The sequence below is a fragment of the Amphibalanus amphitrite genome, unplaced genomic scaffold (assembly GCF_019059575.1).
Source record: "Amphibalanus amphitrite isolate SeventyFive unplaced genomic scaffold, NRLGWU_Aamphi_draft 001397F_arrow, whole genome shotgun sequence".
Taxonomy (NCBI): domain Eukaryota; kingdom Metazoa; phylum Arthropoda; class Thecostraca; order Balanomorpha; family Balanidae; genus Amphibalanus; species Amphibalanus amphitrite.
In genome coordinates this window covers 37014-168818 of record NW_024882890.1, presented here as the reverse complement: position 1 = coordinate 168818, position 131805 = coordinate 37014, and the positions used below count along the sequence as shown (strand labels likewise).

Below are 131805 nucleotides of genomic sequence, written 5' to 3'. Positions count from 1 at the left end.
ATCGAAGCCTTTGACGGTATGTGAAGTGTGCAAGTGTATTTTAATCTTCATGTCCATGCTGTTTTGCTTTTGCTGTTTGTGTTAATTATCATGCTTCCAATCGTCTCAGTGTCAGACCTTTTGCACTTACCTTTTGCCAGCGAGATCACGCCTGCATTTGTCGCGTTTCTCATCCTCCCTCCTCCACCGACATCCTCTTTCCATTGAATCCTTCGTTGTACTCTTCTCTCTCTCTCTCTCTCTCTCTCTCTCTCTCTCTCTCTCCTTCTCTCTCTCTCTCTCTCTCTCTCTCTCTCTCTCCTCTCCTCTCTCGCTCTCTCTCCGCCCCTCCCATCCTCTGTCATCCTGCGCCGGCGGCCCACCCCGCCGATACAGTGTCTCTTGTCATCCCGGATCGACTGATTCCCAGGCCTGTCGGGCTAGAATTTCAGTCCGCTTTTTTTCGTATCATTGGTGGCTCTCGCTTCCCACCGGCGCTATTCAGGCCGCACTGACGCGGCAAAAAATAATTGATAAAAAATAGCGCGGTCCGGAAGGGTTGCGCCGTTACAAAAGTGGTGCCCGGCTGCCGGCGACCGCGCACAAAGGAGGATGGGCAGCGTGCTCGAGCGGTTGTCGACGCCGACTAACCCTTTCCCACACGCCGCCAGCTGCAGCTCTCAATACATGTAAAGGGAAATCAAATAAATAAATTCAGCAAACCTCGCCGTTGAAATTGAAAGTTATGAGTTGGAATGAGTCGGCTGCTGGGGTGGCCGGCTGGTGGAGTCCTTTCAGCGAGTTCGCGCGCGCGCGCGAGCGCCGGAACGCGCCAGAGACCGAGCGCGTTTTTGCACGTGTTTTTTGAGTGAATAGAAATGAGCTTGGGATGACGATAGGTGAAAACGGGTTGGCCCGGGTGGCAGCTGGAGGCTCTCTGGCAGCCAGTCTGCGAGTGACTGTCTGCTGTGTCGCTGCTGAGATGGGTTACTGCACGCGAACTGGTGTCGAGTGTGGCGGGGAACGGAGAAAGGAAGCTCCAGATCTGACCTGTCGATGAGGTCATAAAGTTCTTGGAAAGTTGCTGCTCACCGATTGAAGTGATGTGGGTAACTGGAGCACCCAATAGTGACGGGGGCTGAGGTGACGTCACTTCGAAACTTTGGTGAAGGCTGGCGCCCACCACAAAGCAACTCATCAGTAAAGCACAGGTGAGAATAATTGGAAGTGGCTGAGCATTGCTGAGTATTTAAGATGTTTTCAACAGGCTTTATGATAAGCGAATTTCATGCACACCGTGCAAGCTTGATAAGTTTCATCATAAACATCTGTAGGCCTCTATATACGGTATACAGAGGTCAATGTTTTCATAGATTTCAGATTTGGAAAATTGCTACATAACCTTCTATTGATCGCTAACGTACGAGTATGCCAGGCAAGAAAAAAGAAATTGTTAATCATTGGCTTACTTGAAAAGCTAGCGAGATGTCTTTTGCTAATAACCTGGAACAACCGGTCCAGTACCATAAACAGTAAACACTAGCATGCGGGGACACACATAGCGGTTCTAACAAATAACCACACACCAGCACATATATCCACAGACCATAGCGCAGACCAGCCAATCCATCATATTAGCCCAGACCACAGCCCGGACCAGCATCTCTCCATCAGTCCAGCCCACCGACACAGCCCATCAGTCCGAACCACTCGATATCCCTATCAGTCCAGACCACACGAGCCGTCGTATCAGCCCTCGATCTCCGTCCGGGCTGGCTGATCCCAGCGACGGCCGCGTCGTCGCCGTCGTCGTCGTCGCGTCGTCTGCGACGTTAGGGGGAGGGGGAGGGGGCCGGGGGGGGGGCGCTCCCGCGTGCTGATTGCGACGTCCAACTGTCGGCCCGCCCGGGCGGAACCGATAGGGATTGAGGGGAGCCGCGCCAAGGGTCGCGGCGGCGAGGGAGCGGTCGCCGTAGCGCGCCAGCCACACCGCAGCCTGACAGCCAGACAGCGAGCTGAAAATGTCCTGACGACGGGAAGCGAGAGAAAAAAGTCGTCCGACAGACATTGGTGGAGGGGCGGCGGTCGGCCGCAGAGCGCCTGTCAGCGCTGTGGTCGAATGGGGGTCGTTGAAGCGTATGGACAGGAGCAAGCAGTAAATCGGTTTCGGTTTATGTGTTGGTAAAATAATTGAAAGCGAAGGAGGTTTTTGGTTCCTTGCAAATGAAGCTGTGGTCGTCTGATTTTGCTGTTTATGTGTCTTTTGTTGTTGTTGTTGCCATGCGGCAGTAATTTCAAATCTTTAAAAGCCACCAAGATAAGCAACATAAGTACCTAAGCCAACAAGTTCTTTTTAACTGTTGCTTCGACATTCATTCGTGGTTATACCGTGGTATAAATTATATTCATTATACTCGTGGTCGACATTATATTCGTGGTAGCTAAACTGGGACGGTATTTTCAGCACGTCTTCCCACGTACCGTCCCGGCAACACCAAATAAAAAGTCGATCTTATAAAGCATACATAAAGGTATGGTAAGAGTAAGGAGTGAAGTAAATTTTGTTGAACAACGTCAATCAAAACAAGGTTTTCTTGTTTCTGCTATTGTTTATAGCATCTAGACTTCATTTGTAGGGTGGGTTTTAAATTTTTTACTCTGGATAGACGTGTGGTACTGTATTGGTGCGCGGTTTTTATGAACGTACATCCTTAATCAAAACATGTTTTAGCCTTTCACATAGCAAACAGGCATATTTAGTTCGCCATGTCAACGACCAGGAGAAATGGACAATGGACAATAACAATTTTCGCTGTGAGTATGGTAACTTTAAACAGAATGTTAAAACAGCAGCACCACCAATAATAATTTTTACGTAATCAGCTATGCAGTATGAAAGAACTTGTCAGGAATTTAAACTACTGACTAGTTTTTAAGGGAAATGAATGCCCAATATAAGATTTGATAATTGGCTAAATATATGGCATCTATCCTTCGTTTTATAAGTACTCTATCTCACAGTCAAACCTCACATACAGGTTTGACTGTGTACACACAAGGCGGCCATCTTCTACCTAGCTCAGTTGGAAACAAGGGTTGCCAGGCGACGAATCAGACTCCACCATCGCGAGCACTGTTTTTTGCTGCTTGTTATGCCGGAGCCTTGCAGCTATTGGCCATTATGAAAATGATAACAAGCTTTGCATACATACGTGTACTTGCAAGTCAAAGGAGCCCGTCTTTTCGTCGGCTCTCGACCCTGCTAATGCCACGGAGCACGGCGGCTCGCTACTCCGAACAGCGCCCGTCTGGAGACTGGCTGTCGAGGAGCACCGGCTTTGATGCGCGCCAGACGCCAATGAAAACACAGCACTTACCCGGAGCTAAAATTGTCCCGGACAGAATACGGGCTTTCTAGGAATGGTATTCCATTTGTCTCAATAAGCATATGTATTCTTGTCAATTTGATGTTCCAACATAATTTTCGTGTTTGTATAATTCAGCTACATTTTTTTTTTTCGAATGAAGAAATGTTTTATTGGCAAGTACTTAAGCAGCGCATGCCTTAATATAATATATTGATTTTTATCTATAAGGTACTATATAGATAGTTGCTCGCTGTTCTTGACGATTATTAAAGGATCGTTACTCTTCAGTTTTGTAGCCTCATTAAGTTTTTCAACGCCTGTCGCTCCTAAATTAGCATACGAATGATGTACCGAGCCAGCGGAGAGTTAAAGCCGCATCATCTGTTGAATCGAAGCTAAGCGGTTCACCAACAAATATGGGACTTCTGTGTTCACCATTTCAACTCGTCAAAGTTACGCTACGCTGGCGCCTCAAACTTAAGCAGCTGGTTAGGGTAACATGCTTTCGAGCTTTGAAATGCTTATGACAAATGCGACAAATGGTAGCGTATTCTCAAGTCCACCTATATGTATACAACTGCTGTAGCATGAAAGTGATTATGGAATATCAATGATGCGAACAGGCAGCATGGCTGGACAAATGCTTTTTATTGCAAGGAATTTTTGATGCTAAAATGTAGATCCAGTTCATTTTCGCAACAAGATGACTACTACGTGGTTGAATCCTGAAGCGTCATTGCTGCAATAACTTTTTATGACGCCTTGTTGAACACAAAGACCGGACGATTTCTGGAAGCCAAAGCTATGACGGAATATTTCAAGTCGACCGAGCTGCCTGGGGATGAGATACAAATGACTTCTGAAAGAGCGAACTGCAAGAGAGAATTCAATGGCATAAAGAGTATTCACAGAAATGCGTTACTTTTCTTGAGAACACGTCATTCTAGATATAAATGTCTATTACCAGTTATGTGATTATTATCTCCATTAAACCGACGAAAGATGCCTTCTTAAAGTCTGTAGGTCTGTTTGTTTTTTAATTTCCTTCTATAATAAGGGGTATAAACATGGTATTTTATTTCGTTTCCACGCTTACCTTGCCCCCGCCACCCTGTTGAACTCGTTGAATTGCAAGCAGTGTGGTAGACACGCATCGTTTGGAACAACACAGGTACAGTTATAGCATTGATTAACGATGTTGAATGTGTCTGAAGGCACAAAAAAGGAAAATGCTGGATTGCGATATTTGACTCGCTTTACAAAACCTTTATCTGCTGTATTACTGTTGCGATGATGTGCCAAATTCGTTAAAAATGAAAATTGGGAATATAAAAGATCCTGTACAGTTAAAAATGCTAGGCATGCTGTACAATATGCTCCCAACCAACGGGGAGACCACCACGATTGTTTGAAACTTGAGTCTTGCTAACAATAAAAAATAATTGAAACAACACACAGGGACCATACTCAACCTTGTTTTGCTTTAACCCTATTAGTGGCAGGGGGGGGGGGGTTGTTTTCATCCACCCCTCAGGTTTTTTCGGGAATATCTCCTAAGCCGCTGAAGCTATGATGCTGAAATTTCCTGACTTTTCCTAAAACTAAAATGGGCACATTCCCTGGAAATTTCAAGTTCATAACTTTACCAGGGGCGGCTCCAGAGCACTGGGAATTGGAGGGTCCTATTCGTGAAGCGAGTCATTTGGGCGAAGATCACGATGCTGGTGTATTATAACTGTATGCACCAGTTTTACGAACAGTGAATGAAAGGTATCATGTGATAACATATACAAAATTATTGTGCATCCTCTTTTGACACGTTTTTGCTATAATAGGCGGATCCAAGCGTCCAAAAAGGGGGTTATGTTTTACCCTCCAACATAGGTGCCCTGACACCGCCTATGCATGACCAATACAATTGTAGTCGTTCTCTCATAAGAAAATTGTAACATAACAAGACCATTACCACCCTTTTTAGAAACAGTACCAACAAAAACCTTATTTACTATACTTTTTGTGTACCCCCAATCTCAATGATCTGTATCCGCCTATGATTTTTGGAAATGCATATTTTTAGGATCCATGTGAACTCCTGGTTCATTCTCTATCGATCGGCAAAAGTTGCGTTAAGATTGGTTCAGAAACCTGGCCGTGATAAACAGTCTAAAATGTATCTGCAATTTGCCCGTTTTTACCCCCCTCTACCCCCCTATTGACATTTTTTTAATTTTTTTTTTTTTTTAGAAATGTAGATCACGTTGAGCGAAATCGAATGCGTTTGAATTTTGAAAATCGGCCCGTTAGGTCTCGAGATATCAAGGGGGGTCGTAAACAGCCCCCCTGCCACTAATAGGGGTAGCCAGGAGCCTGCCACTAATAGGGTTAAAGTCGTTTAAATCACCAGTCATTGGAATTCAAGAAAGCAAAACTAAAGATATGAACAATTGAATATGTATGAGTATTCAGCATTCGTAAACAATAAGTAAATATCGTATACAATATACCTACTAATCTGATTCTGATCATGGGAGCTCAAAGAGCTTAAGGGTACATGTTTCATACCGTCTAAAACTGACGAAAATATACTGTGCATCTAGAGCAAACGGCTCGAAAACAGCTTCACTTTAGCAGCACAAGTTTGCATTAAATTCCACAGAAGCGCATAAGGGAGCTAATTGCAATGTTGAAATTTCGAAGAAACCCTTCGAGTATGCCCGCCCCAGACTGATCCCTCAATGTCTTCATCCTGCAAAGCACATGACGTAGTATTCTTTTATGGCAATCATCTTATCCATTGGAAAGTAATTCATGTTTTTATTATTAGTATTAGCAAACTTACCTACTTTGCTTTGAATCGTCGGACGTTTGCAGGATGTTCTTATATTCTCTTAGCTTTTTGTATTCACATATTTTTGTTTTTGCATTTGCATTGACTTCTAAGAAACTAGCGACTCACTAACGGAGTTAATACTCATCCGTAATGCAGAATGCATAATGCAGCATTTTTATTTCTATCATCCGTTCGCCATAGAAAATTGTCTCAAGCTTACAAATTCTTCGGCCTGCAGCCTGAAAGAAGTGCACAGACTATGTACATAGTTATGTTTAAAATCGTCCAGTATGAACCATAACTCAAAGTAAAAACAACTTAACCGATAACAGTGTTTGTGGGCGCTCCAGTTTTTTTTTTTTTTACCGTAATGCTCAATTCTTCGAGCCAGTTTCTCGAAGACTTCGTTAACAATATTTTCCTTTGGTAGGAAAATGAGACAGATGACCTTTCTCAATAAAATCAAGCTCAAAACACTTTTGTATTTCTATATGTACATTTAATCGTGTCAAAGCAATGGTGATTCAAATTATATTTTACATTCCTCCCTGCGCTGCCGCCGATCGATGGCCGGTATATCGACGCTCTCACCATGTTTACGGCGGCGACGTACGCCGCGTCCAGCCGTGTCGGCCGGACAGCGGTCGTGTCGCCATTGGCGGCGCGTCGGTCTCGACGAACCAGCATGGCCGCCGTATCATCGATCGTCGGCGACCGCCCCGCGCGGAGGGAGAGAGAAAAAAGCGCGCGCGGCCGGCCGGCCGGACCGCCGCCGCCGCCGCCGCCCCCCTACCGAACGACCAGAGGGGATCGGTAGCGGCCGAGCCGTGCGGGATACAAAATGGTGGACGGCGATCGACGTAAACAGGTAGAGTGTGGAGAAGGAGAGAGAGAGAGAGAGAGAGAGAGAGAGAGAGAGAGAGAGAGAGGAGAGAGAGAGAGAGAGAGAGAGGGAGAGAGAGAGAGAGAGAGAGAGAGAGAGAGAGAGAGAGAGAGAGAGAGAGAGAGAGAGAGAGAGAGAGAGAGAGAGAGAGAGAGAGAGAGAGAGAGAGAAAGAGAGAGAGAGGAGTGGAGAGAGATGGAGAGAAGAGAGGGTAAGATTGAGAAAATGCGAGGAGATGTGGAAAAAGAGAAAGACCCAAGAGGCAAACAGACAAAGACAAAGGAACTGCGAGTAAAAACGTGCATTGGTTGGACACATAATTTCCAATGCTCTGTGTACCGTACCAAGGACATTTGGTGTTCATTCCGACTTTCTCACTTATAGTTTTGTTCAATAATTTTGGAAACTGTACATTGTTGACTGGTAGCCTTTCTTTGCAGCATTGTTCAGATCGTTATGAATTCGCCACCTATTGGCTATTTGTAATGAAAAAGGAGACCTACCCTTTTTGAAAATTGCATGCCTTGTGTTTGAAAATGCATGAAATTCCGTCTGTATTGCTACAGTCTGAAATAGTGAGGTCAATTACGGAAAATCGGAATACCGATACCAAACCAAATACCAACCAAAACCACGGGAAAATACCGAAACCAAACCAACATGGGAAAATGAGGAAAATACCAACTTTTTACCGATTTCTTAGTCTCTTATACATTAGTGAGGGTTTATGATACCAACAAAATACCAAACACATAACGATTGAAATACCAAATACCAAGTTGGTATCGGTTTGGTATCGGTATACCAAAAAGTTGGTATCCGTTTGACATCTCTAGTCTGAAACAAGATGTCCATTGTCCATGGTGCTTACAACGACATAGAGGCCCTTGTTATAAATCCATGTTTTACCTGTAGGTACATAAGTATATCAGGCATATAATAAACGGGTGTATGGATACAACTTGTGCAACTTAAATTTAGCTGTGAAAATATATCAAAAGGTCAGTGAATGTCGACTGACATCATGTCGAATGACGGTCGAATGATGGCTAACATTTTTTTGGTGGTATTCAATTTCCCTCATTTTTTAAAGCAATAATACCTACTCTTGTTGTTCAAGCCAAACAAGAAACAAAGATGTAAATGAATGGTAAATTGATGGATGTAATGGAATGTCCTAGGTGAAACATTTTAGAGCTTCAATACCTTAATGATTTCCATTTACATGCATGGCTATGTTTCACGAATCATTGCTTTTATTGCCCAAGTTCATGTGAATTAATCATGTTCATAATGATTAAGGGCGGGAATATGGAAGAGCCACATACTTTATTTGCCTTTACACAAACTCGAAAGTTTTTCCTAGCTGTATTCGCAAGTCATTGCATGAGTAAAGCCATATCTGCATTATCACGTCAAGGACGTCGTTAGACATATGAGCTCACAATACAATCTGAATTTGGCTGCCCGAATATTTTTTATTTGTGGATTCCTGCTATTCTTAGTTCTTACTTTTCCCGAATTTATCCTCCCAACCCCAAAGTTACCTCTCAATCTTTCCTGACTCCATGAATCCGTTCATCCTCATCTCTCGCCCCTGGCACCCCATTTAGCTCGTCCTCCCGGGCCACATCCCATCGCGCCAGTCTCTCACCACCCACTGCCCATCGCGCTCACAGCTCACGTCGCGTCTCCACGTCCCCGCAGACGTCTCCGTCGGTCTCGACGCGGCCGTCGGTACGTCATCGATGCCGACGGGCCGACAGTCGTCGCTGGCGACGCGGCCGGCTCGGGCCGTGCTCGTTTATCGCCGCCGGCCGCAGCCGCTCCCCAGATAGAGGCATCATTAGTCGCACGTCAAAAATGCCATCGGGCGGCCATTTTCTTGCCGGCTCGGCCGCCGTCGGTATTGATGTCGCTATCGATGGCGAGACGACGACCGGGCGAGCCGCGGAGGCCGCGACGGCGTCTCTCGATGCCGAGACGCTTCGTCGTAATGGTGTAGGGTAGGGGAGAAATGTGGCGAGTGGGAGGCGGAGAGCTCCGCCGCCTAAGAGATGCTGAAGGGCTGAAGGAGCTCTCAGAGAGGCTGCGTGCAGAGGACAGGGCAGGGGCTGGGGTGAGGCGGTAGACAGAAAACAAAACAGACTGGATGAGGTCAGACAAGACTAGATCAGACGAGAGTAACGTAAGACTGCAGGATGAGGTCAGTGCGGTGAGGTCAGACCAAGGTTTGGTCAAACTAAGGCTACGTCAAACGAGGATATCTTCAGACAGAGGTAAGGTCAGGCTGGGTGAGGTCAGTTTGGGGCGAGGTGAGAGGTCACATTATGATAAGGTCAGTCTGGGGTACGGTCAGACTGATGGAGGTCAGGCTGGGACTGGTCAGGTTGGCATGATTTGTATTCGCGAAATAAATAGCAGCATCATTGACACAAAAAAGCTAATGATTACATCACAGCATAAATTTTTACACGCCGTTGCGAGACAATCTTATGTTGTGGGAATATCACTATTTCGGCACTACCCACGACGCGCCTAATTGATAAGGACGCATAAAGCTCACTCCAGCGCGCTTCACTGCAATTGAGTGTCTTCCTGGCAGCTATCCCACCCAATATTCCATCCCACACTGTTGCTTTGCCGCCGCTCGCCGCCATCCGCCGCGCCATAAAACTGTTATTCCATAACCCTGCCCGGCTAATTACTCTCATTCTGCTCTGGTTCCAGATCTGGCCGCGGGGCGGCGCTGGCAGCGGTCCCAGCTCCACCTGGTGGATTACGAGAGGCACCTCAACTGGGGAACTACTCCGAGCTCTGCGTCGGCACGACCCACTGCCCCCTCCCCCCCCCCCCCCAGCTCGACCGCTACCCTGACCTACCCCAGTTCTGCCGGCGCGGTGGTCGCTGCAAGTTAGAGAGAGAGAGAGAGAGAGAGAGAGAGAGAGAGAGAGAGAGAGAGAGAGAGGGGGGGGAGAGAGGGGGGGTGACCAGTATGGCTGGGTATCCAGCCTGAACGCATCCCGTCCCGCCTCGAACCGAGACGTAATCGAATTACTGTCGTATGAGCTGCTCGTCGATGGGTCAACGGGAACAGCAAGAGCGGGAAGTAGAGAAGAGAGAAGAAGAGAGATTGTGAAGAAGAGTGAGGAATGGGATAGAAAGGTAGAGTAGAAGGGAGGGAGGAAAAAGTAGGTACTGAGATACAGACAAAATGTATATAAACATGCAGGCAGTTAACACTTTCAAGAGAGACAATGACTAGGCAAAAAATCGTTTTTGGGAAAACTGATGATGAACCGATCTTATAAGTTGATCCTGAATCAGAATGGTGGTTCCACATAGCTAATCCGGAATGTTTCAGTAAAAAGCCAAAAGGATGTCCTCCGAAAAAGTATTCTGATATACATAAATAATAAATATACACCTATTTTGTCTATTTGGCAACTGAGGAAATCCAAGAAAGAAGGTAGTCGGTGAAAACGTATACCTACAGCGATACCCACACGCAGTAGCCCGTACTTTGATTCAGCCATCTCCCAATCGGCTTACATGATATCGAATACAACGATGAATGGCCGCAAATCCGATTATGTAACGCTACAAATCACATCGAAGCTTTGCGTCCAAATGAGCCTTATTTGGAATTTCTCTGAACGCAATCTCTTTACGTCTTCCTGCTAAGGTTTACCAGTGGTGATTGTTGGGATAAAAGTAGTACTAAACAGCTATTTGAGAAAAAAATCTTGGTAATTTATTGTGAATCAGAAAAAGGAGCTCTCGAAAAGTCCTTGGTAGAGAGCCGCCTCCATGTTAGTACGAGTGGGTGTGTCTGCCCGGGTAATACGGGTCTTTGTCGTTCTATCCTAGCAGTCTCTGTCCTGTCCTGGCTCCATTAACATTTAACGCCATTCAAATCCTGTTAACTTCATGCTGACTGCGCTGGTCCTGCTAATTCCATTCCAGCACCACCGGTACTGTTAACTCCATCCTGTAGCAGCGATCCTGATATTTCTATCTTAACTCCAATCCTGGTCGGTTCATCCTGGTTGAACCTGTCCTGTTAACTCAGTCCTGGTAGTACTGGTCCTGTTAACTCCATCCTGTGGGCACCAGTTCTGCCAACTCCGTCCTACTGGAAGCACAAGTCCCATTAACTCCGTCCTACTGGGAGCACCAGTCCCACCAGTCCTGCTAACTCCGTTCTGCTACACCGGTCTGTTAGCTCCATCCGGTATCACCGGTCCTGTTAACTCAGTCCCGGTATCACCGGTCCTGTTAACTCGGTCCTGGTAGCACGGGTCCCGGTGCGTCTATGGCGGCGGCCTTAACGACACTCTGGCGGAAGGGTATGCAGATGACTTCATCGATTTGATGGCCGAAGCTCCCGCCCGCAGCCTTCATTTGCATATCGAGCCGGCGGACAGGACGGCGGGGGAGGGGAGGGGAGGGGAGGGGGATCGGAGGTGACCGACGCACACGGGTGACCCTCCATTACAGCGGTTGTGTTCGTTGCGACTGAAGACGACAGCAGATGACCTGGACCAACTGTTACTGACCCAAACCAACTCGGAACTAATGCAACGGTGCCAAAGTTTATGAAACCGAGGCCCGCCCCGTAGCGATCTCTTTGTTGATAAAACCAATAAATATTTCTAAACTTATGGATGGAAAGTTTTTAATTGGTCTCGATTTAACGACGTAGTGTGGTATGTGTGAGACTTTACAACTGTTTGTAGTTGAACTATACAATTAAGATAAAAGCTATTGGTAAATTTAGGATATGGTGGAATGAGCAGTGAGACAGATATTTCATAAGATGTTTCGAAAAATACGAAATATTGAACTGAATACGAACAAACAAAAGTTAGATCAGTATTAATAATAACGGCGAGTGCTGAAGCGACAAGTTGACGATTACAACTATACAGCTATAAGCAGCTAAAACATGCAATGGCTAGCTGATTTCACGGTACTGTTGTTTATGCTTTGTTTTTGAAGTGCGTTCGTAGATTTTTGAAAACAAACATTTTGACTTCTGCTATGCGGAAGAGAATAAATATATCGCCCCAGCTCCTGTCACCAGCGCGGTGTCAGTCTTTGTCCATCCGCTACCGATCTCTGAGCTGCTATGTATTGACCAGTGAGGCTGCCGTCGGTGGCCGCCGTCGACTGACCCGGCAGCCGCCGCCGGCTCCGAGCCTCTGACCCGGAGGTCCATCTGTCCAGTTGAGCGATGGCCCGACTGTGCCCACCCTACTGGCTGCCGAGACCAGACAGCCGGCGGTAAATCCTACAGGCCGCCGACTAATACCATATTCCGCAGCCAGACCGGGCGCGAGGCTCCATTTCCTCGCGGTCTCAGATCCCCGATACTTCTTCATCGCGATTCATGATTCGGACGTGCGTGTTTTTCAGTGGGTGCGTCGATGCCGATACGGCCGGCCAGATCACTTCCAGGGATGGAGGCGAGGACCGCACGCGACGCAAAAGCTGAGCTACATCAATAATGGATGTCTTGGCAAAATATAAATAGATGGAACCGAATCCGAGGGATTTCAGGACCGAAAAACGAATATTGGAAATGTCCCCACCGGAGAGTGTGTCCATAAATCTTCATCCGGGGAAAATTGCCGCGGGCGCGAGCTTTCAGTGTGGCCGGGGAGGCCGGCCCGGCGGCGGCGACGCTTTGTTCCCGACCCCTCGTTTAATTTCAGCGCGGCGCCCCTCGCCGGAACCTGATAAATGAGCCGGCGCCGGCGGCCAATCGCCGCGCGCCGCGCCGTCTGCAGCCGACGCTGACCAATGACGAGGGCGTTTTTTCGTCGATAGCGGCGCGCGACGGCCTGGCCAGCGGATGGCGCGCCTCGCTCCCCCGCCCCCGCCCCGCCGGGGAGACCGAGCCCCGCCGCCGGCACGAGTGCCCTCGGCCAAATTGGCAAAACGCGGGCGAAATGTGATTTTCGATGCCGGCCGCCGGAGGCCGTAAAAGCCAAGAGGCAATAAAGTCTAATGCGGGTCGGTTTTATTTTCACGTTGTTTCGCATTAGAAATTGAAGTGTGACGGCGAATACAGATGACGGCTGGCGGGGCCGACGGCCGCTGAGGTGGCGGTGCTGATGGCGGCGGCGGCGGGTTTAGGGCGGCCGCCGGCCATAACCTCTGTCCGGCCGCTGTCTGCAGGGCGCTGCGCCGCCGGCGAATGAGCCGGCCGGCCGGCCGACCGCCGCCCCGCCGCTCGTAAAGAGCCGACGCCGCTCCGTGTTGCTCCCGACGAGCGGTGCCGCAACAGCGGCCCGTCTCCGAGTGGCGACGGCGCCCAGTTATTGCGCCGCTGGCCGACGCTCCGCGGCATAAAATATCCCACTCAAACCGAGGGCACCGCGAGAGGTATAATACGGCGGCTCACCGCAGCAGACAACAACAGACCGCCAGAAATGAAACGCCGCGCCGCTCCGCAGGCGCCGCCAGGCGTGATCTATGGCTGCCTCATACAGTGCACTCTCACCATGACGAATTAGATATTCGGGCTCAGCGCTGACGCATTGTGCGCAGGGACTTAGAGAAGCCGAACTTTATTTCCAGAAAATGACGTAGAAGCCCATGCATTGGATGAATTACGAATTACTCAACAGGTTTACATAGTTTAAAGGCGGCAATATGAGAGCGGCAACCGGTGGCTTATCAGACCTTGGATTAGTTTGCTTTCTGATTGGGATGGGTTTGGTGGTAACTTCAAATTAGGCACTCCGTTAGATCGCTGTGTGAGAGACAAACAAAAACGTATCGCTATTATGCATGCAGATACGTTTTCAAGCAGTGATTAAGTGACTGCATTTTTTTATGTAGAACGTAAACTTAAAAACATACATAAAAAACAGACTGAGCTCATTCTCTATTTGTATAAATAAACGTTACCTTTGCGCTTAGTGCCAGTCACATAACATTCAGCGTAGGTATTCATTTCTCAATAAAAGAGACAAGTACAACTGCAGTAGGTACCCACTTACATTTCATATCTGCGTTTATCAACATGGGAGACCATGAAAGATTCACCAATCCACCCACACTGTCAAACTTATTTTTCAGTGATCTGACATAAGAAAAAAGATGCTGGATTTGGGTTCAACAATACAGAAGCTCAGGTGCAGTATTATCGGCATGCTATTTTAAACGAATTTTCAAAATACCCTCCACACCATACGTTAAAGAAACGTCCGCTCATGGAGCCACGTTTCAGTAACCGCAAAGTCGTGAGTGATGCCACTGAATATCAACGAGGTCCTATTGCCGATTCCGATTGACCTTTATAGCTCATGGGACATCCCCGCTGCACGCCAATGTATGTCGGAATTACTAGGGGCGCGGCCGCGGCGCCCGAATCCGTCCGTCATCCGGCAGGTCGGACTTACGATGAGACTCGAGGCTCCACCTACGAATCAGACGCTCTGTATGCATGACATCTGACCGTCGTGGTGTGTGGAACTCTGTGTCGGCCGAGCCGAGACGACCGCCGTCGCCGAGCAGCCGTGAACGCGTTATACCTAGGGTCTCCGTGGGCACTGAACAGATATAGGGCACAAAGACTGCAGATCATCATCTCAAGGCAGAAAGGAAATAATGTATTGCGAAATCTAACCACAAAGTGATCAGTCCAAAACATCAACACTTAGACCAGGAAGTCACCAGATCAAGCGTCATCTCTACAATCACAAATGAGTCATCCAGCCACGTTTCGGTACCTTTCAGTCATGCATCCGGCCTCAGAGCAGCCATCCAACCAGTACCAATATCAGTATAACATAACAAGACCGATACCAGCAACCTGGGTAGCCGGTCCGACTGAATACCACCAACTGAGTCGCCTCCAGACCATGGATTCGCCGTCTGCCCATCATCACCCAGCTCAGAGTCGCCGTTCGACTACCATCACATAGCTCAGAGTCGATGGTCGACCATCATCCCGGACCTGCGAGTCGCCGCCGGCGATGGATAGCTCGGGGGCGGAATAAAAGGCGGCGGCGCCGGTGGTCTCAATATTGACGCTGCACGGCGATATTGGTCTGTAGTGGGCACGCGACTAGCCTGCGGTAGCTGCCCAGACTGACAGTCCGGTCGTCGAAGCCAATGGGTCTGGGAGGGCCGGGGGTGGGGAGGGGCAGTGAATGACCTCGGGACAGCAGCGGTGGACGCCATTCCCGCTATAGAGGGTTGTTTGAGACGAGACTTGTGATGATGATCATTGATCGAGGCGTTCTTTTTTAATAGATTGATGAAACTCTGTGTCGGCCGGGCCGAGATAGCCACACTGCTAGGGCTAGGTGATAGTGGGGGAAGGGGAAGGGAGGGGGCTTTATATATGGGCCAATACAACGTTTTTGTTTTTGCATTTTGGCTTGACTTTAGGTGTTTGCGTCTTCTCCGTCGGCATGCTCACATCAGTATGCTCTTTCATGCATCATAAGTCATCGAAAGATGTCTTATTTCGTGGAGCTTTCACACCCACACCCTACTGTTTCTTTTTAGCGTGCTTCTTTTTTTGGTACTCTTTATTCAATCGCCATTTTTCATACACACGCTGTTATACATTGCCTGGAACACAATCGATCAAGTGTGTTCATGCGAACGATTCTCATTTTGTGTCTCGACTTCCAATGTGCTGTAATAAATACCTAACTCAACTGTGTATGTATTGCTTTTTTCATTTATAAAAGGGCTCCTCACCATATACGCGCAAAGCTTCCACTTTTGTATTATCAACGCTCTATATCAACCTCTGGGCGCCGTTTATGTTACCCGTGCTATATCAAACCATACTTACGTCTGAGAACAGAGCTTTCACGCCTTCTAACCGAGTTCACAGATTGCTTACTTGAGTCGTCAAATACAAATGTCTACAATGGACCTGTGCACTAGTGATGTCAATTACGGAAAATCGGAATACCGATACCAAACCAAATACCAACCAAAACCGTGGAGAAATACCGAAACCAAACCAACTTGGGAACATGAGGAAAATACCAACTTTTTACCGATTTCTTAGCCTCTTAACCCTCGCCGGCCGAGGGGGGGGGGCGGGTGCCGCCCCCCCCATAGGGTTTTTTCGCGATAGCTCCGAACACGCTGGTGATAGAGAGCTGAAACTTGGCATACCTGACCTTTGATCCAAGCCGGATCTTTTGACACCAACCGCATTTTTGGGTCAGGTCAGGTCACTGACCTATGACGTCATAAGTGAACCTCTGCACGGTCTTCAGATGTCGCAACTTCGCAACGCCCTCACTGCCAGAGGAGATGTCACAGGGAAATGAAACTTGCAGGATCTAGTATCCATTATGAGTCCCACAATTTGTATATCTCGGATTTTTCCTAAAGGTCATATGAGGTCAGGTCATTTTCGTGACCTCACCATTATAAGTCAATGGGGAAAAATTCAAACTGCTATTCTGGCGCCGGGAACGATCTCCAACTATCTCAAGCACACAGAATCGTGATTTGATGCACTCCTTGCAAGGTTAGATGCGTCACTTTTGCAATGTTGACCTTCCGTGACGTCATTTATGACGTCATCAAGGTCATTTTAGTTTTTCGTCAATAACTCTTGATCAAATTGAGCTAGCGAGTCGAGAAAGCCACCAATGGACTCAGGAAGGCCTGCCGAATCGAATGATATGCGACATGACCTCTTTCGACCAACTTCGTGACCTTGGGGTGCTGACCTGACCTTGACCTGAGGTCAACACCCCAAGTTGACCTGACCCGGACAAAAAGTATATCATTCGACGCGCCTGGACGAGGCGAACACGATGCTGCCAACATCGGCGCTCTGCGGCCATTTTTTGCGAAGTTATTCACCAAAAACTGAACCGTACCTTGGGGCACTTGACCTGACCTCAGAGGTCACCGGTTGACCTAGGACCTTAAAATCGGGTACCAATCTCTGCGTCTCGTAACGGCGCACACGCTCGTTTTTTTCCGCGACGCGCTAGCTCCACCAGGGGCGAAACGGCGAGGGGGGGGGTCGTACCCGCCCCCCCCCCCTCGGCCGGCGCGTATGTAGAAAACCAATAGGTCCGGCGAGGGTTTTAAACATTAGCGAGGGTTCATGATACCAACAAAATACCAAAGACATTAGGATTGAAATACCAAATACCGAGTTGGTATCGGTTTGGTATCGGTATACCAAAAAGTTGGTATCCGATTGACATCTCTACTGTGCACATCCTGAATTGGTAAACGGATTTCCGATGGTCTTATTCCCGTTTCCATGCAGAAACCTTTACACAAGGCCCCTCCCCTTTACCTTCCCACTCCCACTGTACGGAGCTCGCGCGTCCGCTCGTGCGGTCGAGCCCACACGGTCGTCATGACTGCAAACGGCTGCCATCAGAGGCCGGCCGTCACCTTCATCATTTATGCAGACTCTGAGCCGCTCTGGTCTGCCGTCCGACGGGCTGACGGTGCGGCCGACGGCGCTCAGCCCGGACGTGGGTTGGGGCGAGCGGATAAGTCACGTAGATTGTATGTAGGTAGATCCAGACAGCGTACTCTTGGAGTTCTGGAACACATGTGTAGTTCGAACGAGTTGAGGTGTAGCCATGCAGCTTACTCCTGAAACAGACTTCGAGTGATAGGTGTAGCAGTGAACCCACATCAGAAAGCGAAACCCTGAATCAGAGTTCGTTTGAGTATAGTATGACCATGTGGCCCCAGGTCAGAAAGTGTATTTTGGGACCAGAATTCGTCTGAGCGGTGTAGCCATGAAGCCCCAGGAGCCAGACAGCTTATTTCGAGACCACACTTCGGTATTCAACACCGTCAGATGGCTGCCGGCAGAGATGTGTAGCAGTGTGACGTCGTGTTCGTATTCATTGGCGCACAGGTGCAGAGAAGCAATAGATAAAAGAAAGATTCACAAAATTATAATGTTGAAAAACATACTTCTATCGATTTGCTAGCGTGGCAGCTTGGCAAGCACCTAAATGCTTACTAGCATCAGGAATTTGTCTGGCATCATGCAGTATTTTTCGGACGTTCCCTGCCCTCCCGGCCGACCTATCCTCACCCTTCCCTTTCATCGCCCTGTCTTTACCCCGTCTCTCCCCTGGCCGTTCCCGTCCCGACCATTCTGTTATTTCGCGGATGTTCTCTCACTCAGCAGCCCGATGGCTGGGTTCGAGCGCTGATGTGCGACGCCGCCATCAATGACTTGGAAAATATGAAATGCTCAGTGCCGTGTTGTGAGGGGAGGTGGCATCAAACCAGTGAGCCGTGTAGGTCGCCAGCTTTGCCAGGAGGCGGACCTCGATCGAAGAGGGCTTTATGTTGACAGCCCGATAGTGCAAATATGCGGAAAATCGATCAGCCGTTACGATATAGCCACACTTGCGATTGAGCTTCGAGGAGTATGAGTTTAAACTTTGGTAAACGAAAAAATAATGCTGGTAGGTATAGGTAATTTGCATTTCAAAGAGGATAGGATACAATGACCTCGAGGCATGCAAGATGACACATTCTTCGAACATTACGATTACAAATGCTTATAAGCTGTTCAAGTCTAACTTGAACAAGATTTAAGTGCTTCTCAAGCATGGAATGCCTTTAAAGCGGTATTGTTCGACATTCAGTCGAGATGTATACCAACGAAAACTAAACGATCTAGAAGGAAATTGAACCCTCCATGGCTTACTCCTGAGGTCAGAAATGCCATAAGATGTAAGAAGGCTGCTTTTAGGGCCATGAAGAAGGGTGCCTTTCTTGAATCAGATAGGATAAATTACAAGAAGTGTAGAAATTTGCTCAAAAAGAAGGTCAGAGCATCTAAACGAGCAAAGGAGTTAGATCTGGCAAGAAACTGTCAAGGAAACAGCAAACAATTCTTTAGCTTTTATAAATTAAATAATATCACACGAGGCGTTGGACCCCTGAAGTCGAACAACAATGTAGTATCTAGTGACAGCGAAATGACAGAATTACTAAGTACTCAGTTTCAATCGGTGTTTACCGTTGAGGACACGGATGGTATTGAGTCACTTCTACCACAGATGGTTACTGATGCAATGGTTGGAAACTTAGGCGAGATAGGTTGTGGCTTGGTTCAACAGTATATTGAGAGACTAAAGTCAAATAAATCTGAAGGGCCTGATGAAATATATGCAAAGGTATTAAAGGAATGTAAACAAGAGTTATCAATTCCATTATCTATAATATTTACGAGATCCCTTAACGATGCAGACATTCCTACTGATTGGAAAAAAGCAAATACCTATAGTCCCAATATTTAAGAAAGGCGATAAAAGTTGTGCTGAAAACTACCGACCTATCAGTCTTACCTCCTTGGTATGTAAACTACTTGAATCGATTATTAAGGATAACATAGTTTGTTTTCTGAAGGAGAATGATATTATAAAAGAATCTCAACACGGATTTATGAAAGGGCGCTCATGCCTCACTAACCTTTTGAAATTTCTTGATGAGGCGACAGAGACTTTTGATCAGGGTAAGCAGCTAGATGTCTCTTTCCTTGATTTCAGTAAAGCCTTCGATACAGTCCCCCATAAAAGGCTCTGCTTACAACTCAAATGTCATGGAATAGATGGTCAAATCTTAAGCTGGATTGAGAATTGGTTATCTGATCGACAACAGCGGGTAGTGCTAAATGGCACTAAATCAAAATGGAGAAATGTGCTAAGTGGGGTTCCACAGGGATCCGTCCTGGGACCATTGCTTTTCTTAATTTTTGTCAACTCTATCGAAACTGTTGTGAATAGTGATGCGCTGAAATTTGCTGACGATCTTAAAATATTTAGGGTTATAGGGGACGATAAGGATCATAATGAGCTCCAATCAGATCTTGATAGGCTCGTAAAATGGTCAGAGCAGTGGCAAATGAAGTTTAATTTTAAAAAGTGCAAGGTCATGCATATTGGTAGAGAACATTATGACACTTCATACACAATGGGGGGACAAACATTATGTAATATAGACAGTGAAAAGGACTTGGGCGTGATTATTAATAAGAAGCTTTCTTCAACTGAACAAGTACAAGCAGCCAGAAAAAAGGCCCTTCGGATGCTTGGAGCAATAAACAGGAATGTTTCGTACAAAAGTGCAGAGGTTTTGCTTACGCTTTATTGTGCATACGTTAGGCCTCATTTGGAATATTGCGTTCAGTCATGGTCTCCAATGCATGAAAAAGATAGCTTGCTTTTGGAAAGAGTGCAAAAAAGGGCGACAAAGATGGTAAATGGTATGAAAGATCTGCATTATGAGGATAGATTAAAGTCGCTTAAGCTATTTTCTCTCAAATACAGAAGGCTTAGCCCGCGCCCCGTAGGGCTACCGGCGGACCCTACCACCCGTAGGGGGGGGGGGGCCGTTTCGGCCCCCCCTAAGATCTCGGAAAGTTACCGGCCGATTTTCAAAATTCAAACGGTGTTCGATAGCCCCACCCGGGAACTACCTTGTGACCAAATTTCATTGACCTAGGTCAAACCGATGACGTCACAGGTCAGGTCAAAGGTCAGATTTTCACCGTTCACAGGCAATTCAAGAAATGTGCTGTGAAAGCGAGTAAATTGGTAATTTATTGAAAACCATCGATGGTACATTGTTCGTCAAACACATACCTTGCTATCTGAGGTCACTGATACCAGGTCAGGTCACAGCGAGGTCAGGTCACCGGGGGTCACAATATGAATGTGTCGTGTGATGCATGTTTTATGGTCCATTTTACATGACAAATGCGATTATGTGGGTTAGGCAGCCTTTGGGGCCAGCCTAGGTCACGTTTTTGTGAAGGTCAGGTCAAGGTCAGGTCAAATTAGGTCAAATTTCAAAGTTGATATTTTTGCATAAAATGGGTATCGATTCGATGCAGCTCGTCACGGGGAGTCTAATGGTGGTCTTCGTTTTGCTCTAGGAGTTCTAGAATTGCCAAAAATTGAGTTTGAAAATTTGACGTCATCATTTTTGAACAGTTTTTTCGCTATAACTTGGCCAAAAAACGAGGTATCGATCTGAAATTTGGTATGTAGATAGAAGATGGTAGGCACTATCACATATATTCCGGTTTTTTTCGAAATTCAAAAAACTTTTTGGATTTTTTGGCGAGTATATCCAAAAAAAATGTTTTTTTGATTTTTGGGGGTCAAAACTCAAAAGTTTCAAAAATTCGAGATAGCAGTTTTGTAGCCCTGTCAATTCTACACCTTTTATGTCTTGATCATTTTTCTGTATCTTCAAAGCTGTAGTCCTGACAGGTCTTCTCGCGAAGGTCTTTTTTCGGTCGAAAATGACAGAACATGACGTCACTCTGACGTCATTTGTGGCCAACCTATCATAGCCTCTGGAAAAATTTTTAGTCACAATGTGTAAAATTGATGCCCGGAGGGGTCCTGAAAGTTTGGTTGCGATATCTCCAGCCGTTTAGGAGATATCGACCGAAAAGGACAGGGGGGGGGGCCGTTTCGGCCCCCCCCCCCCTACGGGGCGCGGGTTAGGGGAGACTTGATCGAGGTGTTTAAATTCGTAAATGGCCAAGCCACAGGATACCTTAAGGATATGTTTGATTTCAATTTGGAGGGCAGAAGCAGGGGCCATCAATATAAGCTTGCCATTAAACGTAGCAGGACAAAGTTAAGGCAGTCGTTTTTCAGTAGAAGAGTGGTAGGTCATTGGAACAGTTTACCAACTAGCGTAATAAGTGCAACCTCCCTCGAAACATTTAAACATAGCCTCGACAAATACTTTACAGAGCGGGATATAGTATACAGATATAGGTGGGACTAGCCAACTGATGTGTGCATGTGATCAATGTAAGATGTGCGTGAATTCATAGCAAAAATTATGCCTGGTATTAGGTTGCAATATGTCTGCAGAATGTTGTTGCGGGTGTTTGATGCTGTTCCGTTGAGCTTACATGCGAATTGTTTGGAGATGCCTTGCATGGCAGTGGACTTGTGAGACATTTGGCGATGATAGTGGGTGGCCGGGGGGGGGGGGCAGGGAAGAGTTGTGACGAAATGATTGATGAAGTGATGAAGTGGCAAAATGTTGTGTAATGTGGTGTAGGTATGCTTTATGCCTGTAATGTGTCGCTGTTTTGTGCCAACTTCACACACATAAGTTAGGGAGAAAAGCGGAAAGGTGGCACGCATTTTGACAGACTGTGCAAATGTGCAACCAAGTATGGGCCCCAGTGGCTCTTTGTTGTACTGCAAATTTATGTCTTTATGTCTTTATGTCTAACTTTAGCGAAACAGAGTATTTATAGAAGATTATGTAGGTAAAAGCTGAAAAGAAATAAACAACAATATAGCTACTTACAAAAACATTGTCTTCACTTTGCGTACCAAGTGAAAACACGAGGCAAACACTGCAAGAATTCGTCTGTCTGCTAGCATTTCATCTTAAGGTAGCATAACGTTTCTACACTTTGATCTTAGCCAAAAGGCCGAGAAGCGATAGCATACCGTTTCATATTTCGTTGTATTTTATGGATTACACTACTGTATGTGTTCGTAAATACCGCACGGCACATCGACGCTCCTCGCGCCTGTGCTGTAGGGTTCTGGCGGCCGGCAGGTTGGTATGCTGCACCGCAACACACCGATGTCCTGCGGAACATGCTACTTTCAGCCTCTGCCAACAGATGTCACTAGCAGTACTACTGCCAGGCGAGCCGGACTGACGCACCGCAGCACAAGCTGAGATGAGGATGGTTACTGTCCGGACGCCGATATTCATGTAAACACGGTGTAAGCGACTCATTGCCGGCAACGAGGCTAACTCCTTTGTAAACCCTGACCCCCATTACTGAAAAAATAAAGGATTTTATCCGATGCATTTGGACTGGCCCGGCGAGGGTCCAACGGAGTACCAAACCGACATGTTGAGGGCCGGAGACGGTGCTAGACGGCCTCGTCGTGCCGTGACTGCAGCTCAAGTGGTTCAGTGTTGGTTTAGGCATGCGAGAGCGCCAGTGCAGGATAGATAATGGAAGGTGACTGCAGTCTGCGGGCGACTGAAGGCTACACCAGAGACGAAAAGTCTACAGTAAACTAACAAAAAAGCATCTAAAACCCATGAAATCGTCATCTACAACCAATAGCGAGCTATCACTGCTCTACTTTAGATTTTTTGTTGTCCCTGAAAATGAAATGGAAGTCGTTAAAACGGATACCTACAAAATAAATGAACTGCACACATTCGCTTCGCGGCATCTTTTGTGCCCTGCATGCATGTAGAATACGAGCATAATGATGATAGAAACTAGAAAGTTATCTAAGACAGCATTTTCTGCAATTGTATGAGAAAATATTAGACATATCCAAGGATATGACTAATATTGCCATTGTTACAATTGTTATCAGTTTAATTCGTAATCGGTCAAGCAACTGGTCATCTCATTGCATCGTTAGGTATCTGTATCCTAACTGGCAAGCAAAAGCTTTGTTTGACTTCAGTGGACCTTTATTAATCCCACTCTTGGGCAAACACAACAAACAAACATATTATATTACATTGATAGAAAATTAGACAGTTAAGGAAAAAAAAAACAAAAAAAAAAAACGATGGAACAGAGAGAATGCTTGCAACGTCTTCAAACTCAGAGCTATTTCTAATTTCCATAAAGCCCTAAAGTCCTAGTCTTGCACCGACCGAAGACCTTAAATCATCGACAGATATATGAAATTAAGTGTTGTTAGTCAAAACACCTGAAAACATCCCGTTCCGTATCTCTCGGAAAGGTAAAACGACACGACACCGTTAACCGCACGGGTGCATGACGATTGTTTTATTTTCGAAGCTAAAACTCGACTTTTAGGTAGGTAGGTAGGTACTTTGTTGTGTGAAATGTCACGATGACCTGGCTTGAAGTCACCAAGACCTTAGGTGAGGCCTTAGAATGGATGAAAGCTGCATAATATTTATCATCCCTGGTTTAGGGTTTGTGAGTACCTATATATGGAATAAGACATATAGGCCATATCAAATTCGGTGGCACTCCAAACTGCCATCTTCATGTCTTCTTGGATACGTCAAGGGTGTTTTTAAGCCTACTAGCCTGACGAGGAATAGATTCCCCTTCATTCATATAAATTATTTTACAGACAAAGGTCGTTATAAAAATATTTTAGTTTTAAGGAGAATATACGATATAAATATACCACGTTTCACCCACACTGATACATTTTTTCGCGCCATTTTACTTCTCGTAAACGTTCCAGATACGTCCCGCGAGGTGTTCATGATAAATTCACAAATCAATATGAGACAAATAGACACATAACAAACATAGAGACAGTTAGTTCATCGGTGCCAGGCCCATAGTCAGGAGCGCCTGATTGGTGCTGCCACCTCCAGTGGCATTGTCGAACTACGGGAAACGGCGCTCGGCCTTCGTCAGTAGCGGTGCCCGCTCGCTGGCCGCTGGATATGACGATATCAGACGCGTGTGGTGTGCTTAACGACTGAAATTTATTTCACACAATAATATCAATACGGTGTAAAATTTTGACCTCAGGTCACCTAAAGTCAGGTCATTATTCAACCGTCAAGTTGGTCCTTCCTAGCCGACGCGACAGTGCCGTGGAGCCTGCACCAACCATCCGGCATCCATGGAGGGTTGATGAAACCCCTAATGACGGGTTTCCATCGATTGCCCGGCATTACTTAGCCTTCGCCCCAGTGGGGGGGGGGGGGCATATGTAACCACCCTGTCACGTTTTTTGCGTGTGAATAAAAAAAAAACCGCGGCGCGTAGCGCCGCACCGCTTGGAGTAACTTTCTGCACATCAATTGTGGACAATGTGTGAAATTTTTGACCCCAGGTCATGTCAGGTCAGGTCACCAGGTCAAGTTAACTGACCAAGCCTAAAAAAGTTTGCAATCATGTCCCGTCTGCAGTGTTTGTCAGAGAGGCTTTAAACTAGGTGGATTGCATGATGTTATGGGCGCCTATAATTTGTATACCTCAGATTTTTTGTATCCGTGACCTAAGGTCAGGCCAGTGGCGTGACGTTACCATTATAAGTCAATGGAGAAAAATGAAAATGTCTCTAGATCCGTGTGTACGCATAGGAACAGTCCAAATATTTCAGAATCGCAATGATTTGGACCACCCGTGACGACCAAGGTGTCTTTTTTTGCTGATAGTCTCTAGAAAGGTCATCCGAGGTCATTTGAGGCTACAAACAGATTTTTGCCAATAACTCTCGATTGGAAAGAGATAGAAAGCTGGGGATGGCCTCATTGTGTTAGTCTTGTTGAGACGCATCGACTGATATGCAACATGACCTTTTCCGGTCAGGTCATGACCTTGACATGAGGTCAAATTTTCAAGTTGGCCTTTTAAGGTCAAATTATAGTTCATTCGACGCGTCTCGGTGACAGGAACACGATTCTGGTAATACAAAGTTCGTGGCTTTTTTATTCAAAAGTTATTGCCGAAAAACACTTTTCGTAAAAACGTTTCGTTCTCGGTTAGTCTTGTTGAGACACATCGACTGATATGCAACATGACCTCTTCCGGTCAGGTCGTGACCTTGACATGAGGTCAAATTTTCAAGTTGACCTTTTAAGGTCAAATTATAGTTCATTCGACGCGTCTCGGTGACAGGAACACGATTCTGGTAATACAAAGTTCGTGGCTTTTTTATTCAAAAGTTATTGCCGAAAAACACTTTTCGTAAAAACAGCTATTTTTGGAGTTATTGCCCTCTGGATTCTAAACCGTTGACTGAGGTCAATTTTGATAATGACCTTATCAAAAGAAGAGTTCAAAAGCTATCGATTGCTTTTCCATGCGTTTTTCTAACTATCATAGTTCCTGAGAAAACGGCATGTTTTCTGAAAAGTATAATGACAATTGGCAAATTTTGATCTTTGATGACCTCTGGTGACCCCAATATTGCTCTAAGATGAAAAATAACTGAACACTTTCAAACGTATGCATTGAGCGCTATCGACTGTTTTTTACCGCGTCTTTCTAGCCCTCTTAGTTTTTGAGCTAGAGGTGGGTGGTAACATATGCCCCCCCCCCCACTATGGCGACGTTGGCTTAGACCGCCACTGGGGCGCGGGTTAGTAATAGAGAGCTGCAGTACCTACCTCACTTTTATTCCAGCCAAGCCTTGCGACACCTACCCCATTTTCAGGTCAGGTCTTGTCACTGAACTATGACGTCATAAGTCAACCTTTGCACGATCCAAAATGTCGAAACTTAGCAACGCCATCAGTGTTAGGGAATTAAAGCAAACTTATCCCCATAGAAGCTGTCAAGTTCTCTTTCTTGTCTTAACACGCGCAGTGGAAGGGGGGGGGGGGGCGGATTTCGCCCACCCTTCCTGTTTTTCGCCAATAACTCGCGCCGCAAACATAATATTAATGTAAAATTTTGGCTACCTGTCCAGAATTGAATTGCGGATCTTACCGTGCCAGAAATGAGAAAATCGGTTCACAACTTTTCTAGAAATAGCGGTGTAAAGTCAAACATCCTGCCGCGGCGGCGGCGCGGCGGCGCGGCGGCCGGCGCTAGCCGTTACGCGCCGCCTGAATTGTAGACTGTGCCGGGGCGGGACGGTTACGTCTTTACATCGCGCTCCTTACCGCTGATTACATTAGATTTGCGTCAAATTTGGTGAGAAGACTGAGAAATGTACAGGCAATCGTATGGTCAAAGAATTTTGAAAATCGGCCGGTAACAACTTGAGTTATGAGTGTGTAAACACAAAATTGTGATTGCCGCGTTTCCCGCGTCGGCCGATCCCGCTTCAGCCGGCGACATCTTACCCTTACCAGGCTTCTAACCAGGGTTGTATACGACTCAATCAATAGCAATCAATTCAATCACGACAAATTTGGGAAACCAATCAAATCAATCAAGTCAGAGCAGTTTTCGGGAATTGATTCAATCGACTCAAACGCGACAATGAAAGGAATCAATCAACTCAATCAAACGACTCAAACCAAGACATACATTAGGTTTTTTGCCCCACCAACTTGGAAAAGTGTCCATAGCAGTCTGGTGTACCTACCTACCTACCTACCTACCTACCTACCTACCTACCTACCTACAGAAGAAACATAAAAATTTTGTCATTTAAACTTATAAATTGCCATGCCATTCAAACTTTCTATGTAATAAGGAAGGATATCTAGTGATGGACAGGTGGATCATGATATTGAGGTTCAATGGGTAGAATTGGAGCAGAAGTGTCATTTATTGGGTGCAAAATGACCCAGTAGTTAGTTGACTCGCCCCTTAACCCAAATCACCACCTTTCACCTAAAAGTTGTCAATTTAATTTTGGTCATATTCCAACTCCATTTACACTAAATATCAGATATTGCAGTTGAAAGTTGGCTGCTCGGATTTTGGCAGTGTTCGTGATTTGGCCATTTACCCTACACCATGTCTAGTTTAATGGATAATATGCATCAATAACATATTAACCATAAGGAAATATCTTACCTGCATCATGCATGTGACGGTTTCGGTTATACAGAGACTGACGGGCAGCCTGAAAAATCATTCCATACAATGTGCATTTGAGACATGGGATGTTGTCGGATTGGGAAGGAAGAGATTTGAAGTATTTAGCGGTCCACGATTCTGGACGTGGCATGTCAATGTTAGGTACCTATGTATGTGAAGAATTCAAAACATTTTATTGCAATACAATTTGAGACTGTTAGGACTGGGGGATAGGGATGAGGATTAAAAATATAATTAAAAGGAAATGGAGAGGACAGGGACTCTGGGAAAACGGCACGGCGCGACTGCAAAACAACGAAAACGTTTGGTTTTGCCAATAAGTATGCTAAGCTTTTATAAATCCTTATTCTACTTCTTCTGACTTTGCGGTAAGATGACGTCATTGATTATCATGTAGTGTGGTAGATCATCATAAAATAAATCGATTGTACAGCACTAATTTCGTTTTAATTATTATTTCATTTGAAATAAAAACACTTAACAATATTCGGTAAATATTTTAAGGAAAATGAAATATATTAAATATGTTATGCTTAGGCTCTCAGGAGAAAAGGATCAACAAACGTTCTGCTGCAAATTAAACAATGCAGCAAAGTAGCTATCAATTGTACGTAAACGTAATCAGCGAGACGAAAACGGCGCTTTTGTTTCAGTTATTTTTGTGGGGGTTTCATATATTTATAGAGTTCAGTGGGTTGTTTCTGAGGAGATGTGGAGATGTGAATTATTAATTAATCACACTTTATTAGTATGTAGGGCCTTGCACTTTATCATCTGGATTAAAAAAAAAAACGTTTCCTGCTGAGTGCAGAAAGGAAGCTAGGTGCATCGCCAGGTTCTAGATTGGTGCAGTTATTGCAGTCGAAAGTCAACGTTGGCTGTTCATGTTGTTTAGGCCCTGTTCTTTATTTGGCTATCTACCCCATATTGGAGTTGTGATGACAAGCAGTTTTCAGTGTAGTTTTGTGATCTTTGGTGTCAGCAATTGGTGTCATTATTTTTCGTCAACTAAAACTTATTTGAACTTTCCATTCAATCGACTCAATCATACGAGTCACTCTAATTTTTGGGAATCAAATCAGTCAACCAGTCGCTAAAGTCAAACGAGTCAGTCAACCAGTCATCTCGAAAAGTCAATCGACTCAATCCAATCAACTCAAAATACGCGTTGAAACAAATCAATCAATTCAATCGACTTGATTGGTATACAACCCTGCTTCTAACTGCCATATTTATTGTTGGATTAACTAGAAATTCACTCTACATACTCACAAATGTTTGGTCTTTCGTATAGTGAAAGAAAATTGAAAATCGGTCGGTAACTTTTTGAGTTATCGGCGTGTAAACGCAAAAAAGTCGCAAATATGGCAGATTTGACCACATTTGACCTCATTTGACCTTAAATATATTGACCTAGAGTCATGAAATTCACACACAACAGAGTTCCCCATGGCCTTCACCTACCCTCCAAATTTCGTTATTCTAGCTCCAGTGGGAGCTGAGATCTTAGGGGGGGGGGGGCGACATCCGCTCCCCCTTCCACTGGGCGTAGTACTCGCAACCCTTCCACTGCGCGTGTTAAAAAAAGACAAATATTCATCGATTTCAGGCACTGCGAGAGGATATTTGCCAGAATTGCTCTTGGATCCGCCAGTGGACCGATACACATCTTTTGCATGGTTTAACTTTGTGACGTCAGGTATGATGTCGCTAATGCCACCAGAGTTTTTCGTCAATAGTTTTCGATTAAATTGCGGTAGTGTGTTTGGAAAGCCACCAATGGACCCAGAAAACCTGCTGAATCGAATGATATGCAACATGATCCCCTTCAACTAGCTTCGTGATCTAAATGGCCTTGAGCTGACTTTGACCTGAGGTCAACACCCTTAGTTGCTTTCACCTTAACAAAAAGCATACCATTTAATGCGCCTGAGCACAACGAACATAATTGTGTCAAAAGCGCGGTTCCGCACCTGCTTTGGCGAGTTTTTTTTTTCACCAAATACCTACCGAGCAAAGTTATTCATCACATGACCTGACCTCAGAGGTCAGCGGTTGACGTGGTGCCTTATAATCTTATAATCGGGTACAAATTCTATGCATTGTAACGGCACACACGCTCGCTTTTTCGTGAGACTCTTGCTGCATGAGGGGTAAATGGCGAGAGAGTTCCACCCACCCCCGCTGTGCGTATAAAAAATCGATAGGATCGGCGAGCCTAGGGTTGATTGTGAAAAGACGAAACTTGACCGTAAACTAAGTACAGCTTATTATTTTTAGATCCCTTTAAAAGCGTTTTCCCTTCCTAGACCTGCGAATACCATCGCTTTTCATTCTTACCCTCCGTATTCCTCCACCACTCTCCCTCTCTGTGATTTCCTTTCCCTCACTCTCTCTCCCTCTTTCCCTCTCATTCATCCTTTTCCTCTCCCTTCTCCCCTTTCCTCGCCCCCTCTATTTCCTTCAACACTCCCATAAAACCAACGACCTTGACAGATACATTTATTCTATGTAGTCGGTACATTGAATGCACATCGAAAAATATAAATTAAGGAACAGTATGCAGCCGCGCTCGTCGGAACGCTGGACCGGCGAGGCTGTACCTATACGGCTGTCTGACTCTCGGTAAGTATGCTCGCGCATACTTCGTACGACTGAATGTGTGCTGGTGTATGTGTGCAGGTGATAGTGAAAGTGTAGGCTGTTTATGTTTGTATGTGTAGTTGTGGTTCTGTACACGCTCATACAATGCTCTCAGAGCACACGCGGGTCGATTGAGGCGGCATCCATGAGACCTTCCGTGTTCAGGACTGACATCAGTGGGTCGTCCGCTCTTTTCCAACAGTGAGACAATCAACACCAGCCCTTAGGAAAGGGGCAGACGTAAAACCGCCCTACATGGGACGCCCGAATTTTTGTGACACACATTTTTGTTGTGACGTTTGTAAGAACAAACCAAGCAGCGGGAACAGACACAGATAGAACACTGAAACTATGCAGCATGACTTTGTGATAGAATGTGCACGTGCAAACAGTGAAACGCAGAGAACACAGACGACCCCGGAACACGAGGAAGAGATCACTGAATTAGAACGATGGAGCAGGGCTGCCCGCCAGCCGTCATCCCTCCCCGCAGTCCGTTAGTTATTAACACACGCCTGACGACAGTCCGATCCGAGCGGTCCGAACCGGCTGAGAACACTCCGACCGACCGACTGACCACAGCTGGAGGTGTGGTCACCGACACTATGACCCAAACATGACCCCGCCAATGACCCCCGCGACCCAGCGGCTCACACCAAACACAGAGAAAACCGAGACACAGGGCGGCAATGGCGCACCGCCCGCCGCCATCCAACACAAAATCAGTCTCAGCGGCCGGCCGGCCGGGCCCGGGATCCGCGCATTCTGGCCGGCCCGACAACCAGACTCGCTCGCTTGTGACTAGGTTCCCTCCCTTACTCTCTCGTCTCCACACACCCAACACAGCGCGCCACCAGCGGAACACAACGGCCGGCGAGGTCCCGACCAGCGCTCAGTATCCGGCGACGCAGCGCCAGTCTCAGATGGAACTTCCTTGGTCCCGCCCGAGCCCTCGACAACCCCGTGCAAACTGCCCACGGTCCTATTTGGTTTGTGCAATAGCCGCCCTGTGACCGGCCTCTAATACTGGAGAATATTGTACTTTACCAGCACACGCACACACGCAATGGATTATGTCATGTCATTTCACTAGTTAACATCGGCTGAGCGATGATTGCACTAGGCCTGATACAAAACGGCGGCGGCACTGCCCGGGCCACGACACTGACCGGGTCACCGCGCTGCCCGGGTGACGTCACAGCCACGGACGCTCGCCATTGGCGGACGGGAGCGGACGTCAGTGACCGGGCAGCACCGGCGGCAGCAGGCCCGTCTTATTGTTCTGACTGACCACACACTTCCGCATGTGCTTCTCCAGGGTCGAGGCCACAGAGAAGGGCATCGTGCAGAATCGGCACTGATAAACGTCCTTGCCCATGCGCCCGTGGGTTTTCATGTGCCGCGTGAGCTTGCTGCTCTGCGCACAGGCGTAGTTGCACATGGTGCAGTGGTAGGGCTTTTCACCTGTGTGCGAGCGCCTGTGGACTGTAAGGTTAGAACAGTTTTTGAACACCTTCCCACAGAACTCGCAAGTGTCGCGGCGGCTACGCTCCCGTTTGGGTGACGGCGAGTCGAGACCGATGCGGCTGCCCGGCTTGGGAGCGAACGGCGCGTGCAGGGGCCGCTGGGCCGCTTTCAGGGCACCCTCGGAGGCGGCCTTGGCGTGACTGAGGAAGTCGGGAGCTGAGCGCGGCGGGAAGGGGAACTCTCGCGACATGGCCATCGGCGGCAGCCAGAGCCCCGAGGGCCAGGTCGGCATGCCGGTGTCGGGTTCCCGACCAGCCAGGTCCAGCTTCAGGCGGCGGGCCGGGTCGAAGGCGGCTTCCAGCCCGAGCAGCGAGCCGCGACTGAGGTCCAGCGCCGGCTGGTGGCCCATAAGACCGGCTCCGAACTCGTCCCGCACTTTGATGGTGCTTCGCTCGGTCCGCTCCGCCGCCTCGCCCTCCGGCGCTGAGTCCCGTGCCTCTCCCGACCGCGCCTCGCCGTCCCTAGCGGCGCCATTCTCTCGTCGCGACTCTCCTTCGCGAGACTCTCCGAAACGCGACTCTCCGTCGCGAGTCTCGCTGCCTCGCGTTTCGCCGCCCTGTGCGTCGCTCTCTCGCGTTTCGCTAGCGGGCGCCTCGCTATCCATGGCGTCGCTATCGGGTATTTCGCTGTCGCGGCCGTCGCTATCTCTCGTCTCGCTATCGTGTGTTTCGCTGTCAAGCAGTTCGTCATCACTATGATTGCTGTCGCTCAGGGGGTCTTCGTCCTTTCCCGATTCGCGTAGCGCCTGCTTGTACGCATCCCTGTAGGTGTTGATGTTTGAGAGTCCAAATTTGTCCATCAATTCTCCGACCAGCGATGATTTTTCCGACGATGGAGTCGGCGGCAGGTTGTTGTTGGGGGTGAGCGGAGCCGGCACCGGCGTGGAGGTGGTCGACTTGGTCGACAGATCCTCCGGCCCATCCACCTCAGCCGTGACGGAAGAGTCCTCGCCGTCCTCATCCAGGAGCTCCTCTTCTTCCTCTTCCTCCTGGACGCTGGCGTCGTCGTCCTCATCCTTGACATCATCGCTGGCCTGCGAGTTTTTTTCCACACTGAGTTCGAGTTCCTTCATGTGCGTCTTCATGTGCCGCTTCAGTTTGCTGCTCTGCGTGCATGCGTGGCTGCAGATCTTGCACTTGTACGGCTTCTCACCGGTGTGGATGCGCCGGTGCACGATCAGGTTACTCTGGAACCGGAACACCTTGTGACAGTGTTCGCAGGCGCGGGGCCGCTCCTTGCGGGCTGCCTTTGGCGGACCGGTGCGCGGGGCAGCTGCCGGTGGCTGTGCCACGGGGCTCGGACTGGACGTGCTCGGTCCGGCCGGAGAGCCGAAGGGCGGCGGCGAGACGCGAGCCCGCTTGGCCGGCGGTGTGAGGAGGTCGGCAGCAGTTGGTAGCGAGGCGCCCGCCAGCTGCCGCAGCCGCTGCGAGTAAAAGTCCAGCGGCTCCATGGGGAGGGAAAGCGGCGGCCGCGGCCGCGGGCCGAGGTCAAATGGCGGCATCGATAGCGGCGCGCTCAGCCGGAACTGCTCTGAGATGATGTTCTCCATGCGGAAGTTGTGACTAGGTGGCCGGCTGAACGGCGCGTTCAGCATGGAGGGGAACGGCTTGTCGGCGCCGAGCGGCATCCTCAGGAACGGCAGCTCGAAGCCGGCGTGTGTGGAGGAGGTGGGTGCCAGACGCGTGGAGACGGGCGGCAGCGGGGGCGGCGGCGGCGGCGGAGGGGCCGGCTCTGGCGCACACCGCGGCGGCGACGGTTGCCGCGGAGGAGGCGACGAGCGGCGCGGGGAGGGCGATCTCCGGCGCGGCGGAGGAGGGGACGGAGTGGGAGCCCGGCAGGCTGCCGCCGAGTGGTTCTCGTAGATGTTGACGCCGTGGTCTTCCTGGACATGCTGCACCAGCAGCCACGCCGAGTCGAAGCCTTTCTTGCAGGTGAAGCACACGTACGATCCGGGCTCTGAAACAAAAACAAAAGTACATTAGAGACCTGATCCAGCTAAGCCTTCCCCGCACATAACTAACTCAGCTTTTAATGCTATTTCACACATTTTACGTAACATGCAACAGCTAAACTCAATCACAAACTCGCTAATACGCTGAGTAACTCTTTTTTTTGTCCCGAGTCTGTCTTTAGACCCAGCTCAGTTGGTACCGATCCGGCTCCGCGCGTGCTCTTTCCGTCAGCTCCATCTCGGCCTCCACCGCTCTCCGGCCGGCCATTTTTACCGTCGCCGCCGTCCTGGAGAGAGGTGTTTTTGTCGGCAGGCCGCGACCATCCGGTGGCGGAGGCGACGGCCATTCCGGCCCCATCTCCGGAGAGGTCGCCTAATGAATCAATACGGCGCGCGCTAGGCAGGCCAGCCGGCCGGCGGAGGCACAGCGCGCATCATCAACTAGCCGACTGGTGGGCACTGGGCAGCAGAGAGCAGTGGAGATCGGTGGAGACCGACGGAGACACACGGAGAGAGACGGAGACAAGCGCAGACAGGCGGAGGAAGAGCGGTTACATGATGTGCAAACAGCCGGAAACAAAGAAAAAGACAAAGGTGACAAGAAGTAGAAACGTAGACATTTGGAGAGGGATGCTGATAGAAGCAATGAAGGTCGTCTGAGGGACAACGAATAGTAGCGGGGACAATCGAAGCTAAATGAAAGTGGAAACCATGCTGATTGAACTGCTGATAAAATGTAGGATCAGAAAACCTTACAAGACCAGAAGATAGGAGCGACTTTAGTTCGTTGTTTAATTAACCCTATGATTAGGTTAGAAGAGTCCAAAAATGAACACGCAACCTTTACGACATGTGCCGTAGGCAAGTGTGCTCTCCGCTTGGTAATCCTGGTGTGAGGAACTTATACCCACCAACTAAGATATCAGGAAAAGGTCATACGGTCAACTTCCAAGGTAAACACAAGGAAACTAGAAAGATCACGTAATTAATCGCTGGTGTAACCATGTAATCATCCCCCCCAAATTACGCTCTGACACACAATCCATACCAAAAACCCATGAGTAACCTCTCGAGGCTACCGAGTTCCATCCAATTTTCATGGAGTGAGTCCAGAGATGAACCCCAGCACGACCGTCTGGTCCATCTCGGTAAGTTACGTGACTGACCGTCTCACGCCTGCCAGCCAGTCTGTCACCGATTAAAGCTGAGATTAATATCCGGCGCCGGCCGCCAAGCCACTCGGCCAGATTGATCGAGACCGTGATCTACGCTCGTGTGGCGATCGCTCGGCGCGTCCGACGGTGTTATGCCAGCCGGCTCTCGGGGGCTGCCCAAACACCTCCCCACCCCTTCTCAGCCGTTTGGGATGTGGGCCGGTTGATCGGTAGATGAGCCCGTTAGAGGCCCCCCGGCGGCGCAGGAGTAGACCATGACACCACCGATTCCTGCTTCTCGCTGTCCTGACCGTTTGACCTTCCGCGCCCACAAAACGTTCCAATCTCATACACGTTAATTCAATTTGGAGCATGTGCGTTGCCTGGCCACCTCAGTCAGCCCGTCGGCCCGTGGGCTAGCCCCGAGGGACAAACAATGCATTCGTAATCGAGCGGTCAGGTTTCGCAAAAAGGTGGAGGCGTCAGGGGCGGGTTTCGTTGTTGTGGTTACCCATACGGGCGGGATGGGGGCGGACTGGCTCCACCCAGTTTAGACCCACTCAAACGTCAGACTGAAATCCGTTGTTTGATAGTGACCAAGTACTGAGCATGGCACATCAGATGCCGTACTTCACACATGACCGTGAAGTACGGAAGTGCATGATATCAATTATCGTCAGAGTTGAGTGCACCGTGCCCATCACCGGTTTCAGCTGTCTCTGTTCCGCTGCCGCTTTGAACATCACATTCTGCGCAGCTCCCGGACAACATTATCACAGCAAATTACCGCTGTGACGTGTCGCTCCCCGCCTGCACACCAGATCGGCCGGACAGGCTCGCCCGATGGCATCAGTTTAACTAACGCGCGACACGGTTTCGCCATCTACCCCTTCCGGCGGCGTTCAATCGGGCGCTGGTCGCCGGGGGACGACCGCCAGCGGTGTCCGTCAGCGGCCAAATGAAGACTGGCGGCGCGCCGGCCGGCCGGAACAGCCGACATCGCGCCGCGCCGGCGGCCCTCAAACATTTACAGGGCCGGTCTCACTCCCAGCGGTCCCGTCGGCCGGCGCCGCCTGATCTTTCACTCAGTGGGTCGTCATTTCATTTCATTGTTTCAAATCCGACGGCTTAAATATGCTCCTCCAGCTTGGATTTTCTCTGGTCTACTCTCTTCCGTTTCTCCTTTTCCCGCGCGCTCTTTGCTCTCTCCCTTTTTATTTTTCTCTCATTCTTTCTCTTCCCTTTAAATAATTCATTAATGCATGCTAATTTCACCTATAAATGGCACCTGAAGTCAAGTAGCTGAGGAGGAACACATTGCTCGACGCGTCAAACGGAAAATGCCCCGAATAACGATTATTTTTTTTTCTTAGATAAGAATAACCGATCATCAATGACGTAAAATAACAGATCAAAGGCATACGCCACCTTTCTATCCTCCGACTCATCACTCTCTCTGTACATCCCTCCCTGCGCCGCCGCTCTGCCTTCAGTGACCCCCGCTGCCACCGCGCGTGCGGATCGTTACTGTTTTTCATCGCTCGTCGTCGCCCGCCGATGCCGTCGCGGCTGTCTGTGTCGCCGGGTGCCGCTTCCGGACAGCCATATCCGGCGCCTTCTGCCCGGCCACCTCGCCGCTTCCGGTCTGTCGCCGCTGCCCTGGGGCGACCGACGGTCATTTCTGGCTGCCGGACCGTCTCCAAGAGGACCCCCGCCGGTTGGGTGGGTCGTTCGCGGGCCGTCTCGCTCGTTTTGAACGCCGCTCGCTTCTCCAAACAGGCCAAATCGGGCTTGGTGTCGACCGGCCGGCGGGGGGTGGCCGACGGTCAGCGGGCGGTGGGTCCGACAGGCCGACAGCCCGACAGGCAGACAGGTCGACAGGCGGGGTCGGCGAGACAGGCACACGGCGCAGGACAGGCCGCGGTGGCAGACAATGCGGGGTCGGCGCTCGTCATCGAAGGGCACCAGAGGTCACCGCTGGGGCAGCGGGGGCGGGCGGTCGAGCGCACCACCGTCCGACGCGGCGCCGTCCAAAAATACAACCGATGGGTCACGGTTGTGACGCCAGAGGGGCCACACCGCCCACCGGCCAGTCACTTGGGATGTCCTATGAGTCTGATGACGCCACAGTGGTCTAGTGACGTCACAGGAATACGTGACGTCACGTCCGTCGGTGACGTTTGGGCGTTAATCGCGCGCGGCCTCCCCAGTGGCCACGGAGACAAATGAGCTGGGCTAGCTGACGGCGGCCAGAACGTCCGGTGGACCCGAGGGGCCAGTGGGGCGTGACCTGCCTGCCAGAATCCTCCCCGCCGCTCCCCAGAGTCCCCACTGTCCCCACTGAGCCACCGGCCCCGCCGACACACAGACGGACACACAGAGACACGGCTCATCGCCGGGGGCGGCCGCGGCGAAATGGACCGGCCAGCCACTGAGCCGGTGAGCCTCCGTCGCCCTGCGCGCCAGGGAAGGGCCATTAGAGACGGCTCGTCACCGCCGCCGCTGCCACCGTCACCGTCGCCGTTACCGACGCCGTCGAGATTGACATGGGGCGACTCGCCGAGTCTGTAAAGCCCCGGGCTGCCGTCGGAACGGTTTGTATCTTTTCCACGTGAGCTTCTTCAGATATTCTTCAACTCAGTGTGGTTAGAAGCCGTCAAGACTTTATCAAAAAAGGGATTTTCACGCGTTACTATCCACTTCTGTGTGAGCATCTCACATTCATATTTGTGATGTGAGCTGCATTTGTATACCCGAACCATTTATCAAGCCTTGCATACCATATCCTCATGTCTCATGATGGACTGTCAGAGAGCATAACATTTTCGCTCATCTGGCGTATCGCGCTTTGTGGCTCCATCCTGGCTCCGTGAGAGGCCACGGGCCCTCGGAAGTGGTCATTACCGGTCGTTGGGAGCGGTCGGCAGCGGTTGGGGTCGGTCGGCAGCGGTCGGGGTCGGTTGGGGGGCGGTGGGGGTGGTGGGGACGGTCGTATCGTGCCGAGAGCAGGTCAGGGCAGTCGGGGGTCAACATGCATGTCATGTGGGCGTTCAAAGCTCGTTCTAGCTCTGTGTTGGTTGGCAGCGGACAGTAAAGTCCACAGGAGGTGGATGGGCGTCAGACCAAAGAACAGGCACGGATATTTACCAGACCAGACACGGAAACACTTGTGTAGCTGGGCTAGACAAGGCTAGCTCAGGTTTCTGCGGTTAGGTCACAAATTATTTATTTATTTATTTCCATCATCACCAACAGGGAGCGCCCCACTAATATAGGTGAAGTCAATAAAGTAACGCACCATTGTAAAATAACTCGTGCAAGTTCGCACCCATTTATGTACTGAGAGTAGTCGGCAGAAGCACACCAAATCTTTCCTTCCTAGACGCGAACCTTCCGAGTCCCCACTCCTCGCATTCCCCACGTCTATCTCTGTCCGGCAAGTTTGTCCCGGCGTTCCAGCCGGCGCAGGCCCAGTGTCACCTGTCGAATTCTTGGACAGGGCGCGCGGCGGCGGTCGGCAGGGCGAGATGGGAATCGGCCGGCCCCCCGCCGGCTCTCTATGATGGATGAAGGAGGGCGGCCAGGCCCGTCGAGCCAGGGTCGGTCCGGACTCCGAGCCGCCGCCGACGGCTGACCTCGGTTCATGGAGTGGAGAGCTGGGACAGGGAGATGTCAGGGAGGGGTGAAACGGGGTGGTGGGGTGAAGAGGTGGGGGTGAGTGAGTCAAGGGGGTGATGGGATGAATATTGGAGCGGGGAGGAATGCTGAACAGAACAAAGGATAATTCGTTAGTGCTCCTAAATATCGGAGAACGACGGTGACCAAAGGGAAAAGAGAAAATAAATATTCGTTAAGCTGCAATTTCTCTTGAACGTGGTGAATGGTGATAATATGTTTCTTCAAAAAAGCTAGGAAACTGGATCATTATATAAAAACGCTGTTGCGCTTATATCTTTATGTTAGCCTAATTATCTAATAACGCCTGTACAATACCCTCACCAATAATCCGTGGCCTAACACCCCCTGTTCCCTACATCAATGACCAGCTGTCAGTCCGCGTGTGCCGGAAACAAGCCCCTGACGTGGTCCAGGCGGCGGATCGGCTGTCCCGTCAGGGCGGCACGCACAACATTCGATCAAACACGGCCCTGTCCACCCCGCGCCGAGACACGTGGCAGCACGTGATCGCACGTGCAGACCCCGGCCGGACACGTGAGACTGTGTACCGACATCTGGCTCAGAGCCGCGAGAACTGCCGCTTAGACAACCCTTTCCGCGGCGAGTAAAAAATACTGGCCCTCCGAAACCATAAGTGTCGCTGCATTCACTCGGCAGGACTTGCACACACAATATCAAATTATCAACCATTTATTTTTATATCCATGGGAAGTACGTACTTTCCCTTTCTCGTTAATCCTCTCTCTTTGCGCCCCAGTCCAACTAGTCCTTTCAGAATCTCGCTGCTTTGTGCGGGCGCGGCCGTTGTGGTGCCGGGTTTCGGGAGCCTCGCGGCGGCCAGCGCCACTGTCACCCGCGCCGCCCGGCGTCCACCGCACAGAGAGACAACTGATGAATGATGATGGCCCTTTAATGATGTAAAAATATCTCCGGCTCCATCCATTAACCGGCGGTGACGCCGACGGCGGCGGCACGCTGGCATTAACCCTTACCTCCCGGCCGCGGCGGCGCGCGCCGCCTCATTACGCGCCATTTTTTAGACGTCAAATGGACGCGTCCTATTCGGAAATTATGGACAGGCGCGACCACTGGCCGGGTTAGCCATGGGTGCCTGCGGCGCGGCTGACCCGACGTCCAGAGAGGTCACCGGACCGGCGGACCACGCCGGCCGACCGGAGAGGACCGAAAACCGTGGGACGAGACGGACAGAGGGAATCAGAGTCCGAGCTGGGCTTAACTAGCTGTCAGCAAGGAGCTCAGGCGTTCTGTCGGCACTGAGTGATTCGACAGGGGAGGAAAGGGGCGCCGGGGACTACTTCCCCAGCGATCATTTCAACAGCAAATGCGCGTTCAACCCCACCGCTGTTTTGTCTGTTACTCCGCTCCCACATCACCCTTTGTCTCAATCTGCGTTATTGTGAATTCCCAGCGCTTTTTTTCGGCCGCCGGTGCTCATTTCGCAGCGCCGGCTCGTCTCTCGCCCCTTATCTCTCCCCTCGGGAGGCCACAAGTGCGGCCGGAAGGGTTCGTCATCGCCACCACCTCGGTCGTCGTTGGCGCACAAGTGTTGCCAACGACGCGATTTGCATGTGGGCCGCCCCAGGTGGACCGTATGGGGGCGCGCCGGACGGCCCCGTCACCGGCCGTCACTAACGGCGCCAGCATGCAAATGGACCAGTGTGCGCCGCCGCCGCCACCGCCGCCGCCGCCGCCGCCGCCGCCGCCACGGGGCCGAGGGTGGCACAGCCGGGGACACGCCTCCAGCATCACCAATGGTGCTCCGACTGGTGACACACCACTCCGTCCGGCGACGCAGCTGGTGTTGGGGCGGATTTCGCCGGTGGCGGTGGTGTGAGTCCTCTGTTTGGAGCTGATTGTACATCAGAACATGGGTAAGATAATCCGCCGAAAGAAGATGATAATGATGAACTGGCTATGTGTTTTTGCAGTTGTATTTAAATGGAATGCGGAAATTGGTATTGTCATTAATTGCTGACGTTTGGCTACGACGGCCAAGTTAGCCAACTGCTTGTATACGTAAATAATGAATCGGAAGAAACCAGAAACCGTACCGTCTAATTTGGAGTAGGGCCTATTACGCATTCAGTCTGAGTGATAAATGACGAACATGGGGGCAGCTCTCCTCAAATTAAAAAGGGTTGCCGCCGAGGTAATTATGACAGAATAATTACCAAAAACAGCGCTGGTCAGAAGCGATGGCCGTTAATTGCTTAAACGTCTGAAGAGAAGCCGGATCTCCGTATTCGAAAAAAATTCACGGTGATCACAGGAAAATCATTTAATCTGACACAACAAATGCGAAATTGGGTAAGCAAAGTCAGGAGAATGAATTCAGGTGCCAGACCACTTGAGAAACCTTTATTCCGCGAACGTATCGGCCTGGGCACATATGGGGCGGAACGGGGAGGGCACCGGGGCACCGTGCCTCCCTTTGACTTTGCCATTTTAACATTAGCCCTATGGGCGTTGCATGGAAAGAATGGGACCAAAAGTCGGCAGTGCCCCCCCCCCCTCCCCCCTTAATTGAAGGTGTTCCGCCGCTACTGCGTGGGACTGGGCACAGAGGCCAGTCTCCACTCCGAGCCAGCTAGTGTTGCCATCTGGGGGAGGAGTCGGCAACTATCCAGCGTGCACTGCGGCACAGTATATCCCAATCCTTTCAGGCGGCTGCTCTGCCGCACGGCCCTTGGCGAGCGAGACCATTCAGCACAGCACTACGAGAGCAGGGCGAAACCTGAGTCGTTGGCCAGTAGACATACATAACAAAATAAACGGAAACAGCATTCCATTTGCTCATGTATATTCCAGGACCCCCGTCATCCCCAAACCATGAACCGACGTGAGAAATCCGTCTCGGGAAGGAGCGTCGAGTAGGAAACGTTTTCCGTCGGACCTCATGGCTAGCGCCCCGTTCATATTCATCGCCACTTGCATAACACGACCTCCAGCTTGGCGTAACAGTCGACTGCGTGGGATTCTAATGAATTGTCGGTGATGGCGTCTCGGCGTGCGGGCTCGCGTTTCTCTCCTTGTCACGACCGTATTTCCATAAGCGTGCTGCAGCGGAACGATAGCCGCGCGGCGCAGGTTCATAAAATCATTAGCCGCTGGCGGTCGTGTGATGTATGGCGGCCGCGCTGGTCACCCAGGGTCACACGGGGTCATCAATCACGGGCCGGGCTGGCCGATATGCCCAGCTGATCGGCACCGGCGGCCGACAGACCTTGACTCTCCCTTCCGCGCGCTCGGAACCCGCCGACCCCGCTGGCCGTTCGGGGAATGTTTCAGTCCGACGTATTATATTCAAGGCTTTAGCACATTAAAAGTGTTGTAGCCCCTAAGTTTAAGCCTCGCCCGCACATGCCATTTTCCCATCCTAGAACGCACATGGGGGGGGGGGGGTTGCCACCCCCCCGCGCCATTTCGTTCCTGTTGGAGATAGAGCTTAGCAGTAAAGACCAAAAAGATTCTTTGGGAAGAGACGAATCCAATGACACCCAGTTTTACCTTCTCAGGTCAGTCATTGACCTTCCAGGTCAGGTCAAACTAAAAAATGTTGCTGTTTTGGGTCACCGTTGGATATCAAGTGCGCTGCTTATCAAATACCAATGACGATGCTGTTTTCTGGTGCCAAGCCAGCTAGAACCTCTTTGTCACACTATCCGACCAGAATTTTGCTGCTGAGGTCATTTCAGGTCAAGTTAGGTCAAGGTCAAATATATGTGTTTGTATGTCTGTGTGTGTCTGTGTGTATACTGATGTGTGCACCGATTTTTTTTGGGTCCATATCACATGAAATCATGATCTAAGAAGCTTTTACCAAAAATGCAGTCAAAAAACTTCACAAAAAGTAAATTCAGCTTGCCTAAAACGCAATTATCTTAGATGACCTAGGTTGACCTTGACCCTGACTTTGACCCCTGTACATCGTCGAACAACATGTTCCATGATAGGTGGGAGGTGAGACTGGCAAAAAAGGCCGAAATCAGGGTGTCAAAAGCTCACAAGGCCCATGGCAAACGCAAGATGTTGAGAATTGGCCATTTGGGTCATGACATGACCTGAAAAACAAGGTCATATCTCCGAAACCAAAAATCACAGAAACTTGAAATTTTCAGTGGACATCAAGAAAGGATAGACGAGCAGCTATACGAAAAATCAGCCTTCTAGCTCTAAAAATGTTGAGTGCAGAGCAGAAAGACTGCCTGGGGGGGTGGCAACCCCCCATGTGCGGGCGAGGGTTAAGGGTTAAGCTAGGACTCACTGGACGCAGAGACCCCAGGTCCAAATTTGTCGTCTAACGCAACTCGTAGGAATTACCTAATGATCGTCAAACCGCAGATTATCAGATCCGATTCGTCTCCATCAGAAATGATCTGTTACTAGGCAGCCAGCAACCAAATCAGGTCAGAAGACCTACGGCGAAACGAAACGGTGGACATCGAGACTGGAGAGCACGGGAAAGGAACAGGGAGGGACAGTGAAGAAGATGGGAAGGGATGGAAGAGAGAAGAGAGAGAGAGAGAGGGGGGAGAGAGAAGAGAGAGAGAGAGGGAGAGAGGCAGAGAGGGAGAGAGGGATAGAGAGAGAGAGAGAGAAAGAGAGAGTTAGAGAGAGAGAGAGAGAGAGAGAGAGAGAGAGAGAGAGAGAGAGAGAGAGAGAGAGAGAGAGAGAGAGAGAGAGAGAGAGAGAGAGAGAGAGAGAGAGAGAAAGGGAGAGGGATAAGGAGACGGCCATGGACACGGGAGAGGATTGGGTGGGAAGACGTCAGAGGAAACTGTGTGAGGAAGACAACATCAGAGAAGCGAGTGGACAGATAGATGAGAGAGGGGAAGGGAGAGGGAGAGGGCTGGAGACAGTAGCCATTCTCAGCGGCGGCCGCCCAGCGGAAGCCAACCATTAGCTGCCGTGATGCCGACGGGGGTGTCCGGAGGGTTGTCCGGAGGGGGGGGGGAGGGGGGGGGGGAGGTCCGACAGCGGCTATCTCCGGAACCGCACCCATTAGCGACACTCAGTGATGTCCAAAAACACCCAGAGACACCCAGAGACAACCCGCCGTGACGCTCGCTGACGCCTGCTACTGACCAGCTAGAGGTAGTGACACTGGTGACGAGTAGCTAAGGGTAAAAAATCGTCCGTGCGGTGGAAAAATGTGTGACGGTGGGTGGGACTTGTATGTTGTGGAAATTCTCATGGGGAATCGAAATTAGATTTCGAATAAAAAAGTGGAGTTCACTAGACCAGGAAAAAATTTATTGCAATAAACTACGCCGACTAGAAACCAGCAAAATAGCCCATCTCTCCCGCCAGGACGCGCTCAGTAGTACGCACGACACTACGGCTATGAGCATATGTATATGTAAGCCTCCTCAGGCCGGAGAAAGGCCGTCTGGGCGGACGGGCGGCCCGCGTCACCGCCGTCCAAGCCGCTGAATTCATCCTGTCACGGTCCGGTCACGGGACCTGAGCGCGGCACCAGCCTACCAGCCGTGAGGGGCATTGTGTTTGCGCTGTAAAATTGGCGCCGTTCCGCGGCGGCGCTTCACGGGGACTGCTCACGGTGAGCGCACACAGAACGGGAGACAATTCGGGACGCGGCGGGGAGCCCTGTCGCCACGGATGGCCCCCGACTGACCCATTTTGTCACCCAGTCGTTGGCTGCTTCATGTAGCAACACTACGAAGGAGATGTAAATTAAATTTGGTAGGGAATGCTCTACTGTCGTTTCAAGACTACTAAACATAGCTTCAGACAATTTAATTTAGCCAGTGACTTCGATAAAACAACACAAGCATGCAACTTTCACAATAAAAAAGGACTATTCAACAACAATAAAAACAGCGAAAATGCATGCATCAATATAAGAGCAATCATCCGGAGAGAAATCATGCAATACGTCCGAGAAGTTTCCATAACCCTGAGCGTTTACATCGGAGAATCCTCAAACACCATTCGAGTTGCCGAGGGCTGCCTTCGTTGTACTTACCGGAGTCGGTGGTGTTGGCTCCAGCGTCGACCAGACGCCTCTGCACCTCCTCCTCCCTCTCTCTCCTGCTCTCCTCCTCCCGCTCTCTCCTGCTCTCCTCTTCCCTCGAGGACAAACTGGAGACGGACGGCGTCGGCGACAGGCCGTTCAACTGCAGTTTCTCGCGGTCGCCAACAGATGTCAGCAGGCGTCGTGCGCCCCCGCTGGGCCGCCGGCGCCCGTTGAGCTGGTCGGCAGGCCGGTCGGGCGGGGGACTGGCCGCCAGGGGTTCGGTGACGGCTGGAGAGCCGGCCAACACCCGCTGCTGCACGAACCGGATGACGTCGGACAGCTGGAAGTGCCGCTGGCAGATCCCGCACGTCTGCGTGTTACTGGCCGGCTCCGGCGCTGCAGAGAGATAGGGACAGGGGCGTCAGCTATTTGGAAATAGGGAATTTGGATATCATGGGCATTCGTGGTACTCATTTGACCTCAGAACTCATTACAGCCACATGCTACGAGAAATCACTTTTTTGTACATACTGCGCGCCACTTATTTATTATAGCGAAAAGCTGATTATTCTGTTCCCTTCCAGCACGAAAAATATGCTCTGGGATCTTTTTTAAAGTTGGGTGACATTTCGCGTACCAGCTTCACGTTTTTGCTATGATTGTCCACTGGCTAATGTATATGTCAACAGAAACTATCGACTAGCCGCCGTCCGTAGTTTGTAAAATGCCTCCACCGTCGGTGGCCGGTGCCTGTGGTTCAGTAATGCCATTCACCAGCCAGTCCGCAGCGAGGCGGTCTCGGGGGTGAAGGCTGAACCACAGACTCCCACCTCTCCCACACCAACTGGGTCAGCGTGAGCGCCCCGACCGCTCCCGGTGGCTCCGGCGTCTGCCGCCGTCCCGTCCACCCCATCTGCCGCCTCCCGGCCCACCCTCTGGGCTCCCTCCCCCGGCGCACATCAAAGCCTCTTCCACAGTCTCGACAGACATCACTCCAACTGGCTCCGACAGCTAGACCTGGCCTGATGTCCATCTGCCGACCACTGGCCGACGCTAATTCATGCATAATTTCACAACACACACAGAAAGAAATCGGAGCTGCCACCGGCTGCCGCCGACCGCCGCTGTCATACAGCTTTGTTTGGACTACTGGTGGCCGAGAGCCACGTTAGACCACAAAACTAATTTACATCTTAATCTGGAAATAAAACCTTGATTTGGGCAGCGGTGGCTGTCACGCTACCGGTGAGGGTAACATCAATAGGGAGTCCGGCGGTTGGCTACAGACAGACAGACATTCCCTACCTCCGTCCCCCTTACTCGAGTCCGTCAGTCAGTCCATCAGTCCGTTAGTAGTCATCGAATCCTACAGCGCGTCAGTCTGTCAGTCCATCAGTCACCGATGCAGTCAGTCTGTATCCCAGTCTGTCCTCCCGTCGCGGTAATAATCCATCGTCTAGTTATATGGACTGGACAGAGCCCATATCATTGTCTCAAACGAGCCAGGAGCCCGGAGGCGCAGCGTCCATCAATGCAGGTGGGCTGCGCCGCTGATAAGGCGGTAGTGTCGGATGACGTGTCATCAGAGGGGATCAGTGGTGTCCTGCCCCAGCTGGACTATCAGGTGACCGGCCAGAGGTCCTCATCCCACCGGAGGCGGCAACAGACCACGGTCCACTGCTCCAGTCGTAGCGTGTCACGATCGATTTGCCTGCGGCTACGCTGGCGGAAACGCATATCCCGCCGCAGCAACTGCGTCTGTCTGTCGGTGTGGTTATGACGTGATATAATGATTTGCTGACGGCCCATCGGTGACATATTTTTGCTCTTTGACGAACAAAAGAGTTACATATACTATATCGTCACGCCTGGTCGATAGGAGATTCTTACCGCCACATATGTTTCACTAGCGCTCGTTTGAGCCCGATTTCAGTCGCTCAGCTCTCGGCGGGCGGACGGTGGATTATGTCCGAGGGCGGCAGATGATCTGGGCGGGGGCGGGGGCGGGGGCGGGGGCGGGGGCGGGGGCGGGGGCGGGGGCGGGGGCGGGGGCGGGGGCGGCCGACATCGCGTGCTGCTGTGTCGATACAGACTGGCCGTCGGGCCGACCGACGCTCGTCAGTCAGACAGTGGGCCCGGCGCCGGCGGAGGTCCGCGCACGCACCCACACCCACACGGGACAAATCGATGAGGCACGGTTGGATCATGTGACCTGTCGCCGCCGAGAGATGCTCGTCAGCCTGCAGGGTGATGACACATGCACGGCTGATGGGCTGCATTGCCAGGGCTGGTCGACTGATGGACTTACGCTGCAATGATGTCGAATAAATTCAATAATAACTAGCAAGGGAGCTAACTATAGCAAAACTGATCCAAACTTGTGGATGGATTTAATTCACAAAAAGTTAGAGACTTTCTTATCCGATTTAAATCCTCTAACATTCATTGCACTTCAGCATTGCTTATTAGGGCACATTTCGAGCTCAGAGCTGTCAACCACGTCGTGACCTGTCTCGTCGTGACCTGTCAGCGGGACGCCGGTCAGGCTGTCTGGCTGGCCTCCCGGAGGGGACAGCCCGCACCTGTGGCCTCTGACAGCCGCCCGCGGGGCGAGGGCGGGGGCGGGGGCGACACTGCCAGACCGGTCCGCCGGCCGCCCGCCGGGCAGACGAATGGTGGCCGGTGCTGTCGGCGGCGCCTCTGATCCCGACATCAGAACAGATCATCTGCCGCCGGCACGAGAATAGCCGCGGGTCATGGCAAGGGGTCCACCGACCCGCAGCTGGGGTGGACGACGGTGGACGGCCGTGGAATGACACGGTGGACGATGGTGGAATGATAGTGGACGACGTTGGACTTGGGCGGATGGTCGGTGACGACAATGGATGGCAGAAGATGACTGAAGAGTAGATGAGAGCGGTGGTATGACAGTATATGATAGTGATATTGCATACAGTAGACGGCGGTGGCCGGTGGACAGCAGCCTATGGGTCTGTTCCAGCGCCTCCAGAAACCTCCAGAAAGCTCCAGAAAGCTCTAGAATCCTCCAGAGAGCGTTCCAGCGCCTCCAGAAAGCTCCAGAAAGCTCTCGCCAAAGCTCCAGAAACCTCCAGTAGCCTCCAGAGAGTTGGGAGGTCCAAATTTCTCTGGAGGCTCTGGTCTACAATTATGGCGCACATATGACAATCACGAATGTAAACAAAGGACTTTTGACTGATTATTTTACAACTTGAATGTAAAGAAAATTACATTGCTATAATTTTGTTAATCTTTCTTAATAAAATTGAAAACAAATTTTGCATTTCAAGAGAGAACAATCGACATTCTTTTGGTATCTGTGATGCCAATCTCCAGAAATCTCCAGATTGCGTTCCAGCGCCTCCAGTGAAACCTCTGGTAGAGCCTCCAGTCAAGAATTTCTACTGGAGGCGCTGGAACAGGCCCTATATCTCCCTCTGCAATCCCGCAAACCACGCACGACTCCACCTGGCCTCACCGCCTCTGAGACCACGCCTGGCGAACAGCTCACCGGCGCGTGTGTAACTAGTCCGCACGTCCCGTGACCCGGCGGTGGGGTCACCGGACCGGATCATTACGGGTCGAGCTGTGGCCCGCTCGTGAAGCCGCCAAACGTACACGGTCGGAGGGCCGGGCCGGCCGCCGGCTGACCATACAGAACGGCCGGCCACGCACCTCGCTCCGCGGCCACATTAGCGGTATGATGTAACTCATGCCCAGCGGTCGAATGTGGGCCAATGGGTGCGGCGCCGACGGAATGGCCACCACCTCCAGATGGGGTCAGGGGTCAAACGGTGCTAAACGCTAATGACTTTGTTTTAAATGGTCGGCGAGGACAGCCGGCTATAGTATCTAAATATAAGGCACGAAGCAAATCCCCCTGGCACGTCCTTTGAGCACGCCAGGCGTGCGGACGCTAATGAATTAGCGGGCGGTTTGTATGGGATTCATGGAAATCCCTACCGCTATTACTTTTATATGTTCCAGAAACATCCATATATGACCGGCACAGATTGTCACTGAGCCTGCGGCTTTCTCGTTAGTGTGGAAGAAAATGCTGTTACATAATACAACAGAGCGGAACATTTGAAATGAAGGGGTATGAAACCAGCCCTACTGCCAACTTCAGACTCGAGTGCATGAATTAGGCGGGATGTATGGGTGGGGTAGATACGATAATATTTAAGAAATCGCCACGAGCAAAAAGCAAAACAATGATTCCTGTTATTGCCTCAGCACTAGTAGTCACTGCTGGGCTGATCGCTATGGAGCGCATCTTCACTTGTATAAATAAATAACGTCCAACCTCACATAGCACGTCCGGCAGTGGCCGGCCCTTTTGTCGCCGCAGTAACTCACCGTCCCATACAATGGGCTCGGTGGATCGCGGCTGCTCGTTAGTTAGGCTAGCGCTGGACCTGACCAGTAGTCCAATTAGACGGCCAGACAGCGTCACCCATCGAGCGCCTCCAATGGGCACCGGCCGCTGAAATAGGCCGGAAACGAGCTGCGAGCACTGCGGATCACAGGCGGATCGAAAGGGCCGGGCGGCGGCACTGAGTCAGACGAGTGAGCGGTGACCTACGAGTATGGATAGTCAGCAGATGATCAGGAAAGTGGCACGTCTGAGAAATGTTTATTACGGAGCGAGCGAAGCGAGCGTAGTCTTTCCTTAGATTAAAGGTAGTGTGCCAGCTTTCTTGGACCATATGGAGTTAATGACCCGGATAAGGAGAACCGGATTTTTAGAACTTATCCATACCTTCAAAACTTATGGAAACGTCTTAAATTCTTCAAATTTTGAGTACCCCAGTGCGAAATTCGCCCCGACGGGTTGTCGGTCGTACCCCAACCACATTTCACACTACTATGAACAATAAATGCACACACTAAAATCGCTATTACCGATAGGCTCATCCAATCAAGTTTCGATAAACCCGTTCATCATCATCTCCTGCGGTTTCGAACACGCCTGTTAGGTGGCTTCTGATGCTCGTCGAGGTCGGAATTTCCAAATACGCGTGGTGCGTCGGGCCGCGCGCTCTGACTTCGGCCAAGAAAAATGCGTCAGCTGATCATTGTCATTTCTGCCACTTGCGTGTGGTGTAATGGGGTCATAACTTAAGAGACGGCTGTTTCATATCAATTATTTTACATAAAATCATATTTCAAACCACAAATTAATGTTCGACAGCCAAATTTAAGAAACAATACCAATACAGGCTTACAGTTTAAGGCTCGACATTGTGTTGTCTACGATTAGACAGCTGATAACTCATTCCCGTACGTCGTATGGTCGTAACACTATAATGACCTTTGCTTATTGTCACAAGTGCGCCGCATTCGCGATTGTTGCCCGACGCCTGTTTGCAGGTGAGCCCACTACAGTTGTTATACATATCTAAAAACCGATAAACTTTTAGGCGAAAAAGGCACTATTCCAGGCCCATTTTTGATTTTTTTTGCGATATTAGGTAAAAACAGAAGCTTCTTATCCTAGGAAAAATAAAACGGGAAATCTTTCAAAGGTGGCACACTACCTTTAACGGAAATTTCTGAGTATGAGCGGCCGGCCGGCCGGCCGTGGTCACGCTTTTGCGAGGCTTATATCTCAGCAACCACTTGACCGATTTACATGCGGTAATTTTTGTAGGGTAGCTCCATTCCTTCTACCAAGTATTGCACTATTCCCGATGCATGTGGGTGACCCCTTATGCACGTGCCACGTGCAAAACGAAGAGGTGTCACTTTTGTAATTGTTGCAATATCTCGGTAACTACTGGGCCGATTGCGCTGAGAGTTGGCATGTAGGTAGGCACCCACTAGGCAATGCATATCCATGTGCCAGAGTTGGGGTGCTGCTGCACGTGCGCACGTGCAGGGGTCGTTTCCAGATCTCGAGAACGGCTGGACCGATTGCGCTCAAATTTGGTACACGGTTACGGAGCAGTTAGTAGGGTGCCGTGCACAAGTCAGTTGGGACCCATTTTGCACGTGCGCACGTGCAGGGTGCCGCTTCCAGATCTCGAGAACGGCTGGGCCGATTGTGCTCAAATTTGGCACATCGCTAGAGACCGGTTAGTAAGGTGCCGTGCACAAGTCAGTTGGAGGTACCCCCTCGCAATTTCGCACGTGCAAGGCCCACCCTCTCGCTCGCTCCGTTAGTCGCCACAAAAGGCGTTATACTGGTGGTAGGTAACGCTGAAGTCGCTAACTGCAGTCATGTTCATTGTTCATCACTCAATGCTGCGGGGCACAGCGGCTCAAGCTACCGCAGTGCTGCTGCAGGCATATGTTATGAAGTCCAGTCTCGGACTCCACCAGGGCTTTATCCCATCACCAGGCCGGTCGCCTGCCGCTGTTTACCCCATGTATCCCGTCCACCCCTCCCAGTCCGCCGGACTCCCCGCTGTGCCCGCCAATAGCAGTCGGCTCACACCAGAGGCGTCAGCCCGTCGGTAGTAGAGAGGAGACCACACCACACTAACACGGAGGGTTACTGGTCCGAATGCAGCCTGACTGTAATCCAGGGCACCCACCGACACCGCCGCAGACAAAGGAACCCTCTGCCGCGCAATGCCGTTGGAAACATCACATGGAGCGCTGCCATACGCCATGTACGAGGTTGTCACGCGCTCGTTTTCACTGGGCTGACGCGGCCAGTGACGGTCGACGGGGAGGGAGGGAGAGAAGGGAGGGTTATCGTGCCGCTGTCGACCAGTGAAGGGCCAAACGTTGTGTGCCTAGTGATCCCAAGTCCCACCCCTGCGTTTGTCCAGCTGCTCCGTCACCCCATCGCTCGCCCGGTGTGACAGCTATCACTGGTGACATCAGCCCTCGAAGAGAAGAGTTAAAATGCAAGGATAGTGAACTGTCTGATGGCGAGCTGCATAGACTGATTTTCAAGTGCAATTAAAAAACTAAACAACTTAATTGACGGTTGAGAACTTTAACAAGGTAACATTGCAAATTAGGTTAAGAACTTAAAAGCAAAATCAACAATTCGAATCATTCATTTCAAACGTCACATTCTAATCGATTGAGAGAAGATAAGAGGTATAAGAGTGGGCTGGGAGCGGGGCGAGGAAAACGCTCTAAAACTTGCTACCAAACGCATGAGAGTTGTCTGACTGTTAAGACCTCACGAAGTGTGTTGAGGGGCATGCTGACGGTGACTGCCGGTACTCCAACGACGCTGGAGCAAGCCTTTCTCAGTAATATTTCTTTCAATGATTATTTACCACCAGTAGATATTAAAATAGTTTGTTATTGTCAAGTTTCAACCAGGTTTTAATATTCTGGCCGCATTGTAAGTTTGGATAAGCAAGCTTGTTCTGTGAACTCCCACAGGTTTTCCTGGAAAAGCTAACATAAATGACTTCCACAAGGCTGGAAAACTTGAAGCTGCAACATGACGACACACATCCGTTTTCAATCTATAATTATCCTGTGAAGTCAATGGACCATACCGCAACACAATGCATCTCGTGTTTTCACGCCTTTAGATATGAAATCCGTAGACTAAAACTTTTTGTCAACATAGCTGAAACTTGGAGGACAAAATGAGTTCTTCATCTGTTTCTATACCATCCGTCACCTCTAATTCTAAAAATGCCTTTTTTCTTCTGATGAAAACAGCAAATATACGTGCACAGATGTACAAATATGCCTTTATTTTGTTTGTAAGTAATCAACAAGGGGCCAGGCGGTGAACACGAACAAAGCTGCCAAGTATTAGACATAACAGAGCCGAGGGTTCATCCTGTGAGCGAATGGATCCTCCTCTCGGTCAGCGGGCCTCCGCTCTCACAATTACACCATTACCGACATAATGGGCACGAGCAACCGACACGTCAGTCGGCAAGACAAATGGCCGGGCAGGGCCGGGGCCACGCGTCCGCACCACATAGTGGCGAGGAAGAGCGCCGTAAGTACATTGAGGCCGCGGCTGAACATATCAAAGTAAGCAAAGATTGTGAAACAAAGTCAACATAGCTAAGGTCGGGCCACAATAGATGAGAGATCGATATAAAACACTTGTGTTTTCATTTGGTTGAGGATAATTGCAGTCATTATGGATGTTTTTTGTCTATTTGCAGTGCATTTCATTCCCTTAATTTGAAACGTTTTACAGAATTGGTGTGCTTTATCTACATCAATCAGTTACCGTTATCATATCGTCTGTGCCAGTGGAGGCTGAAACTGGTGGACAGCTGGACAGGACAGCGGTCAGTGTCACTCACTGCCACTCACCCGCCCCTTTGACCCGACCACCTGTGACCCGCCCCTCACCCTCCCTCAGTGACCACCTGGGTGGCTTTGTCCCCCACTGTCCAGCCGAGTGTCCACCTGTGCTCCAGTGTGCGTGTGACCCTGTCCACCTGTGACCCGTCTGTCCACCGGCCGGCCACCTGGCTCCCGTGTCCACCTGTATCGGCGGCTACTTCAGTGACCGGTCCCCGTACCGGTCCGGTCCCCTCTCCCATGGTACTGACCCCTGTGTCCGGTGTCCACCTGCGCGCACCCGGTCCCCTCTCCAGTGGGAGAAACAGCGGTAACAATACCCGGTGGCCACTGTTGGACGGACAGTGAAGTTCCCGACCTCCAGCCATTCCCAGGCTCCTGGCATGACAGCAGACACCAGCCGAACTGTCGGCAAAAAGAGCCTACCGCAAACACCCGGGGCGAGGAGAGGCGGTCGTGCGCGCCTTCGAAGGTCGACTCGCCGCGCTTGACCTTCGTGCGACCTGCTGGGTGCGCCACGTCGCGGGGGCGTCGGCGGGGGCGTCGGCGGGGGCGTCGGGCGGGGCGCCGCCGCCCCTCGGCGGGCACCGGTCAGCCGCGCCGCTGGACAAGAGTCGGCGCAGCGGCGGCGGTCGCGGCGCGGCGCCCATTGTCGCTGTGGAGCGGCGGGCGGCGGCCCGACTCCGTGATGGAGCACCGGCGCTGACCTCCCCTCCCTCCCACTCCTCCCCAGCGCCTTACGAGCCGTGTCCGATCGGCGCCGCATGGCAGCGATGTTAAACGGCGCGCCGCCCGGCCGGTGTCCAGATAAAATCGCGTGATGGAGCGGCGCCCGCCGTATCAATGGGTAGGAAATTGTCCGAAGTTATCGGATAGAACCTTATTTTTAAGCCACTTTATCATTTGAGGACTTATATCCCTGCCGAAAGTAGACCCACGCTCCGGTTCCTGAAATCGGGCTATGGTACTGAGAAATATGTCCAGTTTTCAATGTAAATTTTACGGAAGCTTCGAGAAGATATATGAGAAAATAGCATATCACCGGATAGCACAATTCATGATGAAGCTGTTTCTGCTATCATGGTAGCTTTTCAATGAATGGTTTCTGAGTTTAATGAGTTAGAACAGGAGCCCTGCATGTGTATCGTTCTCACAATAGTATTTCATAAAGAAGTTGGAAAATGTCAAAATGGATAAAAATGGATATGACGAATAGGGCATGGCTGAACTCTACGCACATTTCTGAACATAAGCGAGCAAGTTTCAGCTGCCACTTTTTGCCTATTTGCCGTCAATTCAGCTTTGAACATGTCTAGTCGGCCGCCCGGCGTGACCTGACCAAGGTGGGGGGCGGCGCGGCCGAACAGGCTCCAGCCTAATAAACTATCTCAAGCACACGGAATCGTGATTTCATGCACTCCTTGCAAGGTTCGATGCTTCACTTTTGCATTATTGGCCTTACGTGACGTCATTTATGACGTCACTAGGATAATAAGAGTTTTTCGTCAATAACTCCTGATCAAATTGAGCTAGCGAGTCGGGAAAGCCACCAATGGACTCAGGAAGACCTGCCGAATCGAATGATATGCAACATGACCTCCTTCGACCAACTTCGTGATCTGGGGGCTCTAACTTGACCTTGACCCGAGGTCAACACCTTAAGTTGACTTCAGCCGAACAAAAGTATACCATTCGACGCACCTGAGCGAGGCGAACACGATGATGCCAAAATTGCGGACTCTGCGGCATTTTTTCGCGAAGTTATTAATAAAAACGAATCCGTGCCTTGGGCCACTTGACCTGAACTCAGAGGTCACAGGTTAACCTGAGACCTTAAAGCGCACTCATTGGTGGCCAGTTCGGCGTGGCTAACGCGCCGCCGCCTCCGCCGCCGCTGCCGCCGCGACCGATGACCGCCGGTCAATACGTGACCCGGGATACATGGGCCAGATCTGAGGGTGAGACTGACCAGACTGCGCTGGTCAGACTGATGAGGTGGATGGTCAATGACGGTGACACGAAAAATCTGTCCTGTGGTCAGTTTGTTTGCGGAGGACTAATGTCGTGTCACTATAAAGAATGTGGCTGGCTTCTACTGAGCTTTATTTGCCGCCTCTGACAGGGCTCGCATAACTCAACTGTCACTTACATAGGTAAGACGGAGAGATTAAGGCTTTGATGTTTCATGTATGTAAGCATGGTGCGAGCTGTCGTTCATAAGCTGTCCGAAATCCGTGCTGATGAGGCAATTTGGTTCACCGTCTCTTCAGGCTGACCGCTTCTGGCCAGCTTCTCCCCTGTTGAGCTCACATCCCATCGTCCGAGTTGGGTTCAAACTTCCGCCGCCTCCCAACCAACAACTTCTCTCTGTGAGCTCGCTGCTCGTGGCTGGACTTCCTCCAACTCGTCCGACCGCCATTCGGACGCTGCGGGCCGGCTCCACAACTAGGGGACCGGACCGGGTGTCGCCAGTCAGCCAGCCATTGATCAAAACTGGCCGTCACCGCGCTTCGCGGCGCCGGAGCCGGCGGCGGCGAGGGGCCGGCCGCGGCCACAATGCCGAGTAATTATGATATGACCACTCTCTGCCAGCTGCCCGTCGGTCCGCTCAAATAAAACACGCGGCCAGCTAGCGCGCGCCGGCCGGCGGCAGCTGCGTCGGTCTGTTTTGTCGGCCGTCCGACCCCGCTCCGATGCGGCCCCGATCTGCTCCGCATTCAAATTTGCCCCGTTGTTCGCCGGTCATTTGATATTTTCACATCTGTAAACGGCGTCGGCCGGCTGTCGCTCGGCGCGGGGGGCGACCGGCTCGGCCACACTTTACGGCCTTGTCACAGCCAACAACGCACATACCGAGAATATCTATGCGATTCCCACGAGGAAATTTATGTCGCCGGCGTGGCGAGCGTGCAGTAACTCATACAAGCGCGATCGCTTTCAAATGCCTAATGCGGGGCGGCTATGGGCGACCAGGGGCGACTGGGGGCGGTCGGGACGGCCGGACGGCGGGCACGGAACGGCCGCCGAATCCACGCCGATTCCCTCCACAAAGGAGGACCAGCGCCGCGCGGCCATCTGAGAGGAGAGCGGCCGGCGACCGGCGGCCGGCCAGGTGCTCAGTTTTTACCGGGGCGCCGGCGCCATCCCCCTAATCCGGCGGCTTTTTACAGAGGCGGGCATTGAGGCGCCGCTCCCAATGCATCATCAGTGACCGAGCGGCGAGGTGTCGTCCGGCCGAGCGCCCTCGAGGGGTGCCGGGGCGCCCGCAGACGACATTTTTTTGCACCCGGGATCGTCGCCGAGATAAGACGGCGCGCACAAAGCGTCGAATGGCGCTGTCTGCGCCGGCGGCGACGGCGACCGGTGTCCTGCCGACGGACCGGCGGCGGCCCGTCCAACCGCAGAATGCCCGGCTAATTCTCTCTGAATTCTCCGGGCTGGCGGACCCTCCGGACACGCCGCGGGTGTCCGTGGGGTGCCCGCGGGGGTGCCGGGGTGTCCGGAGGGTGTCTGGGACAGTCTAGAGCTGGACATCATGGGTTGCTGTCGCTGCCGACCGGCATTGGCGGGGCAGGCCCATCGGTCAGGGAACGGACGGCGGGCTGGCGCAGCTGGGCTGGATGATAGCGGCAGCCATCTGGCGACATGACAGGACGACGGACGCCACTCACGTCGGACAAAGTCGGATACGTCCACCAGACACGGACTGAAGAAGGATTTCTACTTCCTCAGTACCTAATTCGTTGTCGAAAAGTGTTATAAGGGAACATTTTTAGGTTTCGACTTTATAGCGTTAGACTTGTTTCTGTTCATGTGCTGTTGCGGATGATTGCCATTTTCACTCAATCATCTTATTATTTCGGTGATAAATGATCTGATCAATCCATGTCAACCGAAGCTAGTGGAGCTCCAAGGATAAGCATGCCGTAAGCCTCTTTTTTATCAAAAACAATAACTGTAACAAAATAACTGTAATAAAAATAATAACAAAAATAATAACAAAATAATAACTCTGCCAGCTTGTTATGACCTCAAATACAGCATAGTTTCCATTCGTAATTATCCGATAGACCCACTTCACCAGTGGTCATAGCCAGACCCCATTAGGCTATGGTCCGCCACACAACTAAACGTCTAAACCTCAAGTAATTCGGGCGTCTTTAGGCCTGCCGCAGCATATTTTACGTGCGTTTCGGCCGTCTGGTCATTGTGGCTGATTAGCGACAGTGAGGCGGTCACAAGGGGACGTCTGTGGCGCGGCGGCGGCGCTCGGCGCGTCGCTGCTCGCCGCGCCGCACCGACTCCATTGTCCACTGAGGGAGACTCCATCTCAGAGTAATTGATTGCCGCTCCTTTGAGCCGGCAGACGGACGACGAATGAATTGTTGGCCACCGGCCAGTCGCGGATACAGAGACGCTACCGATGAGGCCATAATGCGCCGCGATTGTCGCCGGCCGCGCCGGGATTGCTGCGGACGGCGCGGCGTCCGACGGCCGGCCATTTTCGGGATGATTTAGTTTCGAGTGCTCTCGACCGGCCGGGCGAGCTGAGCAGACCGTGCTCAGCCGGGCGGAAGCCCAGCTGTTTCTTCAGGAGGGCGCATTCCGAGCAGGGGCGCATACCGGCATTGAGCGCCGTCTTTTCATCGCTCCCTCTGCAGACATGCCGGCAGCATTCCCACACAGGGCCGGGGCGGATCGTTTACAAATCGTTTGGAGCCATCTGCCTTTGTACGGCCGCTGCTGGTTGCCGGCGTCTCGGCGACCGCGGGTAGCAGGGCAACCAAACAGGCTTGTTATCTCAGCACCGGCCATTGTTGACCCGAGATGACCTCCGCTGAAATTAACGATGTCGCCGGCCCCCTGTGGACGAGTGGCTGTGGACCCACCAAGGGTCATCTGGGGACCACTGGCGACCGCAGGTCATTAGCATCAAACCGTGACCGACCGGACATCGTTTCCCAAGCGACACATCACAGCGGGTCAGTGGGACCGCCGGCCGCCCTGTGTCTCCCTCCCCCCGTCCGACGGTCCTCCCCGACCCGGCCAATGATCGGTGATAAATGGTGTCGCGGCGGCGGGCCGGCAGATTAGCTGTGACCGCCGAGATCGGCCGGTCTCGGCCAGACCCCCGACGGAGGCTCCGCGCGACAGCACCACCTGATAACGACTGTCGCGATGTGCCGACATCACCGGCATGATACCGCCGTGCTCGACATGAGACGACGCGCCGCCGACACGGCGAAAACTGTCACACATTCCTGGAACACCAACTGCGCTACCGTGGAACCTAACGGAGCAGACAGCGCCTAAGAAAATACGTTATCTCCGTCATGCTGCACATTTGTGCCACATTCGTGCATATCGTGACGTTTACGAGTAGAATAACACTTCAGGTGCACATCCCTCGTGCGATGTGCATGCATTATCATGTCGAAAAAGCACCGACCGGGTGCAGATTGCAAAGTGTCGTGTCACCACTACATTGTGTGAAACATTTTCATTGTCCCCCATACACAAACCACACAAACAGCGCGCGACAAACACGACAAACACATCATTGGCCGCCGGTACGGTGGCTCGCCATCCGGGCCGGAAGACAGCGTCCGCAGAACGGTAACTGGCTGCCGCGTGCCGAACGCAGCTAATGAACCTCGGTTGCAAACGACGCGCCGATGCTAATCTCACGTCGGAAGGCCTGTCGGCGCGGCGGAGGGCACAAAGGCAGAGCGGCGCACCCGTAATGACCCTGTTTGGGACGTCGGTAGATGGCGGGCACGGCACGGCGGACTGGCCGTGACTGAGAAGCACACGACCGACTGATTCCCACTTCTGGCTCACCACTACCCACCGCTGACCCACCACTGATCCATCAATGACTTTTGATCCACAACCCATCGCCGAAAGAGCCACACCTCGAGCGTTGAGATTTGGACAGGTTGCTCGTTTTTGGGGCATGCGGTAACACTTGCTTAATGCTTATCCTGGGTAGTGGAAACCGTTATGCCTTTGTCACTCGGTTGTTGGTACATTTAATTTACATGATGGTAAACCTGCAAGATATTTAATAAAAAATTAACAACATCCTAATTAAGCGTAAAATCGTTGTTATACCGAGAAGTTACTGATGATGAGGCTTCTTTTATCAAATAAAACAAGTACACCATTACGCTCCCAGCCCTTCTCACGCCCGATTGTCAGTTATCAAGAGGTCGCTGATCCGGGGGAGTGACCTGTACGACATGAGGCCACGGGGGCCAGTAGGGCACCGAGCACAGGACCTCCCGCCGGCCGTATTCGCAGACAAATCCGCTCAAATCCGGCCACCGATAGGCGGCCGGCCGCCGCACCATCCGCCGCCAGATTTATGACTATTTGCCGGGCCGGCGGCGGCTCTAGTCCATATCGAAGGACGCCAGACGCCTCAGGTTGGCTGACCCGTGAAGGAGCGGTGGCCAGCGCGGTGAATGGCTACGGGCCTTTGCAAAATTATATACCACCTTATAGTGTGATATATAATTTTGTAGCCAGACAGGGCCAGTTTTTTCCTCAGAGAAAAATGAATCTGCGTGCAGACTGTGGAAATATGAATGCCCAAACACATTTCGCGAAGGGAGATTTGAGAAATATTGCATTAATACAACACAAAATTCAATTTAAACATTCAAAACATCACGCCACCCACGTCTGTATCATTTCAAGTCTGTTTCTTTTGAGTTTCACTTGCGTGCGCGGTAGATTCGGCCGTTAAGGTCGTCATAATTTTATTGGCTATTTGATTTGGACCAAGTCGGTCATAATTCAGAGACCAGAGGCCAATTAAGCGAGGTCACGAAGCCCCAGCCTCCACTGATTCCATTTTCTAGGCCTGCCGGTCGCCAACGTCGGACTAATGAGGTTATTTGACCATAACCCGCTGCAGGTATTGCCTGGTTTCTTGTTAGCCCAGGTTATTTGTTTATAATCAGAACAATGAAATACTGATGGTCGTTGGGATTCCAGAATATTTTCATTTGACTTGGGTGCTTAACGATTAATTGTCATTAACGGGGTACCACGAAAACCAATAAAGCAAATAGTGAGCGCATTACAACCATCCATCGAGTGTTCACTGAACCGTGGCGCGTGTGAACCATAGCGCGTAATGCTAACACACGGATGTCCAAACCGACCATGGCATGCATGACGTTCCCGCCTCTCCCCAGCCCCCCCCTCCCCTCCATTGTTATGGTTCCCCAGCTGACGGTCTGGATCACAAGGTCACCTTTGGGGTCACCAGCTGTGGCCACGGTCACTCCAGCAAAAACCGGCTACCCGCTGGGTCGTGCCTCGCGCTCGGCTCCGTTCGCCTTGATCCGATGAGCGGCCGTCTCTGCCCGGCGGCGGCAGACGCTCCGGAGAGGGGAGAGGAGGAGAGAGAGAGGGACGGAGGAGGATGTTACACTGATTGGAGCAGTGCGCGCCCATCGATGGAGTGCGTTAATGAGTCGCCGGACGCGCCCGAACACGGATCGTACAAGGAGGCAGATGTGTATCGGACAGGCGAATGTGAGACAACGGATAGGCTGTGAGTTGTGTTGTCCAAACTGTTTACTTGCCAGGAATCACTCGGACATTGTGCTCGATAATCCTGCGTAGGCAGCAGAAAGAGCTGTAGAATTTGGCTTAATTAATTCCCGCGTATTTACCTGCTTACTTAAATAGAGATCCCGATGAACAGCAAGGTAATTCCCGACACTTAACAAACGACCTGAGGCAACATCATCACCAAGTTTGTGCGGTGGGCCGTGGCCTCATCGCCAAACTTTCCCGCTGTCAGTTCTGCTGTGGGAACTCTTGTCTTGAATAAACCCACTCCACTAAAAATACCGCATACCACGAAAAAGGAGCCATTTTCGGAGGAAAGCGGACGTCGGGTATCTCCATGTCGCCGTGTTTCTACATTGTCGGCTGGCCCCTCAGGTCGAGAGCACCACAGTTTCCCGTGGAGCGCCCGCATCGGCCCGCTGAAGAGCGGGGTTGAGTAGGCGATGGATTCGCTGCCGGCAGCGGCGGGTCGAGTTCGACCCATTGTGGTGACCGGGCGGCCGACCCGGTCCGCCGGCCCCCCGCTTTGTCACACCCCCGTCACGAAGGTCAACAGAGCCGTAACGATGGCCAATCGGCCCCGGTGGCCGGCAGTGACGCTGTTTTGAGCGTGGCGGTGGAGGCGGCCTGTGGCCTGTGAGAGGGCGTCACCCCATGGTCGGTGGAATAAAAATGCGCTTCCCTACGAGCCACAGAGGAAGGCCACGTCGTTCGCTCCTTGGGGGAGTGTCCACTGTCCAGTGCGCGCTCGGCCGGAGCGTTCAGGCCTTGCGGCACAGTCTAGCTGCAGGCGCTCGTTCTTAATGCCATCTAGTGGACAATAATGTAACTACAGTTGGGATTGCGCTGCTTGATCGATAGTTATACGGTAACGGGTGAGGACGAATTTTGCCTCATTGATTTCAAATGACATCCCCGTTGAAAACAAAAAGAACCTCTTTTAATGAGACTTTTCCAGACCGTTTCCTGCACCAGGCATCAGGGTCCACACTTTCCATACTACTCACCAGAGTTGCCCTGACAGCAGATGGCTTCGTGCAGCAGCAGCATCCCTGCAACAGGTAAAACGATATCGTCAGTGGGTCGCCCACCATCACATACTGACACTAAAATACTGACACACCAATACCTACTGACTCACTGACACTTCACACTGACACAACACCACCTAACAACACCAACACCAGCGCCCCGCCGCGCCGAGTCAACCATGGCACAGTCGCCCGCCCTATCCGTGGTGACGCAAGTGCAACGGTGGTCCGATTCTGACACTGACTACGTGCCGGTCTGCTTACTGGCAGAGTGTGGGTCGGTTCAGAGCGCCGTTATCACTGTCTGAAGTGACGGCGGAGCAGTATGAACGGATGCACATCTATGGAGATGCTGCTCTGTCTCCACGGGTCGCCGTTTGGGCAGAGATGATGACCAAGATAGAGCCACAGAAGCAGCGAGATGGTAAGGGCCGCTGGGGAAGGAGAAAGTGCTCTCCAAAGAAGCGGGACGCCCTGCTAACCGGTGTGAGGTCGGCAGAGCGGTTCTGTAGCGGGTCGGATGTGGACACTGATACGGTGCAGTATCACCATTACACGTCATAAACTGGCGTCCAGCCGGGCGGCCGAGGCCGGCGGTCAGCACCTCCGGGGCGCAGCTGGGTCAGGGCGGTCAGCCGGTCGCCGGGTCACGGTTCAGAGGTCAAGGGTCAGGGGTCAGCGCGGTCACCGGGCGGCAGGAAGGGACAGTGGCTGCCGCGCCGTGAAAGCGCCGGAAGTCGCCAGGCACCGAGAAACGTTTCCTGGCGGTCAGGACACGCCACCTCAGCCCAGCTCGGCCGGCCGGCGGACACTCGGAATATGGGGGCTTTCGCCTCTTATTTAGGACTCTCCCTTCCTTGGCTTTAATCGCAGCCAGCCATCCTGAACAGCCAGCCTCATTGTCTAAAAAATGAAGCTTGTTTAACAATTCTTGTTACTAGGTGTGCCGGTCAAAAGAACAAAGCACATAGTTGAAGCTCAGAATGTTACATTCTGGACGATTTCAATCATTGACCTCAGCCTGAACCTCACACCGCCATCAACCCACCTGACCATAGCCAAGTCGTTGGGTTCAGAACTTGAAAGTTGAAGCCATTCGGCCGTAAGGCCGTTAAACCGTCGCACCTGATGCCCGGCGGACCGAGAGCACCCGTGACCGGCGGCTCTGACCAGTCATGCCACGGGGTCCGTCACCCTATCCCACCCAATGGCCCAATCCGACCCAGAGTCCGTCATCCACCCCAGCGCAGCCCGGTATACCTCCGGCAGCCGGTGAATTTTCCGTCCACGGCGGGCTAAAAATAATATCACTTATACACATGAGCATTAGTAGCTCGGAAGCATGTCGTCTTACGACTCTACATGACTCGACACACGACCGCTCCGTGACTCCACATGACTCTACCGTGACGCTCACGCTACAGACGCGTCTCGTCAAGACGGCACGGCGCGGCTGGACGATCGCCAGCCGTCCATGTGTGAAGAGCTTGTTATGGAAAACGCCGACCGGCTAAACAATCCAGCTGTGTGCCGCCGGCCACACAATAGCGCCGGGCATGCCATTCATGTGGCCAGGCCGTTCCGGTCGACGTCCGGCCGCACCGGCCACAGGCGCGTCACGGACGCGTCACAATCGTCACAAACAACGCGAGACGGCCGGACCGTCACGGACGTGACAGAGGCGGCTGCTCCGTGACGGGTACAGTAACAGACGGACATGGCGAGTGTCATGGATAAAATAGAGGGCTACTTGAAGGACGCAACTCTTTACCGCTGAAATCTATGGTTTGACTCACCAATGTCAGTCCAGAAGACGCAACAGCAGTAGCCGCGGCTATAAATACAAGAAATGCAACAGCCGTCAGTGCCGATTCCTCCATCAGTCCACACCGTCACGGTCAATGCCACCAGCAGCGGGCACTTGTTGCTGACTGCATAGGCCACAGCAGGTGGTCTTCCAGCCACGAGCCGGCCCATAGCCGTTACAGTTGCGCAACAGGTTACGGTGCTATTAGCGCAAGCCATATGCAGACTAATAGTTCAAGGTGTAGGCCGTGGCATTCCAGACGAAATCCAGTATGAACCAGATCAGAGATAAATGTTTTAGACTGATCAATGATTAAAAACAAGACTCATCGGCAACGATATATCAGCTCGGTGGTTTTGGTTGTGATTATTGTGCTATTGTGGTTTCCTTACTTGTAGGTCGTCAAATGCATCTGGCACTAGCCTGGAGCAATCCACTCACTAGTCTGTGTTGTGTGGAATGACGGTGATAGTTCACTCACTCCACTCACTCACTCACTCACTCCACTCTATACTGAGTGGAGTGCCAGTACGAACAATCGCCGTCCACCGCCGGCCAATTAGTCGGTACAGGACGGACCGATTTGGGTCCCGCCAGGGCCGTCCGCTGCACTGGTCACCAGTCGGCCCATCACGGGTCACGGGGGCCACGCCAAGGTCACCGGCATCGGCCACTTATATCCATTACCACCTCAGCGGCCAACAATGGCGGCCGTGTCGGGTTCTGTCCGCTAGCACGAGAGAGACGAGCCGACCGTCCGGCCGGCCGGACGGCTACAGTACGCGGTATGGCCTGACAAAGGTGCCGGAAGCGTTTCGCCGCCGGCGGCCGGGCCAAATTGTCAGGGTTTCGCTGCCGTCATATGGAAATGCACACGCCTTCGATGGCGAGAGTGAGAGGGGGTGTTTCATCGTCGGACGAAGGCTATACCGTTTCCGGGCAGACGAAGTGTGCCGGCGGTGGTATTGGCGGGGGGGGGGGGGGGGTGACGGGTCGAGCTCCGGTCAGTGGTCGGGGGGGGGGGGGGCACAATAGCCGCCGGTCAGGGCTCATTCATGGATCCACACGTCCCGCCACAGGCGGCGGACCACCAGCGCTCCGACCGCCAGCACAAAGCCGCACGGTCCTGAGCAGGGACCAGACTCCGAGACCAGGCCTGGTTCGGTCTGACGGCTCAGGACTGGGCAGCACAGGCACGAGCGGCTCGGCTGGCCGGACGGAGACGGTGAGAAATCACCTTTCAAGTGTCGGCGCGCTAAATCTAAACGCGCTGGCCACCGCCGTAAATCACTGCTGGGCTTGATTCAGTGCGGTGAGCTGCCAGAGGCAAACGTAAATACAGCACCGGTAGGCGGTAGCAGGGGCTCAGCCGCCAGGGGAGCGGTGCGGTACCCTCCAGATGCCACTTCAGGCGTGCTAACGAACCCGCTCACCGCCAGCGACCCCTACAGCACACCATCCTCGCCACCCGGCGCCGTGCGGGCCACAGACAGCCAAACAATCATCACTCACAGGCAGTCATTTGTCTCAGAATGTCTCCCACCGAGAGGGACGGCTGAGACCAGCCCGGTCCGGGGACTATCCCGAGCGACCATTGTGACGAAGTCAAAGGAGCGTGACCGCGGTGTCCGTCCGCCTGACGAGCTACCAAGTTTGACACCTGTCATATCGTCTCAGAAACGCCACCGAATCTCTCTCGGTCGGCGGAAATGCCCCACCATCCGACGGACAACAATGGCCATGCCTGGCCGGCCGACGTCCGGTGGCGGCGGCTTGGTTTGGTCCCGGTCCTCCGGTGGGCGGTCTGATGGTCCGATGGTCCTCATGTGGACGGTCCGGTAGCGAGATGGTCCAGTGGCCAGTGCTGGCCCTGTGCTCAGCCAACTCTCCGGAATACCGCCTCCACCGATTCTCAGCCACTCAGCCTCACTGAGGTAGTCCCGTCGGCCGTCACCCACGCGGTAGCGGCCTACCCCAGGTAATTACACCGGCCGACCTCCCGGCAGCCAACGCCCAGCATTCCAACGGGAGCGGGAGGCCGAGACTCCCACCCAGGGTGGATTGGCAGCGACTCGGCGTGAAAGAGGTATGGACCATTGAACAATGCAGGACGGTGTTGGATCTTGTTCACATGCTTCATGCGAATGGTGGCTTAAACTCGTAGTTGCGACACATTGTATGATTGCGATCTACAACTATGCTTATAACAGAACTGTGACATCACCTGAGACTACAGGCGCCGTTGTATGCGTGACTATGGCTGTGACTGCGAGTGATACTGTGGCGTTAGCTGTGACTGTGACTGCGACTGACTGTCACTGTCGCTGCGGCTGCTGTCACCGCACCACGCGGCTGACCGGCGTCCGGTGCGAGCGCCGTGCCGCCGCGCGCTATCAAAACAGCGCCGACCGGCCGTCGGCCTGCCTCGGCTGTCCGGCCCGTCCGGCCGCGTCAGCGCACAAACACCTGGCGACAACAGCGGCGCGCCGGCGGCGGGCTGCGCCGCACCACTGTTTGCTCGCGCCGCCCGGTGCCGCGCCGTGAACGGGGAGCGATATGGAGCGCCAGTGCCAACACCGTGGTCCCACGTCCGGCCGAGCGGCGTCCGGACGTCTGGGAGTCCGGTTCGACCCCTGAACCCGGCCGCTGTGACCCGCGCTGACCCGCGGTGGACGGGACTGACCACCACCGGCCGGCCGGCCCGCTGGGAACCGTCCGTCGCTCCAGGTCAGTCTGTCACGACCGGCCGGCGGCGCTGAATGGCGAGGTCAGAGGTCACGGGGCGCGGTCAGAGGTCACCGACCACACCAGGTCGTGAGCGGGCCGCGCCGGCGCCCGGCGGTGGGCTCAGATATGCGTGAGCGGCGCACCGCCTCTGCGCGAGGCCAGGTCGACTGACAGAGGTCGTCCCACGCATTGCGCCGCTCTGGGGCGGCCACAGGGTCACGCACCGCGCCAGGCGGGGGCCGCCGGGCCGCGCACTGGAATCACGCAGCTCTGCACGCATTAGTGACGCATCCCGAACGATAGCCGAGGAAGCATGATCGGCTGCTCGCAAATAAAGACCGCGCGATGTTGCAACCTGCAGGCTGCGGTGTGGTGAGGACTAACGAGTATTGACCTCGGCTCTGTCCTCATCTATACGGTATTACTGACACCAGAACGGACAGAGACAAACGACTCCACAAAGGACCTGTACCGCCGAGTTGGCTAGTTAGTAGGCTGCAGAAACGATCGCTCCCACAGGCACCAAGGCCGACACATTACCGCAGCATTGATGCAGCTACATGTGAAAGGCCTCTTCCTACCGCGCTGAAAACACCCAACAAAGACACATGCAAATTTCATCTGCATTGCTGCAACATCTGACCCCATATTTGTCGATGCGTCTCTGTGTGTAGAGGACAGACGCGCCACTCCACCCTGCCTGTCTGTGTTCGGCTGTCGGGCTGCGTTTGTGAAGACCGCTCCTCAGTTTCGTCGACCTCTCTCCCTGCACATCGCCTCGACGTGTAACCGAACCGTGATCGGCACCGCGGGCGGACGTGCTGCGCCGTGAGACAGACACTCCGTGGGCAGGACTGGATCGCCCACGGTCCTTATTTACCCACTCCCTGTGTCTTCTCGACCGTCTGACTGGGTCCGACAGCCGGGCCGTCAAATTCGGGTGGTCCTCACACTGCGCACCGCCCGCCGACAGTTCCACAGACACGCAGACAAACACCTGCGCCGCCCAGGTGGGTGACCCGGGGGAGACCGTGTCATTTCGAAGGATACACAGGCCACGCGGGGAGGGATGGACAGCTTGGAGCGTGTAAATGCAGGGAGATGCACGGATGGCCTGCAAGGTCTCACTCGAGGTGCTGGGAAGGCGTTTAACTGCGGTTTTATTCGAGTGGCCTGCGTTTTATGTCAGTGGAGAAAGCCGTCTCACATGTGAGTGCGTTGGCATGCTCTCAGAATGATCAACACATCAACTTTGTATGTTTGTACTCGTGTGAACAACACTGCCTATAAATTCATTTTATTCATGAATTTTTATTGTCGACGTTAAAGAAAGTCAACGTAAAAGATTGATGGATCAAAGGATTACTAGTGAGCCAAACTTTAGATCATCCTTCTGCCAAGCTTAATAACAAAATCCCCTTCACTGCAACATTTGTGTCCATATCACCTCTTTTCCTGCGTGATCTCAGTGACCACATTGTGACCTTTGTGCCCTTCGCGCCCCCAAGCTATGGCGTGTGCGTGTCCCATTGGCGGACAAGTCTGTCGGTCACCATGGATCGGGTCCGGCCGCCGCCCACACATCCACAATGTCCACAGGACTGATCGCGACCACCAAAACCAGCGGGTCACGCACATGCCCCCTCCCCCACCACTCATGGCTGCCGCCCCTACCCAACAGCAGGAAGTGACCGTGACATTGGCGTATCGGCGCACACAGGCCGCAAAGTGGAGCGGAAAGCGGCAAACATGCGATAGAATTGGAATTCCAGCGGCTAGTTACCAATCCTGATTTTGATAGGGAACTCACTGTGATAGGGCATTTAATCGTCTGCTCAATCATTCTTGTTCGTTTTAAACGGTCGATGCTGCAGGCTTGAATTCTTGATGCAAACATGGGCTAGTCCGTAATAGTGTACTCATTGCGCGCCAATCCATCACATGTGATCGTCCGCGATCCGTCTGTCCATCATACCATAGACCTCTGTATACTCCGCATGGTCCATATGATCATATGACCTCTATATAATCATACCCATCCTATCCACTGCACCTTACATGTGAGCCGTCTGAACAGACCTTGAGCCGCGCCCAGCCGGCCGCGCTGCCGGGCGGGCCAGCCGAGCGTAATTAACAGCCGCGCCCGCCAGTAAACAGCCGTGTAAAGTAACGAAACAAGACACGGACGGGCCGCAGCGAGCACCACAGATTGCAGCAGCGTACCGGCTCATCATTGGGTAGTTTACAGGACCGTCTTACACGGAATACATACGTCATATGCCAGTTTAAGGCTTAACGAGAATGCTGGGCTGTGCATAGCTTCATTCACAGATATGATTGAGTTGATATGGACTCTGGGATACATTCACAAAATATTAAAACGTAAAAAACTTTCAAAAGCTCAGGATTATCATTTTTGCTTGATTTTCACAGCCGTTCTGGATTTCCCACAATTCGTTTGGTGTCGCTAACATGTCCGCTCTAATGTTCCCCTAAGTTTGGTTTGCACTTGTCACCTTATATGAAAACCGATCACTGGGCGCCGCTTGATCCTATTTTGAGCGCAGTTTCCAAGTGAAACTGATAAGTCATAGGTGTGGAATCACTGCCTGGATACTGGGGCCTTTTGCAACATTATCGCAGATGCTACGAGTATACGGGAATTCCCTGAGCGCTTTCTGGTTGCTTTGGCTCGATATCAGGAATACGGAGGATTCCCAGTGTAGCAAATACAATGCCCTGAAATAACACGATTTAGGAGTAACGTTAAGATTTGCTAAACTTGAAACATACGGATTTTGTGACCACAAATTATATCGGTACGCCAGTCACTGGCGAACTTTAAAAACCACGGGAAAGTGATTTTTGCAGGTCCGGCCATGGCCCGGTGATCTAGTGACCTCCGTGACCTTGACGTAACCTCAAGGGATCTTTGCGCGCTCCTGGTCAGCTAGCGTTTGATAAGTCAGCTTATGGATTGCATAATCCTACGCAGTTTATAAATTCCCGCCTGAGGACTCCACAGCCCCTAGACAACAGATGATAGTAGACAGTCTCCTTAGAGACATGAGACGCCAAAAAGTGAAAATATTGGCTGTCTCTGACTGCTGCAGTTGCTACTGCACACTGCACACTGCACAGTTCAGTGACACTACCAGCGACCTCGCCCGTGACACGATACAGTGCCCCGAGGCGGTGCGAGGTCACCCAGTCACGGTGCAGCGCCCACAGGGCCGCAGCAGCAGCCCCGGTGTTTGTCAGCAGCACAGGGCACGCTACTGCGTGACACCGACGCGTGTAATGGATAGCACGCAGAAATAATTAGATGCGGATGCTTTGTATTCAAGCCGTGCATAATGAACGTTTAATGTGATATGTATTGTGCAAGATTTGACATAAATGACGAATTTGCGTGGTTGGGGTGGATAACCGCGCATATTACGGTATAAAAGGAATTAGAGTTTTGATCTTGGAACAATGGTAAATATGATGCAATTATGATGCATTTACGCTTTCTGATACGCAGTGACAACAGGCTGACACATGAGCTTCACAACAGATCTTTTTCATCTTGTTTCCTGAGGATGATACGCACTGAATAATGACATGCTCTTGTTATACGTATTCGCTCATCTAACCTGCACTCTGAGAGAGCCAGTATAGAGGACAGGTGTCCCGGCTGATCGGCGCGTGCCTCGTGCACTTATTCCGTCGGTTCAGGTGCGATCTGGGACCCGTGCACCCGGGAGTATCGGCAGCGAGACCGCAAACGCTCGCCGGACAAGTCAAGTGCACGAGTCCTCACTATGTTGGAGCATGCTGCTGTTCACATGCAAACTGGCTCACGGCGGAGGCCTGAATTTAGAATGCAAGCCAAACGCAAAATCAAAGCAGATGAGTGCGGACTTCTCACATCCTTACTAGATAGGTATGTGGGTAAGTTTACCAATTTGTCAATCAAAATCCCTTGTTTTCCTCACATTACGAGCCGGGGTTCCATAGCGCTCCATCCATACCTTCGCCTGTGACCCTACCACTGACCCTTGGTTGACCCTGGGCTGACCTACGGCTGACCTGCACGCCCCGCGGCGTCCACTACTGACCCAGTGGAGGCTCGCCGTCGTCCGGGGCTCCCGGTTCAAGGCGGTACCGTCTGCGGCAGTGAAAGTCCCCGCTTGCCGCATGATTTACCATCGGCCGTGGCCGGCCGGGCCTTGAATCCCGCCAGCGCCTCCGCCGGGTAAACACCATAAAGGCGCGCGTGGCGGCCGCGCCGCGCTGGTCGCCGCGCGCAGCTCCTCGCCGCCAACAACTCGTAAAGCAGCGCAGCGCCGTGTGGCGGCCAGGTGCGGCGACTGTTTGCCGGCAGCGGGGTCAGATCCCAGCGACCTGGGAGCGCCAGCCGCGCCGCTGGCCACGAGCGATTTATGACCATAGAGCGGCGCATCTGCCCGGCGCGGCGCGCGCTGACGACCGCGGCGCGCCGCTGCTTAACTCGGCGCGCGCCGCGCGGCAAATAAGGCGCACCGCGAATACAAAAACGGCGCGGGCGTGTTCCGGCGACGAGCTGTGGCGCTTTTTTCGGCCGCAGATCCGCCGAAAAGAGGCGGACTGGCGGTGAAAAACTGGCCGCAGCCAATAGCTGACCTTCCGCAAGCCTCGCCGGCCGGCGTGACAGCGGATTTGTCCGATTCATCATTAGGCTACATTATTCACTTGAGCCAGCCGGCGTCAAGGCAAAAACTCTCGAGCTGGAAAGGCCGCGGCCGGACGGAGGGCGGGCCGGAGTCTGGCGCGCTGGGCGGCCGGGTCAACAGAGCCTGGAGTCGCCGCCCCGCCTCCGCCCACCGCCGTCGCCGTCGCCGTCACACTCACCTCCACCATACAAGCTCGAACCGTCACACAGGCACTCGCTCCGTAACGCTGCGTGACGTCACCGTTACGTCACCGTCACAGCCGTGACTTGGCGCATCTATAAGGCCCCTCGGCCCTCACCGCCCCTCCCCCTCTGACCCACCACTGAGCACGTGACCCATGGCCAGCGGGCAGTGTGTGGTCACGTGACTAATGAAGAGCCGGCGATGGAGTGCCGACGGTCTCTGATGACGGTAATTGAGTCAAACGAGCAATCCGGGCAATTGGCGCAGCGCCGCCGGCCAGCGCGCTGTCTCGCGCTCAGCGGGGCGGACCAGAGGACCAAGGGACCAGATCGACGGAGGCTGTTGAGAGATGAGGCCGATGGACCAGGGACCAAGGACTGGACTGCTGGACCAGGGGAGAGACAGGAAAATAGGCCACCAAGCTAAACTATGGAGGCAACAGGGGACAATTTTGTGTTGGAGATGTGGCGAAAAAAATGCGCGGACATAACCGAAAAGCAAGAATAATGTCTACTAATTGTGTTGGAGACTGGTTGATGTTTTGATCTTTTATAGCCGATAGCCAGCAGTGATCCCCCAATTCGTTAGTTCGGACAGACAGACACACAGACAGACAGACAGATAGACAGACAGACAGACAGACAGACAGACAGACAGACAGACAGACAGACAGACAGACGACGGCGGACGGTGAGGGAGGTGGAACTGGAACGGCCACGCTCGGTTACGCAGCACTGCCCAGGAGCAAACCTAGCAAATCGAGCCTGGTCAGGGTGCGTCAGAGCCTATCCAGCACGCTCCCATGTCCGAACCGTTGAGCTGGGCGGGCCGGGGCGGAGACTGAGAGGTCAGGTCGGCGCTGGTCAGTGGTCACTGATCCTTTTTCTTTTCCTTTTTCTGTTTCTGTTTCTTTTTTTTCTTTTTCGTTTTCATTTCGTTTTTCTTTCCTTTGCAGGGATCCTGTGTACCCTCCAGAGGAACGTCCGCGATAGAGGTTTCATCCGTCCGCCCTTACGTCTGTCCGTCTGTCCGTCCGTCTGTCTGTCCGTCTGTCCGTCTCTCCGTCCGTCCGTCCGTCCGTCCGTATGTCGGCCCCGTCCGGTCCGGTACGGTCAGACAGGCGGACCAACGCGGGCGGACCGACCGGCAGGCGCGGACGCCATTCATATTCAGCAGGGTCGTTCAGCAGGGTCGGCGCTCATCTCCATGGCGAAAAATTACCACCGCACAGCCGGCCACCGACGCCTGAGCGGCTATTTTTAATTTGTAATGGCGCCTTGAGGTGGTCGCAGCCATGTAAATTCACGCGCCGATGCGGAATTAAAATCAGCGGTCCGAACTCCGAACAGCGCCCGGGAGTTGACGGATTCCACGCGAAATGTGTATGTTCTGTCTTCGGGAATCCTCTGAGGATAGTTCTAGCCCGGTCCGCTCCTCCTGTCCTCACCAGTCCTCCTGTCGACCTCTCACGACCTCTCCTCTCTGACATGAGGACGTGGGTCAGCGGCGCTCCGCTCCCAGGGAAGGAGAGCGGTCGGCGCCACGGGAGAGCCGCCGAGAGCCGCCCGTCTCTGTGCCCTCCAGCTGAAGAGACGTCGGCCCGGCAGCGCCAGCACAAAGCCGACTAAACGGCCCCCATTCAGCGCTGGCCAGCCGGCCGGGCCGACCGAGGGCCGGCTCCGACCCCGGCCCGCCGGACAGAGCGGTCCAGTGCCACCAAGCGTGAGTTGTGTATGTTTTTGCCCGGCGCAGGGACGGTGGCCAGCAGGACGGTTTTTGTGCGCGGCGCGGCGACGCGCATTGAAGCCCGACAGCCATGGGAAACGGCCGGCTTCGATGATCTATGGGGCGAACGCCTTATCGTCGCGACGGTCACAATGCGACCGAGTCAAAATATGGCCGCTGGACGCGGATTTATGTATACCGACGGCGAGGGGCAGGGCGACGACGGTCTGGGAGGCGGGGGGGGGGGGGAAGACGGAGCGGCGACGCGTCGGAGTGGCTGGGCGGAAACAGGGCAGAGCAGAGCAGTGAGAGGAACAGCAAATGAGAGCTGTCAGAGCTGACATCAGAGGCCGAGTGGCGAACAGCGGCGGCGGCGGCGGGGCGGACGACGGACGGGAGAGCAAACCCAGTGGGGCAGGAGCGGGGGCTGAGGGGACAGGGGCACAGCCAAAGTCCGTGCTGGAACCAGCAGTGGACCTACTGAAGTCGATCAGCATCGCTCGGACATCCGATCACCATACAATGTCGGCCGGAGCCGCCGGCATCCATAAATTGGCCGGTCATGCCGAGCGCCCCAATTGAGCATTCCGAGCGGCCGTTCCGACCATTGTTTACCGATCGGCAGCGTCTCAGGCCAGCCGGACAGAGCCGAACCACCAGCTGAGAAAGATGACAGAGAGTTTATTGTAATTTTTATCATCGCTTCTGTGAAACGCGCAGTGTGAGATGAGCACATTGGGTCAGTAGTGGGTCAGCGAGCGAACAGGAAACGGGATAAATCATCGCCCATTTCCGTAAACAACATCTAACCGCAGATCTGCTGAGTGTAACTCACCCTACCTCGACACCTATGACCCGCACACGGAGCGCATAACACCACCCGTCGCCAGTGAGGCATCACTGATCAGCTCACGCCTTCCCTTTCTAGCGCGCGCTTCCGAGCCACCAAACGAAAACGAAAATACGGTCCGCTTGGTATGCCGCGCAGGGTCATACCGTGCGTCCATTCATCGGCGACCCTTCCGCTCCGCTTCCCTCCCTCCCTCACTCTCTCCCTCCCGGTGCGTAAGTACCCTTCCAACACCTCCCCCGACACCTCCCCGCACCTCCCCCGCACTCCCCGATCTACCCATATCTCCCCTCCCGCGCACCTGGGCTCACGCGGGCCGCTCGGGTGGACCGAGACCCTTTCCCGATGTTTGCCGCTCGCCAACCCCATCCGGCGCTATCGCGGTAGGGTGGACCGCATGAGACAGGCGTTCTCACTGCCTCGCAGTAGCCATCTTCGTTATCAGACCGCGTCAATAGACCGTCACCAGGAGCCACCAAGCGTCACCAGGTGTCACCAGGCGTCAACAGACGTCATCAACATGGATCAGTAGTCACTAGCCATCACTAGATGTCATAAGACGTAAAAATCAATCGTCCGTCATCAGCCGTCATCAAGCCATCACCAAACGTGACCAGACGCCAAGGGTCATTCGCCATCACCAAATGTCGCCAAGCGTCACTGGCCTCACCACATGGCACTGACCGTTACCACACATAATCAGCCATCACCAGGCTTCACAAGCCGTCACACAGCCCAGTCGGTCAGTCTGTTGGTCACCCGTCCCCTGCAGAGTGATATTCGCCCCCCCCCCCCTGGTCCGACCTCACCCCCCGTGTCGGTCCCTATCAGTGACAGGTGACGACCGGCCCATCCCTCGCGGTGACCGGTGGCAGGCGCGGCTGACCAGCGCGTTAGTCCGACACTTGTTCTGACCGCCCATTGTGCGCCGCAGGACAGTCCGGGCGGTGTGAGAGTGATTTATATCCACTGTGCGGCGGTCCACTGCTGCCCAGAGTGGCCGAGACAAGTGACCAGTGTAAACTGCACTGGGGGGGGGGGGGGGGCAGGGGGTGAGTGACAGGGCAGGTGCGGTATGTGGCTATAACAGCAGTAGCCACCACTGATAGACACGATCAGTGGATTAAGTAAACTGCAGTTGAATGTTCCTGTCATGATAGAAACAGCTCGTCCTGTCACGGCTAGTGACGATAACAGTTTGATGTGTGATATTGCGTATCAGTAGAGCACTAAGCTTGCTATAGCCAATGTTCTGCAATCCACCGACACCGAGGTATATTGCAGGTTACATCAGAGAACACCAGCAGTACGTCAGAATTATGCCATGTCGGAACAGACCCAGTGCAAGCTGAATGATCCAACTGAACTGGGTTCTCCGTGCCATGGCGGCAAATGATTTACGCTTCATTTGGTGCCATCCGTGCCAGATCAGAACAGATCAGAGCAGGACAGATGAACCAGATCAACGCACAGATCAGACCCTAAGGACACCTCATAACACGACAGATAAGGCGGACAGATCAGCAGTGGATAACCACGGGTGGTCCGTTGCAAGATCAGGGGAGATAAGCCCCGGGCCGACCAGTACAGATCACACCGCGTGCGCCCCAGCCTTTCTAATTACCCAGCTATTTTTGTTCACGTCTCGCCTCGCGGGAAAAACGGTCACCAACCCTTTCGCCATTCAAAGAGTTTTTACCCATTGAAAAACCAACAAAGCACCGACCAGCCGGTCCGGTCGACAGGACGGAGGGGGAGGAAAGGGTTCTAGTCGCGCCTGACCATGGTGGCGACCGCTCCCCTCCCCGCTCTCCGGTCCTCACAGAAAGGCTGGCCGGTCCCACAGGGGAGAGAGGAGAGAGGACCAACGGAGGACATCCGGATAAATAGAATAACACGGCGGTCAGCGGCTGTCGGCTCAGGGATGTGGGCCGGCCCAGTTCAGAGGGGTCCCGGCCGCCGCTCCGACCCGGGCCGCCGCTCCGTCCCGCTGGGAGCGGATTAGACCGTCTGGGAGCCGTGCCGAACGGACAGCCGGCGAGGGGTGCTGTCCCACCTGTCCGTCAGGACACCCCTGTCCTAACCCGACCCGGCCGCAGCCCGGATCAGACGAAACCCCGGCCGGCCGGACACGGTCCGTTCCCACCGCCAGGCGCGACATGAAGGTCACAAAAAAACGCACCGACGCCAGATTTGCTCGCATTCCATTTTGGTTCAGCTGCCGGTTTAGGATTACCGTTATTGGGTCGCGTTGGTATGAAGAATGCTGGAATAGGAGCTTATTCTGAGAAGAAATGAAATAGTTTGCATTCATGTGGCGTTCATAGCGGGTACGTTGCCAACCGTGCAATCCTTTCGGCGTGCCGCCACGGGGTGCACGTAAAAACCGCGAGTCAGCCGGCGTAGCACGGGAGCCGTGCACTCGACTCCTGCCGTCAACGGCCATCCGGCCCAACAATAAAGGCGTCAGTTGATGGCCTGATAGTGTCACCACTGACAACACTGAGGGTGCCGGCCCGCGTTACGGTCACCCCCTCGCGCAGCCCTCCCCCTCCCACTGCAGACAGACTCGTGCCCAGCTCCGTCCCGAAATACACTCACGTTCCCAATTACCAACACCCCGTGGTAAAATACCGGTCACCTGACACCGCTGACCAGAGGTAAATTACCAGGTGCGAGATACCGACCACCGGTTGCCGACTAATAGCTCCGCGCTACCAGCTACCGGCCACTGTCCAGGTGGGTGAGAGCGGAGACAAAAAGTGTCTCTACAAAGCAGCGGGACGGCCCGTGCCGCCCTCCCACTCCCCCCGTATCAGCGGCCGCACCCGTCCCGGGCTAATGGCGATAATTGAATGTAATGGCCCGGCTCGCACACAGCATAAATGGGGCTCTCGCCGCCGGCCAGCCACCGTCGGAAGGGTTAGGTACTGTGGTGGGTATGACCGAGCAGTTTTGGACCGGGCGCAGACCGAAAGGGTTGGGTAGGTTAGGTGATGCTATTTGCGGGATGACTGAACTCGTACGTTGGCATAAGCCAGGGTGCGCGAGGAATGTCTTATTGCCCTCCGCTATTTAGGAAGCTGGAAACATGTTTCGTGGTCATCCCAGGCCAAGTCTTGTCTCGTCAAATCCGTCAAGTGAATTTATATGCAGCTCGGCTACTTAGAATGTGAAATATGAAGCAGTTTAAAAAGCTAGTTTGAGCATTATTCGTTAATAAATTCAAATAATGTGCAACAAATGTTTCACCGCTATCGCGCGGAATCATATATGTCTGTTTTATCAAATCATGTGACATGAAGTTCACATGTGCTCGGCATGTAGATGCATGTAGCTATCAAATTTTTCTTATCTCGATTGAATAATAAAGCAGCAGGAGTGTTTCACTCCCACGACCTGCAATGTGTATTGTTGCGTGCGGCAAGTGCCGACCACCCGATGATTGGGGCTGTTGCCGACAGTCCCGGGCCCATCCGCGTGATACCGCAGCGGTCCTCTGCTCCATCCTGGCTCGGTACCAAGGTCTCCGCCTGGCACACACGGCGCCGCCACAAACAGTAATTTCGAATGGATCTGCGTGTACACCTGAGCTCTGTTTGGATCGGCCGCTGCAGCTGCGGAGGGCATTACGACCGATCACCGACCGCAGACCGCTAAGTTTGGTGAGCTGGAGAGCTGCGGAGCTGTCCTCGGACCCGCGGCTTTGCCGGGGGAGAACGCAGCTCCCTTAATCGTGCCGGCAGCCGCGGAGACTGCAGTCTGTGCGTGAGCAGTGAGCATCCTTTCAGCAACTCAGACCACCGCATCGCCGTCGATGCAGGACAAACTCACCACCGTCCACCGTAGACTCAGTTTAGCCGGCAATGAATACGGAACGAGTCCCACTGGCCACGCAGCCTTCTCATGTAAATTGGAAATGATTGAAGGGAGCGCCGGCCCGGCCGACCGGCCGTCCCGCCGTCCCCTGCTCGTTTCCAACGCGAACCGGCGACAAAACAACCATCAAAATATGCAAAACAAGTCGACAATGGTCGCGCACTGACCATATCTGGCCGGGGTGGCGCGGAGCCGGCTGAATGCCACCTTTGATGCTGCCTGTTTATCTAGATCGGGCATGTTCGGCCGGCGGGATGGGTGCCCTATTTTTGGCGGCCCCGCCGCGGCTGACAAAGGCCCGTCGCGGCCCACCGCGTCAGCTCTCCTCTCGGCCAAAACAGCACACAATCGGCCGGACGCCGGAGAGCGGCCCAGTTTGTGCAAGTGGTGGACATGACGCGTCCCGGGGCGCCGGGCAGGCAGTCCCCGGTCTGCTTTCCTAGTGGGGTGGCGGGACCGTCGCCGGGATCGTCCCCCGCCCCTCTCTGCTGGCCGCCGGGTGCCCGTTCCCAGGGTGGGTCTCGGTGAACGGCCGAGAGCGGCGGCCAGCCTTGGACCCACAGCGGCACCAGCTGCCGCCGTAACTGGATCACCGCCGCGGCAGGGATGACCGCCGGGTCGCCGGGGTCAGCCGCCGGGACGGACCGCTCGGCGTCGACACGAGGCGGGCAGATGGAATGTCGAGAGGAGGGACAGCGGGACGGGACGGCCCTCGCCGCCGCGGGACGGAGTGGGGGAGAACCAGTGAGTGACCCCTGTCCAGAGAGGAACGCTGACGGCCGACCCCTGCTCGGAGGGACAGACAGCTGACCAGTGACCCCCGCTGACGGAGAGGAATGCTGACCGCTGACCGCTGACCCCTGCCCTGAGATGACCGCCCATCGCTGATGAACGCTGACTGCTGATGATAGGCCGGTGATGTCTGAAGATTGACAGTGGCAGATGGTCAGTGCGAGGGAGAAAATGGAAACAGATTTTGAAAGGCTGGAGTCATTTTTGTGACAATTTTAATTACCCCGTTGGCGTGTTGCCGTTTCCGTTGAAAAGAAAGAAAGGATAGAGTAAGGGGATTCATGCAAATTTGTAGAGGAAAACGTCTTTTTGAAAACGGCTCCGTCACATAACGACTCAGTTAATGACTTCAAAGAATCATTTAACTTGAATCTTATAAAATTGGTCATGATTGACCTTCGATTTTGAGAACCAAAAAAAAGAAGAAAAACCTTAGGCCACGGAACAAAATGAAGCGAAATCTAGCTTTCACACATGCTTTACCTTCACGCCTCTATAGCCATAGAGCCTATTTTTAACTTGGTAGCAAATCGGCACCTTCCTTATTGTCATGACATAGTCAATGGTCAGCTTGTCCGAGAGCTACTTGGAAGATGTAAGCAACATTTAACAACAAACAAGGTTTCGCTCGCTTACCTTCGATATCATTGCCTGCATTAGCCACAGCCCACAGGGTACTGCAAATATAAAGGAATAAGAACATCCAGTGACCGCATCGTTTCGCGATGTCAGGTAGTGCGCTACATGAAGCCTCGCTTATGATCTTGAAACCCCTTTCATCTATATCGGAGAAGATACCCTTTTAATGACACATATACTGTGATCTAGAGCGACGTATTTGCCAAAGTCTCATAATCAATCAGTGTTTAATCTAGTTAGAGCTTACAGCAACTGAAAACAGAGTTTAAGCTAACAACTGTGTCTGAATGTCTGATATATTAGTGGTCATGTCAATTAAATCATACCAGTTTTAGCTGATGCAAATAATTTATCAATGATAATTTGCTCTAAAAACAGTCGTAGGGACAGTTCGATGATTCACAATGAGGCACATTGACCGCAACATAAGCTAACTTTGACAGCTGCAGGAAAGCACCAGCGACTTAACCGTCACCATGGAGAGATATATGAACCTTAAATTTGCCCAAATACTACACGCTGCTACTCAAACACTTTAAGGTGTTGTATTGTAATACGGAAAATAGTGTTTAAAATTATTTGATAGGCAATAAGGAGATGCGACTAATTTAGATGAACTGATAATTCAAAAAGAGCAAAGGTAAACAAAAAATGCCGATAGCTTAACAAACATAATTTGCTGTGGAAAGTAATTTATAGTTGATGTTTTCCCGGCTCAATAGAAGCATATTGAGCAGTGCAAAAATCAAAATTTTATTGGTTTGCATTCAAACAGTTTGAATCAAAAGCTGATAAACAAAGAGACGGCTACCGTTTGAAGTCCCCAAAATACAAGAACCTCAAAATCCTATCTGACGAGGTAAAATAATTTTCATGCAATATAAATAGAGCCAAATAACGTCCCTTCACCTGTGTTTTGTTCTAAATTTTTTTTTGTCTAGCGTAAACGTTTATCTAATTTCACGTTCCAAAAGATTAACAGGCGTCCCAAACTTTGTTTTCCGATAATGGTGGACACAAAATTTGACGGTATTTAGTCGTTTTTCATTACTGTACTTGTGAAATGAGCATTAGGTTCTGAAAACTAAAATGCCCACTAAATCGATCAGTTTGATACGAATGGATAAGCGCAAATGACGGAAAATAGGCATAGTTTTCTGTGGACGAGAAAAAATCATAGCAATTTGTTACATCTCGTTTTTTATCTCCAAACAGTTGAAAAACATTCAAGTAATTACGCAAGCGCAATTATTATCATTATTGCGCAAGTAATTAAGTATGATGAGACGCTACGGAAAAGTTCCAGAGAGAAAAATATTTTCCACATAAAATGACAAGTCAGTGCGTAAGATCAAACCTACATGAAGAAAACAAACCAAACCATGCTTCTCACTGGTAGCTGTAATGTAAAACACTAAATTCAAGTGCAATTATATCCGTGCTTCGCATGTCAATAAAAAGTCTTCCTCATCGGAAAAATAAAGCTCATACTATTTTGGCTGAGTGTTTTATCTGAACTGAAACATTTTGTCTCCAAAGAGAGGGGAAAGTGAGCATTTTCCATTGCAACAACCTATATACAAATTGTTATCACGCATTCTAATTACAATGGGTTATAAGAATACATAATTAGGTAGGTGATATTTTTGAACTAACAAAAATAAACCAAAGTCTTCAGGATGTCTTCAAAATATTGAGTCAGTAAATATGTCAGAGTGCAAGTAGCAACGCTGTGAATAGAGATCAATACTCTATTTTATTTAGGCACGCAATTGTCTGAGCATCACACAAATGTCAAATTGTGTAGGAAATGCACATTTGTCCTTTGCAATATACCACAACATATGATCCGGTATCAAAAGTAACTTGCGAGGCACGAATGCAGAACTAATACAGCTAGGAACTAGGACTGAGCAACCTTTTCAAATGCTTCCAACTACAAGCAGGACAACGTATTCGGTTCTCCGTTATCTGTATACCAAAGAATACATAAAAATAAGGACAGCATTTTAAAAATGCCCAACAAAATATATGGTTTTTGCTGTTTGACGAAAGGAATAGTTTCGGGAGCTTGCTTACAATAAAATGCATTTGTCAACACCTAAACCATAAGGAGAAACTCATTCTCCAGGACTAAACAAACAAACTATGACCCACCATAATAAAGCAGCAATAATTTCAACAGCCTATCACCATACGTAAAAAATGGTAGTCAAATTGAAACACCTAACAGCTAAAACTTATGAAATGATAAAGGGGAAGCCCCAGATTCGTCACTCGTCGCAGGCCCGGACAAGTTTCCCGCCCCCGCCGCCACCCCTGTGACCCGGCCGTCCCGCCGCGGGCGCCGGTCAGTCGGTACTCACCCTGGTCCGGCTGGCTCTCCTGCAGGATCCGCATCGAGGGCGGCATCTTCTTCCTCATATTGGCCACGTGGCCACTGGCTGGTGCCGTCGCTGCACTCGCGATCAAAGTCTGTGCGCGGTCAGCGAGCCCTAGCGGGCATGTCGGGACGGCTCGGCGGCTCGGCTCGGCTCGGCTCGGCGGCGGCGGGCGCGTCAGCGCGGCCGGGCGGCGGCGACTCGACTGGCCGGCGGCCGGCGCGACGGCGGCCAGCGGCCGGCGACGGCGGCGGCGGCGGCGGCGGGCCGGCATGGCCGCCCGCCGGCCGGCCCACCGACGGGGGGCGGCCGGTCGCCGACGGTGACCTGCGCGCCGACCAGCGTCCCACCTGCGGCCGCCGCCGACGAGCGACGGCCGACCGACGGCCCACCGACGAGCCACCGACGGCAGCCGCCACCGGCGGCGGCACAGGTCTGAGCCCTGAGGCGTGCCGCGCTCCGGTCGGGTCGGGGTCACAGGAGCCGACAGACGAACTGGGACGGGCGTCTGCCCGATCCCAGTAGGAATATGCATAAAGAGACACTCAGCTCGATACGCAAGGCCTTTCGCTAAGGCAACAAATAACAATCAATGCTAAGAAGGTGTGTCGTGTCACATATCAAATGTAAAGTGAATTCCGTTTTGCAGCGCAGTACGCTGCATGCTAATTGCTGAATATTTTATTTACACTAAATTAAGTGAAGAGGAGGAATACAATGACTATCATTGATACGACAATTATCGATCAGTACCTATATCCTCCCCACGACCACGAAACGCCTTGTCATCCCATTAATCCCGGGGCTCAGCAACAATTTTACCGATAATCAAATGCGTTCCATATAAGAGTGCATTGTTGCATAGGAAATATTAGAAGCGGAGATGGTGACCGTTCAGACACTTCAACTTCCACAAGACCAACAATTATAGCTCGATTTACAAACGGAGCAATACTACTATTTACCAAAAATTATTAGGAACTTAAGATGTGTCTCCAGACTCCAGGGGCTTATTGACCAATCACATTATTTTATCTTTGTATGTTACAGAATCAAGCTATAACATATAAAACGAATCACAGAACGGCCCGAAACAACAGAGACACTTTTGTCATCTGGCAATCAAAAAGGCGGACAAGCGTAAAGAACGCACAGGCCAACGGACCTAACCAGTAACCAGCAGACCCCCTTCTATCGTTCCCCAGTCCCCACCCTGTTCGCGTTACATGTGCTTCAGGTGTGGCCCATTTCCTATCGGCAACTCCACACAAGTGTCGGTGCTTGGTACAGTGACGGGCCACTTGGTCGTTTCATCGGACAAAGCGCCCACGATCTGTACAGTCAGCCAAATCGACAGCGTTACATCGCAGTGTTACATCGGCGGTGTTACCGTGGGCCGAGGATGGGGATTGATGGGGTAGGGGAGGGGAGGGGGAGGGGAGGTGAGGGATGACGGGTACCAACCAACCTACCACCGGCTGGAAATATTTCTATGGAGAACAGGAAAATGGCGAAAATGCAAGTAAATTTATTTACTTTTGAAATTGTTTAGAAGCGTGATCGGTGGCGAACATTGTGATAAATATCAGCACATTTAAATTCACCAATGCCCCAGATATACTCGTATGGGCGTAAAAAAGGTAGAAAGAGTGCAAATCAAATTTTCCTAATTTCCTTTTTGTTTTATCATCTTCAATTTATTTATGGTTCCGTTCATCAAAAATTGAAAATGTGTCTAAACCAATCACTAACCTTAAAAATAAGTTGCACCATTGCATTATGTGCATTGTGCATGCTTGATATCTGGGTAAGGTTGGGTGATTTTTTTTTTCGTTGAACTCCTTTATTCGTATTTATTTCAAGATCGTGTCTTCTATTTTTTTTTTTGTTCATGACATTAATTTCAAAGGAAGACAGCATTTGGGTAATGTATCACTTGTGTTCGCCTGTTAGTGCCAAACACAAGCGTTCAGACCAGCGTTCCCCGTATTGGTGAAACACATGCAGCTGCCGTACCACTATCGGACAGCAGACCGCCCACCCCTATCCCCGGCCACTCACAGCTGTGTAGGGGGAGGGGGGCGGTCAGCACCCACCAACATCTACCCGCAGGCGATGCGGGGGGAGGGTCAGCAGGGGGTGGATGGGGGAGTTTTTACTGCTGATAACCACGTGTCTTGTTGTCGAAGTTGCCGTAAATTGCAATATAATATAACATTTATATAGTTGATTCGGGACGATGATGCTGATATGCGCTGGTGAGCTATCGAGTCGATGCATGCCTGCGTGTCACCTTGCATTGGTCAAGTTACTCCTTTTCAGCATTCATATTATTTTCATGCATACGTCTATTAAGTTTTCACTTCTTTAATTGTAATTCACTAATGTCAGCCTCTTTTGAAGTGTTTCTGCATCCAGTCCTCTCCGATGAGTAATTCTATCTGACCCAGCGTCGCGCCGCGGGCCGCGCTGGTCTGCGCGTGTGCGTAGGTAACGTCACCTCTCCCAGTGGGCCCCCTACCTGAAGGAATCTGCGGTCAGTCTGCCAGCCACACAAGCCCTAGCCTGTGGCAGTGGTCAGGGGTTCCGGCCAGTCACCGCCTCGGCATCTGACGTAGACTTGGGTGGCGGTGATGCGGCTAGAGATACAACTCTGGGGTGACACAAAGAAGAGGCAGATGGACCAACGGGATGGTTTACATAGTTCGTCCTGGTATTCATCATTGGTATCTAGCTTTGGTGCTCATTTTATGTCGCCTTGGGCCAAGCCATAGATCCAAAATTTGGTGTACCTCCTAAAAACGTTTTTGTAATTGCAATGAAAGCTGCTGGTAATACATAGAAGCGGCCTTTTTTAGATGCAAATGCAATTAACTTTAAATCAGGACCGTGCTGCATATTAAAACGTATGAGATTCTGTGCTGACGGCTGGGTCAGGCATGCAATGATGGCAAATGTTATTTGGTCAGGTTATGGGTCAGGCAAAAAAAGTTATACGGCAACTTCTGACAAGGCTCCGAAAGCGGACATAGCACCACCGTCACATCTGGTTAGTTCCCACGAACTCTGAGAGGCACCTGACCACTGCATTTTCTGCGACGGTGACCACTGCCCCGTCGAGTGCACCTGCCCGGAAAAGCCACAGCTGACCAGTCGCCCGGCCTCACACTGCGCATCTCGCTGTCATTCGCACCTCATCAGCTACAGTCTACAGAAGGAAGTGATGCAAATTAATGATTCCTTGCCCTTTGTATGAAAGATAATTTCGACCATCAAATTAAAAAGCTCACTTAAGCTACAAATGGGTAAGTAAAAACTTTTTTAATAGCAGGCAATACAAGACTCGTATAATCCCATTTGCTGGTAGCCTCCGGTTAAAGTTCGCCTAAATCTCTGCATCTCACAGGAATCCCTCTCATCTTCTTTGTAGCCTGCTGCTCGCTCAGACGCTTGTCTGAGTCATCCTGTGACCATCTCCCGGTAGCTAATTGGCGTTTAATGGTCCGATGAGCGACCGATTAGCCTACAGGTGATTACTGTCATCGCCATACCACCGATCACAGTCGGTAGAACCGATGCACCTCCTCGACTTTGACCAGACGTACCACTCAGATCGCTGGTCAATGCCAACGGCTAAATGTCCGGGCTGCATGATCACCGGTGCAGAACGCCACATGAATGGTATGGCCGAGCGGCTTAGCCATATCATCTCTGAATGGAATGTGTGGCATGACATGAACCCATGAAGATTTCCGCTCCTCATATGGGTCTTTCCCACGAGGTCTTGTTAGGGCATCTCGATGTGTCTTACCTCTCCAGGGTAACAACTTGAACTCATCGGCCGGCTCGTTTTCTTCCAGCAATTAAAATGTCCGGCCGCAATTATGCGTTGAAATAAAGTCGTAATTCGAGAAGCGGCGGTGGGCCGCGGGCGGCGGCCACTCTGGCGGCTCGCGCGCCGGCCCATCACACTGAGGTCAGAGGTCATCTCGCAGCCACTCTCCCGATGAGGTCGACAATTTAGGGCGCCGGTTAGAGTCGGGCCTGTCGGACGGTGCTGATGACACCCAGGCAGGCCCGTCGGCGAGCGGGAGACCGCTCCTCGAACCGTGTCGTCAGAGGGTCGCCCCACGGGCACGGTTGAGTCCAGTGCCGGTGGTGAGCTAATCACGATCAGTCGCGTGCTAAACGGCACGCGTCAGTGAATTTCAGCGGGATGTTATGGGTTTATGGTCGCTTGTTGATGCTGCACTGCTGCAGGTATATGATAGCTATATATTCACCTTGATTGCGGGTTTATGAGATGCACCAACGAACAAATAAAAGTAGGTATTTGTTGAGCAGAGTTATTATCGAAAGAGTGTATAAAACACTGGAACAGCTGTATGGTTTTCACGAGAAAATTTGTTTTTCCGTTAGGTAAACAAATCATTTATGTAGTAGATAAAAGAAATGCATGATTTCTCGTTCATTTAACGGCAGTATAACATATAACTATGTAGTTATGATACAGTTGTTATTTTTTATTTATCAAACCCATTCACTAAGTAGCGAAATGACAAATACCACTCCTCCATCCATCAATGCTTCTGTCGATCCCTGCAACACACGCACCCATCCTGTCACCATAACGTCACCTCGTATGGTTGGTAATGTCACCGAGGCTAACCCCCCCTCCCCCCACCCCCACCGCGATGTGCAGGAGAGATACTGTCAGCGCCAACACTGCAACAGCGTAATTACCCCACCCGGCATGCAGCCGCTGACTTATCTCGGCATCTCACGTGACCTTGGCCAGCGCCCATACTCCATTTCACAAAGAAAAACGCCACAATGCCGACCGTGAATGGTTAATTACACCGCTCAGAAGTCTATTATAAAAATTACCGCCCGCGCTTCAGGTGACAACTGTAGCGTTGCGACAAAAATACCCTGCAAAAGTGCACACAAACACGCTGAGTCAGACCCGAAAAGAGTCGCGAAAAGTAAGCGCGAGACATGTGACTTTCGCACCCTGTCGCTGGTGCGCCGGGCGGGTCGGCCCATTGTGGGTGGAGTGTTTTTCGGCCAGACGCCGGCGTTTCGCTTCAGTGGAAGGCTGGCCAAGCTCGAGCGTGACTGAAGGCTGGCAAGCTGCGAACTGGGGGGGGGGGGGGGAGCTGCGAGCTGCGAGTTAGGGAGGGAGAGGAGCTGCAAGTTGCTATTGCGAGCAGCCACGGGATCGGGCCCGTCTCAGGGGGAGAAACGTGAGGACGAGCTAGGAGAATATGTATAGAGTAGCTTGGAAATATGGCGATCGATTTGTACATATATGTTTGGCTCGCGCACCCATCAGCCAACAACTTGTCACTAATCAATTACTTGAAAACGTTTCAGAATGGTGCTTTTAGAAACGTGCAGCGTTCAACGTTCGACAATATTACTTCTTCGCAACACAGAATGCTAATTACGAGAGCAACGAAAGAGCGGTTCTCCGTAACTACTACGGACAACCGTGATGATATTGAACCTTCAACTGAAACTCATTTTGAAATATTCCTAGAACAGCTGTGTAGCAATTTTGTAACCACTTGTCTCCTTGTCACTTCTGCAGTTTAGCCTGAGGGGACACGTAGAGGCCATTTTTGGCGACTATTCCATGTGTCGCCGTATTCCATTTATGTCGCTTAGTGACAGAGCCTACTCACTACTCAGGCTGACAAGCTAGCCATAATTTAGTGGCAGAAAATTGTCGTAGCTCATTAACTTACTCTATTAACAAACTTAGTTCTCACAGTGCATTCATTCAAATGGGCTTGTTCTGCAACCTACGTGACGCGATGGAATGTCTGGAATGCAATACAGCAAAGGAATTACAAGAAGACTATCAGCAAGCGTTGCACAAAGGCGTGAGTTTGCCACCCTATTGAGTTTCGATATAAGCATTGTAAAACGTCCCAGCGAAGGTCTTTATCGTGTGTAATGCCATTGTCAAGTTTCCTCCTGTTAGTTGCATTTTGAAAGCTCGCATATGAATAATAATATAAGGATAATGGCACTATTCATGCGTTGAATACTGAGAGGAAAATGAGCGTCCTCAATGGCACATCCTGTGGTAGCATTTGCTGTTGCTCTTGAAAAAAATGCCCACAAATATTAAACAACAGGGAGTAATCAGGTCACCTCAGCACCTCCATGCACCTCCATCAGGTCACCTCAGAGCGATCAGGTCACAGACCTTGATCGTTCATTTAGCGCCAGCCCCCGATCTCTGGTACATGGATGGCTTTCCTCATCGTCCACACACCACCCCCGGGGAGAGACGAGCTGACCCACCGATCACCCTCCCTCCCCCGCTTCTAATAACGCTGCCACCTCCCAGTGGGGCACCTATATCGCTGAATAGCCACACACTGGCCTGGAGAGCGGCGCCGAAATGGCCTACAGTGCGCCACGCTGGCCCCGTGTGTTACGTTAACCAATACATTGCTGACCCGGTCGGTGAAATTAACCCCGCCAGCAGCGCTGCGGCGGACCAAGACAGAGCACTGTGATGGTCTCCGACGGTGGTCCGATGGTGGTCCGGTACTAGTCCGATCTCGTGATAGTCCGGTCCGAGCCCGACTTCGAACCGGGAGAGATGAGAGAGGCAATTTGGTAGGTACCTATAAGTTTCGATGGTGGTAGACATCAGGTTGAATGTTTTTTTTTATATTTCATGCGCTGTACAGTTTCCACCACATTCGCAATCTAATGTTTCTATCATTCCTTTGGAATGATGCAAGTCCATTACATCATTGTTTCATGCCATCATTCTTGGAAAGTCCAGCATTAACTTTCATTTTTTGATCGGCAGCAGCATCTCATATCTCTGATCACAGAACAATACATCCCAAATCAATCTTCACTTTTTAGTTGGACATCCATTGAAGCTTACAGCTCTGGCGTGGCCACCTCTAACCACAAAGGTCCACCCCTCCGCTTTGCACAGCCGCTGCGCCGGGGCCACGTCATAAATCATGCCAAAAATACGTCTGTCCCCGTGCGTGGACTGGGCTCTGGAGCGCGCGGCGCCGCCCTTCGCGCCACATCTGGCGCAGATGCCACTATTGTGGCGCAGACTGGACGCCGATGGTGCCTTTTTTGTCACTGGACGGCGCCGTAGTGACAGTGACGAGGAGAAAGGCGGGGGGGGGGGGGGGGGTACGTACCAGTCCCCTCTACGGGTCATTAGAGGATCATGACCAATCAGTGGACATACATACAACGATCCCTACCCTCAGGGGTCATCAGGAACTGTCCACTTCTGACGCCATCCCTTCATCTTATCTTGCGCCTGACATTATTCATTGTAGCTGAAATATTCGTAAGTTAAACCATCGGTGCCTTTCGACAGACATAAGCTTGCTCTTTTGAACACTAGCCACGACCCGGTGATGCTTTTCGAGGCGCGATGTTCGTTCCGGCAGCTTTCCCGCTAGTTTGCATGTGGTGACGTGAAGTCGTCATGCTCCACAACTGATACGGACCGTTTTCATGTGCGGCCTGCCCGACTCCGAGCAGACGAGCGTCTCTAAATCTCTCACCGATCGTGCGCCTTGCCATTTTCATGCTCTGTTTCTGTCAAGGGCCGCAAAACCGACCCATCATCTCCTAACCAGCACCGAAGCTCGCGTAATGTCTCACGAAAGACGTCCGTCACTTGTCAACCGTACCTACAAGATACCCGGTAAGATCACGAATGGAGAACAGTCAGAACATCACCGGAAAGCTTCTGATGGCGTCACTACTGTTCATCTGATGACGTCACTGGCGAGCTGGGCGACCGGTGATGGCGTCCACAGCAGAGGCCGCGGCCGTCATTAGCATGACAAGGGCGTCATCGGCACCGGATGACGTCCAGAGACGGATCGGCGCCGGTCCAGCCCGGGATGGCGGCTAAAAAGGCGACGCGCTCGAGCGTGACCCCGGGGAGCCCCCTCCCCCGGGGGAGGCTGGCTGGCGGCGCCAGGGAGCGGGGCAGGGTGCCAGGAGCCGCTGGATAAAAAGCGTGGCCACATCAGCTCAGCTGGCGGACATGTGTGCCGCTGATGACTGGCAGTAGTCCGATACTGGCTGGCTGGATCGTTTACCGCCCCTAGAATACAGCTTACTCGCACCGACCGCCTGATTGACGCGTGTATGGCATCTGAGCTGCTCGATCAACGTTTTATAGGGAGAGTCAGATTTGAAAACAGCGGCTAAATGTTTCACAATTCGTCCGATCAGGATCACTTATTTCGTACTATAAACGTTCGCTTGGTCTAGTGAGGTCGGATGCTCAGGAGGGATTATACGTTCGATTCTACCAGCATCCGAGATTCAAATACCTTATTTATATCAACAGGCCGAAGGATAGACATTTATTGCTCTTCGACAAGGGGAAAAACGAAATAAATTGGTCGTGATTGATTTGTCGTGGGTCTCAGCCACCGGAACTGATTCCTGCTCGTCCGGGTAATTCGCGGGCCATCCCACAGACCCATGGTTGGTCCCTCCGGTCCCTAGCCCGCAGGTCTTGGACCACGCATCCCCTCGGTCCGTCGGACTTCGTCCCCAGTCACTGTCGCGCTAAGACAAACCAGCGAACGAATTGTCGGCAACGCCGGCTCACCAGGGGTCAGTTGAAGTCACCTGAGGTAACCAAAAAGGTCACCAGGGGTCACCCGAACCACCACAGGTCAGCCGGTCCGCCGTCGACCGCACCAGCTCACAATAAATACTCACCGTACACTGGGGCCATGGCAATTTATTATGCAAAACAGACGGCGCTCCGGCGCGGCCGCGGGCCGAGCGCTCGTTTACCGGCGCTCCGACGTCAAAATGAATATCGGACACGACGGCACGGCAAAAACGACGGCGGTGTACCGGAGCGGCGGCTGGGGACACTTGTGGCGCGGCCGACCGGCCGGGGCGGCGGCGGGGGCGGGGGCGGGGGCGGGGACGGTGGGCAGCGGCTGGCCGCCTGTCGGCGATGTTCTTGTGTCGCTGTCCTGTCCGGAACACTTGTGTCGCCGCCACCCCTCTGGAGCCGCCGGCGCCGCGGCCAGCACCGACCAAATGACATGCTGCACAAGTGCACATGTGGCCGCGATGTCGGACTGACGCATCGGCCGCCCGCTCCGCCGCCGGGGACGCTGACGTGGCCCCGTGGCCGGCAGCGCGGCTCTGTGGTCACATGTGGCCCCTCTGTGGTCACACGTGGCCCCCGTGGGCCCTCGTGGCCAGTACCGTGGCATAAAATGGCCTCTCGTGTCCGTCGGTGCAAGCTGATGTCGCCCCTCTCGGGAATCCTTTAAACGTACGCGCTATTACACATATGTATAATAACCAACAAATTAAGAAAACTATGCATCAATTTCGAATGCATGCAATTTTAGTCAGAACGTTCACGCCAAGCTTCGGTTGCTTTCATCACTGAAGAAGAATGAAGACTGAACATGCATCAGTCGGCGGATGTCTCAATTTGCAGTGCCGCATATCCTAGATTCATTCGAACCAGGTGCTGCCAAAAAATACATGGTGCCGTCTTTTTTCACTAAAAGGATCACGACCATCGCTTTACAAAACCATTTGCTCTCCGGACGCGCATACCTCCTGCATGTAAGTGATGTAACAGCACCCAGAAGGTGTAAAAACCACGGCAGCGCCATAGCTCTCAGTCCTGACAGCCGCCACCAGTTCTGTCAAACACTGGACCAATTACTGACTGCCGTGAGCCAGGTGTCTTAGCCGTATTCCCAGGCCTTGCCACTATACCCGCGTCTCCACATTCTCACGTCTCTATCGGAGGGGTCCGGTGGAGACCGGCGGTGTCTCGGAGGACCAATTAGCTCTGGTGATGGTCGCAGACCGCGGCATCTGCCCCAGAGGACAGCGACAAGTGAGGGCGGCCGTCGGTACCGGCGGCGATACTGAGTCGCTCCAGACGCCACTGTTGTGACGGTTTCGACAGCGGGACCGCCGCTGCCGCCGGGATGCTCTCTCAGGCCGGCCGGCGCGGCGGCTACCACCACGCCGTTGAGACGGAGTGTCCCTTCTAAAACATTCAGCCGAGTTAGAACGAAGTACAAAGTGCCTGTGGTTTCCAATGGTCGCATTTATGGACAGGTGCTTGAACTAAACGGTAGTCTCGTATCAAAGCTTGGCTGCTCAAAGAAAAAGGAAAAAACTTGAGTCGGTAGCTGCATTGTTGCATTGCAGTAAAAAAGCGTTAGCCATTTTAGGAAAGGTATAAGCACGACGCCACGAGCATGTGACGGCATTCGCCTATCACCCGCATATTCACTCTCCCGTTCCGTTTTGATGGGTCTTTGAGAGGAGTGTGGGGGGGGGAGTAGACGGGACCGGGAGCAGGGGGAGAGAGCAGTGGGACGGGTCCGAGGGAGGGGGGGGGGGCTGGGGCGTTCCCGGTAGCAGGCGAGGGTGCAGTCGATATAACGGAAGTCGGCCATGTACGAGAAGTGTGCACCACTTTGGCGAGATTTCCCGGCGCCCATCAAACAGGAAGTGGTCTGACAGCGCGAGCTACCAATCTGACGATACGACACAGCTGCTGAGGGGGTACGCCAGGGGGGAAGGCATGGAACATGGGTGCCGTGGGTCCGGGCAGAAAGGGAGACGCTGATGCCAGCTGCTGGATTTGATTGGATTTGCTTCCAACTGACTTATGATCATATAAAATGACCATTAAAAAAGATATTGGAGATATAATGTGAAAATGTGCAAGAGCCTGTTCACTCCGATGCTCACTGACTTTTAATTCATTTTCAGCGTATGTTTTACTTACTGGTTAACCAAAGTCAGACCATTGAGCCTTGCGGTTGGGATCCGTGGATTGTTCAAAATTTTCTTCTCTAGAGCCTTGCAACGTCCCTCTCAGTTCAATCCATTGCCCGTCTTATCAATCTTGTCCTGAGAAAAAAACGTCGATTGTGAACAAAAAGATGATGTGACCTGGCGTTGCGAACCACAACACACCCTTCCATGCATGACCATAGTATTAGCGGTAAAGATCCAGAGATAGAAATGAAGCAAAAAGATATAATTAAAGACGTTTTTTCCGAGCGTTGGCTTTCTTGACTTCGCCGAGACACGCCATGGATGAAACCTCCTCAGGAGTATTCTAGGCTGATTTTCATGTTTGATATAGAGCTCATTTGATGTTTGGACATTTTATCGACAGGCCTGTTGTTATCCAGCAGAGCGTCTGATTTCCCTAATTCATGGTGCTGTTGGTTTTCGGGTCACCGTGCGAGCACACACTGATTGGACGCGTGCTGGCCATAAGCTCTCCGCTCTCCAGTCAGATAAATTATCGGGAAGGAATAATGCGGAGATGAGCCGGGTCGCCTGCGCTTTGGTAACTAGAGATCCGGAGTCAGAGGTCAAACCACCGTCCACGGACCAGCTCCGGACGACCGGCCAATTAAAATCGATATCCTATGCTAATCCACGGACAATGTCTGGTGATTGTTTTTCATCGAATTTGACTTGTAAATATTTTAAAACCTGATTACAATAAAAGACCGATTAGCTGACCCAAGGTTAATATAGATTACAGAATGCTGTGGACAAAAAAGATCTAATGACCATTTGATTCTTTTCACCTCGCCAGTGGCATGCGTTTTTGTCGGACATTTTTCGCTATGGCGAGTGTTTCGATTCCATAGTTGCTTTCTGCGCTCAAACAAAGAATGTCGACTGCCGGCGGACCACCAGGAGACCCATTCATCAGCCGTCCTGTTATCGATAGCCATGCGCCGCCGGTTTTGCTGTCCTTTTTAGAGTCACTGATCAGACAGCTTCAAAAGGTCACCGCTAGGGTGCAGCACCCACGCCGTCAGGAAAATTGGGAGCTCATTCATTGGGGTCTATAAATTAATCCCGTAATGGTATTCGTCCTATTTACTAAGAAGACTAACATTCAACAAGTGCGGCTACACAGCTGTGTCCCAAACACTCCTAATGCGATGTCTTCCCCCACAAAGGTGCGCCATGTACCTAATATGCTGTATATCGCCAATAACACCTGTGTTACCAATGTTCACGGAAACAGCGCTTCAATAGGCATCACTAGCTGCATATGTGTCGCCACATTTGGCTCCTTATCATTTCGCCCCACTCAAACGTGTAATTTTTGCCAGTTGGCGTATTGCTTCTTCCCACCTTTCCCCGTCTGTTTCTGTGTAACATGTAACACTCCCCGTGCGGACGGAGCGGCTGCCGACTCTGTACACTATTTACTATTATTATTATCAAGTTCTATGGGCGTTCGTTATCAACTTCTATTTTCAAGTTCTATGGGCGTGGAGGGAAGAGTAGTAAATATTAAAATGTTAATGATAAGTATTCGTCATTTGGCTGGCTGCCTCCTTTGCAGCTCAGGTGATTGTATATGACATGAAAGCAACAAGCCATGCGATGAACAGCGATTTCGCCAAGTTCCAAACGACGAAAAAATACCTGATAAAATTCACGTCTTTTAGGAAAAATGGGGAACGCGATAGCAAGCGCATAAGATCTCCACTTCCAGGTTTAAAATAGATCACCAGTGATCAGATCGCTGTTCAGCTCTTTCATTGCGGGCAAAAAGACGACAAAACTGTTCGCTTTTTACACATTTTGTGCACGCTTTTAGACGTCAAAAATGCAGGTAGAGTATGATTGAAATGTTTTCTCTATTCGTTTTTTTTTTGTAGCGCTCTCTCAGCCCTCAGGGTTATTATACATTTTTTTGCAGTCTGCCTGTGGTCCTAGCTTTAGGGAAAAAAAACTTAATTTTGCTTTGTCAGTTGGGTAAGTGACCTCATCTGTTCCGAACTGCCGTCCGCTTCTCAGCTGGATATACATTTACACAGGTGAAGAAGAGCAGATGTTTTAGAAGCAGAGCGATATGAAAGCGGCATCGCTTAACCCGCGTATATATATAGACGTGCAGAGTCTGAAAGAAAAACTCTGTTTAAAAGGACGGAAAAAATTAAAAATCATATTTGTGGGTTGTGACTAATGATTTCATTTATATCTCACTCGAAAACTTGGAAGGGTTGAGGTATCCAAGGGTTGATATTATTTGCAGAACCCCATATTTTATCTCTACGAAATGAGAATCTCTCCCACCACCCGGTTCTGGTCACACACCGTTAGCCGGCGATTCGCTGTCGTCTGGCCCTCCAGTGGTCTCGGCACTGGCCTTCGGCGTCCCAACGGCGACCAGCGACAGCCGTCTGACTCCCCGCCGCACCCCTCAAAGGACCCAATGGCCAAAGGGTTTTATATAAAATCGCCGGGAACCCGGCGCCGTCCTCGACCGTCGGCCCCCCGCACCCTCAGTCGAGCCGCGCACAAAACCAACAAATAATCGGCTCGTCCCAGTGAAAGCGGTCGGCGCGGACAAATTATACCTGGTGACGTCCAGTGACGGCCGTGCCAGCCGGCCCGTCCGTTTTAGGGGAGGGGGGGGGTCCTGTGAGGGGGTGAACAGCTGCGACTGGCGTCCACGATCCACCCGAGCAGAACAGAGGATAGCCGTGCAGAGACTGAGAGGATATAGATAAACGATTCACTGCATTGGTCGTCCAGGGGTCGCTCAACAAGGTGATTGGCACATTCATATTTTTTGCATTCATTCACATTCACACATTCATATTTATAGTCACCGTGATTTTTTGATTGAGGCAGCCAGGTTTGCACTCTGGTTGCGAAACAACACTGTGTTATCCTTATCCTGCTCGAAAGACTTAACCCTTTTGTGACCCATATGATATGAATGTCGAAGGTGTTGGACTGCTGAACTGATAAGCATGCAAATGAATATTAAATTTCTACTCATTACAATATGCAACAGCTTGCTATATTGCTGAGCGTCCCCGTTTCATCTTCAATCAAATCTGCAATTCAATCCTCAAACACTGAAGAAGAAAAAAACACGCACAGAGCTGTTGCATCTCGGTCACGCCATGGTTGCACCGTTCAGAGAAACAAACGACTGTCGCCAGTCGCCTTCGTGTTCCCGGCTGGCAGCCCGCCGTTCCTACGGCCACGTGCCACAAAAAACGCGCTGCTCGCGCCATTCGGGCGCGCCATTACGTCAGATTAGCGCGCGAGCCGGCTAACTCAGACCGTTCTCTCCTCGGGCCGAGGGCGTCCCGACACGACCCCCGCGGTGGTGGCGCTGACACCGCGCCTGACCTGCACGGTAGCAGAGGTGCGGCAGCCGGCCCGCGTTGGGGAAGGTCAGCTCCGCAGGCCCGTCGCCAGGTGAGTTACCTGGGAGGCCGCATGGCGGCGAGGGAGGTCACTCAGCATCAGCGCTGACATGTGGCATGAAGTGGGCTGTCAGCGGCACGGTTTGAGCGGGTCCCGGCGCCTCAACAATGCCGTTTTTACGCGCCTCTCAGCCGGCGCGGGCTCATTCATGAGCCGGTGTCGGGAATTCGCGGCCTCCAAAACTCGTCAGACGTGAGACGGCTCCAATCGGCTGAGCTTTCAGCGGCGTTACAAGTCACCTATTCAAAGTCGCATCAGCGGTCAGCCAGAGCTGAGTCATGGTCAGCTGGCGAGAGAGAAGAAGATGGAGGAGAAGGACAGGGGTGAGGAGGAGAAGATTACTGAATAGTGAATACTCAGGAGAGAGGAGACAGAGGAGAGAGGAGGAACAGATTACTGAATGATAAAGTACATACCAATTCGTGGGAAAAGGCTGTGGACTGCTCAGATCCCTCTTACATGCGTCGCAAAATGCCTTCTTGAAACCAAAAACCTTCGCTCATCCCCTGCCGATCGTATGGCGCCCAGACCAATCGCCAGCACTTCAAGACTTTTAGATGGTATTTTTTTTCTTCCATTCAACCTCCATCCCAGTCGTACTCCCCGGTACTCGCGTCTGATACCGCCTCTGCCGTCAGCACGCCGCCAACCGGGATCACCCTCCTCAGTATTCAGATCAGGTACCGCGACAAATGCCTGGGAAACGCGCCGCTGACAAATGATGACGTGATGGCCAACTAGCGCAGGAGCGCCTACCTGAACGTCCTCATGGGTTGTCCCCATCACCTGAGCATCCTGAGTCGCCCCCTGACATGTGTCCTGGGCCGCACTACCTGAGTGTCCCAGCCCACCTTCCTGAGTGTTCTGGGTAACAAGACTGTTATGTGTTCTGAACCATTCCAACTACATACTGAGTGCTGAGTGTAGCGATTCAGCCGATCTGAGCCTCCTTCAAAAAGACATGCCAATATCCTTCTCTTCGAGACTGGCACAAATCAACACACAAGTTATAACCAAGTCTGCGAGCTAGAAAGGCTTGATGGTCCACAAGGAGATAGAAATAGTTTTATTTACGCTGACACGCATCGCACACTATTGAAATTTAAATACCTGTGGACTAACTTTAAGCTAGGTTATTAGTGACCAAATGGATTCTAAAAATAAGTATATGCTTACACTTCCCTCGGAGCACTAAGCGTCTAAAAGTCTGCTGGCTTTTGGTACGGAGGTGAGTATAGATGACTTTGATAGCATTTCATATATTTAGATACCTCCTAGATGATTCGGTTTGAGGAACAAGGAATAGATGCTTCTTAACCCGGCAGGCGGTGGGCCTACCAGCCACCTTCCGCGCGGTGGGGGGGGGGCATTTTTTTGCCCCCCCCGTATCTCCGAAACTACTGGACGGATCCGGAAAATTCAAACGGCGTTCGATAGCCCTGTCAAATTTGTTGTAGGAAACCAAATTTCATTGACCTCGGGGTCACCGATGACGTCACAGGTCAGGTCAAAGATAAAATGTTTCACCGTTCACGGGGCTTCTAGGGAAAGCGCTATAACACCGAGTAAACGCATTTTGTCGAAAATCAGCGATAAGGCGTCAGTTGTCTAGTACATATGCTGCTATTAGAGGTCACTGTTCATACCAGGTCAGGTCACAGGTCAGGTCACCAAAGGTCACCTAGGGTCACCACATGAGCCCAACTTTACTAAGGTTATGCGATGCATGCTTTATGGCCAGTTTTTCATTTCCAACTCAATGGTGTTGGTTATGAGACCATCAGGTACGGTTTAGGTCACTTTTTGGTAGAGGTCAGGTCAAGGTCAGGTAAAAAAAGGTCAAATTTCTAAGTTGATATTTGGCATAAAATGGGTATTGATTCGATGTAGCTCGTCACGGGGAGTCTAATGGTGGTCTTTGTTTTGCGCTACGAGGTATAGAATTGCTAAAAATTGAGTTTGAAAATTTGACGTCATCAATTTTGAACAGTTTTTTCGCTATAACTTGGCCAAAAAAAGAGGTATCGATCTCAAATTTGGTATGTAGATAGAAGGTGGTAGGGACTATCACATATATTCCGGCTTTTGCGAAATTCAAAAAACTTTTTAGATTTTTCGGCTATTATAATCAATTTTTTTTTTTTGGGGGGGGGTCAAAATCCAAAAAAGTCGAAAACCGAAATAGCAGTTTTGTAGCCCTTTTGATTTCACACCTTTTATGTCGAAACATTTTTCTGTATCTCTAAAGCTGTAGGCCTGACAGCTCTTCCCGCGAACCCTTTTTTTGGGTCGAAAATGGCAAAAATGACGTCACTCTGACGTCATTAGCGGCCAACCTATCATAGCCTTTGGAAAAAATTTCGGTCACCATGTGCGCTAGCTGCTCCCGGGAGGGTACTGAAAGTTTGGTGACGATCGGCGCAGCGGTTCTCGAGATATATTGAAAAAACTAAAGGGGGGGGGCAAAAAAATTCCCCCCTCCACCGCCTGGAAGGTTAAAGATTACAGTAATGGGTTCAGCTGTTGACTGATCTAACCCGTGACACATCCTTGTCCTTTCGTGGCACGTGATCAGCCATGACACGACATTCGATAACCTGCAAGGTAGCCAACGGTCAAGCCTCATATTACCCGAGGTCAGGTGTGACCTGCTGTCTCCCGTGACCTAAGATCAGCAGAGAACTGACTTCCCGTGACGTGCGGTTAGCCATGACCCAGCCTTCGGTGACGTCAGCTCTGCATTGAACCAGCGATTCACCTCAGCTGGACGGTGACCCGGCCTCCTGTAACATAAGGTCAGCTGCAGCCTGCTTCGACCCTGCCGTGACCTTAGGTCATCAGTAAACCAGCCTCCCGTGCCCTAAAATCAGCAGAACCCAGCGGCCTCTTGTACCATGAGGTCAGCTGTGACCCACTGTGACCCTCCTGTGACCTGAGGTCAGCCGTGACACGACCGTCCGTGTCGGCGAGCTGCCGTGACCGTCTCGGAGAATGCCCTCCCGCGGCGGCGCCGGCAGCGGCGGCCGGTGCGCCCAGCCGCTATTTATGCCCGTGTTTTCCCTCAAGTCGTCATAACTCGGCCGTCGAGTTGGTGCGCGGCGATGCCTCTTTGAGATAGGGTGCGCGCGGTTTTTGCGCGAGCGTGCGCGTCCTGGCGGCGATGTGTGGCGCGCGCGGCGCGCGATCGTATCGGCGCCGGCGCGCGCTGTCGCCGGAAGGGGGGGAGACCGCCCCCCCCCCCAGTCGGCGTGACCGGGAAACGGGCGACACGGCGGCGAACGGGCGACCGAGGGGCTTGGGGTGGATGCTTTGTTTGAGTCGGCCGTCCGGCACGCGCGATGGTTTGACGATAGGTGGATTACAGCTGTTACATAATTGTATAGGTACGCCATAAAAAGATAAATCTGATGCCTTTATAAAGAGACATCGCAGTACATTGAAAGGTGTTTGAACTCGTGGAGTTTTACTAAAGTGCATCTCGCAAGACATTCAAATTGGGTAACGACTGACTCTCCCACTTCGGTCTGCTATCAAAATTTAACAGCACTCGGGCAGCTTTTGAAATGGCGAAGTCAAGATGAGAAGACGATGAGTGGATTCCACTGAACGGGTGCAGATTTTGACCGGGGAGAACAGACGAGCGGGATGAAGGACGGCCCGGCCGACTCCGGCGAACCGGGTCAGCCAGGCGCGTAAAGCGATGGGGTCGGATCAAAGGTTCGGTCCGGCGCTATACGAGGCGACCCGACGACACAGATCAGTGCCGGAGATTTTATGGAGCGGCCAGAGACGGCCGGCGGCGGCGATAAAGTCATCGGCGCCGATCCGCATCGGCGGCTCTGCAGAGGCACCGAAATTCCACGAGACGATCGCCGTCGCATTCTCTCGCTCTCGTAAAGCGGTGGTGACCTTTCATCCCGCCCCTGGCACAAAGCCTTCTTCTTGCGCCGCCAGTATGCCGCGCTGGCATGCCTCACTCGCCAGGGTCGTTCCGGACCGGGGCGGCGGGCGGTACCCCTCCAGATGGCCGGCCCGCTACCAGGAAGCTGTCGGTGCCGGGACGACGGACATACACAGCGTCGGCGGCCCCACGCCGAGGTCGGCCGTCGACGTCGACGAACCCCACGCAGCGGTCAGTCGTCGCGAACGTCAGCACCGTCGCCGACGCCTCTGTATATACACGGTCCAACACTAACATTTGGAGACGGCCGAACCGGGGCCGGGCCGGCTCGGCGGTGGGGAGGGAGGGCGGATGGACTGCGGACGGACCTCGAGAAAAGGGCGTAGCCGCCGGAGAGAAGAGCTCGGTTTGAAGAGTCAGCAGCGGGCGGAGAACTGCTGTCTGACTTTCAACCGACATACAAGGACCTGGTGGTTTGAAAAAAACGACGCGGCACGGATGTAAGCGACTTGAGAGAGGTGGCTGACTCGTCATCCACGGGAGGTCTAACCAACTGCGTCAGGAGTCCTGCTGAAGAAGTCAGTCGCCGGTCCCCCGGTGGTCCACCGGCGCACCTCCCGACATGGTGCGCCTCCCCGATGACCGATGGCCCCTCGGTCTCTAATCAGACAGCGCAGAGTCGCCGCAGAAAACGAGTAACAAAAACGCGGCCCATCGAATGCCGAATAGTTCGGTGGCAAGAAGTTGTGTTTTTATCACGGTCCAGACGGCACATATTTGGTCAGAGACGGACTTCCCGTCGAGGTTGATCGGACGGGCCAATCGCGTTTGATTGGGTTGGGATTGATTTTGGGATTGGGATTTGATTGGGATTGGGCCAGTGGCGTGTGATCCTTTCTGACTTCCGAGTGGTACCGGTGGGCTAACTCAGAACAGCGACGCTTGCAGTTCCACCCAGAAATAACCTCATGTGCGCCGTCCCCTCGCTGTGGGCGCTGATCTCATTGTTCATACGCTGGCTTCGAGGAACATATGCATCATCGATGGCGCCCTGCTGGTGCAAGAGGGGGCCTTCAGGACCTGCAGAGCTAGAGACTGACAGTAGAGGAAACACAGGACCGAAACAGTCTCACGTGGCTGATTTATGCCTTATTTATGCTTCATGCTTCATAAGCTTGTAAACCATGAAGGTTACCAGTTAGCACTGAGCACCGTCCGAAAACATAGGTTATGATTTGAGCACATGAGCTTTCAAATAGCACAGTGAAGACAGAAACGAACCTTTCTGACTGAATACTGATGTTGCTTACATCGCCTTTCACTGTAATGGTCTTAGTTCTTTCGACCGACTTCAAACTCTACAGTGATTTCCAGGGTTCATCAACCAGTCCAGGCTCCTGGACTCCAAGCTGACTAACGAATACCACCCGTCCCCACACCTAGCTCTGCTCACCCACCCCGCCGCCCCCGCCGCCTCCGCCGCCTCCTCCGCGCCGGTAACTACCCTCGTTAGGGTGGCCGATGGCGGAGCAGGCCGCACGGCCGGCCGCCAGCACTGTTGGCTTTGGCAGCGGCACCTCCGAGCGGCCACTCTCCGGTCACGGCAAAACAGGAAGACGAGGTGCTTAGGCTGCCCGCGAGAAGGGCCATACCACCCTGCTGGGGCTCCAGATCAGTCTAGGAAAGCAGACGGGAGCGGCCGGCGCCAGGTCAGACCTCAGCTGGGTGCAGCGGCTCAGCGGACAGCCCACAGCCGAGGTGCGGACGCGTGACACGCAGTGAGGTCGTTACAGGTGACCGTCTGTCCCCAGCCGTGCTGGACTTGGCTGCCGGAGCCGTGTCGAGCACAGCGCCAACAGATTGGAGGACCGCGGCCAACTCCGGCTGGAGTTCAAACACATTAACGGCCAGAACCGGAGGAACACACACTAATTAAATGAATAATGTTCTTTGACGAACATCGAACAAACAAGAGCTGAGTGATAGTTCAGCTATGGAGACACGATTTAGAAGACAGCCGAAGGTGTAGTCTGAAAATGACGTGGCTTTAGAGCCATATCTGAAGACTGCAAATTTTCTTATCGTACTGCCCACCTAGTGTTGACTTCACATTATTAGCAATCAAAATCGGCTGAATTTTATTTGTGTATGACGCTCGACGTAAGCATTCATTTCTCTTCGAGCAGTGGGCTTAAAGTTGTTTTTAGACGAGCCAACGTCTTAACCTATGTTTATGCCTTACTAATATGCAAAGTTGTATATCATATAAATCGCAGCACCAGCCGCCGGGTAAGCGACAACGGCAGTCACAACGCTATCGCCAGCTCCACAGAGCGGGAAGCGGAGCCAGCGGCAGTCGACCGGACTGGCTGATGCGGGTTGTTTGTACCTGGGGGCCGGCGCTGGCCGGCGCCGGCTGACCTAAAATAGCCGGTGGCTCTTTGTGGCCGGACCGACGCACCGCCGGCGACGGGGAGCGGCCGTCGGACCGGCCGACGGTCCAGCCGGCCGCTGACGTCACCGACCGGCCGATAAACAGTGGACCCTGCGGCACCGGCACCGGTGGGGAGGACACGGGGGTCTGCAGAGGTGCAGTGAGTTGGCCACACCTGCACCAACCAGCGGAATGATGGCGTTCTACAAAGGCCGGGCTGTGTAGCTCGGGCTCGTGTCTGCAGACTGCATCATCAATGGTAACCACTACGCTGGCCTATGATGATGTGACCCTAAGGTCTGCATTTCTCGCTTTTTACATATGAAAAAAAAAATATGAAACCGATAGCGCAATAACGAGCAGCGGTTGTGCTACTGTCTTGTGCTGCGTTGCAGTTTCCACTCGAAGTACAAGGATATTTGAATGTATTTCATCCATTTCTCGGTATATGAAAAACGAAAGAGGCATTCATGATCTTCTAAATAACCGTACCCTTACCTTCTTCAATGCATGACACGATCAATCGCATCATATGGAACCCTGCCCCAGAGTCCAGTAACCATGACCGCCGGACGGCGCACGGGCGACCACCATGGCTCGCGTGACCAGTCTGACATTTTCCTGAGGGTTACAAGGTCTCCTCAGTCTTTTTCTCAGTTCAACTGTAACACTGAAAGGGGGACTCTTTTACCTTCGCCAATAAAATTTTGAGCCCAGTTTTACGCTTTCATTACCGCGGCCCTTTGCCGTTTGCCGCGTTATTGGGAAATCAAAGCCTGAGAAGCTGCGAACGTAAACAGCACAGCGGACGAAAATATCCACCGTCCGGACCCGTTCAGACGTGCCGACCTCCCTGAGGATAGCTGGGAAGGGGATGGGGAGGGAGTGACTCCTCTCCCCGAGTGGCCGCCAGATGACCCGCCGCCGCCGACGGCACTAAAACACAAATCATCGTCGGCGGCGGCGACCGCAGCGGCTGTCCGCGACGGCCTCCTGCAGAGAAAGGCACAGTCCGCCCTCCAGCCACCATCGGCTGCCCTACAGCAGCCCCCTGCCGCCCTCTAGCAGTGCCCGTCGCCCCTGTCGCCCCTGCCGCCCCTGCCGCCCCCGCAGACTCCCGGTGACCTCCGGTGCCGGGAGGCGCGGGCCGTGACCTCTCCATTCGGCACCGAACCGGTACTTAGCCCGGCACCAAGGTCACATCAAGCGACACCGCGCCGCTCTCACACGGCAAAATAAAGCACACCGAGCGTCGCATGCGGCACCGTGCAATCATGCAGCTTCCGGGCGGCACAAACAGCGCACGAATCCCGCTCTCGCTGCCGCTCCGCCGCCGCCGGGCGACGCACCGCCAGCACAGCGGCGGCTCCCGGTCTCTGTTTTTCCGCCGGGCTCCGGCTGGCGGCGGGCCGCCGTTGTGCCGCGGTCCGAGCTCTCCAGCGTTCTTCCGCTGTCGGCGGACCTCCCCGCCGTGTCGCGGCACCGTGTCGGCGATCTGTCACCGCTCCCTGAAGAGGCCGCACCCGTCCGACGGCAGTCGCGGTCGGCGGCCGCAAAAATAGCCGCTGAGCGCGACTGGGGCGGACGCGTCGCGCTCGGCGCCGGCCGAGACCGCCTCGCGACACTGCAGCGGTAAATGGCCCGCGGCGGCGGCCGCAGCGGCGCCGGAGGTCGCAGAGCGCGGCGTCGGTGTGCCACGGGGCTCGGAGGGCGCTACCATGTCGTTACGCTCGCCGAGTCTGCACAGGAGGGCAGCTGAGTGCATCCCGCGCGCGCCGCGGCGGTCGGCCGGTCGCGCCAGTAACGGTGGCGATCCGAGCCGAGCACCTCTCGCGAAACGACCTCGGTCGCCGACACGAGCGGCACTGTCGGCCGCTGCGGACAGACTCCGTTCCGGCGGAGGCGCTGGGCTGACGATGGATGGCCGGCCGGCGCGGGCCGGCGAGCAGGCCGGAACGGACGACACACGCGCCACCGCGCCTCCGCCGCCGAATGACCACTTGGAAGGCCAACTGGCCGAGACGCATGGGCCTAATTTGTCGCACGGGCCCACAGTCAGCAGCGGAGCCACAGCTGAAAATGAGCGGCTCAACTCCAGCCCATCAATTGTTTCGTGACTTTAGTTTTTAATGCTGGCGCCAGCACCACTAAATGCAATGCTTTGAAGCAACACACGATTGTTTTCTCCTTACAGAATTTCTTCAACCCTTCCGATAGGCATGGACACCATTAGGGTTCAACGCACCCCTCATCTGTTTATCTTCCTCTCACCCCCAGTTGACCATCCAAACCGGTCGTCAGGGAAGGCGGCAGTGCCGGGCGAGGGGTGCGGCGGCACGCGCCCGTTTCGGAGGCGGTGCGGCTCGGCCGGCCAACCAGGACGGCCGGACATCACTCATCGAGACAGAGGTAATCGCCTCCGGCAGCACCTGTTCCGGCTCGCACGGACCAGTGCCGACCGGACGGGTGGACGGGTGGCTATTCTGGGGCCACCCGCCCGTGCTGCCCAAAACTGAGGTCAGTTCTCAGGGTGGTGGATAGGTCTTCAGGTAGTCTGTGGCCAAGGGGTCCGCTGAAACAGGGTTGTATACGACTCAATCAATAGCAATCAATTCAATCACGACAAATTTGGGAAACCAATCAAATCAATCAAGTCAGAGCAGTTTTCGGGAATTGATTCAATCGACTCAAACGCGACAATGAAAGGAATCAATCAACTCAATCAAACGACTCAAACCAAGACATACATTAGGTTTTTTGCCCCACCAACTTGGAAAAGTGTCCATAGCAGTCTGGTGTACCTACCTACCTACCTACCTACCTACCTACCTACCTACCTAAACATAAAAATATTGTCATTTAAAATTATAAATTGCCATGCCATTCAAAGTTTCTATGTAATAAGGAAGGATACCTACCTAGTGATGGACAGGTGGATCATGATATTGAGGTTCAATGGGTAGAATTGGAGCAGAAGTTTCATTTAATGGGTGCAAAATGACCCAGTAGTTGACTCGCCCCTTAACCCAAATCACCACCTTTCACCTAAAAGTTGTCAATTTAATTTTGGCCATATTCCAACTCCATTTACTTTACACTAAATATCAGATATTGCAGTTGAAAGTTGGCTGCTCGGAATTTGGCAGTGTTCGTGATTTGGCCATTTACCCTACACCATGTCTATTTTAATGGATAATATGCATCAATAACATATTAACCATAGGGAAATAGAAATAAATATCTTACCTGCATCATGCATGTGACGGTTTCGGTTAGACAGAGACTGACGGGCAGCCTGAAAAATCATTCCACATAATGTGTATTTGAGACATGGGATGTTGTCAGATTGGGAAGGAAGAGATTTGAAGTATTTAGCGGTCCACGATTCTGGACGTGGTATGTCAATGTTAGGTACCTATGTGAAGAATTCAAAACATTTTATTGCAATACAATTTGAAACTGTTAGGACTGGGGGATACATAGGGATGAGGATTAAATATTTAAAAGGAAATGGAGAGGACAGGGACTGGGAAAACGGCACGGCGCGACTGCGAAACAACGAAAAGGTTTGGTTTTGCCAATAAGTATGCTAAGCTTTTATAAATCCTTATTCTACTTCTTTTGACTTTTTGGTAAGATGACGTCATTGATTATCATGTAGTATGGTAGATCATCATAAAATAAATCGGTTGTACAGCACCAATTTCGTTTTAATTATTATTTCATTTGAAATAAAAACACTTAATAATATTCGGTAAAATATTTTAAGGAAAATGAAATATATTTAATATGTTATGCTTAGGCTCTCAGGAGAAAAGGATCAACAAACGTTCTGCTGCAAATTAAACAATGCAGCAAATTAGCTATTAATTGTACGCAAACGTAATCAGCGAGACGAAAACGGCGCTTTTGTTTCAGTTATTTTTGTAGGGGTTTCAGATATTTATCCCTCGCCCATGTAGGGGGGGGGGTTGGTGCAACCCCCCCCCCTGAGGTTTTTCGGAAATAGTGCAAAAACGGCGGCGCGCAGCGCCGCCAAATTTTGGGTACCTTATGGGGCAAACCTTGCGCATCTTTTGATAAAAAAAATTTGACCGGGTCATGTCAGGTCACGGAGTTATGACGTCACAAAGGGAACAGCCTCCGGCCGGATTTTCACAAACTGAGTGCCAACGCCCGAGGTTTCCTGCCGGTGGTACGGACATCGGTTGATGGATCGTGATGAAACTTCCCATGCATGTTGGGGCAAGTATTGGCTATCATATGGTATAAGAAACTTGACCGGGTCAGGTCAGGTCACGGAGCTATGACGTCACAAGAGGAACAGCGTCCGGTACTATTTTTGAAAAGCGCCCGAACCACTATTTTGCTAATTCTTGTCACCTCAATGGGAATATGCAGCAATATTAGCTTCTATAGGGAGCCAATGGCCATCCCAAATCCAAAAATACAATCAGACTTCAAAAATTTAAATTTTGATTTTTCGAATTTCTGCCGCCGACTGTGACCTTGCCGACTTCCGGCCCTCCCAACGCGCCATTTTTAGAGCTAGGGAAACGAAATACATACCAAACGATAGAGAATTGATCAAGAAACACGATAGTGAAAGTTTCAAGTCGATATCTCCCACCGTTTTGCCGCAATCGCCGCGGAAAATTTGAAAAAGTCTATTTTTCCGAAAATTTGACCTTTGACCGGTCAAAAGTAGGTCAAATGTTGACCTAGGACCAAAAAATATACCACCAATCGCGAGATCTCGGCGAGAGCAATCCGTTGGTCTTTTGCGCTAAGCTCTACGACGCTCCGTTTTCAAACGCCAAGGGCGGGGGTCGCACCAACCCCCCCCCCCCCTGCATGGGCGAAGGTGGCAGATCGCCGTTTACGGGCGAGGGTTATAGAGTTCAGTGGATTGTTTCTGAGGAGATGTGGAGATGTGAATTATTAATTAATCACACTTTATTAGTATATAGGGCCTTGCACTTTATCATCTGGATTGAAAAAAAAAATGTTTCCTGCTGAGTGCAGAAAGGAAGGTAGGTGCATCGCCAGGTTCTATCACCAGGATTGGAGCAGTTATTGCAGTTGAAAGTCAATGTTGGCTGTTCATGTTGTTTAGGCCCTGTTCTTTATTTGGCCATCTACCCCATGTTGCAGTTGTGATGACAAGCAGTTTGCAGTGTAGTTTTGTGATCTTTGGTGTCATCAATTGGTGTCATTATTTTTCGTCAACTAAAACTTATTTGAACTTTCCATTCAATCGACTCAATCATACGAGTCACTCTGATTTTCGGGAATCAAATCAGTCAACCAGTCGCTAAAGTCAAACGAGTCAGTCAACCAGTCATCTCGAAAAGTCAATCGACTCAATCCAATCAACTCAAAATACGCGTTGAAACAAATCAATCAATTCAATCGACTTGATTGGTATACAACCCTGCGCTGAAATCGATCAAAAAGTCTTTTAGAAACTGCTGAATCCGGGTGAGACTAATACCAACCAATCATGGTCAGATGGTAGAATCCAACGTCAAACAAGGTAGGTCACTAAGGCCAGCCAAGTTTGCAAAGTTTGATGCTATTAGAGGAGGTAGAGTGCTTAGGGCGGCTATCTCTCAGTGAGAGGAGTTTTGTTTGACCGCTTGCCCGCAGATGTGCCGCTCACGTCTGTCCGGTCCTTCAGCTGGTGCTGAGCGGCGCGTAAACTGACTCGTCATCGTCGAAGCATCAGGCTGTCATGGACCTTCCGGTGGGTTGACACGGACAAGGTCACATAGCGTGACATCGCAGGCCGTTCCACCCCGCGGCTGGGGATCCTTGGCACACAGGAACAAACTCTTCAAGAGTGGACAAAAAGACACAAGACACTGAACATCATTTTCTTTCAGACGTCTTAAAATGAAGGAAGGAGAAAGATGGGCACGATTTGGAAACAAACCGAATACCACGGATATACAGAGGCTGGCAGAGAATTCAGCAGAGGTTTGCGTGTGCACTGTGCTCGATCCGCCACTCGCAGCCCGCAGCCCTGCAGGTCGGGGTCAGTGACCGACCGGCCCGGCCCTCAGGCAGGTGGTGACTGCCGCAGCGGTCGCCCGCATGGCTCTCCAGCCCCGGCTAATTGTGCGCTGATAAATTGTGTGGCTGCTGGTGTAGTCTAGCGGGACCTATTATTTATTGTGGCGCCTTGCGGTCTCCGTTGTGTGTCCACACTTGGACGCGTGCTGGTCGGCGGTTTGATGGGTGTATCAAACGATTCACCGTGACAGGATGTGATCACTATCCGAGAGAATCTACAGGCTACACGGGGATCCTCAGGCTACTCTGACCTTATTCTTTGCGGAACGGTTTTATGTTTGTTTCGATAAAGACTGAATCCCATCAATCTTTTTTTCCACGCCAAAAAATATCTAAATTTCAAGTCATTCTTACCGGAGTGTCAGCTGCGACCAGCCACTAAAGCCAGTTTTACCAGCACGCAGCACTTGAACTATAGTTTTATCTCTCAGTCACCTGTAGCCGGCGGGGTTTACTTTTGAACCAGCTGTGACTGGCTGAGTTTACCTCTGTCCAGCTGTGACCATCCCTGTATCAGCTCGGCTCTGTGGCCAGCTGCGGGTGGACGCTTTGGCGCTGACCGGTTTCTGCTGTGTAACGCCCGAGTCATCAGTCAGAGAGCCGGCCACGGCGGCGAGTCGGCCCTCCGGCGACTCGCCATGACGCGGGCCGACTCGGGTAGGGCCTGGCGCGTGCCGACCGGACACAGGCCAGCGGAGGCCACGCACTGATAAATGGTCCGCACAGCTACTGCTCCATGGGTGTGCGCCCGGAGTGCGGGCCGCGTCGGCGTCGGCACTCGACAAGGTCAGGCGGAGAAGGAAAAAAGGAGCCACAGACACTCGAACAGGGAGCCCGGGAGAACCGTGACTCGAATAAAGCGCTGTCATTGACTAGCCATACTACCGTGGTCAACTGTTGTCTCTTGACTGTATTTATTTGTTTCCGGCGCTTACTCCACCAAAGTTCGATGCGCGCCAGGTCACCGAATTAGAAACTCGTTCTTCAACACCCGAGGCAGCTAAGGTTCCGGTCGGAGGTGTTATTTTGACCTGGCCCGCTGTCCAGTCTGGCTGTTTTATATGGGCTCCGTCTGGAGCGGGCTGTGGCCAGGCTCTGGCGAGGCTGCGGTCAAATGTCGATGAGCGAGTTACGGTTCCGTTCGACGTGCTTCTTTACGACACTTGGCAATGCTCGCGAGTTCCACCGCCCTGGCACGTTCAGCAGTGCAACAACACACATTTGTAACCGCATAGTGTTTGTTTGTCTGGCAAAAATATGCCGAACATATCTCCATCATTTCCAGCAGCTGTTTTAGAGAGACTGACAGCGGACATATTCGACGAGGTATTATAGATCGTCGGTAATGGCAAGTTCACAGGGAAAGTTGGCCCTCTTCCTAAAACTTTGAACAACTCCGAGACGGTCCACGGTCATGGTCAAGTTCACGATGAAGATAGCTAACTACACATCGCGGCTCTGCCAAAGACCGCGCTTCTCTCACTGAGCCAGTGTTGTAACATCCCTTTTGATGGCAGATAATATGCACTGCCAGCTTCTCTACCGTATGCAATATGAACAATAAAAAATGTGGAAACTTGAAATATCGATACAGAGCAAAAATTTGATAGGCTTTTTTGAGTTGTGATGGTTTATATAAGTGATTTCTTACAATTTCGCATTTTCCGTGGTCGAAACAATGCCTTACTTTTGCAATATATTGCGTTTTCTATTCCAAACTTCCCAAACGACGGTCTCTATGTCACACCAGACCGTAAGTCCCCCCCCCCCCCTAAATCCATCCTCTGCACAGGAGCGTATGGGGGTTACAATTGGGGTGTGAAAACCGGTTCCCGTCGGCGGCAGCATACACACTACACAGGTAGTTGAGCGGCGTTCACACAGAATTGTATCTGGGCTCGGCGGCGGCAGCGGCAGCGGCGGCGGCGGTACGGAGCTGACCTACCCCACTGTCGACCCGGGCCGGGCCGGCCCGGGCCGCGCTGGGGAGTCTGAGCGGGGTGGCAGGGAGACAGGAGCGGCAGCGGCAGGCGCGCAGTCAATCAGACAGAATTGGGGACGGGCCAGGGAGGACAGGCGGTCAGAGAACCAACGAGCCCACGACTGGCATGGAAAATTGTGCAAGTGCCGATATAATCTCAAAACGGGATGCATGGAGCCGGATTGGCACTCATCCACTTCCAGCATTCAGGTACTGAAGCTATTTTGTTATTTACCTACTGATTCCATTACTGCACTTTTTGCAAATGCTAAAACCAAGAGATGGCGGCAATGTGTAGGTACTGACTGCTTTGTCTTCTTTTTAGGAAGAAGTTTTTGGAGTTTAATGATGAGTAATGATGAAGTTGGTAGGCATAGTGTCACACTGTACTTCATAACTACCATGCAAAAACTGAAACACCGGCCTCATTTTCGGAAATGACTGGAAGCTCGGCTTTGTGCAAAACCTGGTTTCATACTCATGTAATCATCATCAATCAATCAACGCTATAATTCGGCAATTACCAGCTTTTTACAAGCTTCCTAATGCTCCTTGTTCGGTAATTCGAACCTATGTGCGCGGAAGATTAACTGGCGAATATTAACGCGAACACCGCGACAGTCAGACAGTTTACCCAGGCGTAAACAACCGGCTTTGTTCTATTTCAATTATTTGCAAACGGCCGTTTATTTGAATGCTTTATCGGAACTTGCATTCTTTCATGAATAATGACTGCTGTTCAGAAATGAATCAGATAAGTCGGGCATTCAGTGTGACTCGATGTGAGTCGGTTACTCGATGTGAGCCAATGTGAGTCGATAACTCAGTTGTGTGAATCGGTGTGAGGCGCCAGTAACTCAATGCATGACTCGATGTGAGTCGTACTCTCAGCACTGCTCACGTCTGTTCCGTTCCGTCACCTCCGCCGATAACATAGCGTTTGTCCGTCGGTCAGACAACTAACGAAGTGGTAAATTCGGACGGCGGACTGGTGAGAGAGCGCGCCGTTCCTGGACGCTCCACTGCCCAGCGGTCACACGCCGAGCACACGCCAGCACTGGCCGAACGTGTCCGTACTGACGTCATCGGTCAACGACATAGCCGCTGGTGACGTCATCAATCGTCGGAGGATCAAGGTGACGTCCCTGGTGACGGTGTCACTGAGAGACGAGAGTCACTGCTTGGGCATTGATGGCGCCACTGGATAGTGAAAAGTCTGTAGTGAAAAGTCTTAACGACAATCACTGGGTCATCATATGGATCTTGTGGCGTCACTGTCATGGTAATGACACTAGCATACCCCTGTCAAGAAGTTCTGTACGTCAATTATTGGGAGCCTGCATTACCTATTCAAAATACGTTGTCTCTTATGCTGTGTGTGCCGGGCCATTTGATTCCGAGAGCGATCCCAGCCCTCCCCGTCCATCCGTCCCCCTCCCGCATATCCCTGTCCCTCCCCATCTCCCTGTCCCTCTCTGTGCGTCCCCTCCCCCGCGGCCGTCACCGTGCCCGGAATGTGGACCCATGTGCTCACCGTCGCGCGGCTGCGGTTTTTGCGGTCGCTCACCTCCCGGGCTCCCCCCCCCCCCCTGGAGCGCCGCTAAAACGTCCCCACCGACGCGGGGCCGACGTGACGCGACGTTTTTGCACAGAGACATCGTCGCTACCGACGCTGCGTCCGGTGACGGCGGCGACGGTCAGCGGGGGAGGGAGGTGCGGCAGGAGCTTCAGAGAATAGTTTGAATTCAGCGAATTGCCTTTCTCACCATGGAACACCGTAGGGCTAATGGCGGTTGGATTGGATGGTTGGCTTTTCGTTGCTCCATCTTGGAAAGGTGATTTCTGGGGTTTTAACTTACGCTGAAGATTGTGATGTAGATCTTCTTGTAGTGCGTTTCGTTTTCTGTCAGAGGCCGCAAGCCTAAAATAGCCTCTAGTTGAATTATCGTGTAATTTGGATTTATATTAAGTCATTTTTCAAGTAAAAAGTGGCTAATTTTTGCGTCAATTTCCCGGTAAACCGAACTTGATTTTTTTTTCGACCAATGGCACGTGCTTTCAATTAATTGCACTGTCGCTGGATATAGCCAAGTCAAACCGAGAGTCAAACGATGAATATTATCATCAATGAGTTGCTCTGCTACATGCTTTGCAAGATTGACAGTGTACCTCTGGATGTGATCTCTAAGCTGGTGAGTGACAGCTTTACTGATGACGAGGTCGAGGCCGCTAAATGCCTACTATGCGATCATGTCGATGAAGGACTGAGAATTGGTATTCGTCGTGGACAAAATAAGAAGAAGATGTACATTGATGGGATTGCTAAAATGCTGCTCGAATGTGACAGAGCTAGTCTTCCCAAGTTCGTCGCCATGGATCTGTCAAAGCTTCCTCCGATTGCTGTGGACTGCATCGACGTAAGCTCGCTGATGCGGAAACAGCAGCTGATGGAGGTCGAACTGTCTTCAATGAAAGAGATGATCCAAGATGTACTGAAAGCTACAGCGGATACGTCTAAGCGCGTTGAAGAGGTTGCAATGCATGCATCTGCTTCTCCTGGACAGGCTCGCGATCTGGCTGAGCACTCTTCGCACGTGTTGAGTGACAAGACGTATGCCGAAGTCGCTCAAGGTGCAGCCTCTCGCCCTCAGGGGGGTGAATGGACAGTTGCGAACCGTTCGAAAAGAGGTACTCCCCCAGCTCGGAAACCGCAGCCCTCTGCTCCAGCAGGTGGCGCTACAGGTGGTGCCGTCGCTGGTCCTGAGGTGACGGCTAGTGTGAAGACCTCCCTTCCTGGTAAGTCTCCTGCTGTGATCGGGGCAAAGAAGGCAGGACCGATAAAGGCCGTGGCAGCGGTTAGGCGCTTCTCCATGTTTATGTCTCGGCTGCCACCGGGCACAGGCGTGGATTCCGTCACCTCTTACGTCCAACAGCAGTCAGGTGCGGAATCGGTGACGGCAGAAAAGCTGCCGACACGCTTCGACAGCTACGAATCGTATCGCCTTGACCTGATCAACCCACCTGTAGATGTGAACTTACTTGACCCTGAACTGTGGGCTCATGGTCTTGTGATTCGGCGGTTCTTCCAGAAACGAAAAACTCTGAATCCTTCTGCGGAGAGGGCACCAGTGCTTCGTTCATAGAAATGGTCTCTATCCTGGGGTCTGTACGTACGCTTACGCTTTTCATTTTTATTTTTTTCATGTTGAAGATAAGTTCATATAACTGTAAATCGGCTAAACGTAATTTTGGTGGGATTCATAGTTTATGTGAAAGTTCGGATATTGTTTTTCTTCAAGAGCATTGGCTCTTTCCGTCGGATCTGGCTACTCTCTGCAATATTCACGGTGATTTCACTTCTTTTGGTATTTCGTCGATTGACCCATCTGCGGGCTTAATCAGAGGTAGACCGTACGGTGGTGTAGCTGTATTATGGCGTAACTCTTTGGCCTCTCAGTGAAGCCAGTATGTTATGAGGATGACCGGATAGTCGGTTTGGAATATTCGTTTAGTGGTGTAAAAATTCTTTTTGTTGGTGTATACTTGCCTTACAACACAAACCTCAATTTCGACAGTTATGTTTTCTACCTAGGTAAGCTCAAAACGATCATCGAGGAATTTGATTCCCAATACGTATGTGTGCTTGGTGACTTTAATGCAGATGTGGTCAAAGGAACTGAGTTCGGTAAAGAGCTTGAGTCGTTTTGTAATGATTCTCGCTTGGTGATAGCGGATGTTCAGTACCTTCCCTCAAACACTGTGACACACATTAATGATGGCCATGAGGTGGAGACTTGGTTGGACCATATCGTTTGCACGAGGGGGTTTTATGCTCTTGTTGATAGCGTTACCATTGATCAATCTATTCTCAGTTCTGATCACTTCCCCATAGTGGTCAATATCGATACTCAGTTGCATGAGAATGTGTCATGTTTCTGACACTGAACAGAGGATGAGGTGGATCGTAGACTGGGATTCGCTTAGTCCCGAGGATATCGTAACTTACAGTTCTGCTGTGAATGACGGTCTGGCCCAGCTTACCGTTCCTACCGATCTCTTGCACTGTGATGAGTGTTCAGATACAAAGGAACACTTTGATTTAATTAATGTCTACTATGATGAAATAATTAGCTGCTTACAAAAAGCATCTGAGCTCACAATATCGAAGTGCCTAGGATATAAGAAGAAACGTAATATTCCTGGATGGAACGAATATGTTAAAGACAGCCATGACTTACTCTGTGATATTTATTCGTTGTGGGCTTTAATTGGCAAGCCCAGGGATGGGTACATTTACCTGCAATTACGTCTGGCGCGGTCACGATTTAAGTATGCTTTACGGTTCTGTCTTCGGCATGAGAAAGAAATGAGGGCTAAGTCACTAGCAGATAAACTCGTTCAAAATCCTTACAGCTTGTCTGCTTTCTGGAAGGAGGTAAAGAAATTGAATAGGAGCCCTCCACTGTCCCATTCGATTGATGGTGTTTCGGGATGTAAGAATATTGCTGACATGTGGAAGGATCATTTTTCAGACATTTTGAATAGCGTGGATAAGACGGATCGTAAAGAGTATGTCTTAGGGCAGTTTCAGGAGGAAACAAGTACTTTCAAGTGTTTCTCAGTCCCTGAGGTTCTGAAATCCATTCACGAGCTTGCATCTGGTCGCTCTAATGGAAATGATGGCCTCAGTGCTGAACATTTTAAACATGCTGGGGTCCCATGTGCCACACACTTGTCTTTGTGTTTGTCTATGATGGTGAGACATGGCTGCATAGTGCATACCGCATTCTTTTGCAAAAGTTGTGCTAACACCTATTGTTAAAGACAAAGCCGGAAAACTGTCTGAAAAGGATAATTATCGTCCAATTGCTATTGCCAGTGTGGGCTCTAAGATATTAGAGAGGGCTATTTTAAACCGATGTTCTGACCAGCTTTCTACAGGCCATCACCAGTTTGGCTTTAAGGAGAACCATTCGACTGACTTGGCCATATATGCTCTAAAGGAGGTCACTGATTACTTTCTGCGAAACAGAAGTCCTGTATTTCTTTGTTTTCTTGACGCCCGCAAGGCATTTGATCGTGTAAACCACTGGACACTTTTTGCGAAGCTGTTAGAAAGGAAAATGGATATTCATCTGGTAAAATTGCTCTGTTCGTGGTACAAATCACAACAATTTCATGTGTTATGGGGCGATGAGCTATCAGAGGGATTTACAGTGTCGAATGGCGTAAGACAGGGGGCATTTTATCTCCTTTTTTGTTCAATGTGTATACTGATGATTTATCAATGCTTATCGCACAATGTGGTTTTGGGTGCCACTTTCACGGTAGCATAAATCACCTGTATTATGCAGACGATATGGTCCTTCTTTCTCCTTCGACGTATGGACTACAGAAAATGCTGGATCTTTGTGTTACGTATGCAGATGGTCATGATATTAAGTTCAATACGAAAAAGACCGTGTGTATGACAATTCTTCCTAGGAATTTCCGAGAACTGTACGTACCGTCTGTCACTCTTGATGGTAGTGAATTGAAGTTTGTTGACTCGTACAAGTATCTTGGATTTCAGCTTACTAACAAAAGCACCAGGGCTGATGACATGGAAATTCATCAACAATACCGTAATTTGTGCTGTCGTGCGAATTCTTTGAGTCGAAAATTTGCAATGTGTTCATACTCCGTTAAGAAGTACCTGTATACTACCTACTGTTCAAATGTCAGTTGTATGACCCTTTGGCACTCCTTTCATGCATCTGTTCTAACGAAATTCAAGGTGTGTTTTAATAATGCTGCCAGGATGTTTCTTGGCTACGATAGGTTTTGCAGTGCGTCTAATATGTTTGTTCAGGAGTGTTTACCTGGCTTTGACGCGCTGTATCGTAGATCAGTGTGGAACTTTGTGTCACGTCTTGCACGATCTTCCAACAGGATTGTGTTGTCACTATTCTTTAGTGACTTGGCCTACACTTCCTTGATAAGGAAAGCATGGTCCAAGAGCTTGTATGGAAGTTGAGATTGTGTTATATTGGGCCTTGGTGCCCTAGCTGAGTGGATGCCTCGTTTATGGACCTAGAGTCTGCCAATAAAGGGATCTCTCTCTCTCTCTCTCTCTCTCTCTCTCTCTCTCTCTCTCTCTCTCTCTCTCTCTCTCTCTCTCTCTCTCTCTCTCTCTCTCTAATGTTTAAGTGTTAAAATTACATTAGCAGGTTCCTACAGAGTAATGCATCGCACAATTAATTCATGGTATTTCAAATGTGGGACTGTTACATCTCCAAATCCAGGTGCTTCCGAGGAAGGCAAGCCGGAACCGTGTCAGGTCACTCACTGGCCCTGTTTTGCAGTCAGAGCGTCACATTTCGTAGGCATAACTGTTTTGCCATTAGCCGCGCCAAGCCTCACACATCCCAACATTCACCTACAAATAATTCCTCTGCTGAACACGGTTGACTACTCGTCTCACCCCGTGTGTGGCCCGATCTGTATTTATACACTATCTCATATCTCGCGCTGTTGACATTGGCCTGGTGGTCGAGCCGGCCGTCGGACACGCATTTCTCAGCGGTCGTCCGCGCTCGTCCCATCAGGCTAACGTCCGCTCGGTGCCATTAGGGGCCGTGTCAGGCACCGTTCCGGCGGCCGCGCGGCCATTCCGCCGCGGACGCCGACGGATCCGGCCGTCGTGACCGACGCGTCGCCAGCGGCGGGGCGATGCCGGCGGGGCGGGACGGGATGTGACCGGCCGTTTTTGTCCCCGTCGGCCCGTCGCGTCGGCGTCGTCGGCCGGCCGACGCTCGGCGGGGGAGGACGGACATTGCTCCATGTGTCCAGTGTTTCGGTGGCTCGCAGGCGCGCCGAAACCAGACACCGTGTCTATTTGTTCGCAACTGTTGTTTGTTTGAGCTGGGCCGGTGTGTGCAAAAAGCGCACCCAGATGCGGCGCCAGCAGTCTGGCCGGGGGGCCGTTGTCCAGGGCGGTGGCCCCGCGCCCTCCCTCCCCTCCCCTCAGTGCCCCGCTCCCGGGCTGGAACGGGCCCGACTCGAACAGGCCGTGGGAGAGGAGGCTGGACGGACTGGAGGCTGACGACAGACAACTGACGACAGACTGCTGACGACGGACGACGGACGACGATGAATAATTCCCAACAACTGACAAGCAACGGCTGTCTTCCAGCTTACCAAACTTTTTTTTGATAGGTGCTAATAATAAATTAGGCATTACCTAAATAGTGTGAAAGATTTCAAAGGTAAAAAAATAACGCTGTACCTTAAATTGACCCATTCGCCATTTCGAAACTATAAAATATTACCTAACTTTATTTCACCGTAGTTACGACATTCGCCGCCAGGGGCTGACCCCGGCCCGTGACCGAGGTCGCGGGCGGGGTCAGTCTGCGTTGGTGCTCATGGATTTGGAAGTTGACGCATGGAACATGATCTCGCCATAGACCAGTAACTGGAAAGGAGCTCGGTTCGTGCAAGTGCCACTGCGGCGCAGACGATTGTTAATTCGCGTGATTCGCGTGAGTGGAATGAGCCAAACACAGAGGGAACTGCTCACGTGCAGCAGGAGACCAGCCGAGCGCCTCTAACCGGGCTCTCCAGAGATCCGCCAGGCGAACAGAGTCCACCGTCTGTTGCGGTGCGGCTCTATCTGCTGGTGCGGTAGCAGTGGAATACAGGCCTGCGTCACAGGCGGCAGCCGCAGCGGCGGGCAGACGCTGAGCCGCCGCAGCCGCTCCATCCATGGCTGGCCTGGCCACATCGGGGCAATCAGCGTGGCCTCGGCACGCTGCGCCTGCACCGCGTCCAGCACACGTGCGACCAGCCGGAAGGGCGGGTTTATGAAGTTGTTGTGCTGTTGCCAATCGTTCTGACCCAGAGCGTCCACACCAGCGGTACCGGGGTCCCTGAAGCGGCTGTTGTAGACCGGTAGCAACGCCGTAGACAGGGAGGCGAACCGGTCGATCGTGTGCGGGCCGAACATGCGCTCCAACTGCTGGAACACAGCCGGATGGAGTGTCCACTCGTGACGCAGCGGAATACGTGACAGCTCATCGGGGTCTACATTTAAATATCCTGCAATGTGGTGCGCAACCAGCATGACCTGATGCTCAAAAGCAAACTCCCAAATATTCTGAGCGATGGCGTCCAGGCGACGATCAGCTGACCCAAGCTTGTTAATGAGCGCGACTACCGTGATATTATCGGACAATATCTCGACGGTTTTGCCACGAAGCGTAGAACAAAATGACAGTAAGGCAAAATAAACAGCTAGTAACTCGCGAAAATTGGACGTTTCTGCGCTCACCTCTGGCCGCCAGAAACCCGAGGCGGTTTGAGCGACCGGGGTGGAAAGTGTCGCTCCCCAGCCAGTCTCGGACGCGTCCGTGGAGAGCTGCAAGTCGCAGCTGGCCGGCGGCACCAGCAGCCGGCCGTTCCACCCGTCCAGCGATGTAAGCCACCACGCCAGATCCTCTCTGGCCTCGGGCGACCACGGCATTGCCTCGTCCCAAGACATCCTAGAATTCAACAGACGGTAAATGTTCCGCAACTTCAGCTTGGCCGGGAACACCGCTGCCATCATACTGATACACCTACCCGCGATGCGAGCCAGCAGACGCGCCGACACAGTGGGCCGCTTTAACATCCTACCTATATCCTGCTTCAGCTTCGACACTTTGCATTTAGGCACAGTAATGAACGGCAATTCACCCTCGGACGCACAGTGCACATCGAAACCCAAATAAGACACAACATTTGACGGCTCCAAACACGACTTCTCCCAGTTGACACACAATCCTAATGAAGCTAAAGTATCTAAAAATATTTTCACGTCACTGGCCATTCTATTCTTCGTTGACGTCAATAAAAAATCATCTACGTAGGCCATGACCGACAGGCGTTCGGTCCCTCTCATATACTCTATGACCACCCGAATACATTTGTGGAAATAGTACGGGCTAGCCACCAAACCAAATGGTAGAAAACACCACACATACCAGCATCCACCATACTGGAAACCCAGATACGTTCTGAACTCTTCACGGACAGGGAAATGATAAAATCCGTCCTTTAAATCTACAGTGACCGCCAGCTCACCACCTCTCATAACCTCTGGCAGGACAGAAACACCTTCTGACGAAAAATGTGGCACATCACAGTGAGAATTCACATATCTCAAGTCACAAATGAGGCGATATTTGGAATTTTTCTTTGGAACAACCTTCAAAGGGGAGACACAATGCGGCACGTCAGCTACTTTTTCTATAACACCTCTCTTTTCTAGCGCCATCAGCTCAGTTTCCAAAAACTTTTTCTCTGGTTCATTAAAACAGGGATTTTCAAAGACACGGGGCTCTGGAATGTCACGCACAGGCACCGGCACACCATTCATAATCCAGTCCAGAACTGCATCAGGCGCCCCAATGCGCACCCACTCGTCCTTATGCAGCGGCATAATTCCCCTCACAACTCACGTGATGGTTTACTCAGCTGAGAATGTCCCTGTGACGTCATCCGGCTGCTGCGCTCGGGCGGCCAGGTCACGAGGCCCGGGTGCGTACCCGAACCGCCCGCGGCGGAACCTCCAGTCAGCTGATCCGGAGCCCGAGCCCGCCGCGCCGCCGCCGGGTCGCTGACCCGCCGCGTCCAGGCGGTAGCCTCTGCCCGGACCGCCAGAAGCGAACGGGAAGAATGAGCCCCGCCCGCGGAACCTTCCAGAGCCACTGACCTGCCGGTTGTGTCGCGCTCCGGCGATGGACACGGCTCGCTGCAGATTTTCCAGCGCCCCCGGCGTGAAAGCTGCCGGGTTCTGCTGCAGCGTCTGGAACAGCCTGGTCGTCCCGTCATCAAACTGGTTCGCCACCAGCAGGTTGGTATACTCTTCTTGCAGGTACCGGAGTTGTGCGATAGCTATAGTCGATAGTTCAGAGAGGACGGGTTCTCTGCTTGTACACTGAGAGAGCAGTTTCAATACGGTCTCCTGATACCGCGCACACTTCTGAATGACCTGGAACTTCGGCCAGTCAGCCTTGCTGACGCCTGCTCTTCAATCACCGACCACCAAGTCCGGTGGTAGTCTGACCTTCGCCAGACTTTCGCGAATGCTCTTAAAGTCTGTCTGCAGATCACTGCTCGCGCCCACTTCAGACTCACCGAGCGGCTGCGGCTGAGTGTCTGCGCATTCTTGAGTGTCGACCAGCCGACGACCGGCGGTGTCGGTCTTCAAATGCTCACTGATTGCACTCCACTGAGCTTTCCAACTTGTCAAACCTCTCAAGAAGGTTGTTGAACCGTTCCTCCATGAGGAAACAAGCCGCCTCGAAATACCGGCGGCTCGCGCAACACGGAGCGTCGCGGCTCGTGCGGAGCACCAACGCAGACTGATTGCTTTTATGTTTGTTTGTACAATACATGTACGGCTGGCGGCGAATGTCTGTAACGTTGGTTTTAAGAAATGTCTATTGTCTATGAGGCTTATAACGGCTGAAAAATATCCGCAGATGCACGAACTATCCCACCGTTTACGGTGTGTGTGGCCGCCTGAAGTGTTTGTCAGTTGTTGCTACCTCGGCGCCGTGTGTAATTGAGTCGTTAGGGTTGCAGTCCCTCTTCTAGACAGCTCCGTAACGGACACCGGCTCTAATCCGTCCATCAGTCGCTAATGCAGCCCTGAAGCGCTGCTAACCCGCCGACAAACACCCCTCGGCAGCCGCCGCGCAACCCATTGTGCCGCCGCACAAACCTGCTTTGTCCTACTGTTGGCATATGCGTCATAACTCGCGGCAATTGCCGATGAGTAGCACACATCTGCACTGCATGGAGCTTTGTGGGCACGCTCGAATAAATGCACCTAATTACGGTTTTTGGACTCAGAAAACGGAACGAAAACATCAGTTCGGAAATGGCGAAAATGACGGATCACTGGCTTTTTTACCTGTCTCACCTTGCGGCGAGCGACAAATAAATTGCGCGTCATTCCTGTTTTTGCACCATTTAAATATCCATCTGACCAGTTTTTACCGAGTGGTTTTTCGCCCGTGTTTGGTCTAGCGATGATTTGGTTTGGCGCATTCTTACCGGCTGTAATTACGTTGTCGGGCGACAAGGAGCGGCGCGCTGCGGCGATTGCGGCGCGATAGTCACAGTCAGACGAGCAGCGGCGCATTTGTCACCGCGCCGCGCGGCGACGTCCGGCCGCCCGAGGTTTCATTTGTCACTGGCAACTGGACGGATCGCCTGCCCACGGTTGGAGCCGGCCGCCGGCTTTGTTGGTGGCGGCGTATACGAGTACTCGTACATACATACCATCGACGTCCGTCCTCACGAAAGGCCGGCGTGAGGAAGGTATATCACATAGGTAACAAGCTCAATAGGGCGGCATTGCTAGTCGTCCGGAGATTCTAGTAGAGTTACAAGCAAACAGTGTTTCGGAAATCTGTCTCATATCTTGGAATGAGAGTCTCATGTCAAATGTCAGTGATGAAGATTATTTTGCTTTACACGGTGGGGTTCGGTGCGACTTGACACAATTGATTCCAGCAAGGGGGAAAGGAGGGGCTCATTAACAAATTCAGTCCCCATTTTCCATCTAGGTCGTAACAGCCTTGTGATACTGATGACAAACCTCTCCTCCGATTGTCCGAGGCTCCCCACGATCCGGAAGCACCCTCGGCAGCTCCCATCTGTCCAGCTGAGGTGCGCTGCAGACGTTCTCTCCCCAGCCTTGGAGAACGACACTCATCTCCCGGATCAGCCACATCCTTTCTCCGCGCCACATATGAATAAGCACGCCATTACACGGCGCTCGGGATGGCTGTAAAACCGGACGGGGCTCGGCCGCCAGAACGGTTCGCGTCCACACCGCTTCCCCCGAGCGCTGCGCACGGCATTGTTTTTAGACCTGGCTCGATCATGCGTCGCACACTTAGGCGGGGTGGCCGGCGGAACACGACGGGCTGCGGCCGCCAGAGCTGCGTTAGTGGCCGGTTGTCGCGGGGGTATGGGGACGTTCGGTCACTTTCACAGCGCGGCAACACGGCCAGAGCTCGGCTGGTGGGGTGACGCACCGAAACAACACGACTCAAGATGAACGCCATCGCTATCAAACCGAACGCTATTGAAAGAACCAGTTTCCAGCATGTTCATTTGCTTTGATGCAATACATATATTTTGCCTGATCAGGACATTTTTAATATAAGATTATTCAACTTTTAGTTAATTTATTTATTCTGGGTTCAACAGGCGTATTTCTCACGTTATAACGTGTTATAACGTGACGTTAAAGTTAACTAACGCGTTAGCATAGCTTGTAGCCTAAATCACAAAATCTTCAGTTCTTAAGACATTTCTCAAACCGACAACGCCCTCCCCAGTAGCAGCATCAATAGCTTTATCTCTCAGTTCACCACTCAGCAGCCAGCGTGAACGGCCAGCCCCCCTCCCCTAAGGTTAGCAGCCAACCCCATCCCCACCCCTTAGGTCACCACCCCTTCCTCCCTGAGGTCACCACCCTCCCTCTGGCTGGCACCAGCTCACCTGCTGTCAGCGGCTACAGACCCCGCTCCGACCTGTTTACAGGTGAGGCACTCAGACCCGTCGGCTGTGGTTGACGGCTGCGCCGCGAACAGTCGCCCATTCCGACAGCCGCCAGCCGCCTGTTCACTCGCACGAAACGCAACTGGAAACGCCAGCGTTTGAATTTATACAAAACAGCCTCAGGGCAGCGCAAATATGTGAATCCTCATAAACCGGATGCTATTTCTGAGCGAAGTTGAAGAAGTGAGATATCGTGTTCGTTTAATGAACATGTTTAAATTCCAAAATTTATCACGAAACATTTAAAATGAAGTAGCCACTAGCCACGGACGCAGACTTCAAAGAAGTAGCCTCAGACGTCACTAAAAACTTTGCGCATTAAAAAAGAAGCCCACTAATTTACCACAAATCCACCGCCTAAAATTATTCACTTCAATTGAAGACAGACCTACGAGATGCCCTCCTTCTCACCTCTATCTCAACGTGTCCAATGTCCATGAGTGCTTCGGTCAGGAGCGGTCAGCGGACCTTCTGACCGCGGTTCATGACCGGAGGCTCCAAATGACCGCAGGTTATGACCGGGTAATGCGCCCTGTGCAGCCGTCATGTCCCGCTGACTGGGTAGGTAGCAGCGCGTGACCGGTAATACCACCGCTTCCTCCGCGTGACACGCGCCTGGGGAGGTCGAGTATCTGTGACAGTTTAGATAAAAAAGTGCATACGGTTACACTCATCATACCACTAAATAGCGTTTAATCATTAAGTGTTCCATCCATGGCAATGGTATTCTAACCACAACATGCTGTTCCGTTTATTTTGGAATTCAAAGTTCATCGCATGACAAAAATATTGTTGGACGCAAGAGCCAAGCTGCTACGTGCCCTAACCCAGAAGAAGAGACAAAAATATATTTAAGTGAAAATTAGCTGCACTGAATTCGGTATCTTTGTAGCTTTTTTTATCGAATGGACAAGTAAAAAAGCCTTGCCTTCTAGAAATGTCTCGAGTGTGCACATACCGACGGTCCAGGTGCACACCGAACACATTCGTCACGTTCACTGAGCCTGACCAGTAACCACGTCCTTCCAGAGTCCGCCCGTCACGTGACCATCGTCCAGGTGCCGCCGTTCGTGCTCGACTGATCACGTGGTCGCCGCGGGCCAGGTGCAGAGAACACTGCGCACCGCTCCACCGGTCACTGAGACACTCCCGGCTCGTCTGATACCCATTTCACCGTCCGCAGTGACCCAACTGACCCGAGGCGACCGGTCATAGCAATAGCGCTGCGGTCGGCCATGGAGGTAGTGCGGCACAGCCTACCCCGCGCGGTGACTGGATCCGCCGGTGACTACAACGCCGCGCACTACTAAGGGCCTAACACCAGCCTCCTCAGCGCAACAGCGTGAGACAAAAAGCAGCTGGAAAATCGACAGAGGGTGGGCTTTGTTGACATAAGAGCGGCTCCAGACAGTTCCGGAGACGGCAAGGCACGCCCGCTACGAAAGGTGGCCATCAGGACTGTCATAGGCGGCGGAACGGGGAGGGCACCGGGGCACTGTGCCTCTCTTTGATTTTGGCATTTCAACATTAGCCCTATGGGCGTTGAATGGAAAGAATGGGACCAAAAGTCGGCAGTGCCCACCCCTCCCCCCTTAATTGAAGGTGTTCCGCCGCTACTGAGGACTGTATGGTATGCGTGTAGACTGGTGGCATCTGATTCCTAAGCCGACAGCAAACATGTGATATGGTAAGCAAACGATTGAACTATTGCAACGAACTATGGTTGCAGTATTGAAGTCTGTCGCGACTGAACGGTCAGCACCGATAGTCGAAAGACATAGGTCTGAGAATCACATCGATAGTCAAGTGCATAAGGTCATACATATAACTTGTATTGCCTGATGTCAAAATGTACCGTCATGACACTCGTGTTATTGCATGCATAAACGAACGGCGTATATTTGAGTCAACAATGACCGTCAGGGAAAGTTCAAGATTGTCAAATTGCTGCATTTAACCCTATTAGTGGCAGGCTCCTGGCTACCCCTAATTAGTGGCAGGGGGGGGGGGGCTGTTTACGACCTCCCTTGATATCTCGAGATCTAATGGGCCGATTTTCAAAATTCAAACGGCATTCGATTTCGCTTAACGTGATCTACATTTCTAAAAAAATAAAAAATTAAAAAATGTCAATAGGGGGGGGGGGGGGGTAGAGGGGGGTAAAAACGGGCAAATTGCAGACACATTTTAGACTGTTTATCACGGCCAGGTTTCTGAACCAATCTTAACGCAACTTTTGCCGATCGATAGAGAATGAACCAGGAATTCACATGGATCCTAAAAATATGCATTTTCAAAAATCATAGGCGGATACAGATCATTGAGATTGGGGGTACACAAAAAAGTATAGTAAATAAGGTTTTTGTTGGTACTGTTTCTAAAAAGGGTGGTAATGGTCTTGTTATGTTACAATTTTCTTATGAGAGAACGACTACAATTGTATTGGTCATGCATAGGCGGTGTCAGGGCACCTATGTTGGGAGGTAAAACATAACCCCCCTTTTTGGACGCCTGGATCCGCCTATTATAGCAAAAACGTGTCAAAAGAGGATGCACAATAACTGTATATGTTATCACATGGTACCTTTCATTCACTGTTCGTAAAACTGGTGCAGCATCGTGATCTTCGCCCAAATGACTCGCTTCACGAATAGGACCCCCCAATTCCCAGTGCTCTGGAGCCGCCCCTGGTAAAGTTATGAACTTGAAATTTTCAGGGAATGTGCCCAATTTAGTTTTAGGAAAAGTCAGAAAATTTCAGCATCGTAGCTTCAGCGGTTTCGGAGATATTCCCGAAAAACCTGAGGGGTGGATATAAACAACCCCCCTGCCACTAATAGGGTTAAGAGGGCCAATGAAAATCACTTATGATGGTCTTTGAAATCTTTAAAATATTTGAACGTGTGACACATTCAGTGTCCCGAGAACAAAGAAGCTTGCCATGCATCCCTTGAAATAAGGTCTATCTCTTCCCACATGTTTCATCTCAGATCTAACATGAGCGCTGAATTTTAATCAGGTCAATAATTGACACCCTCCGTGCCGGCTCTAGCCGTCGGAAGCCCTCTGAGCGAGTGCAGCTGGTTCAATCGCTCCGCCCTATTAATCCCCCAATCTGCGGTAATTATCGCTCGAGGCGCCCAGAGGACAGGCCGGGCGTCTGCCGACGACAGGGCCGGCTCAGAGGCGTCACCTTCACCGGTCGTCGCCGCCGTCATCGTCGCCGCCGCCGGACCATAGATCAATAGGCGCGTGACGACCGGCCCGCCGCTGCGCCACCGCCGCGCCCGCGCCGCCACCGCCGCAGATTAGCCGCCCATCCGCGACGCGCATAAAAAGTGCGCCCATGTGCGTGATGTAGATCTGTGCGTTGGGTAATCCGCGATCTCCGCGCGGCCGCGAGGCTCGGTGGAGCGTTGTAACGGATAGCCGTTGCCGCCCGGCGCGCGCGGTTTGTTTTCGACCGGTGCGCATAAAATACTCCACAATGACGGTAATCTCGCGTGAATACGGCGCGTCTGCGGCGATCGGCGACGCGGCGGCGACATAAGCGGCGCACAGAGGGCCGCCGATCGGCATGCATATGCAAGTGAGATGAGGAGGAGCGTTATCGGCCAGGAGACCGACAGCTGGCCCTCCCCAGCGGCCGGCGGCGTATCATGTGCGTGCGCCCGGCGCGTGTTTTGTGCGTGCGTGGCGTCCGTTATTTGGGGGGGGGGGGTGGTCCGTATAGTGAGGGGCACGCTGGTCAGGAGCGTTACGGTACGGTGTCGAGTTCTGTGCAGCTGCTCTCAGAAGGTGTGGTCGTGTCCGATGCGTATGTAGAAAAGATGCGCCAAGTTTCAGAAGTGTGCTGTGAGACACAGTTTTATTATTATAATTATTTCTTTTTTTAATTGTGTGCCATCCTGAAAGTTACTTGGAAGGACGCACTACAGAGTACATATTAATATGAATATCTAAAGCATTTTCAGTAACAAGTGCCTAAGGAAGCAACTGCAAGTAGGCTAATTGCATACACTAGCATACCTTTATGTTAATTGAAAAGTATTGAATCTCTGAGCTAACTTGCAAGGTTCCGGTTCAAGCCGCCTCGACGAAATTCTCATTCGCTGCTGACGGATGCAGATGTGATACTTAGACCCAGTCATGTTAAGACGGATTTGGCGAGTTAGTGGTCTGGCTATGTGAGCACGTTGAGCATTCGTCTTCTCTCGCATAACGGGATTTCCCCGATCGGGTGCAACGCTCTTAAATCTTTACCAAGCTTTATGCGCGACGTCAGCACTCATGCATCGAGGGGCAGTTGGGGCAAAAACCGGACGCCCGAAATGGGCAAAATTTCACTTTTTCAGAATGAAAAGAAAACTGATTAACGCTTATGAAGAAAATATTGTTTTTGATAGCGCAACAGTGCGTAAGAAATCGAAATTCGATTTTTTGTTTTAATTTGAAGACACTTTTTGGGTATCTAAGACCGATCCAAGACTACCTTTTTGGATCCGCCAGTGGAATTCAGTTGCTCATCTCGGGATCTAGTCCTTAACCTAGAAATCTTTTTTCTTTGTAGCAGAATGCATTTTGTTCAAGAAACATGGGAACATGTCAATTTTAGCAATGCGTCTTAAATGTTCTAGCATGTCCAGTGACGTGGAAATATGTCCCTAAAACTCTGTGTATCCTGCCTGATCAGTGCGTCCTGTCCTGCTGTAGGATTTCCGATCGTTTGGATTCTGTTGATCCACTAGCGGTGCGGTTCCCACGGTAAAGACCATACTCCGGAACATCCGGAAGCCGGACACAGGGCTCCGGAAGGGTCCTCAGCTGCCGACCAGTCTGCCCGTAATCCGGAGAGCGCGGCCACAGCCACCGCTCCCGGCTCCCCACCGACCCTAATGGCCCGAGCCGATTAAACCAATTGCCGGAGAGCCGCGGTAAAAAGCCGCCACCGAATATCAGAGGTCACCACAGGCACAGCCCCGCTAATGCACCGCCGCAACTGCGCCAAAAACGCCGCCTCCTGCGCCGCTAACGACCACCGTGCGCCGTTAACGTCGCGCGCGACACGGCGACCTGAGTGCGCCGGAATGGCCGCGGTGACCGGCGCGCTGAGCAGCTCCCCCCTCTCGGCAGGGCCCTCTCTGCGACGATCCGCTCGGGGACGACGGTGTTTGAATCGGCGGCACCGCGGCTCACCAACGGCCAGCGGCGCGAGACGCCAGTGACGCCGACCGCTCCCACCCATCCGTCATGGACAGAAATCATAAATCGTCCTTTGTCGTGGCGGCTACCTGCGAGCGCGTGTGAGCGCGCCACAATGAACGATTGTCGCCGCGACGCGCGCGACACGGCGAGGTGCGTCGCGACGGGAGACGACGCGGCTGCGGCCAGAGGCGACGCGGCCGCGGCCAGAAGCGACGCGCCTGAGGCCAGGGGGACGCGTAAGAAGCGGCGGAGAGATGGACGTAACGGACAGTATAGTTGCAAGAATTATGACAAATACCGGATGCTTGAAAGCCTACGAAGGCATACGGAATACTTATTTACATAATACATTTAGCCATTCAATGAATTAGGTCCCGTGTGAAGTCGGATTTATAAATGTCTTGGACGAAACACCAATGCAAGATGCTCGGTATCGGCATTGTAAGTGCGTTTCATATATCACCCAACTACAGAGTCAACTTGTCAGCTCTGACGTTTATCGCTAACTCGTAACTCTACGGGAGGCGGGATATCCCCTGTTCTACACAGTGCAAAATTGCTGCATTTACATCTGTTAAATGTTTGCAAAACATGTGTTCAACACTCTTCACCCTCAAAACATGTCCCGAAACATCCGAAACATCAATCGGTCCGTACATACATCTCCGTCTGATCCTGTCAGTTTCGCGGGCCGCTGCACATCGGGTACCAGCGCGCCTGCCACCGCGACCGTTCAGAGCCGCTGGCAGGCCGCAATCGGCAGTGATCGGACGCGGGACGCGGGCGTTGACGGTCCGACATCAGATATAAATCGGACGGTACGCGAGTATTGTCGGTATGTCATCAGCCATCGGAGGTCGGGCGCAGCGCTGACTGTTTGGCATCGGAAGGAGATTTTGTATGAAGTCCGATAGATCGACGACTGCTGCGTTATGCGTCGACGGGTGCATTGTGTGCGGTGGTCACCGCGCTGGGAGGGATGCTGATAAAAATTCGCCCCAGGGAGGATAGTGTTTTATGGCGAGAGGCAAGAGGTTGAATGCTGCTGGACACGATGTAAATCCGTGCTGACTTCTAATCAACCAGGCGTAAAACAAAGAATGCTTAAGATGTTTGTTTTTGCAAATATGTCCATGTTGACTCGCACAATTGCGGTGCATGAATGTTGCAGTAAATATAGATTACCTATTATTCGTATGCTCGTAGTTATAGCTGGACTGATCCAGGCGCCATCATCCACGGGTCACATATAGTTACAACATATCAGAATTCAGATCTCTGCACAAGTGTGGCACCAACAGCTGACACCTGTGGCCTGACGCTGACCTCAGTGAGCGAACGGTGACCCCCGGACGTTGTTCTGACGTTAGTAGCACATCAGTGACGCATCAGTGATGAGTCAGTGACGCGTCTTCAGTCGACGCCACTGATCTGGCGTCATCCATCGCTCACTGGATTGATTCGACGTCCTCCGCGCGTCAGCTAGCGCTCTGATCATCAGAGACGGCGCAGCAATTTGTGCCGTAATTAGCACGGTGCAGTGTCACCGCAACGCACCGCATCGTCACCTGCACGGGACAGCGGTCACACAGGGGCAACGCGCCCGCTCGCCGCCCGCTCTCCGCCCGTCTGCCGCCCGCAGCTCCTCATAATCTGGAGACGCATCTCCCGGTCACCGAGCATTCGCCAGGGCGGTGGCGGTCGGCCGCAATCGGATAATCTCCTGGCTTCTCCCCCGAATCCCAGCCCTCCCCGACTCCGCCCCAGCTGTTATAATGGGGAGCCGTTGCATTGGTTGTCGTGGCGGCAGCGGCGGCAGCGGTGCAGCGGCGGCGAGCGGTCCTTGCAGCTCTGTGGATCTCCAGCCATGTGTGCCGGCCAGGGGTGGCCAGGCCCCGCCACCACCCCTTGCAGCTGGTGTGCAGAGCGTCATCGCACCGTTAACTTGCGGTCTGACCGGGGGACGTCTGTGCCGGTCCCGGCTGGACCCCCGCCGAGGCCGACCTCCATCAGGCCGCCGACCAAGGCCGGTCGCCGCGTGCAGCCAATATCGCAAATGGCTGATGCAGGGCCGTACGGGCACCCCAGGGCGTCATCCATCTATGGCGAGTCGCGCCGCGCCGCCGCCGCCGCCGCCGTCGACATATGGATATGTCGGATTAGGTCGGAGGACAAACAGTGGGTCACCCTGGGTAAATAGTCCAGGTACAGGGCTGGTCCTGCCTGCTGCCACTATCGGCGGTTCCAGGGGGGCTGGATTGCGGTGGTGGTATTCGTTTGTACTCAATTTTCGTCCATATGCATTTGGTGTGCACGTAACTTTTTCTTTTGATTGATTGCAGCTACTTGGATATTGAGACCAGATGTATCATTTACCTTCTTTTATGCTATAGCTCAGATATAAACTTGTCATATTTGAATAATCAAAAGTTAACTATGGCTATGAATGATGAAAATACCTATAGACCCAGCAAGGCTATTCACTCGAATAAAAATATTGGCATTTAAGTTACACAGAGAACTTCGGCAAATGTTACTCTAATTCCTTTCTCACGATGCCAGACAGACAACTGCCCGTCTGTCTGAACCTCTCACCGCTTCAGTTTGCTGACAGTCAAATAAATTCAAACACCATTTTATTCTTTTCAGGGTTGATCATTCGTTCATCTATATAAGTTACCATTGAATGTCAATTTATTAGTTCAGTATGCGAAGAAACCATGTTTAAACATTATTGACAAAACACCACCAAACTATAAAACAGGGACCATAGGCTCCAAATTACGACAGCAACATCGCTGTATCTCGCCTCTCCGGACCATCCGAGATCTCTCCGTTCAACCCTTCCACTGGCGCTCCGATATCATCTCTGCACGGCCACTGGCGGTCGGCTTTTTTGCGTCAGCTCCGACGGCACCGCCCCCCGATCGGCCAGCGGCCACCGACGCCGTAGCCCCGCCCACCGCGCCATATCCGACAAATCATTGATTTGATGGCCAGCCGGCTGACCAGCGAGTGACCAATGGCCAACGCTTCCGCTGCTACTGCCGCTCGGCGACGCTAGCGCCGCTCTGCGGACTGATCGGGAACTGCCGCCGGCGGCGGTGGACACTGGAAACTATTGACGCGGCTTCTTCGGGGGATAAAAAACATTTGTCTGAGTGCAAAGGGCTGGGGCATAAGGGAAGGTTGAGATGATTAAAGCAATTATTTTCATTTGTCGGCAGATTAAAACCTGACCTACGGAATGCAAACACTCGTCTTTACCTACAATTGACACTCGACTTCACCGTCAACTGTCTCAAATCTGAAATCATATTCATTAAGAAAAAAATCTTTAAAAAATGTCATGCCATCAGTAATTTATTGGAATACTCTATTGCCCCAATGGAAAAGATTGACATCTCACGAGTCCAGTACGCCACGTTCAGCATAATCCGAGAATTAAACAAAGAAGGACAAGTATTTCTAGTGAGCGGTCCGGACCCTCGGTCTCGATGTCAGGTCAGGTGCTATCTCGGCCAGGGGCGGCATAGCCCACGAGTCAGGCCAGGGTCAGGTCTGTGGGACGATAGGTCACGCTGTGACCGTCGTGCCTGCGCCACACTACCGATTGAGCTGATAGAAAACGGACCAGCTACAAGGTCGCCGAAGGACTCGAGGCTGCACAAGGAAGTAAGGCCATATCACTTTCAAATGTATACATATACATGCCTAATGATTTCAACAAAAAATTACCTGGTAATGAGCCTTTAAAAAGCTAATAATTGTATTATATCTAGATTTTAAGACAAAATATTCAGGCACAGCCCACAGGCAGGCTATTTTTTCTTTCTAAGAAAATACCGTGAAGCAAAAGAAAGCAAAGATTGAACACATAATATTTTTTAATTGTGTAAATCGTGCGCTGATTAGTACCAGGTGATTAACTAGGTACAAAAACACACCATATACCTAACTGAGTAATCAATGATAATAAGTAAGCGAATTGTCACAATAAACATAACAATATCAAGCAGTCCGACATATCTTAACTTGCCAACACACGCGAGTGCAATGTGACTAGCTGTGGTGTCAGTCTGTGTCGGTGGCCGGTGTCAGTCTGTGTCGGCCCGCCAGTCAGTTCCTCATTAGCCGTCAGTTACCACAGGCACGCGCCGGCACCATAATTACGACTGTCTCCCGACCCGAGGGGGAGGGGGGGGGGGAGCGCGTGATAACGAGTCGGCTAGCTCGTGCCGGAGCGCCGCAG

The 131805-nt window shown here is 51.9% G+C and overlaps 2 protein-coding genes and 1 long non-coding RNA gene across 5 annotated transcripts; all 3 read right to left on the bottom strand.

The window, feature by feature from the left end:
* Positions 1-30048: 30048 nt before the first annotated feature.
* On the bottom strand, positions 30049-81272 carry LOC122372764 (B-cell lymphoma/leukemia 11A-like). The gene is made up of 4 exons (XM_043350321.1): positions 81057-81272; positions 61368-61412; positions 44521-44907; positions 30049-33686 (listed from the first exon to the last, which is right to left on the bottom strand). The coding sequence occupies exons 1-4, from the start codon at positions 81112-81114 to the stop codon at positions 31441-31443; spliced, it is 2736 nt and encodes a 911-aa protein (XP_043206256.1). The 5' UTR covers positions 81115-81272; the 3' UTR covers positions 30049-31440.
* A 36001-nt stretch (positions 81273-117273) lies between these two features.
* On the bottom strand, positions 117274-120118 carry LOC122372763. Of its 3 annotated transcripts, none has more exons than XM_043350317.1 (2): positions 118060-120118; positions 117274-117747 (listed from the first exon to the last, which is right to left on the bottom strand). In XM_043350317.1, exons 1-2 carry the CDS (start codon positions 119206-119208, stop codon positions 117337-117339), a joined length of 1560 nt encoding a protein of 519 aa, XP_043206252.1. In that variant the 5' UTR covers positions 119209-120118; the 3' UTR covers positions 117274-117336. The 3 variants fall into 3 exon arrangements, with proteins under 3 accessions (XP_043206252.1, XP_043206253.1, XP_043206255.1); XM_043350318.1 differs by having other exon boundaries at positions 117274-117744; positions 118060-120116; XM_043350320.1 differs by having other exon boundaries at positions 117274-118270; positions 119228-120112.
* A 2157-nt stretch (positions 120119-122275) lies between these two features.
* On the bottom strand, positions 122276-123541 carry LOC122372762. The gene is made up of 3 exons (XR_006254930.1): positions 123307-123541; positions 122760-122963; positions 122276-122430 (listed from the first exon to the last, which is right to left on the bottom strand). It is a non-coding gene; the product is annotated as an uncharacterized LOC122372762 (long non-coding RNA).
* Positions 123542-131805: the final 8264 nt, after the last annotated feature.

Excerpts from the sequence above, each read along its gene's own strand:
- LOC122372764 (XM_043350321.1), bottom strand. The coding sequence starts at position 81,114 with ATGAGGAAGAAGATGCCGCCCTCGATGCGGATCCTGCAGGAGAGCCAG. Across the intron at positions 61,413-81,056 it reads GGAGAGCCAGCCGGACCAGG|GGATGCTGCTGCTGCACGAA; the intron begins GTGAGTACCGAC and ends TACCTGTTGCAG. Across the intron at positions 44,908-61,367 it reads CTGCTGTCAGGGCAACTCTG|CGCCGGAGCCGGCCAGTAAC; the intron begins GTGAGTAGTATG and ends ATCTCTCTGCAG.
- LOC122372763 (XM_043350317.1), bottom strand. The coding sequence starts at position 119,208 with ATGCCGCTGCATAAGGACGAGTGGGTGCGCATTGGGGCGCCTGATGCA. Across the intron at positions 117,748-118,059 it reads CGGGTTTCTGGCGGCCAGAG|CAGTTGGAGCGCATGTTCGG; the intron begins GTGAGCGCAGAA and ends GCTGTGTTCCAG.